The sequence below is a fragment of the Leptodactylus fuscus genome, chromosome 5, assembly GCF_031893055.1.
Source record: "Leptodactylus fuscus isolate aLepFus1 chromosome 5, aLepFus1.hap2, whole genome shotgun sequence".
Classification (NCBI taxonomy): Eukaryota; Metazoa; Chordata; class Amphibia; order Anura; family Leptodactylidae; genus Leptodactylus; species Leptodactylus fuscus.
Window position 1 is genome coordinate 118,203,953 of NC_134269.1, and position 112,086 is coordinate 118,316,038.

Here is a 112,086-nt window from a genome sequence, read left to right on the forward strand (position 1 = left end):
GCAAGCTGCCAGCTCTCCTGACTAGCAAGGACGAGCCTGCTGCAGAACCAGCGTTGATTTGCCGAATGCTATACACTTTATAGCATTCGGCCAATCAACGCTGGCTCTGAATCGAATATTTACTGCGAATAGCTAGTAGTATTTGATCGAGTACGAATATTTCGAATATCGTAGTATTCGATCGAATACCTACTCGATCGAATACTACTCGCTCATCTCTAATTAGAACTGGTCATTTATTTATAAAATAAAATGATCCAATATTACACATTAAAAAGGATAAACAATTACAGACCTCATGACAAATTCTTAGGTCCTGTTCTATTTTTGTCCATTTTCACGGATCCCTCATTACATTCAAAAGTACATTTTTCATGGCAGTTTTGCACAAGATTAATGTGAATACAGGCTAAATGTGCCTTCAGGATTAGCAGATAATTAATCTTAAAAGCGTCCAGTGTTTTCGATCACTGAAATGACAGGTGTCATTGGCTGACCTGTTTTATTCAAAGGGGTTGTCCGGGATAAATTAAAATCCCTACACTACTGTACTCTATACACCCTCCTACTTTCTAAATAACATCAATTATCAAAAACGAATAGTTACCCATATTTACCTGGAAAAAGCTTAGTAACAACCTGGCTAAGGAGAAAATGAGACAATAACCCGGATTACGAGAAAAATAAGGCACATATAAGTCCAACAGTCAGAGCGCAACCCTAAAGGGAGCAAGGATTGTGAAGGATATTCCATATCATGAGGGAGTCAGCAGAGAGTCATCCGCCCGGCGCTGCCGGCGGGATAGGGAGGAAGAGTGGTCAGCTGGTGGAGGAGCTGGTAACGGAAAATCAAGCCAATCCGGGAGGGACACATCGTGCAAGTCTAGGAATTTAGGAATTTAATCATATATAACTGGAAAAACAACAGTGTGCTGAATTCAGCGCACTGTCAGCTTTCTAGAGGTATAAAAAACCGCATGTGCCCCAAGGACATGAAAGGTCCTCTTTAAACATCCAACATCCACCTTAATATTATGGCAGATGTTGGGAAGGGGTTAAAAAATAAAAAAATATTAAAAATGTAAATCACCCCCCCTTTCCCTAGAACACATAAAAGTACTTAAATACTGTAAAATATATACACATTAGGTATCCCTGTGTTCAAAAACACCCGGTCTACAAATCTATAAAAATAATTTTCCAATGTGGTGAACACTGTAGCAGAAAAAAAAATCAAAAGAGCCAAACATCCATTTTTTCAGTACAGTATCATCAGATAGCTGCTGTAAATTCAAAATAGCACATTGCTCCAGCAAGTTATGATCCATTTCATTTTAGAGTCTCGTTGGGTGTCTGATAAATAATCTGAATTGATTTTGTTGTTTGGGTTTGATTTTAGTTTTGCACTTGCTCTGGAGGCTACTCTGGTGAAAATGGTGCTGTGTGTAAGACGTTGCAAGTCGTTGGGTCTGCATGTATACTGCAGCAGTAAGAGATCTTAGAGAGAGAATGATATCACAGCATATATGCATATATACATATATATGATTTTACAAATAGCAGCTCCATTGCAATGATTTTTTCTATGCCTCCGCATGGAGATCTTGCACAAATACTGCCTACCTCATACCCCCCACAGAGCTTCTGTCAAGTTGTGTCTCAGCCCTTGCTCACTTCTCACTGCATTGCATTTCTCTAACCTTTTGACCCTCCCTGACACCCCGCCTTTCACCCCTTTCCCCCTTATAGTGTCCCTGCCTATCTATTGCCTTTATGCAGCTCCTCCACATGAGCAATGTATCTCACCCTTCCAGACTTCTTGGCTTTATGAAGCCAAGAAATTTTTGAAGACACTCCCAAAATCAAGAGAGATGAGAAGTCTTTTATACAAAGCAGGTAACATCTAGTTATCTCCAAATATAATGTAGACTAATAATAATAATAATAAATTTTATTTCTATAGCGCCAACATATTCTGCAGCGCTGTACAATTTGTAGGGTTCAAATACAGACAGAAAGATACATTACAAAGAAAGTCGTTTCACACAATGGGACTGAGGGCCCTGCTCGCAAGAGCTTACAATCTATGAGGTAGAGGGGGTGACACAAGAGGTAGCAGGGGTGGTATTGCTTATGCAGAGGTCAGACGCTTTTGTAGTAGAGGTGACTGTCATTACACAAACATAAAACTTTATGAGCCGTCAACAGTCGTGTCCTTTAACATGTGGATGGAGCTTGGACCTATAAAGTTATCCTGAGATGACATCAAATCATGTGGGGAAATGTGGGATCGGGGACAGAGGAAAGTTAAGGGTTTACGTTAGAAATTGTGATAGGCTTGTCTGAAAAGAGACGTCTTTAGTTTGCGTTTGAAGCTGTAGAAATTGGGAGTTAATCTGATTGTCCAGGGTAGAGCATTCCAGAGAAGTGGTGCAGCTCGGGAGAAGTCTTGTATACGAGTGTGGGAGGTTCTGATAATAGAGGATGTAAGTGTTAGGTCATTGAGTGAGCGGAGAGCACGGGTTGGGCGGTAGACAGAGATGAGGGAGGAAATGTATGGAGGTGCGGCATTATGGAGAGCCTTGTGGATGAGAGTGATAACTTTATATTTTATTCTATATTGAATAGGCAGCCAATGTAGTGACTGGCACAGACCAGAGGCATCGCTGTAGCGTCTAACCTGACAGATGAGCCTGGATGCTGCATTCAGAATAGATTGTAGAGGGGAGAGTTTAGTGAGGGGAAGACCAATTAGTAAGGAGTTACAGTAGTCAAGGCGAGAATGAATCAGAGAGACAATAAGTGTCTTTAATGTATCTCTGGTAAGGAAAGGGCGTATTCTGGAGATTTTTTTGAGGTGGAGGTAACATGAACGTGCGAGTGATTCAACATGAGGGGTGAAGGAAATGTCTGCGTCAAACATGACCCCGAGGCAGCGGGCTGCTGCCTAGGAGTTATAGTAAGGCCTGAGACTGCAATGGATATATCAGGGACAGATTTATTAGATGGTGGAAACAGTAGTAGTTCAGTCTTGGAGAGATTTAGTTTCAGATAGACTGAGAACATGATATTTGAGACAGCAGAGAGACAGTCACTGGTGTTCTGTATGAGTGCAGGGGTGATGTCATGGGAAGATGTGTATAATTGGGTGTCATCAGCATAAAGATGGTACCTGAAGCCAAATCTGGCAATGGTTTGTCCAATGGGGGCTGTGTAGAGAGAAAAGAGGAGGGGGCCTAGGACCGAGCCCTGAGGAACCCGAACAGCAAGGGAAAGAGGGGAGGAAACAGAGCCTGCAAATGATACACTGAAGGTGCGGTCTGAGAGATAAGAGGAGAACCAGGAGAGCGCAGTGTCATTGAGGCCAACTGAGCGGAGCATAGTGAGGAGGAGTTGATGGTCAACAGTGTCAAAAGCTGCAGAGAGGTCCAGAAGAATAATAAGAGAGAAGTCGCCATTGGATTTAGCCATTAGGAGATCATTGGAGACTTTTGTGAGAGCCGTTTCAGTAGAGTGTGGAAGCCAGATTGTAAGGGGTCAAGCAGAGAGTTAGCGGATTAAACGAGAATAGACCAGGCATTCCAAGAGTTTAGAGATGAAGGGGAGGTTAGAGACAGGACGATAGTTAGCAGCACAGGATGGGTCCAGGGAGGGTTTTTTCAATAGCGGGGTTATAACAGCATGCTTGAAGGAGGATGGGAAGATTCCAGAAGAGAGAGAGAGGTTAAATATTTTAGTAAGGTAAGTAGTGACAGGAGGCGACAGAGATTGGAGAAGGTGTGAGGGGAAGGGGTCACTGCTGCAGGTTGTAGGACTGTATGTAAAGTCATATTACAAATATTTATTATTGGTTCTTCAGAATCAGAATAAGGGCATACCATGCAGGCTTCAAGAATGCACTAGAAAAGTTCTTAAAAGTTGCATGCTGAAATACTTAATTCCCTAAATCACTTAAGCTACAATCACATGGCAGTTTTGAGTCAACACACTTTTGAGACACACAGTGTCAGACAGTACAGAAGAACTTCTGGGGATTTCCAGGTAGAAAATTCATGACCGTTAGACTGAAATAAGAAAATTACAGTATCTTTGTGTGTAATGTAATTATGACTGATGTCTTATTGTCTTGTGCAGGTACATGGAACTGGTAGAGGTGCCCTACCTGTGTGAACCAGCTCAGAGAGGCGGTGATATTAAAACAGGTACTTGCTATGTAGACCAGGTTAACCTGGTCACCCACAGCCTGCACACCCATATACCCCTCTTTCTCACAGATAACCTACAACCCATTTCCCTTCTTTGAAAACTGACGTGTACACCCAAAAAAGACACTGAGTCTATCTTAGTTGGTTAAAGGACTTTTGATGACGTCATGACACAGGTCCTTCAATCTACTAGGTGTAAGTCAATGGCTGGTCAGGTAATGGAGGGGGTGTACATCTCACCCAGTCTACTAAGGTGGGTGAGATGAGAAAACTCCAGAAAGAATGTTTCTCAGCAGATAACTATTGTCTGCTGAGGGTTATTTCAGAGTTCCGGTTACTGGGCTGGATTTTGAGGAATGGCAGGTAGGTTGGTAGTGGGACCTCTCATTCCACTCCCCTCCTGTCCACACTTTGGGGATGTTTCGGCAGTGACTCAGCTGCAGAGAGTCTGCTTATGAAGGGAGGCTTAAGAAGTCAGCTCCAGCAGCAGACTGTGGGCACAGCTTGGCTGGAGAGCCAAAGAAAGAGGTCATATTTTTGGAGCTGTGTTCTGAATGATTCAACTGGCTTTTTATTTCTGTTATTCTAGGTGAAGTAACCTATTCTATGTTTAGTAAGAGCCTAAGGCAGGTATTTATTTTTGTATTGTTTCCTTTTGTTGCTGCTCTATATTTTTGAGTGAAAATAAAACTCTACCTTTGTTTTGGACTAAAGAAACTGCACTTATGTGTCTATGCCACCCTACCTAGCAACCCCAGACCCTGACAAAGGATAGATACCAGCATAGGGCTTGGGGACTGCGGGCAGGAGATAGAAGTTTATCCTGCCCGCTGACAACATGCAAGTGCTGGGAGACGGGCCCGGACAGGAGACGACCCCTGCTTGTGTACAGTAGTGAAGCCAGCAATTGCTAGCTTCACTACTGTTAAAAGATAGAGTGTGGAGGAGGCAGCTCCTCTCCCCATCCATCTTCAGGCAGCACCCGGCGCTGCAGTAAATAGGGCCCATTACCTGCTAGAGTTACTCCAGCAGGTAACGGCCTATTTAAAAAAAAATCTGCAGCTGTAGCAGCTGCCACTGAGCCCCCTAGTGTCCCGGGCCCTGTGGCAGCTGCTACCGCTGCTAACACGGTAGTTCCTCCCCCTGCATAAGGGCACTAATGTAAGACAGGAATTATTATATATGAGGGGCTATAAAATATAAGTGACTATTATAAAGGGGACAATTATATCTAAGGGGATTGCTATAAGGGGAGTCATATATAAGTGGGCTATTATTTATAATGGAGGAACTGTTTTATATAAAGAGCGCTATTATAAGAGAGGAATTATTATCTATAAGGAGCACTATTATAAGGTGGGACCGTTATATATAAGGGGGGCTACTATAGGAGAGGAATTATTATATATAAGGGGCGCTATTAAAACAAAGGAATTATTATATATAGCAGGGGTATTATAAGGGGGGACTGTTATATATAAGGGAGGCTATTATAGGAAAGGAACTATTGCATACAAGGAGGCTAATATAAGGGGGAAGTATTATACATAAGGTTGGATGTTATAAGGGGATACTGTTATATATAAGGGGCTATTATGTAAAAGGGAGAAACTATTATATATAAGGAGGTGTCTGTTATATTTAAATACGGAAATGTTATTCATAAGGGGGCGACTAAATCTGCAGTACTTTTCTCTCTACATAATTTGTGCGGAAAACACATGGACCCCATTATAGTCTATGGGGTCCATGTGCTTTCTTGGTTAACTGCTTTTTAATGCATTCAGTATTCCATTTGAGGGGTCCCCAAGTGGACTCCCCGAACGGAATACTGAACTCTGGGGACTGGTTTTTCCAGCAGGACAATGTGCTATGCTACACAGCTAGGTCAATCAATGTGTGGATGAAGAATCACCACATCAAGACCCTGTCATGGCCAGCCCAATCTCCAGACTTGAACCTCATTGAAAACCTCTGGAACGTAATCAAGAGGAAGATGGATAGTCACAAGCCATAAACAAAGAAGAACTGCTTACATTTTTGTGCCAGGAGTAGCATGGTGGAAATCATGCTAAGATGCATGAAAGCTGGGATTAAAAATCATGGTTATTCCACCAAATATTGATTTCTGATCTCCTTGAGGTAAAACATTAGTATTGTTGTTTCTAAATGAATATGATCTTGTTTTCTTTGCATTATTTGCGGTCTGACAGCTCGGCTTCTTTTTTTATTATTATTTTGATGATTTCTCATTTACTGCAAATCAACACAAATTTTTTTGCTTTGAATTTCGGAGACATGTTGTCAGTAGTTTATATCATAAAAGAACAATGTACATTTTACTAAAAAAAAATACCAATGAAGAGAAAAATCAGTGAAACTGAAAATTTTGCAGTGGTTTCTTAATTTTTTCCAGAGCTGTAGATTGTGAGCTGTATGGTGGTTTGCAAAAGTATTCATAACCCCTTGAACTTTTTCACATTTTGTCACCTTACAACCACAAACGTAAATGTATTTTATTACGATTTTAAGTGATAGACCAAACACAAAGTAGAACATAATTGTGAAGTGGAATGAAAATAATACATGGTTTTCAAAATTTTCTAAATTTTAATCCAATAAAAATCTGAAAAGTGTGTCGTGCAAAAGTATTTAGCCCCCGTATATCAATACTTTGTAGAACCACCTTTTGCTGCAAGTCTTTTGGGTTATGTCTCTACCAACTTTGTGCATATAGAGAGATTTTTGCACATTGTTCTTTGCAAAATAGCTCAAGTTCACCCAGATTGGGTTGAGAGCATCTGTGAACTGCAATTTTCATGTCCTGCCACATATGCTCAACGGGATTTAGGTCTGAACTTTGACAGATCCATTCTAAAACATGCCACTCTTCCATAAAGGCCAAATTTACGGTGTGCATCACTTATAGTTGTCTTGTGGAAAGATTCTCCCATCTGAGCTGTGGATTTCTGCAGCTCCTTCAGAATGACCATGGGACTCTTGGCTGCTTCTCTGACCAGTACTCTCCTGGCTTAATGTGTCACTTTAGGTTGACAGCCATGCCTTGGTAGGCTTTTTCAGTTGTAGAATGCTTTTTCCATTTTTGGATGATGGATTGAAAAGTGGTCCTTAGGATGCTGATGCTGTTTGTTCACTAGTGTTCTCTAACAAAGCACTGAGGCCTTCACAGAACAGGTGTATTTGTACTGAGACTAAATTACACACAACTGGATTCTATTAACTAATTAAGTGACTTCTGAAGACAATAGATTGCACTGGATTTTATTTAGGGGTATCAGAGTATAGGGGACTAAATATATTTGCACATCACAATTTTCATATTTTTATTTGACTAAAATTTTGAAAACCATGTATCATTTTCGTTCCACTTCACAATTATGTGCTACTTTGTATTGGTCTATCACTTAAAATCTCAAAATACATTTAAGCTTGTGATCATAAGTTGACAAAATGTGAAAAAGTTCATGGGGTATGAATACTTTTGCAAGCCATTGTATATGGGATAGTGATTGACAATGTATTTAAAGCGCTGCAGGATATGTTGGCGCAATATAAGTAAACAAAAAATGGAATTTGCCTTCAAACTATAGAAAAGTATCGGTATGTGACTCTGACATAAATGATTGGAAGCTTTTGTTCTTGATGCCTGGAGCACATAGTCATTTTTGTTTTAAACCTTTCCTGCTGCAGACATTTTTCTTTTGTTTTTTTTACTCGCCACCTTTGAAAAGCCTTTTTTTTTAAATTATACTTTCACAGAGCTGAATAAGGGCAAGACAAATTGTTCTTAAGAAGGGGACTATTTACTACTCCATACAATGTACAGGGAAGCTGAAAAAAATTCAGAAGAGGGTGGAAAAAAACACATTTGTGACATTTTCTTATGGCTTTTTTGCTTTTCTGTGTTCACTATGCAGCCAAAATGACAGATATTCTATACTCTGTGGTTCAGCATGAGTATTTTGATACCAAACTTATATAGTTTATGTTGTGTTTTAACACCTTTGCAAAAATCTTAACCTTTGAGACATAAAGAAAGATTATGAATGATAATCTGTTTTCCCTTAGCCCAAACAGCAGCACAACTGGGGTATTTCTGCCCCTATGAGCTGTTAGGACAGGTGAAATTTTTAATTACCTAACAGCTTTAACCCCTATAAGAGGCCGGAAGACCTGCTCCTCCCTTGTGTTAGTAACAAGTATGATATACAAAGAGCAATTTATAAAAGTGATACACACACATATACACCACATATTTGTACAATAGCACCTCCTAGGGAGGGAGCCTTGTGCTGCTGTTTGGGCTAAGGGAAAACAGATTATCATTCATAATCTTTCTTTCCCCCTACGCCCAACAGCAGCACAACTGGGGATTTAGCAAGTATTGTTTCCCCTAGGGCGGGTCCTCCTGGCAGGCTGATGCCAAGACGGAGTGCCCAAATGCTGTAGCATCGGCCGTATGCCAGTCTAATCTGTAGTGTTTGGCAAAAGTCAGCTGTGAGCTCCAAGAGGCTGCAACACATATCTGCTCTAGAGAGAGGAACCATGTCTCTGCCCATGATGTCGCCACTGCTCGGGTGGCATGGGCTCGTAGGATATCTGGAACAGGAAGATTCTGGGCCCGTAGGGAACAGGTGATGGCTTCTCTGATCCATCTAGACAGGGTTACCTTTGATGCTTTAGAGCCTCTATTATGGCCAAACACATTAACCAGAAGATTCTCTGATCTTCGGAACGGTGCTGTACGGTCTAGGTAAATATGTAGTGCTCTTACCAGATCCAGTGTGTGTAGCTTCTCCTCCTGCTCAGTGGCAGGGGAGGGAAAGAAACCCGGTAGGGTGATCACTTGGTTGGTGTTCTGAAGTGTTAGTACCTTTGGCAAAAATCCCGGAACGAACCTCAGCTGCACCCTGTCAGGGAAGAAGGTTATGAAAGGTTTGGAGGCTGCTAGAGCCTGCAATTCGCCAACCCTCTTGGCGGAGGTTATTGCCAGCAGAAAGGTCACTTTAAATGACAGGTACTTCCAGTCCACTTCAGATAATGTTTCGAAGGGGGGCGCACATAGCCCTTGTAGAACTGCGGCCAGGTCCCACCTGGGGACAGGGGGCCGTACCTGGGGTCGGAGCCTGGCAGCCCCCCTAAGGAACTGTTTGACAAGAGGATCTTGTGATAACCGTGTCTCCAGGAGAGCAGATAGAGCTGACACTTGAACCTTGAGGGTGGCAGGTGCTAGTCCTCTCTCCAGGCCGTTCTGTAAGAACTCTAGGACTGCATCTCTGTCTGGATCGCGGTGGTTGCCTGTACACCAATCTCGGAATATCCGGGCGAACCTCTGGTAGCTCTGATTGGTTGCCTCTGCTCTTGAATGGGCTAAGATACTTAGCACTCCCTGGGACAATCCTCTGTCTGCGCGTATGGCGCGGTTAACTTCCAGGCAGTGAGGTTGAATTTGTCTAGGCCCAGGCACGGCCGACTGTTCGGTGACACCAGGTTCCTGACTGGTGGAAGCCTCCAGTAGTTCCCCCGACTCATAAGGATAAGGTCGGTGAACCATGCCCTTTTTGGCCAGAACGGCATGATCACTATTGCCGAAGTCTGGTCCTGCCTGAGTTTCGTCAATACCTTTGAGATCATCGGGATGGGAGGGAACACGTATGCCAGTTCGAACCTCCATGGTATTGACAGGGCATCCACAGCCAAAGGGTTGTCTTCCCGGTACAGGGAGCAAAACCTTTCTACTTTGGCATTGTGTTGGGTGGCCATCAGATCCACCTCGGGGAGACCCCACCTCCTGGTCAGGTAGTGGAAGATGTCCTGATTCAAGGACCATTTGCCTGCGGATGGGCGGCCTCTGCTGAGTTGATCCGCTAGGATGTTCAGGCGGCCCTGGATATGTACCGCGGCCAGCTGGGAGAGGTTCTGTTCTGCCCAGGAGAAGATCAGGTTGGTGACTTGCAGGAGCGAGGGGGACCTGGTTCCTCCCTGCTTGTTGATATAGTGGACTGTCGTGAGATTGTCTGATCTTACTTTGACTGCTTTCCCTCGTAGAAGTGGTGCAAATGACAGAAGGGCTCAATGAACTGCGGTAAGCTCGCGCCAGTTGGATGAGTGCGTCCTCTCCCGCTGATTCCATGTACCTTGAACCGGGGTCTCCCCCAGATGAACTCCCCAGCCTGTGAGGGAGGCATCTGTAGTCAACAGGGTCCAGGCGGGCTGGACCGAGGACTTCCCATCTCGCAGATGGGTCCACCAGGGCAAGGTTTGCCGGGTGCTGATGGTTAACTGGATAGCGGACATCAATCCAAGGACCTTCATAGCCGTCCTGATGGTGACCTTCCGTGTAGAAGACAAATGATGTGCTGCCCGAGCAATTTTCCTTTTGCGAGGAGAGGGTAGAGAGACCGTCATGTTGAGAGAGTCTAGAATAAGTCCCAGGAACTGAACTCGTGTTGATGGCACCATTACTAACTTCTGCCAGTTTACCAGCCACCCCAGCTTGTCTAGTAGAGCTACGGCGGTCTGCACCTGCGTGGTAAGAACCTCCTTTGAATGAGCCTTCAGAAGCCAGTCGTCCAGGTGCGGGACTATGAATATGCCTTGAAGGCGCAGGGCGGCAGCGACCGGAGCTATGACCTTTGTGAAGGTGTGGGGGGCGGAGGATATGCCGAACGGGAGGGCTGCGAACTGGAAGTGTGCCTCTTTCCCTTCTATGTATCCTCAGGAACTTTCGGTGTGCTGGAAAGATGGGTACGTGGAGGTAGGCATCCTTCAGGTCCAGAGTGACGAAGTGATCTCCAGGGTGCATGAAAGGTAGTACTGACCTGATGGTCTCCATGAATAGATGCCTGTGCCTTGATCTGCGCGAGGAACCACCTCCAGCGCGGCTTTGTCCACGTACTCCTGAATCAATTTCTCCAGATGAAGTTGTTTGGGGCCCTGAAGAGGGTGGGTTCTTACCATCTTCTCTGGTGGCAGGGAAACAAAATTGATTTTATAGCCTTCCTGGATCGTCTGGATGACCCAGGGGCCCCGAATATTCTGCCGCCAGGCATCCACATAGTGGGAAAGACGACCGCCCACCACAGGGGAGGGGGGGGGTAATGTGAGGGAATTAGAAGGGGGCATTCTTACGCCCACGAGATGAGCCCCAACCTCTTCCTCTACCGGATCGCCGCTGGCCTCTGGTACCTCTCCTGGTGGCGCCTCTTCCTCGAAAGGAGGAACTCCGGCCTTCAAAGGGCTGTGGCAGATTCTTGCCTTTGGAGTCGGCCAATCCTTCCATGATGTGGTCGAGCTCCCTCCCGAACAGCCGTCCGGACTCAAAGGGGAGACCACACAGGCTGTTTTTGGAAGTGAGATCAGTCTTCCAGGGCTTCAGCCACAGGGGTCGGCGAGCCACAGTAGCCAGCGCCATGGATCTGGCCGCCAGACGGGTCTGGAAATGGGTAGCCTCTGTCAGGTGATCCACCAGTAAAGTGATGTCAGACATTGCCGCGAGGAGATCATCACGATCCACGCCGGAATCGATGTCCTTGGCCAGAGATGAAAGCTCCGCACGTAAGCCAGTCGCTACCTCATTCGCGACAATACCCAAAGAGGCCTGGGCCGAGGCGGCCGAATACACCCGCCTCAGAGATCCTTCGACTCGGCGATCCATGGGATCCCTGAGACCAGATCCGTCCTCTGATGGAAGGACGGTGCGCCTTGATAATTTGGCCACGGCGACGTCCACTCTTGGTGGAGGACCCCACGCCTTCAGCTGACCTTCAGAGACGGGAAAAAGCGACTTGAAACGCCTGGATGGTGCAAAGGATCGAGAAAACAGAGAGGACCAAAAGGTCTGAATCTCCCTGTATTCCCACCAAATGTGAAAGAAGGAGCCCACTGCGGTACCACAAACATCAGAAACAGCAAGGTAAAATTTGTGAAGGAGGACTGGGCAATGGTACCAGTGGGTCAGAATCTTAAAGTTTTTTTCCTGGGCACTGCAGGGAAATGGTAGTTTGTGGACCAGCAGGAAGAAGCGGGCCCAGTCACCAGGAGAGAGTTGCAGACCTAGGTCAGCATCTCAGGATCTAGTATAAGGGGGAGGCCCAGGGTGGCAGCCGTGAGGAGAACGTCATAGAGGAGTGAAAGGGTGTGAGTCGGAGCCTCGGACTGTAGGAAAACACTCTCCAAGGCGGTATGGGTAGAGGAGGGGAGGGACTACATGTAGAACTTGCGGAGGAAGGCAACAAATTGATTGTATTCTAGACAGGAAATGTTTAGATTATTAGAATGTTCCTTTTTATATTTTACAACACAATAGCATAATTCATTTGTAGAGAATAACTTTCTGATTTCATAAACTACATTTCATAATTTCACATGATGCTATTAGGAAATAAATATATTCTCAGCCTGCATATTAAAGGGATTCTACCACTAAAATACATTTTTTTCTAGTTAACACGTCGGAATAGCCTTTAGAAAGGCTATTCGTCTCCTACCTTTAGAAGTGCTCTCCGCCGCGCCGTTCGTTCAAAATACCGGTTTGTACCGGTATGCTAATGAGTTCTCTCGCAGCGATGGGGGCGTCCCCATCGCAGGAGCAGCGATGGGGGCGTCCCCACTGCAGCTCGAAAACCGACCGCAGCGCCGCCTCTATGGTCTTGCGTATCCTCCCCTTGCTTCTTCAGCGTCCTGTCGCACGCCTGCGCAGTACGCTCTGTTCGGCGAAGATTGCCGAACGTACTGCGCATGCGCGAAATTGCAGTGCCCGCACTATGGCTGGGACTGCAATTTCGCGCATGCGCAGTACGTTCGGCAATCTTCGCCGAACAGAGCGTACTGCGCAGGCGTGCGACAGGACGCTGAAGAAGCAAGGGGAGGATACGCAAGACCATAGAGGCGGCGCTGCGGTCGGTTTTCGAGCTGCAGTGGGGACGCCCCCATCGCTGCTCCTGCGATGGGGACGCCCCCATCGCTGCGAGAGAACTCATTAGCATACCGGTACAAACTGGTATTTTGAACGAACGGCGCGGCGGAGAGCACTTCTAAAGGTAGGAGATGAATAGCCTTTCTAAAGGCTATTCCGATGTGTTAACTAGAAAAAAATGTGTTTTAGTGGTAGAATCCCTTTATATATATATATATATATATATATATATATATATATATATTTACCGTCCTAGGTTCAGAATCCGGGTCTGCATGTACTGTATATACTGTATAAATGTATGCCAGATGTGTTATACTGCTCATCCTGTTACAGTCATCACATTCTTACTATGCTCTGCTAATATAGTTGTTTGTTGTAATTATGTCGCTTGGCAGTCCAGTCCTTATCTGTATGTTATGTTCTATTTTTAGAATTTGTAACTAAGGCATGAGATACACTGGTGAACATTCACCTGCGTATACAGTGTTGGCCAAAAGTATTGGCACCCCTGCAATTCTGTCAGATAATATTCATTTTCTTCCAGAAAATGATTGCATTCACAAATTCTTTGGTATTATTCTCTTCATTTAATTTGTCTTCAATGGAACACCACAAAAAGAATTGTCAAAAAGCCAATTGGATATAATTCCACAGCAAACATACAAAAGGAGGTGGACAAATGTATTGGAACTGTTTGAAAAATCATGTGATGCTTCTCTAATTTGTGTAATTAACAGCACCTGTTACTTACCTAAGGCACCTAACAGGTGGTGGCAATAACTAAATCATACTTGCAGCCAGTTGAAATGGATTAAAGTTGACTCAACCTGTCCTGTGTCCTTGTGTGTACCACATTGAGCATGGAGAAAAGAAAGAAAACCAAAGAACTGTCTGAGGACTTGAGAAGCAAAATTGTGAGGAAGCATGAGCAATCTCAAGGCTACAAGTCCATCTCCAAAGACCTGAATGTTCCTGTGTCTACCATGTGCAGTGTCATCAAGAAGTTTAAATCCCATGGCACTGTGGCTAACCTCCCTAGATGTGGACGGAAAAGAAAAATTGACGAGAGATTTCAACGCAAAATTGTGTGGATGGTGGATAAAGAACCTCGACTAACATTCAAACAAGTTCAAGCTGCCCTGCAGTCTGAGGGTACAACAGTGTCAACCCGTACTATCCGTCGGCATCTGAATGAAAAGGGACTGTATGGTAGGATACCCAGGAAGACCCCACTTCTTACCCAGAGACATAAAAAAGCCAGGCTGGAGTTTGCCAAAACTTACCTGAGAAAGCCAAAAACATTTTGGAAGAATGTTCTCTGGTCAGATGAGACAAAAGTAGAGCTTTTTGGGAAAAGGCATCAACATAGAGTTTACAGGGAAAAAAAGAGGCCTTCAAAGAAAAGAACACGGTCCCTACAGTCAAACATGGCGGAGGTTCCCTGATGTTTTGGGGTTGCTTTGCTGCCTCTGGCATTGGACTGCTTGACTGTGTGCATGGCATTATGAAGTCTGAAGACTACCAACAAATTTTGCAGCATAATGTAGGGCCCAGTGTGAGAAAGCTGGGTTTCCCTCAGAGGTCATGGGTCTTCCAGCAGGACAATGACCCAAAAAACAATTCAAAAAGCACTAGAAAATGGTTTGAGAGAAAGCACTGGAGATTTCTAAAGTGGCCAGCAATGAGTCCAGACCTGAATCCCATAGAACACCTGTGGAGAGATCTCAAAATGGCAATTTGGAGAAGGCACCCTTCAAATCTCAGGGACCTGGAGCAGTTTGCCAAAAAAGAATGGTCTAAAATTCCAGCAGAGCATTGTAAGAAACTCATTGATGGTTACCGGAAGCAGTTGTTCACAGTTATTTTGTCTAAAGATTGTGCTACCAAGTATTGGGCTGAGGGGGCCAATACTTTTGTCTGGCCCATTTTTGGAGTTTTGTGTAAAATGATCAATGATTTGACTTTTTTTTCATTCTCTTTTGTGTTTTTTCATTGCAAGCAAACTAAATGAAGATATTAATACCAAAGAGTTTGTGCTTGCAATCATTTTCTGGAAGAACATAAGTATTATCTGACAGAATTGCAGGGGTGCCAATACTTTTGGCCAACACTGTACTGATTTATTATTCACATCTATCATAATGATTAGGTTTACTTTACAAAAATGTAATAACATTAAATATGGAAATGGAAAATATATGGTATAACCATCTGGGTAAAATCAGTTGAGTCTAAAATTTTACCCTATACATTACAGAGGATAAAATCCATGCTGAAAAACTGCAACTTCAATTGACATGCTGCAGACTTAAAGGGGTATTCCCATAACCTTTGTTCACCAACCGATAGGCTCTGTGCTCTGTTCACTTCCTGGGTTTCTGGGCACATTGGTGGGCGGGGTTTCACTTGCTCTGCTATCTTCTATGTTTGCAGTTAGTAATGAGGGATTGGTTGTAAATACAATACCACAGTATGAAGCTGATGTAGAGGCTGATGTAGCAGAGCTGGATTTGAGTTAGCTTGCATTACATACAGAGGTACCGGACTCCCTATCTCAGCCCTTACCAGCCAAATTCAATTAAACCAGTTGATAAGTGGAAGAGCTGAAGATAGAGTTCAGAAATCCCGGCGCTCTCACTCCCCCCTCCCCTATCTGAGGAGCTCCGTTATTTGACAGACATAAGCAGCACTCAGCCCTTCCCTCCCCCCCTGAGAGCAGGCAGCTACATCACTTGGGAAATTAGCAGATAAGCCCAGTGGCCATAGAAACTGAGTGTAAACAATGAAGTGAATAAATTAAGATAGCGGCCAAACAAAGCAGTTTTGCTGAAGCAGTGTATTTAGGAAAAGTCTTAAATCCACATAAACTAGCAGTATAGATAGGATCCTTGTTATGGGACAACCCCTTTAAGATAATACTACATATTGTTTTTGGGTGTCAATGAGATTTGCTTAAAGAGGCTTCTGGGATATATATTTTTTATACTAGGTCAGGGAATGTGAACCCCCCCAAAAAAACATATTACCTATCCCTGATGCTCCGTTGCCTCCCAGCATGGTACAGTCCTACTGCTCTGTTTTTTTGAGGCAGAGTTCCTCCTGGTACTGATATGCCAGGTCCCTTTAAATAGGCCACTGATTGGTTACTTGCAGCAGAGATTTCTGCTGGAAGAAAACTCCAAAGCATCAGGACCAGACCATGCTGGACCACACCAGAGTAACGGGAATATATGAATATGTTTTTTTTTTATTATTATTCACCTCCCCTGGCCTCATTAAAAAGTTTTGGTTTTTTTTATTCTGGACAATGCTTTTAGTTCTGTTACTTTGCTGGTGCTGCAAATGATGACATTTTCTGCGTGAAAAAGCTGAAAATTTGTAACACATACATCCCATGTGGATATACCCTGTTGTATGTGGACTGTCTTTCAGGGGTTCTTAGTTAGAGTTCTTTTAGGCATTGCCACGTTTTCGTACATCCAAAGAATTGACATCCTGGTGGTTTAAAACCAGTAGCACAGGTCACTTTATACTGCAGATTAGCAGGTTAATGACATTAAGCTTCTGAATTCAAAAGTCTGGTTATATGTAACATGTGACTACCACAAACATTATTTATTTGACAGTGCACTCTGGCTCTGTCATAGACGGAATAAGAAAACATGCTGCTGCTGAAGATATTGTTCTAATTTGCTAACCTAAAAACTACAGACATTCTTATCTAGTATCTACATGGCTGTTATAACTCACACCAGGTTTTCTGATTAACCTGTTTTTTTTTTAAAGTTATTTTCTTACATATGCTATTTATGCAGTAGAAATACTTGTTAGACACTTAAATGGATTTTCCAGAATTGTAACATTGATGACCTACAGTATGTTCAGGATAAGTATCTGTCTGATGCCCAGCTTTGTTTACGTGCTATGTGAGTCGCCAAGTGGACTCCCCAAACAGAATACCGAATGCAGATATGAACTGGGCCTAAGAGTCATCAATTAAAGAGGACCTTTCACCTCCTGGGGCACATGCGGCGTAATACACCGCAAGAAAGCCGAAAGTGCGCTGAATTCAGCACACTATCGGCTTTCACATTCTGTGCCTGTGGTGAAGAGCTATCGGTGCCAGTACTGTAGCACTTCCATGTCAGAAGGGCATTTCTGACAGTCAGTCAGGAACGCCCTTCCTCACAGTAGTGTCTATTGCGCTGTACTGTGAGAGCGGTGAGGAACGCCCCCCTCCCCTCCTGATAGTACTTGTCCATAGACTAGTACTGGAGGAAGGGGATGTTCCTCACCACTCAGCGTCATCGCTGGGAGGTAAGCAACGCCCCCTCTCAGAGTACAGCGCAATAGACGTTACTGTGAGGAAGGGCGTTCCTGACTGACTATCAGAAACGCCCGTCTGACAGTGAAGAGCTATGGTACCGGCACCAATAGCTCTTCACCGGGGGCACAGAACGGGAAAGCCGATAGTGTGCAGAATTCAGGCTTTCTGGTGGTGTATTACACCACATGTGCCCCAGGAGGTCAAAGGTCCTCTTTAACAGTCTTAACCCACAGCCCACCCCTTTCGGAGAGACAAAACAGTCTTCATAGCGAAGATAAGTTGAATGAGAAGTAAACGGATTACTTTAATTACATATATTACACGTGTACATGTTTCTTATATTCACATCTACTATTTATGAACATTTTTCTATTTGGGGGTACGCTTTAAGTCCCTGATAGCAGTTTGATGAGAGAAATGATGTGCAGGGAAAATCAAATTTCAAGATTGGCAGAGTATTCAGAGTTTTTTGGCACTGATTTTGACACTGAATCCACCTCAAAATCAGTCTCCAAAAAAGCCTCCCAATACAGTTTTACTGGGAGGCTTTTTTTGGAGGCTGATTATGAGGTGGATTCAGCGTCAAAATCAGTGCCGAAAAACTCTGTGTGCACTAACCCTCAGAGGACAGGCCTCATTCGATCTTTAACTGATACCATATTCTAGTCAAATATCTTCATTTTATGAGAAACAAATAATTTTATATATTTTTCTTACGGCATTCACCTTATGGGATAAATACTGCTAATTTTGGGGATATTTAACATGCTTATTTTTTGTTTACATTACTATTTTTTCTCCTTCACGCAGTGACATTTTCTATTTATATTTTTGACTCCCAACCTTACAAACCTCATAACTCTTTTATTTTTCTGTTCACAGAGCCATATTAGACTTAATGTTTGCGGAACAAATTGATCTTCATAATGGTACCATTTATTATTCTGTACAATGTACTGGGAAGCTGGGAAAAAAAATTCAGAATTGGAGAAAAAGTGCATTTGTGCAACTTTCTTATGGGCTTCGATTTTATGGTGTTCACTCTGCAGCCAAAATAACATGTCACTTGTAATTTATGTTTTGGTATGATTCTGGGGATTTACAGGCCACGAGAAAATGGCCACTTGCACAGTATTGTAAGCGGCCATTTTCTCATGGCCTGTGGGCATGCGAAGTCTGCTCTGCCCAAGGCCTAGAAGTTACAAGCCACCGCCGGAAGAAGAGGATGTAAAGGACGTTCCTGACGAAGATGGAGGCGGTACTGGAGAGAGTTCTCTGGCAGCATTGGAGAAGCCCCCAGTGCTGTTTGAGCGCTGGGGCCCGCCCCCAGTGCTGCGAGAGAACTAATTTGCATACCGTCAAGAATCGGGATTCCTACGGAACGGCGGTGCGGAAAAGACAATGAAAGGTAGGAGAAGAATAGCCTTTCTTAAGGCTATTCCATAGTTACATAGTTGATGAGGTTGGATAAAGACATTAGTCCATCAAGTCCAACCTATAACCCTACACAGGGGTGAACCTACTCCTTTCGCCGCCCGAGCGAAGTACAGAAAGCCCCCCCCCCCTCCAGTGGCCTCCCCAAATCACCGCTCCGTGCTAAGCCAGTCCAGGACAACTTGTCAAAGCAAAAATGCCGCCCTCCCCGAGGCCCTGGCATAGTGCCGCCTGAAGCGCTCGCTTCAGGTCGCCTCATGGGAGGTGCGGCACTGACCCTACAATCCCTACACTTTTACAATGTTACTAAGAAAAAAATGTGTTTGTATGATAGGATCCCTTAAAGGGCTGTGACATCACAGGTATGGCTGGCTGTTGATTGACTGCACGTACGGAATTTTGGGTGATCCCACGTTTCCAGAGTTCCTTGCCCGTGTCCTATTGTGCAGCAGCCATTTTTAGAAAAAAATTGATTCGTTATCACGAAGCGTGAGGAAATCCGGATTCGCTCATCTCTAATCGGCAGCAATGGCTATAACAGGAAACTAAAGCCGCTTTGCTGTTTTATAGTCTTGCCAGCCTTTGCCTAAATTTTGTCTCTTATTGAACAACCCCTGCAAAGCAAAATTGTACATGACATTCAGACCGTGCAAACTATTGAATGGAGAAGTCACTGTGGAACTGTAATGATGAGCAAGCATAAAGAGAATTCTATAATGTTGTAATCCACCATGAGGTAGCAGCAGGGGAAGTATATGCCATGCCATATAGTGGGGGAGGGGAGCGTGCTGCACACTGGAGACACCAGCTGTACACTTGCCTTCTAGGGCGAGCAAAGTGCATAGTGTCCTATACAGTATGTGTCATATCATATTCCTAGTCTCATATTATGTCACCATTTGCAGGAAAACCATCATTTTCTTTGTAACAGTTCCCTTTTCCTCTCTAAAGGAGCTGTACATCATGTAATGGTTTCTATACCAGTCCTGATGCGATTCCTATACATTAAACTCTTCATTACGGGACTTATTGCTAAGGTTTTCTTGCCGTCCTTGGTGGAGTGTTATGGGCTACAAGGCACTGACTGCAGACACCATGGTGCATCCTCACACAAAATGTCGGCTGACCCGTCACATATACATTAGATAGCAGGCATGGTGGAGGGCGCGGGCTCTGTCACCCCTTGTGCAGTGTCCTCCTGTCATGTGTCATGGCTGTATGTAACATATATAATACATGTGCTGATAATATAATTCTAATAATACGATGGGGTGACTGACCGTACAGAGGAGTGACCCCCGTCAGTCACGTATCAGCAGCACTACTCCCCATGAACGGGGGCGGGAAACTCCAGGACAGAAAGAAATGTCATCTGAGAGAAACACGTCAGAGCCGGCTCCTCCACTCAGCAAGGTGCCGGCTGCTCGGCGTGCAGCATCTCTTCCCACTCACTGCCATTGACTGTCATAGATGCACCCAGTGCGGTACCTCAGGCTGGATCCGGAGCGCACACACTATGGCAGCACAAGGCAACATGGAGGAGGACGGCGATACAGGAGCCCGGCATTATAGAAACCACTTGTCTGCTGCTCAGGTAAAGAAACGCTTGTTCTCCCCATTGTCAGCCTTGTGTAACCGGATACGCGCGGAGTAACGCATGACTCCTATGGCTATTGTACTGGGTGTTCAGTGTGAACTGACAGCTACAGGGTCACCATGTCTACAGGTGATACTTTATACATGAAGCTAAGGGTAAAGCTTATCGTATGGGCAATGAGTAGGACAAGTTTTCTTGTGATGGGGGTGCCAAACATATTACATTCCAATAGGAAACTTCATAAAGAGGCCTTATGTGCTTGAGGAACATTGTCCAAGTAATGTGCGCCATATTTCTGTGATGTGTGCCAGGTCTTATTCTTTTACTACATGGCTAAGGCCCCACAGGACGACCTGTAGTTATGAAGGGCTGCGGGAAAAACCGCGGCAGCAATGCATCGTGGTTCTTCCCACAGCGCTTTAAAGAGGACCTTTCATCAGATTGGGCACAGGCAGTTCCATATACTGCTGGAAAGCCGACAGTGCGCTGAATTCAGTGCACTATCGGCTTTCCCGATCTGTGCCCCGGGTAAAGAGCTATCGGTCCCGGTACCATAGTCAGGAACGTCCTTCTCCACAGCAGAGCCTATCACGCTGTACAGTGCGAGCGGGGAGAAACGCCCCCCCCCCCTCTGCTCACAGTGCTCGTCTATAGACGAGTATTATCAGGTGGGGAGCGGGTGTTCCTCCCCGCTCCACAGTACAGCGCGATAGGCACTGCTGTGGAGAAGGACGTACCTGACAGACTGTCAGGAACGCCCTTCTGACTGTAAAGAGCTACGGTACCAGGACCGATAGCTCTTTACCTGGGACACAGATCGGGAAAGCCGACAGTGCGCTGAATTCAGCGCACTGTCGGCTATCCAGCAGTATATGGAACTGCCTGTGCCCAATCTGATGAAAGGTCCTCTTTAAATAGAAGTTCGGGGAGTTTTCCTCTGCAAACTTTCTGTTACAATTATATCTACAGGGAAGCCGCCACCGTTTCCATAGATATAATTGACATGCTGTGATTTCCAAAACCGCAGCATGTCTGCGCTGTGGTTTTTACCGCAAAGTGTGCGTAGGATCGCAAGAATCCCATCCACTTTGCGGTTACTGTAAAACGCCGTGATTTTTCCCGCATTGTTTCCACTGCGGGAAAATAGCGGCATTTCCGGCCTTTGGGGCCCCGGCCTAAGGCTGAAGCCCCACGTTGTGGAAACGCAGCTTTTTTTTTTGCAGATTTTGTTGCGTTTTTTTGAGTCGAAGGTAGGGTTGGATTGAGGAGATGTCAGAAGTATAAGGCCCCGTTCACACAGAGCAAGAGGGGGCGGATTTTGGCGCTGAATCCCCTCACAATAGTGGTCTATGTAGACCACTAGCGCTCTTTTTTCTGTGAGCGGCATGTTGCCGCTCACGGAAAAAAGAAGCAAGCTGCCCTTTCTTCAGGCGGATTCTGAGGCTGATTCAGCCGCAGCGTCCACCTTGCGACAGCACCCTCCGAACTAGGCCCATTCATTTGGGTCTAATCCGGAGCGGAAATCCACGACGGCATCCCGTCGCGGAAGATGCAACAGAATATGCACCACGGAATCCCCGTGTGAACCAGCCATAAGTACTTCCAATATATTTCCCATTCCTTTTGCAGCCACTCCTAGGTTTAGCTAAAAAAAACTCAGCAAAATTTGCAACAAAAGAAACTGCGTTTCAGCAATGTGGGGCCTCAGTCTAAAGGAACGTCATAGGATCACGCCTGCGTTGGAGTTTCCATTGTAGATTCCGTCAAAAATCATTGACAAAATAGGGGAGCGTGGTGTGCAATTTGTATGGCAAAATGGTGGACACCATAACAGAAACCTGTTGGAGTCTGTTGCTATTAGTGTCTCTCATATGAAAATCTGATACTGTGTATTTTTTCTTTGTTTTGTTCTTAAAAGTGAACATAAGTAATGTAACTAAAAGCCTTGACCATGGCCACATCCTCTTGCAGTTACTGAACTAAATTTATTATGCACTTCAACCATTTTATAGCACAAAGTACCGGCATTTATGTATAGAAGCCATTATATAGTATATGTGTGTCTAGTATATTGGGATTAGTAATGTGTTTATTTTTCACTAACCTTAGCCTAAGGCTGGGGCTCCAAATTGCAAAAACACAGCATTTTGGGCGTGGCAAAAATAACGCTGTGTTTTACATTACCTGCAAGGTGGAAGGGATCCTGGCTAATCCCATCCACACATTGCAGAAAAAAATGTGCAGCGGAAATGCTGCAATTTCAAAAACCGTGTAGTTTTTGTAAATCACAGCATGTCTATTGTATCTACGGAAACTCTGACATTTTCCGTATAGCTATTATGGAAGCAGAAAGTCCATAGAGGAAAACTCTGTGGACTTACTGTGAAAAACGCTGTGGAAATAACGTGATGGGTTTCTGCCGCAGTCTTTTTCACAGCACTTATTGGCTGCGGCTCACTACTTGGGTCCTTAGTCTCAGTCCCTTAGTTAATAAATTTACAATATGATCTACTGACTGGCGCCCATCAAAAAAAATCAGTAAGAAGAGCAAAGAAGTTTTGTCAGTCTTGATGTCTTGAGGGTAACTCATGGGTCTGGTTACAGCAGCTTCTGGCCACCAATGCAACCAATATAGTTATGTCACCTTCCCTTGGATTATTTATTGTACCTGAACCAGTTGAGTTGAGAAGAACTGAACTGAGTTATTCCAGTGTTATGCATTGGAACAGTAGCTTTCTATTCCAAGCAAGGGTTCCTTCATTATTGCTAATATACTGCATATACTCAAGTACAAGCTGAGTTTTTCAGCACAGTTTTTGTGCTGAAAAAGCCCCCTCGGCTTATACTCGAGTCAAGATGGGAGGCCGCTGGAACAGCGCCGCTGCCGATAGGTATTTCAAACTGCAGAAGTACTTACGATACTTCTGCTAGCAGGCCAGGAACGCAGCGGGCCTCCGTTCCCTTGCTCTCCAAAAACTGCCCCCCCGCTCTATCGCATGCCGGGTGACGTGGCCACATAAGCTCAAGCTCTCACCCGACGTGTGTTTCCATTACTGGCCTGTTAGCAGAAGTATTTCTACAGTTTGAAATGATTTTTCAAGTAGCATTGCTAAGCTCCTGCAGCCGCTGGTTTCTTGCAGCGTCAGGAGCGTGGCGATGCTGCGGTCACCAGCATCCGCCGTTATGTAAATATAATGGTGGCTGCTCTGCTGCAAGGCAAGGTCGCAGGAGCCGACCTGTTCTGTTGACAGCTGGGAGCCTAATGAAGGCTGGTCTATGTGGCTGGTCTATGATTGCAGGTTCAAGTCCACTAGGGGGGCTAATAAAATATTGTATACAGAAATAAACTAGGAGCCATAAAATGTTACCTTTTTTTTTTTTGTAATGTATATAAAATAGCGTATGGCCAAACTACAGTAGGATTAAAGCACAATAATTTTACAACAAAAAACTGGGAAAACTTATTGACTTGAGTATAAGAGGGGGGGGTAAGGAATGCAGCAGCTACTGGAAAATTTCAAAAATTAAAATGGTCGGAATTTTTGGGTGCAGTAGATGCTGGGTGCTGGATAAGGGGAGGGAGTGTTTTGGTTGTCTGTCTGCCCCTTCCCTGAGCTTGAGGACTGGGGTTTTTTCTTCCCCCACTTGGAATTCAGTCTGGCTGAATATAGGGTATCTGCAGTGCTCCTATTAATTCCTTCCCGACGGAACAGGAGCACTGCAGATACCCTATATTCAGTAGACCGGGCACTTTCAGACACAGGGATACATAATGTGTATGAGTTTCATAGTAATTCTCTACTTTTGTATGTATTCTAGGGAAAGGAGGGATTTAGAACTTTTATTTTTTTATTTATTTTTGTTTGCACTATTTTATGGGAGATTCTATAAATTAATATGGTGACTGGTCATAGACCCCCCTCCTAAAAAAAGTCTCCTCTGGACTCCAAAGACCATCAGCCTCTTGAGCAGGTAGAGCCTGCTGTGACCCTTTCTGTGCAGCGCCTCCAGGAGATCAGCCCAGTCCAGCTTATTATTAAGGAACACACCAGGTACTTATAGCTCTTGACTATCTCAATGCCTGTCCCTTGGATGTCCACTGGTTTTGGAGCATATATCTGCTTGCGTAAGTCTACCACCATTTCCTCGGTCTTCCCAGCATTAAAGGGGTTGTCCCATCACAAGGATCCTATCTATACTGTTTGTGAATGTGAATGTAAGACTTCTCCTAAATACATTGCTTCAGCAAAACTTCTTTGTTACTTTATTCATTTTATTGGGACACATCCCTTGACTTATATGCTCATAAGTCAAGTGATGCATCTGCTGCTCTGAGGGAGGAGGGGCTAAGTGCACGGGAGCGAGCCTGGAGGGGGGGGGGGTAGTTTATCCTTTGGGGGAAGGGGCCGCCAATGCAGACACCTGTGCCGGCATCTGTGCATCTGTGTCGGCGTCTACACTCCCCGGCATCCACCTCTCCATTACAGCGGATGCCGGGGAGTGTAGACGCCGGCACAGATGCACAGACGCCGGCACAGGTGCTTGCAACATCGCTATGCTTCTGCCCTGCATGAAGCCAGCAGCGGCAGGAGCGATGCTGCTATTCCGGGGGGCGGAGGAGCGGAATAACAGCATCGCTTCTGCCGCTGCTGGCTTCATGCAGGGCAGAAGTATAGCGATGTTGCAGGCATCTGTGCATCTGTGCCGGCGTCTACACTCCCTGGCATCCGCCTCTCTATTACAGCGGATGCCCGGTCTGTATTCACATATGCACATCCAGCGGCGAGATGCCGCTGGCCCTGCGTGCACACTCATAGACCAGTCTAGCCTTCACAATGCCAATACAGACCCGGCATCCGCTGTAATAGAGAGAGGCGGATGTCGGGTCTGTATTCGCATTGTGAAGGCTAGACTGGTCTATGAGCGTGCACGCAGGGCCAGCGGCATCTCGCCGCTTGGCTTTGCATATGTGATCCCGCCCACCAATGACGCAACAAAGCCGGAAGACAGAAGATTTTTCAACAACGAAGACTGGTGAGTATGCGACGTGGGACAACCCTTTTAATCCTAAGGTGGTTCCACTGTCACCAATTCAGGTCTATACAGTGTGTTAGAATAATAAAAAAAGAAGTTAAAAAACTGCAACAGAAACCACGTCAAAAAATGCTTTGTATAAAAAATTGCTTCCTAATTCCCGAAGCAGATCTTTTTCAGCCTGCAACCCTTAGGGCTTTATGGGAGGCATAGATCAGAGCAGGATGCTTAAAAATATGTGTCCTGCTTCGGATGATTAAGCCGCAGAGTCCGCAGCTTGAGATATCCTGCTGAATATTCCCATTAATCTTACCTTAATAAGCAGCAATGATGATGAATCTGAGGTGCTTACCTGCCTGAAATTTCTTTTCATTTTGTAAAGTATGAACAGTCCCTTAAAAATATCCAATCACACATCTGTTTTAGTAAATACTTCGTGTATTTCACACAAGAATTCTTGGGCTTATTTTCTTTGATTTCTACATTGTTTAGATTTGCTATTCAATTTAGAAATTAAAGGGATTCTATCATTAAAATCAAATTTTTTTCTTGATCACATGTAGGAATAGCCTTAAGAAAGGCTATTGTTCTCCTACCTTTAGATGTTTTCTCCGCGCCACCGTTCAGTAGAAATCCAGGTTTTCGTCTGTATGAAAAGGAGTTCTCGCGCAGCACGGGGGGCATCCCCAATGCTGCAAGAGAACTCTCCAGCGCCGTCTCTATATTCTTCAGGAACAGCCTCTTTGCATGTCTTCTTCCGGAGCTGGGTTCAAACTTCTACGCATGTGCAGTCGGCTCTGCCATTGGGCCTTGGGCAGAGCCGACTGCGCATGCCCAAAGACCACAAGAAAATGGCCGTTTACACCAGCTTATTGTGTAAACGGCCACAAGAAAATGGTTGCTACATTGTATAGATTTGTTATTCAATTTAGAAATTTAAGGGATTCTATCATTAAAATCACATTTTTTTCTCGATCACACATAGGAATAGCCTTTAGAAAGGCTATTCTCCTACCTTTAGATGTCTTCTCTGCACCACCGTTCAGTAGAAATCCCGGTTTTCATCTGTATGAAAATGAGTTCTCTCGCAGCACTGGGGGCATCCCCAATGCTGCGAGAGAACTCTCCAGCGCCGTCTCTATCTTCTTCAGGAACGGCCTCTGTGTGTGTCTTCTTCCGGAGCTGGGTTCAAACTTCTACGCATGCGCAGTCGGCTCTTCCATCGGGCCTCCAGCAGAGCCGACAGCGCATGCCCACAGACCACAAGAAAATGGTTGCTTACTGTGTAAACGGCCACAAAAAATGGTTGTTTACACAGCTAACTGTGTAAGCAGCCATTTTTCTTGTGGCTGCGGGCATGCGCAGTCTGCTCTGCCCGAGGCCTAGAAGATTGAAACCCAGCTCTGGAAGAAGACGCGCAGAGAGGCCGTTTCTGAAGAAGATGGAGGCTGCTGAAGATTTCTCTCGCAGCATTGGGGACGCTGCCAGTGCTGTTTGAGCGCTGGGACCTGCCCTCAGTGCTGCGAGAAAACTTATTTGCATACAGACGAAAACCGGGATTTCTACCAAACGGTGGCGTGGAGAAGACATCTAAGGCTATTCCTACGTGTGATCGAGAAAAAATGTGATTTTAATGATAGAATCCCTTTAATAAGTTATTGTACAACTGTATGTAGTTATTACCTTTTTCAAAGGAATAATAGACGAGGGCATGTACTAAGATTGACATTTGGTACATTGGTCTTAATACATTGGAGTTAGATGTAACAAATTTGTTAACAGGCTTATGCCTCTTTAAAGGAGTCCGTCAACTCCCCCAGAAATATTAAATTGCCACCATAATTCTGTAGATGTGGTAACATGACTAAAAATCATACCTTTGTATTTCACAGCTCCATTGATGGTGAGAAAATAACATTTTATTCAAAATGCAAATTAGTAACTTGTAGCACTTTACCATTGATCCCCGAGCACCACTGTGTTAGTTGAAAACATAGCCCTGATGCTGTTAGTGCAGTCCCTTGGGCAGTGGAAGTTCTTCCACTGCTTCAAGTCATTGGTGAGATTCTGTTGGGAGCTCTGTCATGTCCTGCACATATTGCTGGCCTGTTAGCATCGCTTGTATCTCCACTAGGGTCGATCAAATGTCATATGTAAAGGCTCCCTAAATTATCACATCCACAGTTGGAGTAGTGTGTTGTTGCATAGGAAAGGTAGGATTGAAGCAGGATTCATCGTGATCCCACTATACTCAAACCTATATCATATGCCTGTCATTCCTCCATTCTTAATGACATAACATGTTACTGGCTAGAGATGAGGACTTATCTTCAGCGGCTCTAGGTGCATTTACATTGAGGTGAGGTGTACTTCCTACAGCGACTAAAGATTAGTTCTTGCTCTGACACATTCCTAAGTACCATTAGTTATCAAGTGGATCTTGTTTTTACCTAGGGGTATCTCTGTAGTAAATTAAAATGATTGCTGCCCTGTGGGAGAAAACCATCCTAGAATGTAAATTGTCTGGTGGAAATGGAACTTCTTACCCTTCCGCTATTGTTTAAGCCGACTAGCAGCTTGACAGGATTTCTGAAATACTGAATATGGCTGCTGTATCAGCAGGTGACCGTGGAGTATAAGCACTCTTCTTAACCGTTTCGTAATCATCCACTGATACAGGTAGTGTGTTGTGGACCCACTGTGTCACCAAACTGGTTTGTCTTTTGGATACTCCTAAGGGTGTTGTCTAAGAAGAATCCTTGGTATTCACCCCTTTATGGGAATCTTCACTTTGCTGATTAGATTCTGTCAGGTCACTACTTCTTGAAGAGGTTCTGGTATGAGTGATAGCTGGCTAGGCAGGTCAAGGACTATGGTATTCTTCTTTCTATTGATAAGGCATGAAAAAGAGGTGAAATAATTCTCTGTGTGGCTCAACAACAGTGGCTATGTCCTGTCTATTACACTATTATCACTGCTGTCCAATCCAAGATTAAACATTGTACTATTAGGAGGTCGGTTTCAGGTAGCTTCTGATTGGACCTCAGAATCCTGTCCCCGGCCTGAAACTACCCTTCTGACATTACAAAGCTTAAATAGCATGTTAGAACCAAAGCTACCTGCACTATTTCCTAGGGAATGGTGGTGGCTAGAGAGAAAATTCCAACTGAACTGGAATCAGTTTAGCAACACCTATTAACAGATGCTAAGAACTTAAATTGGTGGAGGTGCTAAAAGGTTTCCAAACTCCACAGGCTCTTTTAGATGTTGAAAAGCTAGATATGTTTGCTCTGCCAGCATCACAAAATCGAAAAAGACCTTCAATTCAATGGTTATGTATGAATCTTTTCAGATAAAACCTTCATGAACTGCAATTCAGATTATGTAGTATTAGGCAGGGTTCACACTACTGTTGGATTCCGTTATTAAGGTGTCCATTTAAAAAAAACAAAAAAAAAAAACCCAGACACCTATCATAACGGAAACAAACCAACAATAACTGATAAGTTTGTTGCCCATAGACTTCAATATTAAAAAAATAATGGACACTTGCCATCTGTTTTTTTCTAATGGACAGAAAAGTTCTGCATGTAGTTTTTTTTTGTCCGCTAGAAAAAAAATGGACTTGGGGGTAAGCGGACATTAATGGACACAAGATAAAATCCCATTGAAATGAATGGAAATTTTAACGGATTTTTGACAGTTCAGCTAGTGTCCATTGCTAAAATCTTGTACCAAAGGTAGTGTGGATGCCCCGTTACTAGAGATGAGCGAACAGCGTTCGACCGAGTACATGTTCGATTGGATATCAGGCTGTTCGAGATGTTTGATTCCACTCGAACACCAGGTGGCAAACTCACTAAAAATTTGATTCGCCTCCCACCTTCCCTGGAGCTTTTTTTGCACCAATAACTGCGCAGGGGAGGTGGGACAAGAACTACGACAACGGAGGCATCGAAAAAAAATCGCAAAAAGTAATTGGCTGGCTAATTCAGGTGACCTCCAATTTATACGAACAGTGAATTTAATATCCGGTTCATATGAGACTGTGAACTATGTGATTGTGAGACAGGGATAGATGTACAGGCAGGGTTAGCTAGGGATTACCTTTATTTACGTGGGAATGTTACTCACACAACTCTTTGGGGCTCTCTCTGGTCGGGATCCCTGTCAGCTTACAATATGTGCGAGCTGACTTTTTCCCATATGAATGCATTGACCAGCGTTGATTGGCCGAATGCCATACAGAGTACAGCATTCAGCCAATCAACGCTGGTTCTGCCGGAGGCGGAGTCTAAGATCGGACCAGAATGGAGACTGCCGTGGACCGATCTTAGGGCCCCTTATTAAAACTGGTTTAAGATACAGTCTTAGGCATCACGCACTTGGCGATACCCATGGGGCTGGAGTGGTGCTCTGTTCAGATCATTATAGAGCAGGTCATGTTGTATTCTTTGACATTGTAAAGTAGCTTAATGGAAGAAACCCCTTATTCAGGTCATGGGGGGGGGGGGGCTAAGGCACTCTGATGACACATGATGTTATCTGAGTACATTCCACTATAAAATTGGTTCTGTACATTAGGCCTTAATAAATCTGCTCCCATAGTGTGTCCAAACGCTGTGGCTTGTCTTGCAACTGTACATTTGATGGTATTTCACCACAATGATATAACACCTATTGAACAGGTTCCGTTTGAAACCCCCAACAGGCAGGTCTATAAACTGTCCTGCCCATACCTCAATGGGTTAAATGAAACAATTGCGACCTTCTTCTAAATTAGTTGAAGTATTGCTACACTAATTGATTGTCTTTTATTGTGATCCGTTTTTGTGTTTTTTTCATGAACTTTTTTTTTCTACTTTTACGTTCCTGGGAAAGCTGGATGACAACCAATACAATTACACTAATGTCTTTACTGTAGCGGACTGATCATATTAATTATATTCATTGTTGTAACTTTTGCTCTGTACTGATATCATGACATGAGCAGCCACTTTTCTTCCTGGGTTTTTATCAACCTCTGTGTATGTATGTACCCTCTGTATGTACTGTTTTTTTGGCTTGAAATGGACACAACAGAGAATTCTGGTGCAGGTGTGAACCCAGCCTTATCCGGATACTCTTCAGCAGGGCTAACTATCTGAGTATTGATGCATTTTCCTATTCAGGTGAATGGGAATCAACACTGACAGGGTGACGGCATTTGAGATCATCAGTGGAGACGCTGCAACCGTTGATAGACTGGGGCGCCAAGAGTCAGACCATCAATTTCAATAGTTCATTGATTCTGGCATGTACTCCATCAGCTGGACTAATACTACCCTGAATAGTGCATAACAATAGCCATGTATATAATATTCAGGAGAGGAGGGTAGAGATGCTGGCGTCCCACAATTCAGTGAGAGTGTGCTTTCTAAATCTGTCATTTGCTTTGTTTTACTTAAAGAGGTCTGGGATAGGGACTACTACTCCATCCTCCCCCATCCACTCCATTATACTTGTTCTTCACGCTTCTTCTGCCAATATGGCTCCTTCTGTAATGACTCTTCAGGATGCACGCTCTTCTCCAAGCACTTTACGCACTGTTGACAATAATTAACCTCTTCTGCGCATCCATGCATGCGCAGTAAAGGTGGATCATCGCTGGAGGAGAAGAGCTCGCACAGACTGAATCAGTACTGGAGGAGGGGCTGTCTCACAAAAAGAAGCCTAGAGAGTAATTACCTGTATATAATATGTGTTGGGGGTTGAGCTGAGTAGATAGGGAAGGGCAGGATAGCTAAAGAGACAGGGAGGGGACGCATGGGAGGGAGAGAGAGAGAGGAAGGAAGGGGGAAGTGAAGAAGGAGAGGGGAGTAAGATGAGAGGGGTTAGTGTGGAAGTTACATAGCAGAAGCATGTAAACAAATGCAGGAGATACAAAGAGCAAATGCAAAGTTCTACATCTGGGTAACAGAAATGTAAAAAACATATATAGTATGGGAGGAATAGAACTTAGTGATAGCATAGGGGAAAAGGACTTGGGCATAATAGTAGATCACAAATTCAACATGAGCCAACAGTGCGGTGCTGCTGCAAAAAAGGCTAATAAAATTCTGGGATGTATTAAGACAAGCATTGAATCTAGATCAAGAGAGGTCATTATTCCGCTGTACTCTTCCCTGGTCAGACCACACCTGAAATACTGTGTACAGTTCTGGGCGCCTCAATTCAAGAAAGACATCGATATATTGGAGCAAGTCCAGAGAAGAGCAACCAAAATGGTGGAAGGTCTGCAAACCATGTCCTATGAGGAGCGGCTAAAAGAACTGGGATTGTTTAGTTTGCAGAAGAGAAGGCTGAGGGGAGATTTAATAGCAGTCTACAAATATCTGAAAGGTAGTCACAGTGCAGAGGGATCTCCCCTATTCTCATTAGCACAAGGAAGTACAAGAAGCAATGGGATGAAACTAAAGGGAAAGAGATACAGATTAGACATTAGGAAAAACTTTCTGACAGTGAGGGTAGTGAGAGAGTGGAATAGGCTGCCACGGGAGGTGGTGGGCGCTCCATCAATGGAAATCTTCAAGCGGAATCTGGATAAACATATAGCTGGGATGATTTAGGAAAACCTGCACTCGCAGGGGGTTGGACCCGATGGCCCTTGAGGTCCCTTCCAACTCTACCATAAGAATAAGAGCTCCCGGAGACACCAAGAAATCACTCAAAACATGCTAAAGATATATGGGTGCATTTATTAACTCATTAATAGCATTTCAGATTCCGTCTGTGGTAAGAACATGTTGAGGGCCTTGCTCTTGGTCAAATTAACTTTAAAGTTAGATACATTACCGAAGCGTTGGAACTCGCGGAGGTTGGCCGAAAAGGAGGAGTGGGGTTGAGTGACATAGAGGAGGAGGTCATTGGCATAAAGTGTCAATTTGACCTGAAGGTGTCCCATCTGGATGCCTTAAACAATATGTATTAAAGGTTATGTTTTATGTAGGGACATTACTTTGATATTGTCATCCATTTCAGTTGCCTGGATAACTAATTGTCCACATGTACATATCAGATAACTGGATGTTTCTATTATATACCGTATGTAGAAAAATGATGCTGTACATGTTTATATAAAAGAAAACAGTGACAGCGTAAAGGAGAAATACCAATGAGAGAATATATAAATGCCCGTCGAGAGAATAAGCATATCGAGGGCTATCATTAACTACTGTCCAAATAGACCTACGATTGAACCCATATACTTATGCTAACTTTTTAATCACAGGGTGTTCCCTTTACTTAGGGGGCAGGGGACTTGCTAATAGGGAGTGGTGAATACCTTTAAGGCTGGGGCCCCATGGACCGCAAATGCCGTGATTTGCCTGCAGTGGAGACGCTGCGGGAAAAATCTCAGCGTTGTACAGTGCAGGCAAAGTGGATGGGATTCATGCGAATCCCATCCCCACTTTGTGGAAAAGATCGCAGCACAGACACGCTGCGATTTGCAAAGCCGTTGCGGCTTTGCAAATCGCAAAACACGTCAATTATAACTACGGAAACACTTTCCTGTAGATATAATGTTAAGAGAAAGTCGGCAGAGGAAAACTCAGTGAACTTTCTCTTAAAAGCGCTGCGGAAAGAACCGCAATGCGTTCACACAGCGGTTCTTCCCGCAGCGCTTTAGTGCTGCAGATACGGCCCGTGGGGCCTTAGCCTAACACTGTTTTGTTCACCTGTTTAATGGTGGGTCTTTTGCATTTACCTTCATTGGTAAACTGTCAGGTCATTCCTACCTAATCACCTACCGATCTAGCAACAACATCTAGTGGGACTTTTTTGGCTGGATGCTTAGATTTTTATAGGAGTCTAACAATGATATCTGACAGTATTTAGGAAACTAGTTTTGGACTCCCCTAATTAGCGATATCTCCATATTACCCTGTTGGGATTTATCTTCACAGTCCCTTCCTCACTTATTTTGATACTACACTTTGCTGATTTTAACCAGTTATTAAAAGTTAAGTTTTATGCAATTTTTTTTTTTGAATGACATATTCCAGGATAGCATCTCTTAGTTCACACATTGGGGGCCACGCGGGTTTTGACACAGAGAGAGCCGCGCCGAGCCGCGTCTCTCTCTGGTCAAAACCCGCCTGCCACGACCATCACGGTCGCGGCTTTCCCCTCCGTAGCCGGCTCAAGTGAATGAGCCGACATAGGAGGGTGCTGCCGCTAGGTCCAGCGTGCCGCCGGCTTCCGCCTGAAGAGAGGACATGTCGCTTCTTTTCTCCGCTAGCAGCAGCCCGGCGCTAGCGGAAAATAGAAGCCCGGCGGTCTGCACAGACCACCATTGTAAAGGGGCAGATTTTGAAGCGAAATCCGCTGTCAAAATCCGCCCCTTTGTTCACGTGTGAACGAGCCCTCAAATATCTTACCCACCACAGAAGTCAAACATACTGGTCTATAGTTTCCAGGCTCACTTTTAGACCCTTTTTTGTAAATTGGCACCACATTTGCCATGCGCCAATCCTGTGAAACAGACCCAGTTATCACTGAATTATTAGATAACAGGGTCTATCTATGACCATGCTTAATTCCTCAGAACTCGGGGGTGTATGCCATCTGGACCTGGTGATTTTTCTATATGAAGAATGCTGTTCTTCTTTCTGGGTTAAACAGGTGACATTTAATTGAGAGTTAACTTTAGTTTTAATCATTGGATTTTCTTGTGTAAACACTGTAGAGAAGAAGGCATTTAATAGTTGTGCTTTTTCCTCATCCTCCTCCACACCCAGATTATTTTTGAGAGTGCCCACATTGTCAGTTTTTATTCTCTTATTATTTATGTAATTGAAGAATAAATTTGGATTATTTTTACTTTCCTTGGCAATTTTTCTTGCAGACTCGATTCTCACCTCCTTTATATGTTTTTTCGCACACTTTATTTTTCTCCTTATAGTTTTTTTTTTTTTAATGCTGTGTCGCTACTTTCCTGTTTTAGTACTTTAAATGCTTCCTTTTTTATCCCTCATTGCACTCCTTACTGGTTTAGTTAGCCATATTGACACGCTATAGTCTAGCGTTTTTTATGGGGTTTTTTGTTTTTTAGTTTCGAATTTTAATTTTCCAATATATTTTTGTCACATTATTTTATGTTATTTTATTTTTGATTTATTAAAAGTTATTTTTTAATGCACTTCAGAGAGCTGCCAGCTTTTTCATTTTTTATTTTGGTCTGTTCTGCCACTCATTTCCGGTCCAGGAGTTGTCCATGCACCCTGAAGAAATCGCCATCTAGCAAATGCAATTTTTGTATACAGGTGAGCCACAGATATGCTTTTTTTTTTTTTTTTTTACTTTGTATTGGACTTGCAATGCATCCCCTCCAGCTTAACCCTTAAGTACTATCATGGTGTCTATCATACACCACTATCATACTCATATCATTATGATAGACACCATGATAGTACTCAGGGTTAAAATGGTTACCTCCTGTTTCTTGCTTTTAGGTAGAACTGAGTTCTTGGGATTTCACTTTTCTATTCCTATAATGGACAGGTGAACATGCACTAAAATGCAGAAGTTTTTCTGTTTCTAAGAACATGAGTATTGCTCATAAAACATTGACAGATCTACTCTTGTGTGCACTTATGAATGCTTTTACAGATTAGATAGAAGTTCATCTCATAACTTAAGTGTGATAAGCACTTGATATTCCAGAAGTTTATCTTTCCTCCCACATACTTAAAAATAACCTTTCTCCTCTGTTCGCTCTGAACTTCTCATACTACTGGATATCTTACTTTCTTTATTTCTAGTGATCTCTAGAACTTATGTTGTGCTATTACAAAGTTGCAGAAATAAATATGATGTTAATACATAGTGAAACTTGACCCAATTCTCATAAAGGAGAAAATCTTTGTATTACAGTGTCTGAAAGAACTTGCCAGGCTTACAGAGGTACAGTGAGTCTCCCATAGAAGACCTGTGCTGACTTCACACAACTATGTGGAGTAATTGAAGCTGTAATATGATCATTTGCATTAGGCATTTAACCAATATATGCTAATCTGGCTGTTCATTCAGCATGGCCACTAGCAAATTGACCCTAGTGATGAAGTTTTGCTTTTTGACCCTAATACATTTGGCTACTGATTTCTTGCATTATAGAGATGAATTCTATCATTGTGTTTAGTTCCCTGTCTCCTCTGGAAAGAGTGGTATAGCACCATGCCTGTTAGGAGCTTAATGGAAGAAACCCCTTATTCAGGTCAAGGGGGTTGAAGGCACTCTGATGACACATGATGTTATCTGAGTAGATTCCACTATAAAATTGGTTCTGTACATGACAGTGATCTCCTTCTGCATTAGTCTCCTTTTAGTACAACATTTGGTTGTGTAAAAGGAAAGGCCTAGTGGAATTAGTGTGTGTGAGGGGGACTTCTGCATCTGCTTGAGGGAAGGGGTATTGCTGCTGTGAGTACTAGTGGAGAAGACTTATGGTGACTAGTTTAACATAGAGGGTGCTGTTGTGCCTGCTGCTGATTTCGGGTATGTTCTGAGTACATGGGGAGGGGGGGGGGGTTGTAGTGCTTTGCAAGGCAGAGTCCACACATCAATATTTGAAGTGTATATTTCATTTTTGCTCCTAAATTGGGTTATGAGGACCGGTTACTAAAAGGATACAATGGGGCAGATAAACTAAATCTGTCAATGTTTTAGACAGTGCAGAGTTAGACTAGACAGTCCTAAACTGCACCAGCTGTTACAAAATGAATACTGTGTAGTAATCTGGCTTACTTTTACACTAGTCTAATGTTACACAACTTACTAGTTGACTTAGTTTCTGAAAAACTTTAGGCGCAAACATATGGTGCAGTGGTCGAAATTTTTTGGCCAGTTTCTGGCTCACAGTTTAGCATATTAAAGGGATTCTATATTTAGAATTCCCTTTTTTTTAACTAAGTACACGTCGGAATAGCCTTAAGACAGGCTATTCTTCTCTTACCTTACCTAGGTGGATCATTGCTGCAGAGAACAGAGCACTGTTGGAGAAGAGCACGCGCGCCTGCAGAATCAGTAAAGAAGGAGGGGCAGTCCTAGAGAGACTGGAGGGGGTGTGTGGGAGGGAGAGAGAGAGGAAGGAGAGAGAGAGGAAGAAGGGGTGGGTTAAGGTGAGAGGATTTAGTGTGGAAGCTACATAGCAGGAAGCTGAACTTAGTAAACAAATGCAGAAGATTCCAGGAGCTCCCAGAGACACCCAGAAATCACTCAAAACATGGCTAAAGGTATATGGGTGCATTTATTAACCCATTAATAGCACTAAGATTTTTTTTTAAAAAATTTTGCACGGAAAACCCCTTTAAATCTACTGTATAAAATAGTCTGTGTGTACCTTTTTTTCTAGCACTTTAATTCTATGTAAACAGTGTACTTCTGATAGCGGTTGGCATTACTCCTAGATAAAAAATAAAATGTCCGATGTTCTTAAAACCGACATGACAGGTTAGATAATCCTGTGCGTGTGTTAGTTAATTCTCTTAATACTGTGTGTGTTAATTTAAATTTCTTCAAAAACGAAAAAAAAGATAATACTAGGACTTTTAAGTTGATCGGGGCATTTCAAGAATTTTTGAAAGAGTCAGAGCCATTGGTTTGGCCTACTGGGTGGGTCATAAAGACGCTTGTTGTATCCTATCCTACTAATATTATAAATGTGAAAGTTTGAATGTTTGTGTGTTTGTTACTCAATCACGCAAAAACGGTTGAACGGATTTGGAAATCATGGGCACGGGTCGAGGAACAAGTTCAGCGGCAGGCCAGCTTGATGCTGCCAAAACGCTGAAGCAATATGGATCATTGACGCCAACAACACGCTCACTATATGGTGATATGGTGTCCCAACGAGCTTCTGAGATGCCGTAACAATCACAAGCATGACGCGAGGAACGAGTTCAGCGACAGGCCAGCTTAACAGCTGCCGAAACGTCAGAGTAGATGGATCATCGACGCCAACAACACTCTTATTATATCGCGTCCCAGCCAGCTGCTGAGATGCCAGAACAATAACAGGAACGGCGCCAGGAATAAGTTCAGCAGCAGGACAGCTTGAGAACTGCCGAAACACTGGAGCAGGCAAACCATTGACGGCAGCAATTTGCTAAATATAGAAGGATCATTGACGCCAACAACACGCAGACGAAGTCGCGGGCAGAGGCTAGTATATTATAATAAAATCAGATGGAATCCAGATTTATCAAAGGTAGTAAGTAGGTAGGGCTTAAGAATTGTCAGCTGCCTTTTCTATGTCATTGCAGCAGCATCCAGCCAAAATGAACACAAGGCAATAAAGAAATCCTCTTTATAGATCAAAGATTCCAAAGAACCTAAAATCATCCCAGGGCTTCCAAATAGCATCAGATTTCTCCTCCTCATTGTTCAGAAGAACTGTGAGATTGTCAAGTGCTCTGGTCTGTTTAATTCTAGCATAGAGCTCCTCTAAGGCAGGATTTCTCTGCTAATGCTTAGCAATGAGGCACCTGGCAGATGTGAGGACGTGAAGTAGGAGCTGCAGAAATGGTCTGTGTAGGCAGAAAGAGGGAGATTATGTAATTGTCTTACGCTAGGTTCACACTAGCATTTGGGGACTCCATCCCCCATTCCACTTAAAACAGGCAGAGAGAAAAGTCCTTCGAGCAAGACTTTTCACTCTGCCAATTTCAGGCGGAAACCTAGTGAATCCCATTATAATCTTTGTGGTCCACGGGCTTCTGTGGGTAACTGCTTTTTAAACAGATAGGGTTTCCGTTTTTCGGGTCTCCAAACACACATATACTTCCGATATGAGACCTGCAAGGGAGCAATCTGATTTATACAATCTTTCAAAGGGAGTGGGGAGAGAGACCCCTAAAAACAGAGATGGCCAAGTGTGAGATCTGAATATACGGGAATTCGCTGGAGGAGAGAAGGGAGAATCTAAACTGCAGATCAGAGAGCGGGAGAAAGATCAGTGTCCACTATATCTGCAAAGACTCCAGACTCTGGGACCGCGATTTCCAAATGAAATGCAAAATTTACTTTCATCTGAAAACACCTTTGACCAATGAGCAGCAGTCCATAACTTTTTGATGATATTGTCATTTATTGAGATGCACTAGTAATTAGTCATTTAACCTGCACCTCATTGTATACCTTCATTAAATTTCTTCACTATACCATAAGTATATGACACAGAGATATGTATGTAAGTCCAATGTGTGGCCTTTTCAAAGGGCTCTGAGTGAAACATTTGGTCAAAAATGTGGTCTTTGGTTGGATAAGGCAGTGGTCTTCTTATAAAAAGGTAACTTCCATAGAGTAATAGAGGAAGAAAAATCAGCCACTGCAAAAATTAATCTCAAAGGAGTGATCTTTTGGAGAGGTCTTTTGGTGAATGGTTCAAATAGTTCTTTCTTAGTTTTACATTATAAAATACACATACAGTTTATTCAATATAAGAAGTCAGTAATAAAAGTACAAAGATATTGTACAATTAAGATAACGTGAGGAGCATGTTAACACTGATACATGATGTGCCAGTCTTTATAATGTGTACACAAGTGAATCAGAAATATTAAGAGGCTGCGACCTCTTAATAATTATAATACACCGCTGGAGGCCTTCTGCTCCAGAATAGAAATCTGTGGTATTCAGGGAAACCATTTTTTTCGCTGTGAGTTATACAATATCTGTCAGAACAAAGGGCCCACCTTGATTCTTGCTTTGTCCACTTTTTACAAAATTGGTACATGCCAGAAATGCTTCACGTTTGTGGCAAAAATGGAATGAACTAAGGAAGAGACAGAAATAGAATCTAAGAATAGTGCTGGCTGCAGTGTCAGGTGACAACTTGTAGTTACTAATAATAATTACTACTAATAATGCTGAAAGTAACTAATGGCGCTAACAAGGAAACAAACAGAATAAAGAAATACAAACAGGCAAGGCCAAATAGATAGGGTAGAGACAAAGAGGCACAGAAAGAGAAGGCTCAGAGTGACATTAAGCATAGACTACAAGTGCGTTAGTCATTTCTTTAGTGATGTGCCTTAGCTTTCCTGAGCTTTGGTAGCAGTTCTAGATTTCTGGGTAAAGCACTTTCCCCTTATCTGCATATCAATAACAAGTTACAGGAAAATGAGACTCCAAAGCTTAATAACATATTATGAGACATATTATGAAACTGTAAAATGATCTCTACAAATTACTATGATTACATTTAGAACCAATTTACTGTGGACAGGTAAAATTACTGTTTTTGATAAATATGGTCCAATTTTTAGGTTGTATTTAGTCTTACTCCTGGGAACTGTTAACATGTCGGGCTGGAGCCTCCGTAGCTTCGTGCAGAGGCTGCTGGCCTGCACTGCTGTTGGCATGCATCTGCACTTTTGGGCCTATGGAGGAGGGCCGGAACCTCCGCAATAGTCTGCGAGGATTCCGGTCTCCTCCTGGGACCAGAAACCATGATTCTGGGGTCCGGAGGGTCAGCGGTGGGCTGGAGGCTATTTAGGCCTCATTATGGCTTGGTGACAGCTCCTTCCTGCGTTCCTATTCTAATCCTGACTCTGAATCTTCTGTTGTCCTTCTGTGTTCCTGTGTATGACCTCGGCTTACATTCCAGATTACCTCTCCTTGACCTCCTGATTTGGCTACCTTCTGGCCTCCTGTGGATGTGTGCTGCACCACCAAGTTGACTTATTAATGTGAACTGGTACATGTATTGTCCTGAGAGCTGTGTGATCCTGCTGTCTACTGCTAACCTCTGCAATGTGCTGCAGCCATTTCATTTCAAGAGCGGAACAATGGCAAAAATGACAAAGTTTGAAATAGAGCTGCCAGCGTCTACAGCCAAGATGGCAAAGATTTCGGAAAGAGATATAGCAATGGCGACTATATATGGTCAGCTTTATGTCTTGTTCTTAAGACATCATGCAAAAGCAGCTAGTAGCCCAGGAGCTGAGGTTGTCCTCTACCACTTACCTCGGGAGGGCCCATGTAAAAAGATGCACATCTTGAAACTTAACTGAACAGGAAAATTTGCCCTGAATGTCGTTGATAACCTGGTTGTTGTCCATCACCAAGATACAGAGTCTGTAATCTTTGATATCCGCTTACGGGGGGACTTTGATGGCGCAGTGACCTTACACCAGCCAGTGCTTCCTGCTTGTTCGATACACCCGTATCAGATTCCCATTGATCATCTAGTTTGTGGTGCCTTCTCTTTCTTTTCAATACTTGCTCACCAACTGGACAAGAGAAAAGCTACAACCAACATGCTCCAGTGAGTCGCCCCGGCTCGGCCTCTATGGATTCACGGTGCGAGCAGGCCCGACACCAGGGGCGGCAGCGCCTTGAAAAAGGGGAGTTTTAAGCAAAAATGGATGAAATTAAAATAAAGAAAAATAAAAGTTTCTCATGACGCCAGTTGGGGTTTCGGCTTGAGGTGAAGCCGGGCACTGTAGATAGGGCCTCTGGGAATAGGTGGTGATGCAGTGTAGATGTTATACCCTTCCCAACCAGGGCAGGTCCCAGGGCCAGATGATGTAGGTGAGGAAGGGATGATTTCCAGGAGGAGTAACAGAGGATCGATGATCAATAAAGGAATACAGTCCAGACAGGGGTTAACCAAACACTTACAGTTTACTTCTGTAGTCAGCAGGAGATAACAGATGTTACAGGAGGATTCACCTTGCTCCAGTATAGTGAGATGCCAGTCTTCCCTTTTACCACTAGTATGATTCAGCCTTCCATTGCTGCTCAAACTCTCTAATAGGTTTCCTCTGGTCCTTGGTTCCAGGAGCTCAAAGGTTAATTACAACTGGGTAGATCCCCCTTCTGGACAGCAGGTAATGCGAGTTCTTTGGGATTCTGCATGCAGACACTCAACCCAACTCTGTATGTTACTGAGCCTCCACTAGGCTTCGGTCCAGTGAGTTTCTCAATTTTCTAAGTGTTTCTCACACTAGTTAGGAATTGATGGTCCTATAACTGCAGCTCCGTGCCTGTGAGGTCTCATCTCACCTCTGCAGGTCTCCGGCCTCCTGTGCTGTTCTATCACACCATGAGGCTGCAGCACACACTGCACCTCCACACACCTCTCCTCTCTCTTGCACTCTCCGACCTGGAACTGAAAGAGAGACCCTCTTCCAGTCTATAGCTCCACCCCTTTTCTTAAAGAGATAATGGCTGTGGAACTTTGTGTATGCTAACAGGTTGACTGGATCTCACTATACCTTCACAGTACACAGTATAGATCACATAAGATGACATTTGTAGTGACCCACTCTGTGGGGCGCTACAGATGACCTTGGCTTGTTTCCTGACTACTACTGCTTCACCTCTGCTTGGCTTTTCTGTGACCTCTTGTGCATGATTGGGCTCTCCTGACTATGCATTTGCCTCATCCTCCTGCTACCGCATGACCTCCTGTGTACCAACCCGGCTTGATTGACTTCATTTTGGCTATCCCTGGAACCTATGAGACCTCCTGTGTACTGATTTGGCCTGTATGACCTTTCTGTGGTGCTGCTGCTATCTCCTGGCAAACCTCAGAACATCTTTCTCCTTGCTGACCAGCTCTCCCGTTTCTTCATCTGCTGAGGTTAGTGTTTCTGGGTTTTCTGGGTCCTCTGCTACTTGGGGTGCGCTGGGTGTGTGGCGCTCTCTGTGCAGTTGCGGTTCTGGGCCCCAGAATTTACCATCTCCAACTATACCATCAGTAGCTCTAGTGAAGACCTCTGAGGCCTGGTTACACTCTGGTTAGAAGAATGTCATACACACACGACTGTTGCCCAGGACTAACTGTCCGTTATTGTCGCATCAGGTTCCTATCAGGAACATGTTCTGTGTGTGGGCCATATCTCATGGACTAAGCATGGCACAGTGTATGGATATCACCCCATTGTAGTAAGTTATGACACAATGAGCTCCTCAGTTGTTGGATTGCTATTGTAAAGAAGCTTGGAACATAATAAAGAAACTGAAAAACAAAGGTCTAAAAATGACTGAAGTGACATTAGTTATGTATGTCTAGTTTGTACAAATGCGTTAATACACTCATTGACAAATAATAATGCATCAGGAAGGAGTAATTGGAATTGAATAGAGCTTTCTATTTGTGAATGTAATGATGCTGTATATAAATGATTATGATGTTGGAGCAAAATGATGATTTTATTGGGGAAAACTGTACAACTTTAAGGAGGATCTAGTACCTTCTTGGGCTGCCTTAAACCTGGAAACAAGATAAGATTAGAGGTTGGGCATGGAGGCATCCAGGTTCCATATAGGAATATCTGTCCACAGATATTGCAGCGGGGCCTGTAGATCCTGCACACTTATGGGTTGCCAAAGTTAGCATCCTAGGTGGTCCCATAAATGCTCGATTGACAATAAATCAGGCATTGGGACTGATCAAGGAAGTGTTGCAATCTGGTGTTTTCTGGTGGGAAACTCTTGCTGTATGGGCAAGCATTAGCCTGCTGAACAATTTGTAAACCCTTCTATGAGAGACAACATATGTGGTCTCAGGATATATTGCACATATCATTAAGCTGTTAGGGCTAGTTCACATGGGGGCAATGAGGCGGATTTTGACAGCAGATTTCGCCTCAAAATCTGCCTCCATACAATGGTGGTTTATGGAGACTGTTAGCTTTTTTTTTTCTGCTAGCAGAAAAAAGAAGCAACATGACCTTTCTTCAGGCGGATTCCGCCTGAGGAAAGCATTAGAAGTGAATGGGAGGCGAAAAACACCTAGCGTTTTTTTTTTTTGCAAAAAAACGCGATCGAAAACGCATAGCGTTTTTTTACAGTCCATTCACTTTAGGGGAGGGGCAAACCGCCTGGCATTTTCTGGAGCAGTTTTTACCAAAAACTGTTCCAGAAAACGCTCCAAAAAACGCCTCAAGGTCAAAAAAAACGCTTCCTAATTAGGAAGCGGGTTTTTTTTTCGGGACTAAAATAGGCCAGGCGGTTTTTACGTGTGAACTAGCCCTTAGTGTCCCTTATATCACTAGTAGGTGTGATTAACTGCTGTGTGCTATAGCTCCCAGATTATCACAGCAGCAGTTGGAGCAATGTTTCACTACACAGCAAAAGAATTAACCTCTTCGCTGCCAAGGGTCTCTGGAAATTTTGCACCTCCAGTAGCCAGAGCAATTTTCACAGTTTTGAGATGGACAAATCAAACCTAAATTGCAACATTAAAAAAGCATCCAACCCCCACATACCTATGTATTTTCTTAAAGTAGACACCTGCAGCATTGTCAGAATGCCACTTGGTACTGTATACGAACAGGCACCTATATGCAATTTTGATTTAAAGTGAATGTTTTATGAAAAAATGCAAATAAATGTATATTAGTTGTTAAAAGCGGAAACCAAACAAAAAAGTAAATGCACCAAACCTCCTAAAAATAAGAGTTCAACATGTGCAGAGTTCATACATATCACTATGGCCTGAACCCGCATGCACGTGTCTTCAGAAAATCAGTAGAACTGGAAGGAACAAAATTCTGCTTTGAAGCTGGAAATGTTAAAAAAGTATCATCCTATAAAATGTAGGGATTACACACCATGAAAAGTAAGTGAACCCCTAAACCCTATATATTTTTTGAAAGTAGACAACCTGAAGATTACAAATGTCTTAATGGGTCATAGCCACATCCACCTTCATGCAACTTTGCGACCAACACAAATAATTTTTTGAAAAAATATGCTAAAACACATATTTGCACCTAAAACTCATGTTCAATCTCACATTCATATACAAAATACTTTTAAAATAATAGCTTATGGTGTATACAATGTGTATATATACTATATGTACCGCAAACATCAACTACAACAAGAGCTCGGACTCCCAAAAACACGAATACAGAAGACAAGCAGGATTTTGCTGTTGTTCACTAATATGTTAAAAAGCTATACTGCACCTACCAAACTGTGACTGTGATACCAAAATCTAACTTTTTTCAGAGTACACAGCATACCGTATATAAAAACACAATTTAATAGTTTATATATACAACCACCTTCATTAAACTTTGCCGCAAACAGAGATTGCTAGCAAAAATTGCGCAAAAAATCAAATTTTCCACTAAAGTGCGGCTTAAGAAATCCCTTTCTGCAAATATAATGTACTGTCCATAAAACTGCAATATGTGAGGAGTTCATACATACCACACATGTATATATTTACAGGGGCGGGTGTTAAAGAATCGCCAAAATCGCAGAAATGCGCCATCCCATTTTGTGCATGCAAATTAAATAGGATTTTACATAAAAATGTTATTTTCCATCCCCCTATAATAATTTTAGCAATCTATACGTTCATCTCTAGTGATAATCGTTATTACTATTATTTTAGCGTGTAACGGACATCACTAGAGACGTATTTTACTGTAGAAAGCTCAGGTATAGACAGGAAAGGGATTGGGTGAAATGTAAACTTTATTTGCGACTTTATGTATATGTTGTGTAAGTGTTTGGTGCAACTTATTTTTTGAGGGCTGCGACCTGGACAATGGTAAACGTCTGGGTCACAGCGCCAACAAACTTCCTGGTTATGTTCAGGAGGTATAACATAAGAATACCCCACTAGTAAAGCTCAGGGGGGAATTACATTATAACTGTATGTGACAATCAGAGACAAATGTATAGTATACGCTCTGATTAGCAGGAGAAGGGTTAATAGGGACAATAGAGTCCCTGCCACCCCCCTCCTGCTGTCACATACAAGTTATGCAGAGAGAGAGATCGTTTCTGTGTCTCTCTCTCTCTGCTGCACTGCTCCGTGTCCCTCTTCCTTTCTTGTTAGATCGCAAATTGCTTGCTTAGACAGGAGGGGGGGGGCACTTTGGAGCTCTATATCTTTGGACTGCATCAACATATCTTGATGCTTTCAATTGCATTTTAAAGAGGAGAATCTCATCTTTAAAATTATATCAAGAACTCGATGATTGCATGTACAGTTTTGGAGCAATTCACTGTTGAAACGCTGTCGGGAATTGAGATCTGCAGTTGGATCTCAATGCCAAATAGTGTTTTCAACAGTGAATTTCTCCAAGACTGTAAGTAAAATCATCAAGTCCCTGGTATCATTTTAAAGATGAGAGTCTCTTCTTTAAAATGCATTCAGGAGGCCGCCTCAGGTTCTGGACCAAAAGCCAGGTAGCCAGGTAGCATTCTGCTCCGGATTAGGCCCAATGAATGGGTCTAGTCCGGAGGAGGGTGTGTCTTTAGGCAGAATCGCGAGGCGACTCGGCCTGAAAAATTAGCATCTCGCTTCTTTTTTCCAGGAGCCGGAAGAAACGGCTCCCGGAAAAATTACCTGAGCGGCTCCCATTGATTTCAATGGGAGCCATCTTTTTGATCAGGATTTTGAGGCGGATACGGCCTCAAAAACCTGACCAAAAAATTCAGTGTGAACTTACCCTTACACCCTCTTATGGCAAGACCAAGTTTTGCAGCAGTCAAAAGTAACTATAATGGTGTCTTTAACATATTGTTAAGGGAGGCCTCCTAAGTTGGTTAAAGTGTTGATGTACACTTTGATCACTGACGATCCCTTCCCTGACTCCATCTTTAAAGGGATCCTATCATTCAAACAATTTTTTTTTCTCACTAACACGTCGGAATAGCCTTAAGAAAGGCTATTCTTCTCCTACCTTTCGATGTCTTCTCCGCACTGCTGTTCGCTTGAAATCCCAGTTTTTGTCGGTATGCAAATGAGTTCTCTTGCAGCTGTCATGACCTGGTTTTGTGTTTGGAGATTTGATCCAGGCTCCTGTGTTCTGCTGGTGGTTGCTTTACCACTGGACCATCTGGTGTGGTATTGGTGCCAGTCCTCTTAGCAGACTTGAGGTTCCAGGAATCGAACCTGAGGTGTTTAATTTGCCGTCATCCAATGGGAGGATTCTGGGGCCTTTTTAAGGAAGAGGGCTGACTACACAGGTTGCTGGTTTTCGTGGTTTACACCCTAGGATTCTTGGCTTTAGGAGGAGGATTGTTTTGTGAAGGTTCCAGCAGATTAGGAAGTGGTGTGAAAGTTGCCTGTTGTGTTAATCTTGTTTGTTTCCTCACGCTTCATCTCCACCCTGTCCTTCTGCTCTGTGTGCTTGGCACTTTCTTGTGGTTTGAGAGGTTTTGGGTTCCAGTGTTTTCCCCAGTCCTGTGTTTACCCTTTCCTCAACTCTCCACTGTCCCTCTCCTCAGTTTCTTGTTTTGTTTTGTGTTGTGCTGCGTGTCTGTGGTCCAGCACCTCCCAGCCCGTTTGTCTGTCTGCAAAGGCACCTTTATTTCTGTAGGAGTCACCACCGTAGAATCCCCAGTCCCTAGCTCTCTTGCAGCTCTTGCCCCCATCTGTCTGTTAGGTCTTCGTGCTAGAGAGCCAGGAGTTGTCGGGGCCAAGGCTAGCTTGGGGACAGCTGACCACCACCCGTAGGCAGGGCCTAGCTAGCCACCGTAGTGGCAGGGATAGTCTCCTTCCCCTGTCTCATTAGCGGTGCAATCTGCAGCCCGGAATCTGGGTCTGGACTCAGACACGAACGTAACAGCAGCACTGTGGGAGGGCCCCAGTGCTCAAGCAATTCTTTTCAACACAAGTAGAACTGGATCACAAAAACAATATTCTCCTTTCCAAAGTTGACTCCAGACTGAATTGTCAGCTCTTCTTCATGCTTTTTATTCTCTTTGGCGTCATTCTTATGGCAACCAAATATACACAATAAATGGACTGAAACCTAACAGACAAAAAAGAACTTAACTAATGGTTTTGTGTCCACTTTCATGTATTTTTAACAGATCTTCTTAGTGGACCCATTAAAAAAACCATACACCTGTGCATTCCTTAATGTCTGTTACTTTCTGTTTGTGTCTGCTTTTTTATATTTTTTTTAACGGGCACTTACATAACGGTATCCAGACGGTAGTGTGAACACTTCCTTACTTAGCAGACCTACAAGCTCTTGTCTGTTTAGTCACTGGGTACGTATTTATTGTCTCAGTTTTACTTTCTGACATACCCACTTGATTATTTTGAGCAATATATTTATTTTGGCCTCACTAGACAACTTAATGTGTAAATAAATTTGGATGAACCCTTTACGGTAAAGGCCGTAAAGGTAAAGGTAAAGGTTTGAAATCTTCTTACCGCAATGGTGTGCAATTGATAATACATAACATAATAACTGTGAATGGAGTAGTTACTGGATAACGTCATGATGTCATATTGACCTTCTGGAGTTGTAGATAGCTGCAGCTTCTTCTTGCGGCACTCAGGCTGTTTGACTAGGACAGCTGGAACAGGCAGGGACAGTTGTTTCAGCTGTTTGGCTCAGTCTTACACTGGCACTTGTGCTGTATTCCATCAAGCAGGAGGGGTTTGCAGGAAACGTAAGGTAGGCAGCTGAATCATGGACTCATGGAGTCATATCAAGTCTTCAGTACTACTAATCTTTACTATATGAAATGTATGTTTTTTGTTCTGAACCTGTGCATAAAAACCCAATGTTGTTGCTCTTTAAGTAGTACTAGAAAGCTCAGTATTATACAATAATCATTAATATGCTGTAAACCTTGACATTCAGAAATAACCTATCCTGTATGGGGTCTGAGCTGGTTTATGCCAGCTGCTTTACAATGGTGGTATAGATGTGTCTTAAGCATGACTTTGTGGTGTTGACATAACCTTGCTTTTGTAGACATATTTTACATTATGTTGTAATGACCAAAATACATTGCTTCTTTTGTGACCCAGAACTTTGTTAGTTATTATAGAGATAAACATACTGCACTATACTCTTCTCTGAGGAACTTGAGACGCACATCATGGCCCTCATGTATGTGAGTTGATACAATATCTGCGTTATGAAACATTCTGTTAATGAAAACTGAACAAGATCAATACCTAGAAAGAAGATAATAGACTGATATTGCAGTATACATAACGAAAAATAAAGTTGTAACCCTTTCATGGTATTGTGCATTACTCATTTGTCGTAACATATTTTTAAACTAATGAAGCCAAAAATTTGAGCAGTTGTCTAAAGCAACCACCCAGATTTATAATCCTCACCAGTGATGTGACTGGCAGCAACTTCACTTTTTGCTTTCATTTGTTATTACACAGTTTTTCAGATATTTGGATGCTTGGTGTGATTTCTGGTCTGATGGGATCTTTTGGCCACAGTGGAGTAATTTGCTCCAGAAGTTTCAAATTTTGTACATTGTTTGTTAAAATTGGTACTTCTCTAGGTTTAACATTAAAAAAAATGTTGCTCTGACACCGTCTTCAGCTCCAACATTTCTATTTTTCCACATTTCCTCTCCGACTCCTGCTCCAACACTGCATAAATGGCCTACAGCCATGGTCAGGGGACATTCACACTTGTGCCCCTGTGCACGCCTGTCAGTACACCATATTTCCCTCCTAATTCCCGGAGAAACTGGATAGGGGATGGCTTGCCTCTCGTATGCAGCCTCTCCACTAGAAAACCGTTTTTTGTTTTTTTTTGCACAGACACAAAGTCGGACATGCAGGACTTTTGGTCCATGCAAAAAAAAAAGTTTCCCCGCGGAGAGACTGCATATGGACACTGGTAGTTTGCTTTAAAAAACCATTCAAATGAACGGGTTTTAAAACTGACCACTGGCAAGCTGTTCCCTATCCAATTTCTCCGTGGGTTAGGACGGAGACCCCTGGGCGGACAGCAGATGCTAGTGTGAACACCCCCTCAGATGGAAGCAGTAAAGCTGCTCTAATTTAAAACAAAACTGGTGATTGAATTCCTAAGAAATTAAATATGCAAAAAGATATTTATCTAATTAATTATACAATATTGATAATTGTATAATATAATGTAAAATGATCATTTTATTTTAAAGTTGAAGTCATGATTTTTTATTTTTTTTATTACTTTATCTGGAAAATTGGTCCTGTAGCCATGACTTCACTGCCCTGACATGTCTGTAATGGAATTGCCTCAAGCAATACCCAGTAATGGAAGTGCTTTTGAAGGAGTTTCCAAATTCACTGCAGGAACAGGCACATAAGATAGCAAAAAAAACCCAAAAAAACCCAATTTACCTAATTTACTACACTTTTCTGGCTGATAGGTTGGTTGCGCTTTAGCAGAATCAGGGCCCGGATTACCACACCAGAGCTTAGTGTAAGACAATAGGTGCACTTGCAGACAAAGACCAGACCAGCAGACCTAAAGCAGAGAGTAAGGTAGGGTTCACACTACCATTGGTGTCCGCTCAGAAGGTGTTTGTTTAAAAAAAAAACAAAAAAAAAACAACACCTATCATAACGGACAGTAACTGATGGCTATCAGTTACTGTCTGTTATATGTCCGTTGCCCATAGACCTCAATGTTAAAAAAAACAAAACACAGACATTTACTGTCTGTTTTTTTCAAACGGACAGAAAAGTCCTGTAGGATTTTTTTGTCTGCTTGAAAAAACGGACATGGTTGTAAACGGACACTTAGGACACAAGATAAAATCTCATTGAAATGAATGGAAATTGCAAACAGACTAGCTAGTGTCCGTTGCTAAAATCTTATATGGACAATAGCCACGGACATTGTTGAGTGGACACCAATGGTAGTGTTAACGCCCCCTAAACAGTCAAGCAAGGTCATAACCAGGAAAACACAGCAGTATCCAAATCAGTAATAGAAGAATAAATGTGTCCAAGTTAGGGTCAAGTCCAGGTGTTCACAGACAAAGCAAAATCAGTAAGAGAATGAATACCTGAGAAAACAAGCCAAAATTAGTAACCAAAGAATCAGAAAATAAACTGGTAACTCCAGAGTTCACAAAGTAGCCAAACATAGTTTACTGTATCAATGGGAGTTGAGATGCATTAACAGTGCCTAGCGACTATACCACTTCTGGCACCATACACTGTATAGTAGAGAGATCCAGTGCAGCACCAAGCAGTTGATCAGAGTGAGGGCCAACTTTTGCCCCCCTGCCAATCTGTAATTTATTTACGACCTATCCTAAGGATAGGACAGTGAGAGAAAACCTGTACAACCCCTTTTAGAGTCTTAATAATACTGGTGCGTCTTGTGATATCATATACACCAGAACTGAAATTTATCCCAGGGCCTGCCATGCATTCTAGGTGAACTTTATGTCAGTTTTCTGGTACGTTATATTAAATCTGTTGGGAGATTTGATCCCTGTTCCACTAAAGATACACCATTTTATACTGGTTTTCTGTGGTGAACCTTTTGATTATGTTGTTATATGTGGAATAATACAGAGTTAAGTGAATATACAATGGAACGTATATATTCATTGTGAGGAAAGCATAGGTTCCTGGTATTAATGATTAAAGGATTAACCATTGCAGAGGAAATCTATGAAGATCAGAATGCATGTGTCAGCTGACAAGTTTATTCTTACTGAAACTGGTTTTCCCAAAACACTGCTTTCCTCAGGCTACAAGGTCTATATATTCGGATTCCTATACTTTTACACTTCATGTGGCAAGGTTCCTGGGATCTAGGAACATTCAGGTATTGTAAAAGGACTTTTTACTTTGTAAAGGTTTTTAATGCCTGGTGAATGATACTTATCACTTGTCTATGCTTACAGTAGCATTAGATCCTGGAGATTGCTATTGCTCTATACTTCAGTTTTATATATGAAAAGTGCAGAGTCCATTTCAGTCTGTTAAATCTCTGATATAATCTAAGAGGTGACATAACAAAGTAACATGTATATAGTAGAATTAGAATTGCAGTGTGCAGTGAACTTGATGTTTTAACACTTCATTGTACAGGTGTCTCAGAAAATGCTGTTGTACTGACTGGCTACTTACACATGTTATACAGTATACTATACTGTATTTTATGCATGGAATTTCATGTGGAAAATCCAAAGTGTAACAGTATAGCATAGCAGTATAGCATAAAGTGCAACTAAACTTTTTAACAACTATTGATTTTCTGGCAGCATTTGACATTAATAGATTTTCTAAAATACTTTATTGACACTTTTTGGCTCATTTCTGTGAAATGCTGCCATTTTTTTTACATTTTCCCTCGATTCTTTACTGAGGATTCTACCTGCTTTTCATTGTGTAAAGTAAGTAAAGAGAAAATAAGAATGGGTGAGGATCACTTTAAATGGCTATATCTCAAGCATTGTAAAACAGAGAAACTTCTTTTTAGTGTCATATAAAAGATGATTCTTATCTTTCATATGGCACTAAGGATACCAGTCAACATATATGATTTCCAGAGATATGACTTGTTTGGATGGGGATATATATAATTGCAGCTGCATATAAATATCCCAGTCTTTAATGTATTCTCAACCAATACTATAACTCTGGAAATTACACACATAGAACTGCATCCGTAGTATCATATGAAGATGAGAACTCTCTTTCATATAGTACCGCAATCAAGTTTCTATGATTTATAATGCCCAAGATATTTGAATTTAAAGTGACCCTCCCCATCCTCGTTTTTTTTTCTATATGTCACACAGTCTTAAGCCCCTGGCACACAACCGTTTACTAGGTCAGTGTTCCATCTATTTATGACGGGAAATTGGCTGTGACAGATGTTTTTTTAACAGCCGTCACATGGCTGCATTACATTCAGTGTCTGTGAATAGGGGTTATTCACATGACTTGTATTTTAATGGTCCATTTTTCACAGCTGTTTTGCACCATGGTCTTGTGAATATAGGCTTAGGCTAAGACCCCATGTGATATGCCGCAGCAACAAAGCAATGCAGGAAAAAATGCGGCGGCAACGCAGTGCGGTTCTTCCCGCAGCACTTTAGACAGAAAGATTGCAGAGTTTTCCTCCGTTTTCTGTTACATTTATACCTGTGGGTAAACTGTCAGCGCTTCTGTAGATATAATTGACATGCCAGAATTTCGAAAACCGCACCGTTTTTGGAAATCGCAGCATGTCCACATGTCGGTTTTTACTGCCAAGTTGGCATGGGATTTGTTAGAATCCCATCCACTTTGCCCATACTGTAAAATACCGTGATTTTTCCCGTTGGGTTTCCGTCGTGGGCAAATTGCGGCGTTTCCGTCCTGTGGGGCTCCGGCTAAAGGGTGAATTTACATACTGCAGATTTCTTGCAGAAATTTCGCTAACTCATAATCAGTTTCATTCGTCTGCATAGGGAAGCTTTGGTGGCATGCTCATGCAGTTCTGAAAGATCTTTACAGATGAATGGAATAATTGAAGACATTTTTGCAACAAATCTGATACTTATGAATTTCTCCTTAAGGCTAAGTCCCCACGAGACGAACTGCAGCGCTGAAGCGCTGCTGGAAAAACCGTGGCAGGAACCGCGGCGCTTAGAACAGAAAGTTCACTGAGTTTTCTAATTGACATGCTGCGATTTCCAAAACCGTGCCGGTTTTGGAAATCGTAGCGTTTCCACGCTGTGGTTTTAAATGCAAAGTGAGCATGGGATTCGCATGAATCCCTTCCACTTTGCAGATACTGTAAAACGCCGTGATTTTCACATGTAATTTCCGCTGCGGACAAACTGTGGCATTTCCGGCCCATGGGCCCCCAGCCTAAAATATACTATAAGGCTAAGGACCCAAAATGCAGAAATGCAGTGATTTTTGTTGTAGATCTTATGGTGTTTTTTAGCTAAAGTCAGGAGTGGATTTAACAGAAGGGAAACATCTAATACCTTCCTTTATATTTTACATTTATTTTCAAGTCACTCCTGACCTTGGTTCAAAAAAAAATACAGAAAAATCTGCAACAAATATACACTGCATTTCTGCAATTTGTGGCTTTAGCCCTAAACCAGTTTTTCTCAACCTTTCCAAGTTAAGCACCCACCCTCAAAAAAAGTTTCAACAAAGTACCCCCAAAATAGCAATCCTTACTAAATGTTAACAATATAAGGCCTTTCCCATCAACAGTCAAATGTCAGATTTGATGGAGGCATAAAGTGATGGACACCACAATTTAACCATGACAGATGGAGAAAGGTGATGTTGGGGATGATGTGATGCAGACATTAAATATGCTGCTCATGCCCCTTTTTAAGTCATAACTTATGGCTGTATGACATATAGAATGACCAAGAGTCTGACTGTTCAAGCATTCTTGTAGATTTGCTTACTCTTCTAGAACACCAGACGGTCAACACTTTTTCTGGAACCCTCTCGAATGTTCTGACCAGTGGCGTAACTACCGCCATAGCAGCAGAGGCAGCTGCCACAGGGCCCGGAACATTAGGGGCTCGGTGACAGCTACCCCCGGCTGCTTCCCCCGCTCTTATCACAGACAAACTGTTGTAACTGCGATAAGAGCGGGGGAAAGCTTGTAGGACCTTGTGTAACGTCAGCCGTTACATGACTAGATGGGCGTGTCTATAGCCCGTGCAGTCCTGGAAGAGAAGGAGAGATGTGCTGCTAGGTACTGAAGGGGAGGGGGAAGGGAGATGCAGGATGGAGAATGTCTGTCTGTGTGTAAGTGTGTGTGTATGTGTGAGTGATATCTGTGCAGGGGCGGATCCAGGGCCGGGCGAGCCGGGCAACCGCCCGGGGCCCCGCGCTTAGCGGGGCCCCGCGGCGCGGCCGGGACCTAACAAAATGGTCCCGGTCGGCATGTCCCGACTTCTACTGAGCTCAGCGTTAAAGCAGGTGCTGAGCTCACAGCTCCTGCTTTAAACGCCTATGTATTCGGCTCATCGGCGGTAGGACGCCGGTGAGCCGAATGCATAGGCGTTTATAGCCGGAGCTGTCACAGCTCAGCTCCTGCTTTAACGCTGAGCTCCGGCCTCCGGCATTTGTAGCCGCGATGTGATGACGTCATCACATCGCGGCTACAATATGTGTATGAGGGAGAGAGCTGTGGGGGAACGAGGAATGGTGAGTGTGTGCGTGAGTGTGAGACCAGCATGACACTGGGGCAGATGGAGGGGCAGAACGGCATGGCACTGGGGCAGATGGAGGGGGAGAACAGCATGACACTGGGGCAGATGGAGGGGCAGAACGGCATGGCACTGGGGCAGATGGAGGGGGAGAACCGCATGACACTGGGGCAGATGGAGGGGGAGAACAGCATGACACTGGGGCAGATGAAGGGGGAGAACGGCATGACACTGGGGCAGATAGAGGGGGAGAGAACAGCATGACACTGGGGCAGATGGAGGGGGGAGAACAGCATGACACTGGGGCAGATGAAGAGGGGGAGAGAACAGCATGACACTGGGGCAGATGAAGGGGGGAAGAACAGCATGACACTGGGGCAGATGGAGGGGGAGAATGGCATGACACTGGGGCAGATGGAGGGGGAGAACAGCATGACACTGGGGCAGATGAAGGGGGAGAACGGCATGACACTGGGGCAGATAGAGGGGGAGAGAACAGCATGACACTGGGGCAGATGGAGGGGGGAGAACAGCATGACATTGGGGCAGATGAAGAGGGGGAGAGAACAGCATGACACTGGGGCAGATGAAGGGGGGAAGAACAGCATGACACTGGGGCAGATGGAGGGGGAAGAACAGCATGACACTGGGGCAGATGGAGGGGGAGAATGGCATGACACTGGGGCAGATGGAGGGGGGAGAATGGCATGACACTGGGGCAGATGGAGGGGGGAGAACGGCATGACACTGGGGCAGATGGAGGGGGGAGAACGGCATGACACTAGGGCAGATGGAGGGGGAGAGCAGCATGACACTGGGGCAGATGAAGGGGGGGGAATGGCATGACACAGGGGCAGATGAAGGGGGGAGAACGGCATGACACTGGGGCAGATGAAGGGGGGAGAACGGCATGACACTGGGGACAGAGATAGAGGGGGGGGACATGAAACTAGGGGTAGATGAAGGGTGTATATGAAAATGGGGGGGAGATATAATTTACGGGTGACTGTAGGAGGATTATACTGTGTGGAATCACATGAAAATTGAATGAGAATGGGTGGAGTCAACATAAAAGTGGGCGGGGCCTAATTTGCTGCGGCGCGCTGCGCGCGCCGCACGTTTTGTTCCCTCTTTCTAGTCTTCCACAGTTGGAAAGCACAGGTTAGAAGTGCGAGACCCCCAGTAAGTAGGGCCCCACCAAAGTCAATTGCCCAGGGCCCCGCAAACCCTGGATCCGCCACTGTATCTGTGTATTATGAGGAGAGGACAGTGTACTGAGATCTGTGTATTAGGAGGAGGGAGAGGTCAGTGTCCTGATATCTATGTATTAGGAGGAGAGGACAGTATCCTGATATCTGTGTATTAGGAGGAGGGGGAGGTCAGTGTCTGTAGATGGATCAGTACTCTACACATTGTTTGTATTCAGACTTGCCTGCAATTGCTGTTACTAATGACTATCTAATAGTAGTCAGGGGGCCCTCTGTGTATTGTATTGTAATGAACTGATGGGGGGATGTGAGATGCAGGATGGAGAGTGTGTGTCTGTGTGTATGTATGTGTGGTGAGGAGCAACAGTAACCTAGGGGCAGAGATGGAAGGGAGGACATGAAAATGGGGGTAGAGATGAGGGGTGCATGAAACTGGGAGCAGATGGAGGGAGGGCATGAAATGTCACGTGACATCTGTGCGTTATTAAAGATGGCCACCACCACCAAAGACTGCAGCGGAGCCGGAGACAAGTAAGTAACTTTTTTTTTTTTGTCTGTATCTCCCCTCGGTCTCCGATTATTATACTCTGGGGGCATGTCAAAAGTTCGTCACGGGGCCCCGCCATTCCTAGTTACACCACTGGTTCTGACAGAATGTGTATGTGCCCCCACACCGCATAATACTGCCCACTGTTTAATGCCCTTTATTTACACTCACAAAGTTGCCCCCACACACCATATAAGACCCCCTTAGTGCTCCCACACACATATGCTGGGCATCAGCTTTGCTAATCACAGCGTGTCCGCGCTGCGATTTCTTCCGCAAAGTGAGCATGGAATTCGCATGAATCCCAATCTCCTTTGCTTGCACTGTAAAACACGGGCAAATCACAGCGTTTACGCCCTGTGGGGCCCCCGGCCTAAGGCTGAGGCCTGACGATGCAGAAATGCACCTTTTTTTGTTGCAGATTTTGCTACGGTTTTTTGAGCCAAAGCCAAGAATGGCTACAAAAGGAATGGGAAATATATAGGAAGTGCTTACACTTCTCCCTTCTGCTCAATTGACTCCTGGTTTTGGCTCAAAAAACCGCAGCAAAATCTGCAACAAAAACAGCTGCATTTCCGCAATGTGTGGCCTCAGCCTTAGGGAGCCTTCACACGGAGTTTACGCTCGCTCATTCTGAACATAAAACTCGTTCAGAGTGAGCGGCGTAAAAAACAGATCCCATTGACTTGAATGGCATACATAATCGTACTGGCATACGCGCGCTACCCATTGAAACCAATGGGAGGCTTTTTTACTTATTGCTTTCAATGTGATACGCCAACACCCATTCAAGTCAATGGGATCTGTTTTTTCCACCGCTCACTCTGAACGAGTTTTACGTTCAGAATGAGCGAGCGTAAACTCCGTCTGAAGGCTCCCTAAGGCTAGGGTCCCACGTTGCAAACAAACGCTTTCCTTTACATTACCTGCAAAGTGGATGGGATTTTGGATAATCCCATCTTTACACTGCAGAAAAAAATCCATTGTGAAAATGCGGCAATTTCAAAAACTCTGCAGACTTTTTGGAAAACGTGCTGCATAAAAAAACATGATGTCTCTGCAACAGTCTTTCTGTAGTGTTTTTTTGGCTGCAGCTCATTACATGGGGCCTTAGCCTTAGGCCTCACGTTTCAAAATAAAATGCAGTTTTTTGGAGGTTTTTTTGCAAATTTTTCTGCATTTTTTTAACCAAATCAGAGGGTGACTTCAATGGGAATGGAAAACATATAGGAGGCACGTATACGTCTTGTTTCTGCTAAATTCAGCAGCTTTTCCGCAACATGGGGCCTTGGCCTAAGGCTGGGTTCACACAGGACTTTTTGGTCTGGAAACTGAAGCGGAGACCACCTCAGTTTCCAGACCAAAAAACGGGTAGCTGCGACTGGATGCTGGAGCAGTGCATCGGCATCCAGTCACACACTCCGCACCAGATTAGGCCCAATGAATGGACCTAGTAGGGAGGAGGGAGTGTCTTCAGGTGGAAGTCACGAGTCGAATCCGTCTGAAGAATGAGCGTGTTGCTTCTTTTTTCCGGGAGCCGGAACAAACGGCTCCCGGAAAGAAGAACTGAGCGGTTCCCATTGATTTAAATGGGACCCATCTTTTTGGACAGGATTTTGAGGCGTATACGGCCTCAAAATCCTAACCAAAATACCCCTGTGAACTCAACCTGAGGGTAAATTCACACAGTGTTTATTTGTCAGGATTTTGAGGCCGTATTCGCCTCAAAATCCTGACCAAAAAGATGGCTCCCGGAAAAAATAGCGAGATGCTCATTCTTCAGGAAGTTTCGCCTCGTGATTCGGCCAGAAGACACACCCTCTTCCGGACTAGGCCCATTCATTGGGCCTAATCCGGAGCGGAGTGCACAGCTGGATGCCGGTGCAGTGCACCAACTTCCAGACCCGGCTACCCGGCTTTTGTGAACTTACCCTAAGCGTATGCTCCTATAGAGGTTTTTGCAGGCTGAAAAAATCTGCTTCAGGAATTAAGAAATGGTTTTTGATGTGTTTTTATTTACATGATGTGGTTTTTGGCCCTTCATTTTACATTACCTGAAAGTGAATGGGATTCTGGCTAATCCTATCTAGACATTGCGGAAAAACTTACGCAGCAGAAATGCTGCATTTTCAAAATCAAATTCCTGTTCATTTTCTGCCATGTGAACTTACCCTAACACTAATTGTTTTTATGTTTAATAGTATACTGCATATTTATATATAATTTACTTGGACATATAATATGTTGTCCTATTGTATATGTTTAAAATCCCCTTTAAGTAATAGTGGAAGTATACAAAAATTATGAGTGAAATCACAAAAGTTTTGATCTGTTTTGTTTTGCCGGGTTTTGCATTTTAACAAATTTCTTGTAATATTGTACAGCATAAATTTGTGTATCTGCTAAACATAAGCAGTGATGGAATTTTAAAATATACTGGCGAAAACAGTGACACCTAGAGACTAAAATTGAAAATTGCAGGCCTTGTACTACAAAAGCTCTGATACCTTGTAGATACAGTTTGTGGTTACCCTCGAAGAGTTTTCTCCCTTGTATGCACATTAAAATTCATAAAATATAATAATGCTGTAAATTTATATATATAAAATTGTACAGAGTGATTGATTTTGAAATTGCAGCTTTTCCGCTGTGGATTTTTTTTCTTCAATGTGTGAATGGGATTAGCCAGAATCCCATCCACTTTGCAGGTATTGTAAAATGCAGCATTTTGTGCCGCAGCGGTATCACCACATCCAAAATGCTGCTATTTCGCAATCTACATCAGTCTGGCGTACATTTCAATTCAGGCATTTGGAAGTGTGCCAGAATTATTAAAGGGTTTGTCCGGGATAAAATAAAAATGAACCCCTGAATTAAACCCCCTCTCCCTGCATATCTACATATTTACTTTAAAAAACCAGGATAATTAACCAGGACGGTCATATGATGGCCCCAGGCATCTGTTGACGTTCCATTTTGGAAACAGAACTTCACCAATACTCCCACCCCATCGTACTTACGTATCTTCCTCTTCTTTAACTCTACCAGCACATGTGCAGTACGGAGGTGCCTCTGACACATGAATAGTAGAGATGGCACGCCATTTCTACTGTGCAGGTGTCAGAAATAGTTCCAGTCTGTGTACACACCATCAGAAGTGCTATCTCTACTGCACAGGTGTCTCTAGCCTGTGCACAGCCAGGAGAGTGAAAGAAAAGGAGGAGGGGTGGAGGTTTGGGCTAAGTTATGCTGTGTTCACACATCAGTATGCCATCCATTTTTTTGCAGTTTTGGAGAATATATCTTGTTCTTATATTTATCATATTAAATTGGCAGATTTGGTTTCAGTATCAAAATAAGTTGTGTATTAAGAATTATAATCAGTCAAATTAAACTTGTTTTCAGTTTCCAGGCAACAACAGGATAAAGATTTACTGTAAGAGCTTCACTTTAATGTTTAATGTATTCAACTATGCATGCAGTGAATTTTATTTTCTTTTTGGATGTCAATCATAGGGGATAAAGGAAAAGATGGATCTGCCCATGTGTGATGAGTACCTTGTATCTCGAACAATATACTCCGAGACGACTTTTCAGCAGGAAAATGAGAAGTCAGAACTTTTACAAAGAAGTATTCCACAAAAATTGAAAGACAACTGCAGGTTAATAATACAATTCTTTTCAAAATCTTAAGATTTTATGTAAGCTGGAAAATGTAGGTATCCTAAACATTTATTTTTATGTTGGTATAATAAAAATTTTCTTAGGAGACACTCATAGTAACTATTATGATTGATATCTTAGAAATCTGAAGCAATCTGTTCAGCATGGGAAAGTTTACAAATACACATGCAACACAAATTTTCACTATTAGCCATAAAAATGAACCTGTTCGGTGTTTATGCAGCTCTATCTGAGAGCAGGATATGATGGAGGGAGTGGATCTGAGCTCTGTTTATGACTAGTAGAAAGACTAAACAGAAGAGTAACGCTAAGGTACCATGTAGCAGGCTGTAGCCAAAAAGCTCTGCGTGAAAAACTGTGATGGAAACGCATTGCGGTTTTACTCACAGTACTTTTCACAAAAAATCTGCAGATTTTTCCTCAATTATACTTTAGTTATACTTATACAGAAAATGCCACTGTCGGTTTTCCTGTTATATGCTCCGGATGAAGAGTTATCGGTGCATCTACAGAAAGCTCTTCACTGTTAGAAGGGTGTTCCTGACAGTGTATCTGGGAATGCCCCTCCTGACAGTCTGTCCATGGCACTGTACTGTGAGGGGGCTTTCCTTACCGACCAGCCATGACGGTGAGTGATGAGGAACGCCCCCCTTCCCCAGTACTAGTCTATTAGCGAGTACTGCCAGGAGGAGGAGGGGGTGTTCCTCACCACTCAGTGTCATGGCTGGGCAGTAAGGAAAGCCACTTCACAGTACAGCACTGCGGACAGAGTGTCAGAAGGGGCGTTTCCAGTTACACTGTCAGGAATGCCTTTCTGACAGTGAAGAGCTCTCCGTATATGCACCGATGGCTCTTCACCCGGGGCACATAATGGGAAAACTGACAGTGCGCTGAATTCAGCACACTGTCAGCTTTCTAGCAGTGTATAAAACCGCATGTGACCCTATATATATAAAACCAAGTGTTACCTGTCAGCAAGTAATTAATGTGGTTTTTGTTGTTTCTGTTCTTTCCGGCAGCTGTACTCCAGCAACAGCTCGTCTAAAGATCAAGCAATTTTTTCCAGTCTTTAATTGGTTGCCAAAGTATAGATGGAAAGAGTGGCTTGTTCATGATATTATCTCAGGTCTATGTACAGGACTTGTTGGCACATTACAAGGTAAGTTTTTCTTCTTTGCAGGTTTGTTCACTTCAAACCATGGCCCTCAATTATGTTCAATACAGATATATCAGTGATATATGTAGCTAGGTAACTAACCAAAAACAGAAACTCAGACTACAGTACTATATGTGATCACAATATTTAATCCTTTTAGGCCTTATTCACTTAAATGTGTCTGCTGAATTTCTGTTTTTCTGAACAAACATATGGTTCATTGAAAAATACAGATATGTTAATAGTCCCATTCACTTCTGTTAGTCTGTGTGCTGTCTGCCAAAAAAAATGGATAGTACTCGAGAAACTCATTCATGTAAATGAGCCCTTGATTACAATGCATGAGAATATGGCTAGAATGAAAACCCTTAACTAGCCCATATACAGTATGTAGTAGATGTATGTTGGCTGAATCTGACAGTTTTGTCGGGTCTAAATTAATTGAGTTCCTACTGACTTTATCAACCCATTGGTTATGTCAGTCACTTTTGCGGTCTTTTGACAAGTCTATATATCAGCATGTCTATACAAACACGCTGTGCAAACATTCTGGAACTCCGAGAGATCTGATGAAGGGGTGTTACGTGTGAGGTACCAGAGAACCCCGAAACGCGTCATCATAAATAAATCCTTTTTATTCTGATTCATCAGCATACCAGAACTCATCTATACTGAAGGGAGCGCGCTTTTGGTATTTTTTGGGGGTATATCCCTCAATCACTGTCCTGTGATTTCTTTCGACCTTAGAGTCGTAAGCCATAGACGTTTTTCAGCATACATAGCTTGATTACGTACAAAAAAGGCGTGATACAAGTTGACTTATTTCTAGAGTCCACAAGGACTTATATGTATTCTCATATGTACCTAATTTTTAATTAGCGCGGCCACGCTTGGTAATTTTATATATTTCGGTTTATGTCAGTGGATGTAAGGATCATAGTAGTCTGATAACAGCAATCTGGTAGCAGCTTATTCTGCACTACCATTCAGTACATATGTACTGCTGAGTCAGCCATGTATATTTATATGGGAGTTGGGCAAGATAGCGGTTATAGAACAAATTGGCGAAGGGGGGGGGGGGGGTGACCCAAACTTCAAAGTAGAGCTCAGTGATTTTGACAAAAAATTAAATCACAATTTTTTTTCAACCCTATGGATGATTTTTAATTTGAATCTTGATTTTCTTATTTTTTTAAAATGCAAAACATTTATTTTAGTTGCCAAATTCTGACACTTTTTCTGTTTCTGACCATACACAGACCTGTGTAAGGCCTCATGCACACAAATGTTCTTTGGATCCGCAATTGTGGATCCACAATCTTGGATCAAAGTATGGACACATGCATTTCAATGGACCCACACAAACAGCCATAGTTTTTTGTGACTGTGTGTCAGGCCGAGTTGAAGAACTGCCAATTATGGAGCAGCTCCTATATCTATCCATAATTGCAGCTCTTTCAGTTCATTTGTTTGTATGGGTCAGTGAAAACCACTGATGACACAAGGATACCAATCTGATCGTCATCCATGATGACTTTTTTGGTCCTGAGACTGCACACATTTATGTACAGGAGGCCTATGGTGTCTTTTTTGTAGCACAAAATGTTTTAATTCATACCATTGGGTGAGATATGGCCATTTTAAATTAGCTTTTTTTTCTACTGCTGTGGTGTTAATCATTAATCATATGTGATAAACATAATGAATAAATTGCAGATTAGTGAGGGTCTGACAGCTGAGCCCCCCACTAATCCTGAAAATGAAGAGTGTTTTTTTTAGGTGTTTCAATGAATAGGAGCAGGGGTGCACCTGCATTCACCGCAGCTACTGATAGATGCCTCCAATGTGCTGCAGAGCATGCAGATTTCATATACTCTATATGGAACTGCTTGTACATTTCCTAATCTTGGAGTGAGGTTATAGATAGTCAGATCCTGAACTCCCCTGAGTTTTGTCTTCTGGGACTGATCCCTGAGAAGGGCTGGACACACCATGAGAGGATATTTCTGCAGGAGGCTTATTAGGCGATCGCCTTGCAGTGGTTGGCAAATAGGCGGAACCTGCTTAACATCACTCTCCCATCTGAGAAAAGTTTATAAGAACAGAGGTTGCCCCACTAAATACTCCCAGATATGAGGTATCCCCAATGATTCACCATAGTTCCCGTGGCCTACAAAGTGCCCTCCCTGAGGTTGAGATGTTATTTCAGATTTCTCTTACTACATCTCCTGTGCAATGACAATCGATGCTTCCTCCTGTTTACGGTAATTATGGTATACATACAGTATACATGTATGCTGTACCACTATTTCAGTACACAGTCACCTATTTGCTTACTGTATGCTGGAATCATGTATGTTACACATTATACAGTAGTTTCATTTCTGGTGTGTTCTGTTTATTGAGCAGCAGCTAAACGTTTCCCTGACATTTAGGGAAAAACATGATGGATGCTTTATGCATGAAGACATGTGTCTGGTAGTTATGTGCTGCTTATCCCTCTCTTCCTGTGATAGCGGACATGCACATTCAGCATATCTAAAGATGCATATATCTAAATGGAGTTCAAGTACATAAATAACACAAGAGCTCACAGTTATTTTATCTGTTAGGTCAGCTTGATTGTCAATGTATTATAGAAAATCAGCTAAGCTCCTGGGAGTGTCTATTGATAAATTTTACTGTTTCTAGTAGCAACCATGAGGTTTTGGAAAAGCAACTCTGGACTATAATATAGCCTTTAACTCACCACACACGAAAGATAAGAAATGTAATGTATCTACAAAGTTGCATAACTTTTTATGTAGATTAATTCTACATATCAACTGTAAAATGCAGTTTAAAGGTTATCATCCGCATTCTGTACTGTACCTTGACTTTTTGCTTGATACTGAGCTGTAGTAATATGAAGGGCTGTCTCCCATATAATTCCAATCATAGCCTGAGTGTAAGAATCAGCTTTACAGAAATGCTACATGAACATATTTGCTTCTCCAAAGGAGTTAACCAACTAGTAACAATTCTGCTAAACCAGCATTACAACATGTTCCCTTTACAGTATATCTGATGTATTACTTTCAATCTCAATTTTATCTGTTTAATGGCTCACTAAATTATAAATAAATGATCATGTATAACATTTATTAACATCATTCTTTATAGATTCTATGGGGCACATTCACTAATCCTGTCTAATATTAATGCAATGTAATTTAATCGCTATTCAGAGCATCACTTTATTTGTTGGAAACAGAACTATATCATTGTCGTAGATTTATGATTCTATTGAGAATGGTAGTAGTACCTTTTTTTTTTTCTTCACAGGTTTGGCTTTTGCACTACTTGCTGAGGTTCCAGTGGGATATGGATTATATTCCTCGTTCTTTCCCATCTTGACATACTTCTTCTTGGGAACATCCAGACATATTGCAGTAGGTAGGTTTGTGTACAGGCCATATATAACGAACAATGCACAATGTTACAGCCATAACACCCCCTGTCTTTTGTTCCTGAGTTAGGACATAGCAATCAGATGGCTATTAGTTACAGAAATATTAGTTCTCATATGGAAGCTATTGTTGTTTTTTGTGCTTGATGGATGTCACAGAGTAGAGCAGCCTTATATGTAACATAAGGTTACCAGACATAAGGTTATAAATAACAAGAGATGCTGGGAAATCTAGTTAGTGGTGACAATATATGAAGTGGATATAGATTTTTCTACTTGGGTTTCTGTGGAAATCAATAGAATTGCGTGCCTTGGATATAACTGAATAGAAAATAATGTAGGGCCCTAAGTCTTAAGAAAGTTCTAGGATTGCGAGTAGAGATGAGCGAACACTGTTTGGATCAGCCGATCCGAACAGCACACTCCCATAGAAATGAATGGAAGCACCTGTGACGCTGACTTTGCCGGCGGCCGGCCGGCGTCACAGGTGCTTCCATTCATTTCTATGGGAGCGTGCTGTTCGGATCGGCTGATCCGAACAGTGTTTGCTCATCTCTAATTGCGAGTAAACAGATATTGAAGTATCTCTGTACCCCCTTGATGGGTACGTTGAGCCCTAACAGTTTTCTGACAGATTTCTGATAAAATTAAATATGTTCTGATTTGGACATTACTTCATGAATGTAAACATTTCTGCCAACAGGACCATTCCCAGTTATCTGTTTAATGGTTGGACAAGTTGTTCTTGCAATGGCTCCTGATGAAAAATTCATCATTGCTAATTCCACATTAAATGGAACACAGATAGATTATGAAGCCCGGGATGCTGCCAGAGTTGTTATATCAAGCACTTTGAGCTTCTTAATTGGAATAATACAGGTAATATATTTTATATATTTGTGCTTGACATATCCAGTAGAGTTGCTTATCTTTTTTCAGTGGCACAGCATTGTCTGGGTATGTTCATATGTGGCAACATATTTTGCTGCTAATCCACTACAAATTTTGTCAAAGTCCATAGCGTGCTTTTAAAACCATAGTAGAAGAATCTACTATATGTGCATGGGGTTTTAAAAACTTGCTGCAACTCCAATGGATGTGCCACTCTTTGCAGTTCACTGAAAGAGCCTAAAGTACAGTATCAGATATAGCCACAGAAAATAATATGGACTTTTGCATGGTACAGAGCTTATTTGCAGTTTTTCTGTGATTTATCGTTTAATTTTAGTGTATAAAAATTAGGTGAAGGTCATGTGACACCCAACTATATACCTCACCCTGTAATGTCACCCCTGCACTACTACAGAACACCAGTGATTGACTCTCTGCTGTCTCTAACATCATAACAATCATATCAATCATATCTTCGCTTTATATGAAACTAAAATTCTCAAAGACTTAAATTCTGCTATTTCCACCATCTAAAAAACCTAAACCTGATATCTTCATTTCAGTGTCTGGTTTTACCATAACTCTGAGGCAGTATGCCTACTGCATGCCTACTGCCTTGGGGTTATATTTGACTTAGAACTTTCCTTCATACCTCCATATTCAATTACTCACACACTCATGTCATGTCTACCTCAAAAACATCTCCAGTATCTGCCCTTTCCTTACCACGGAAACAATAAAGAATCTAATTGTTGCCCTATTTCACTCTTGACTGTAATCGTTCTTCCCCTTTCTAATCTCTCCTCTACAATCTACCGTATATACTCGAGTATAAGCCGACTCGAATATAAGCCGAGACCCCTAATTTTACCGCAAAAAAATGGTAAAACTTATTGACTCGAGTATAAGCCTGGGGAGGGATTTCAAAAATTAAAATAGATACCAATAAAATTACATTAACTGATCACCAATCTTTACAGTAAAAATGAATTGATAGGGCTGCAAATGCAGACACATATAGGACCTGCTGCATAAGTTGCAGCTCTTCAATTTGTCCTGGACACACAGCTGCAAAAGCGACGGCATCTATGTGTACAGGCCCATTGAAATGTAATAGGCCATAATTTTATCCACCATTGCAGATAAAAAGTCTGGTCATGTGCATTACAGTTTAGTAACTCAATGTGCCTCAGGTTAATAGCAGTTAACCCCATCATGTCCCTCACCTCCTGTGCTCCTCACATAAGAGTTACTGATATGTGAGAGACATCGAGGTAATAATTATTACATTAAACATTATTAAGGCACTTTATTAATACCTCCATATGTTTCACATATTATTAACCCTTATATGGAGCACACAGGGGTTAATGTGAGGGACATGATGGGGTTAACTGCTATTAATGTGAGGCACATGGAGTTACTAAAACTAAATTAATAACCTCAAATGCCTGACATGAATAGGAATTGTAATCCCAGTATGTACCTGTGTTTTTACTTTCACTTCACTCTCCTCTTCCTCTCCTCGATGCAGACACAGGAGCAGGGATCTGCCGCCTCCCGGGCTTTCATCTCTCTTGCTAGTGAAGGGGGGAGTGTCCTATACCATTACTGTAGCAACCACTTTAGGACACTCCCCCTTCACTTAATTTATGCAAGACCCTTGCAGTCCTGTGCTGCATGACTTGAGTATAAGCCGAGGGGGGCTTTTTCAGCATAAAAACTGTGCTGAAAAAGTCGGCTTATACTCGAGCATATACGGTATTCTGAATGCAGCGGCCAGGCTCGTCTATCAGTCTAGACGCTACAGCTCTAATATCAGAACCTCCCACTCCTGTATTCAAGATTTCTCCCAAGTTTCACAACTTCTCTGAAACAGTCAGCTTACCTCCCAATTTCTACAGTTTCAAGCGCATCCTAAAGATACATCTTTTCAGACAGGCCTATCATAATTCCTAAACTAATCCTTTCCACATTTAGAATCCCTAAAACTAACCCTCCGCTGTTCATGCTCCCGCATTAAGGACTGTAACCTTACATGTCCAGGCACCATCTGTACATAAAAACTAACTGGTGACAGCTCATACAGCTCTATTTATATATGTTATGAAGATGACCTTTATTACAAAAATGGCTGGACGACTGTATAAGAAATGCTACCTCTTGTCACCAACTCTACCATACACAAGTTTGTAAGCTCTTTCGAGCATGACCTCAATCCCAATGTTTGAATTAACTCATTACTCTAAAATGTCTTATTTTGTCTGTATGTGAACCTGCTATTTGTAAAGTACGGCGGAATATGTTGCCTCTATTTAAATAAAATGTATTATCATTATGTGATGGACACATAGGCGAATGGCTCATTACAAGCTCTGATTACTGTGCTATGACAATAATGAGCTGTGCATCGGTGTACATCACATGACCATGGACTGATTTTTATCCACTGAAAGTAAATGGTAAATTCACAGCAAGCAAAGATCAAGAAAACCATGAGGAATTAATTCAAAAAGTAGAATGGAAAATTGTTTAACTCTTCATCATACAAACAGTACCATTTATTTGCTGTAACTGGACAACCCTCTAAGATGCATATATGTTTTTCTTAATTTAATGAATTTGGCATACGAGTAAAAATATTGTATAGCCACATTTACCTTGTGACTTCACTCATTTAGATCCACACAGCCAGCAGATCCATTCTCTGTCAATACAGAGAGGAGCAACCACACCATGAACATTGTTGAATTAAGGTCAATATGATTGTATAATATAATATAATAATAATACATTTTATTTATATAGCGCCAACATATTCCGCAGCGCTGTACAATTTATAGGGTTCAGATACAGACATACATAACAAAGAACGTCATTTCACACAATGGGACTGAGGGCCCTGCTCAAAAGAGCTTACAATCTATGAGGTAGAGGGGGTGACACAAGAGGTAGCAGGGGCGGCATTGCTTATACAGTGTTCAGACAATTTTGTGCATTAGGAATTGTGATAGGCTTGTCTGAAAAGATGCGTCTTTAGTTTGCGTTTGAAACTGTAGAAGTTGGGAGTTAATCTGATTGTCCGGGGTAGAGCACCAGTGTTGCACAGAAAGACATAGTCATGTTACAAAGTTTTTTTTGTCAAGCTGTTTATATTCGGAGATATGCGTGGCAAAAGCAAGTGGGGAGATGAAATAGTCTGAAGAATGACTTTAACCTGTATAATCCTGATTACATTTATAAAATCACATTAACTAAATGAAACAAAGATTGTGGCGCAGTGGTTTATTTCCTCTGGATTTGGTGTGTGGGCAGTAAATTATAAAATGTTTGCTCTAAAAAATACATGTCAACACAAATACCGTTTACACAGGTGCTTCGCTGTATCTAACTAGTTTTCCCCCCTACTGATAATAGGGTAGCTGTAATAAAAATAACAGCTATATAATGGTAAGATTTATTAATACCATTAATAGCTATTACACTGTGTCATGCATCTGGCAGCAGACAATATATCTTTAGGATTTGTTTGCTAACTGTACTCATCATGACACAATCAATAAAAGCTTATTAACAAAACACTATTTTCAGATATAGTATCTAAAGAGAGTGTCTACAACTTGACTGTCTTTGTAAGGTGGTGTTCACACTAGCACCGCTGTCCGCCCTTTGTGAGTCCATTGAAAAGCCAGGCAAAACTACATAGGGACAGCTTGCCAGTGGTCTGTTTAAAGCAAACCGCCAGTGTGCATATGCAGTGTGTGGATCTTCACCATGAAACAGGTTTTTTTGCCTTGACACAAAGTCGGACATGCAGGACTTTGTGTCAGTACCAAAAAAAAACAAAAACGGTTTCATGTCGGAGAGGCTGCATTGTGTTTCCGTTTTGTTAAGTGCAAAACTTTACACATATTTGGTTAAGGATTTATCAGTTAATTTATGTTTTCCTTGTTTTATTACCAGCTTGCATTAGGAGCACTACAGTTTGGCTTTGTAGTCAGGTACCTGGGAGATCCATTGGTTCGAGGATTTACCACAGCTGCTGCAGTCCAAGTTCTCATCTCACAGATCAAACTGATTTTCAACATACCGTCAACAAATTACAGTGGTGTGCTGTCAATGGTTTATGTAAGTGCTCTGTAATTGTGAACTAGTGATAAGTAAGTTCAGTAGTCATTGTAAATTATCTGCATTAAGATTTCCAATTGATGTACTGTTGTAGAGTCTGTGCAACTCCATTACGTAGCTAGCTGTCCTGCTATTTTTGAAACAGAACCAACAGTATCTTGCTTATGGCTGTGTCTGGTATCTCTGGTCCCCCTTTCTTCTACATCTGCTGGAAGTTGGCATAGTTTCAGGGATCATGTTCACCAATCAACTGGTATAAATAATCACACCCTGCACCACGCCCCATTTCCAGAAAATGACAAGGGCGTCACAAAAGTAGAAAAACTGGTGTGCAAAGCATAGTAAATCTCTCACAATTTATTGTCTGAAAGTTCATCCCCCTAATAGTAATAGTTGTCTATTCACAGTGTCTTTTGTTATCCTGTTGTTCTCCTTCTTCAGTAAGTCACATGATCACCATGTGACCTTTTCTTATAGCTTGAGCTGCTTTGTAAGCAGGTCTCTCTCTGCTGCCTGCAGATACTATTGAGAGCAACCATGTGACCTCACCTAAGCCAAAGTCATGCTTTTCTGTTCTTCTACCCTAACTCCTCTGTCAAAATGTCTCCCTGCTCCTCCTCTCCCACTCACATAATCTGCTTCTTATGGCCAGCTTCTCTCACATATTGCTCATGGCTACCCCCCCCGTCGCAGCCTGGCCACCATGCCCCCATTGCCTTCCCCATAGTTATCTAAGGTCCTGGAAGATGCATTTTAGTATTATCCCTGCAGTATTTTGCAGAACCAGGAAATACACAAGGATATATGTGCCAGACATGAGTGACAGCATCAGCAATAGCAGATTTACTATCTAGTTTGATGACTTAGCTTAAAAAAGCTGTAAAAGTATAACTTTACCCAAGGTAATCATTGACATATATAAAATTATTATTCTGTACTCCTAAATTACCTTAAGTAATATTTAAATCACTTAATACTATTGCCATACTAATTGTCTGTTTTATTTCTTTATTTAGACGAGCATTGATATCTTTGCCAACATTAGTAAAACAAACTTTGCTGATCTTACGGCTGGATTGATAACTTTAGTGTTATGTTTGGTTGTGAAAGACATTAATGAGAGATATAAACATATTATGCGCATTCCTATTCCCATTGAAGTCATTGTGGTAAGTCAATTTTGTGTATAGGATTAGATTTAGATACAGGTTTGGCCTATCTAGCCAGTGTGTTATTTATTAAAACCGTAGAACAGATGTACTAATGCTGTGTAAGGCAGGGTTCACACTATCGTTGAATTCCGTTCAGAAGGTGTCCGTTTAATAAAAAAAAAAAATGGACATCTATCAAAACAGACACAAACGGACAGTAACTGATGGCTATCAGTTACTGTCCGTTAGAAGTCCGTTGCCCATAGACTTCAACTTTTTTCAAACGGACAGAAAAGTCCTGTATGTAGGATTTTTTTGTCCGCTTGAAAAGACAGACAATAGGTGTAAATGGACACAAACGGACACAAGATAAAATCCCATTGAAAGGAATGGAAATTTCAATCTGACCAACTAGTGTCCATTGCTAAATTCTTGTACAATTTGCATAACTTATAGATAGATAAGCCTAAAAATTACCTAAAGGGATTCTATCAAAAATGTTTCAGGCCGATTTTTCCCCGCAGGAAAAATTGCAGCGTTTTACAGTAACTGCAAAGTGGATGGGAATCTTGCGAATCCCATCCCCACTTTGCGGTAAAAACCGCAGCGCAGACACACTGCAATTTCCAAAACCGGTTTTGGAAATCGCAGCATGTCAATTATATGTACGGAAACGCCAGCGGCTTCGCCATAGATATAATTGTAACAGAAAGTCCGTGGAGGAAAGTACTGCAGGAAATGCTGCAATGCGTTGCCGCTGCGGTTTTTCCCACAGTGCTTTATAGCTGTGGGTCGTCCCGTGGGGATTTAGCCTAAAACTAAAGGAATGTAGCAATAGCCTTTATAAAGGCTATACATCTCTTACCTTTATCTTGAATGTCCATGCTGCCGTTTTTGAATTTTTATTTCTTTTCTTCTTTATGCTAATTGCACTTAGAAAGCACAGGGGGCACAGTGCCGCCTTTCTTCTGCTCTGTCTATCATTAAAACCGTTTTTTTAATGATAGAATCCCTTTAACCAAATACTGAGTAAATGGTTTCAATATTTATTTCAATGCAATATTTTAGGTTTTACTTTTCAATTAATTAGCAAAAGATTTCTAGCAGTCACACTGTCAGTCTGGTATTGAGTGCAGAACAATTCAGAGAAACAGGAGTATTTTTTTTTAATTTTAGCATAAGTGAAAATGTCTGAAGACGTTCCAAATACATTGTATATATATATATATATATATATATATATATATATATATATATATATATATATATATTAGTTTACTTTGTGCCAGTATTCAGCACACAGTTAAATGAATCCTTCTTTTTAGTCAGCCACACTTTTTTTCTAATTATTCCAAACCAAAACACATAATAAATGTGATGCACAGCACGTACAGTATACTAGTTGTTTAACACACATTAGACAGAAGTCTGGAACATTTTGCTTACTATATCTGCCCTATTAAGTGTTACAAATGAGTTTCATCCATTTGTCTGTATTTTAATTTCCTTTGCTTTAAAGGCAATAGTTGCAACAGGAATTTCATATGGAGTTAACCTAGAGGAGACTTATAATGCTGCCATTGTGAAGAACGTTCCAAGTGGGTAAGTAAAAGATCTCATTTATGTTGATGTTTATGTTGTAGTTTCAGTTTATAGCAGTTGATTTTAAAATTATACTGCACAGAATGACTTAAAGGGGTTTTCTGGTGAAAAAAATATTTTTAAAAAAGGTCTGTTAGTGCTATTATTGGGTTAATAGGTGCACCCAAGTACTTTTAGCAGTGTTTTGAGTGATTTCTGATTTTCTCTGGGAGCTCCTGATATCCTCTGCATTTGTTTACATGGATAGCTTCCTGCTGTCTTAGCCTACAACTACCATGATGCATTGCAGTTCACTCAAATCCCCCTTCTCGCTTCCTCCCTCACAACCCCCCCCCCCCCATTTCCCTAGCTAGCCTGCGGACTACAAGCCCTATCTACCTACCTAGTTACCTAATTCAGTCCACCAACCCCCTCCACACCCCCTCATACTTACCTGTCTTCTCGTCCTGGAGATGACTTTGTGGTGCCGCTGTTCCTTCTTTTGCCTCTTTGCCTGGGATCCGGAACTGGTACCTGAGCAATAGAACGCTGGCAAAAGCCACACATGCGCAATAGATTGATAGATTGCTTGATTTTACTTCTGCCGTCATTCTACTGCGCAGGCGCCTTCTCTGGCTGCTTTGTGAAAGACGTGATGGCCAGCAGAAGAGGAAGTCAGTGTAGGTGAGTATGAGGGAGAGAGGAGTACTGGTGACCTCCTGTCTCAGTAAACGCCGAAACAGAACGTCACCAGGAAATCAGAAAATATGCCTGCTGGTAAATATACTTTAAAAAAAAAAAAAAATAGAGTATATTAGAAGTTAGGCGGAGGGAGGGATTTAGCCAGGGCCAGCTCCAGGTTTTTATGGGCCCTTGGGCGACAGAGCCTCCGTAGGCCCCCTTGTGAAGCAAATCATGTGGCGACAGTAAAACAGCAGGTACCACAGAGACCCAAATATTTTATTTAGAAAAACACTAGTGCAAAATAGAGAGTACAAAATATCAGGGAAACTTTTGAAAAATTTGCTTCTCTGTGAGTTGTAAACTTCTAAACAATTTTAAACATTTTATGCTAAGTTTTGCTAGATCTTTAACAGTAGTTACTTTTCTTAGGCACAGCCTCTGCTGAGACACTATTAAAGGGTCTGTACTGAGACCCCCTAATAAAAACAGCTGAAAATTCCATACCCCCCTCTTCCCCCTGCCTCTCTCCCCTCCCCCTCTTCCCCTCTTTCCCCCTCTTCCCCTCTTCCCCCCCCCCTCCCTCTCCCCCCTGATGAATACTCGGTCCTGTCGTTCATGCTTGTAGGAGGCGGGAGTTGGGACACTGTGCGCCACTGCGGCCGGACGAAGCGAGTGACATCACGCAGGAACTGCCTGCCGACCTGCGTTCTGTGCTGGGGCGGGCAAGTGCCAGGGGGCCCCCAGAGGCTCTGTGGGCCCCCTGGCACTTGCCCGACTATGCCGTGTGCTGACGCCAACCCTGGGTTTAGCGTAGGGGTAAAGTTTTAATTTACCCTGGGTAACCCCTTTACATTGGTACTTATGTCAATTTCCATAATTGTGGTACTTTTAAAGGAGTAGAAAGACTACACATATCCTCCTGTTTATTATGTTCTTGTAATATTGAATTACTTTTGTTTAAATAATGTCTGAAAATAATTTTCTCTGTTTCTAAATGTAGCTTCATACCACCGGTGGCACCAGATGTCAATCTCTTTGCACAAATGATTGTGCCAGCTTTCTCAATTGGAATTTTGGCATACGCCCTTGCTGTTTCTTTGGGGAAAGTTTATGCCATAAAGTATAATTATGAGATTGATGGAAATCAGGTACAGTAAAATAATGTGACTGTAATTACCGTATTTTTCGGACTATAAGACGCACTTTTTTTCCTCCCAATATGGGAGGAAAATGTGTGTGCGTCTTATAGTCCGAATGCAGCGTGTGCAGCGTCTGTGTGAATCAAAAGGAGAGCAGCACGGTGCCTGCCTGCTCTGCCCCTCCTTCCCTGTCTGTGTCGCGTCTTTGCAGGAGCGAGATATGAGAGGCAGGGAAGTAAGGGCGGGCCAGACGGGTGAAGGAAGCGTGGTTTCAAGCTTGCCGAGAAAACCACGCCTCCTTCTCCCGTCTGGCCCGCCCCTCCTTCACTGCCTCTCAGATCTGGCTCTGGCAATGAAGCCACACAGGCAGGGAAGGAGGGGCGGGCCAAACGGGAGGAGGAGGCGTGGTTTTCTCGGCAAGCTTGAAACCACGCCTCCTTCACCCGTCTGGCCCGCCCCTACTTCCCTGTCTGTGTGGCATCATTGCAGGAGCAAGATCTGAGAGGCAGTGAAGGAGGGACGAGCCAGACAGGTGAAAGAGGCATGTTTTCAAGTTTGCTTAGAAAACCACACCTCCTTCACCCGTCTGGCCCGCCCCTTTTTCTCTTCTTGCATAGCTTCACTGCAGGGTGTCTCTTTCCATCCATGGATGAGATAGATTAGATATAGACAGAAAGACAGAATAGATTAGATATAGACAGAAAGACAGACAGACACAGACAGACAGATAGACGGATAGATAGATAGATAGATAGATAGATAGATAGATAGAGATATATGTTCAAATCACCCCCATATCCCTAGAATACATATAAAACAAAAACATTACTGTGAAACACATACACATTTGGTATCCCTGTGTCCGAAAGCCCCCGGTTCTATTTACATTGGTGAAATATTATATTATTAGGTTATTAAATATTTCACCAATTTTTTTTCCTTAAAATTTTTTTTTTCCCTATTTTCCTCCTCTAAAACCTTAGTGCGTCTTATGGTCCGGTGCGTCTTATAGTCCGAAAAATACGGTATGTACTAATGATGGTTATAAGTAGTACGTAACTACATCCAACATTAGTAGTAACATGACCGATTTAACATCTAAATATGTATAGAACGTATAACAAAAATATATTTTTCATGTGAGTAGAAAGCATAATAAATCAAAAAGTAATACATCATTTTGTTTTATTTTCAGGAATTTATTGCATTTGGAGTCAGTAATATATTCAGCGGTTGTTTTTCTTGCTTTTGTGCCACTACTGCCCTGTCTCGGTCTGCTGTGCAAGAAAGCACTGGAGGGAAAACCCAGGTGAGCAAAATGCATAGTGATTTGATTATGAAGGAGATGATCAGTATTTACTTAAATAAACTGTCTGATACTGAATAATTTAAAAAAAAACACAAACAAAAAAAAAGTTCTCTATATATGTACTTTTGGCATGTCAATTACCCTTACTAGCCAACTGGCATGTGGCATGTCTGTCAATAGTCACACAGTCCATGGAGTAGTATGCACATTTTGGCACAATTAATGTCCCAAAGAGTCTCTGCTGAGTCAGTTAACCACGTGGCATTTGTGGAGGGGTCAATTACATCTGTCCCAAACATTTGACATAACTTGTAGGATTCATTTTACAATGTATTGAGACCTAAACAATGATAAAAGGGGTTCTTACTTCTACTTATTAGATGTACCTATAAAATTGCCAAACAAGACTATTTCACCGCCCTCATCTCTTCTCTCTCCAGCAACCCTAAAAGGCTTTTTGAAACCTTTCACTCCTTACTCACACCCAAGGTACAGACGCCATTCACAGACCTTAGTGCTGACGACCTGGCCACGTATTTCCATGCTAAAATTGATAAGATCCGTCAGGAAATTACTGCCCAAGCCCCAGGTGGCATTGATCCCACCACCTACCATAGCAATGATCCCCTCACCAATTGCACCTCAGACTGTCTATTCTCATCTTTTGAACCTGTTACAGAAGAGGAAGTCTCCCAGCTACTTTCTTCATCTCGCCCTACAACCTGCAGTAGTGACCCCTTCCCCTCACATCTTCTCCAATCTCTGTCGCCTGCTGTCACCACTCACCTTACTAAAATATTTAACCTCTCTCTCTCTTCTGGAATCTTCCCATCCTCCTTCAAGCATGCTGTTATAACTCCGTTATTGAAAAAACCCTCCTTGGACCCGTCCTGTGCTGCTAACTATCGACCCGTCTCTAACCTCCCCTTCATCTCTAAACTCTTGGAACGCCTGGTCTATTCTCGTTTAATCCGCTATCTCTCTGCTAACTCTCTTCTTGACCCCTTACAATCTGGTTTCCGCGCTCTGCACTCTACTGAAACGGCTCTCACAAAAGTCTCCAATGATCTCCTGACGGCTAAATCCAATGGCGATTTCTCTCTTCTTATTCTTCTGGACCTCTCTGCAGCTTTTGACACTGTTGACCATCATCTCCTCCTCACTATGCTCCGCTCAGTCGGCCTCAATGACACTGCGCTCTCCTGGTTCTCCTCTTATCTCTCAGACCGCACTTTCAGCGTATCATTTGCGGGCTCTGTTTCCTCCCCTCTTTCCCTTGCTGTTGGGGTTCCTCAGGGCTCGGTCCTAGGCCCCCTGCTCTTTTCTCTCTACACAGCCCCCATTGGACAAACCATCGCCAGATTTGGCTTCAGGTACCATCTTTATGCTGACGACACCCAATTATACACATCTTCCCGTGACATCACCCCTGTACTCATACAGAACACCAGTGACTGTCTTTCTGCTGTCTCTAATATCATGTCCTCGCTCTACCTGAAACTAAATCTCTCTAAGACTGAACTACTACTGTTTCCACCATCTAATAGATCTGTCCCTGGTATATCCATTGCAGTCTCAGGCCTTACTATAACTCCTAGGCAGCATGCCCGCTGCCTTGGGGTCATATTTGACGCAGACCTTTCCTTCACCCCTCATATTGAATCACTCGCACGTTCATGTCACCTCCACCTCAAAAACATCTCCAGAATATGTCCTTTCCTTACGAGAGATACACTAAAGACACTTATTGTCTCTCTGATTCATTCTCGCCTTGACTACTGTAACTCCTTACTAATCGGTCTTCCCCTCACTAAACTCTCCCCTCTACAATTTATTCTGAATGCAGCGGCCAGGCTCATCTACCAGGCTAGACGCTACAGCGATGCCTCTGGTCTGTGCCAATCGCTACATTGGCTGCCTATTCAATATAGAATAAAATATAAAGTTATCACCCTCATCCACAAGGCTCTCCATAATGTCGCACCTCCCTACATTTCCTCCCTCATCTCTGTCTACCGCCCAACCCGTGTTCTCCGCTCACTCAATGACCTAACACTTACATCCTCTATTATCAGAACCTCCCACGCTCATATACAAGACTTCTCCTGAGTTGCACCACTTCTCTGGAATGCTCTACCCCGGACAATCAGATTAACTCCCAATTTCTACAGTTTCAAACGCAAACTAAAGACGCATTTTTTCAGACAGGCCTATCACAATTCCTAATGCAAACCCTTCTTGATGCCTTTTCAGCCAAACATATTTGTCCATGCTCTATCCACATGTTAAAGGACACTACTAGTGACGGCCCATAAAGCTTTGTTTGTGTAATGGCTGCAACCTCTATTACAAAATTGTCTGAACACTGTATAAGCAATGCCGCCCCTCCTACCTCTTGTGTCATCCTCTCTACCTCATAGATTGTAAGCTCTTGTGAGCAGGGCCCTCAGTCCCATTGTGTGAAATGACGTTCTTTGTTTTGTATCTGTCTGTATCTGAACCCTACAAATTGTACAGCGCTGCGGAATATGTTGGCGCTATATAAATAAAATTTATTATTATTATTATTATTATGAATTGATACTTTGATAGAAATGTATTGTATCTCCCTGTCTCAGAAATGGATCTTGTCTTATCTTCTGTGAATGAAAGGGTGGCCACACAGTTATCTCTATTTACTTCTATGGAGTGCTGCACTCACAGAGGCTGCAAATGGACAGGCCCGCATCTATTACATGTTTATGCCATAACTGATGGAGATGGGAATACCCCTTTAAGGCTAAGGCCCCACGTGACACGCATCACGGTTCTTCCTGCAGCGCTTTGACAGAAAGTTCACAGAGGTTTCCTCTGTGGACTTTATGTTTCAATTACCGTATACCTGTGGGGAAACAGCTGGTGTTTTATCAAAACCAGACATAAACAGTCAGGTTTTTTTGAGGGACACCCATTGACTAATCCGTCTAGAAAGACGGATTCAGGTAACTGCTGTGTAACCATTTGGAATTGTTTTTAGACCAATCCATTTTCATGGTTTTGTATTCATTTCCTGCATACTATTCATTAATGTGTATCCATACATTTCACTGTTTTTAATGGCGTTATCCATTTTTATCTAGATTGCTGGTTTGATTACAGCTGCAGTAGTTATGATTTCTTTGCTCTCAGTTGGCACATACCTGGAACCCCTGCAGAAGGTATGTGACATTTATTTTATTGATCTTTGTATTCAGGAGTAAAATGTCTATATCACATATGTGCAAATGATGGTAAAATGTTACAGAGCAGTATAAAACTGCATGCATTTTGTGTTCTGCTTTCCAAATTTATGTCTGTGTTATGTTAAAAACATGTCAATGTACTGGAGTTCACATTCTATATTATCCTTCGTGTAGCACAAAAACCTTTATGCTTTTTTCAATTGAGGATCTTGGAGCACAGGGGGAGTTTTCTGCAACTACTGAGCACTGCTGCATCATCAATAAACACACCTATCCTACATTCAGCTCATCCCCCTGGGCAGTGGGAGTATCAACTCACACTGCTTAAAGCTGAATGTAGGATAGGCGTGTTTATTGATGATGCAGCAGTGCTCAGTAGTTGTAGAAAACTCCCCCTGTGTTCCAAGATCCTCATTTGAATAAAGAATAAAAGTGCTTTTTCTACGTATCCCTGGAGCTCTGAAACATAAGAATGGTATAATTTTTATTCTGCTAACAGCATCTACAACACTATAGGAGCGACTTAAAGTAGTTGGGGCAGTGATAGACTCCCTTTGAAGAAGACAGAATATTTGTATATTTTCTATTACACAGAACTGTTTCTAATCTATAAATAAATTGTAATGTTAGACAATAAGAACCAGGCAACATTAGCAGCAGTAGTTGGAGTTAGTGCAGTTTATTTGTCTTTCACATCCCTGCTAATATACACTACATGACAATTACACGGGTAGAGCACCAATTATAAGTAAAGTAGTCACTACACAAATCTACACATCAACACTACCACCATCAAAATAATTTCCATACTTTTTCTGGATATTACAAAAATGAAGAAAAAATCTGGGCAAATTTATTAAACAATTTCTAAAGTTCAGTGCTATAGCAATCCATTCACTTTAAAAAATATTATGCTGATTTGAGAGAATGTGAAAGAGGGGTGAATCTTCCCCCAAAACACCTATCCTTTCAAAATGACTGCAGGCATTAGAAATAATCTGACATGTTGACTTGGGACACTTTACCGCCCACAAGTCCTTAAAGAATGGGGGTTTAGTGTTGCAAATTGCCAGCAATTAAAAAAAATAAACCTTTACACTTAGGGCGGGTTCACACCAGCACCCGATCTCCGTTTTCCATCTTCTGCCGACAGAAGACGGAAATCTGTCAAACAGTGTCCGGCCGTGAGCGTTTTGTGCTCTCCGCGGCGAAACTTTTTTTTTTTTTTTTAACCGGACACAAAGTCATGCATGTCCGACTATGTGTCCGGTTAAAAAAAAAACGGTTTCGCCGCGGAGAGCACAAAACGCTCATGGCCAGAAACTTTCCATACCCATTGGTTCGAAAAGTGACTGCAGGTTTCCATCTCCTGTCCAGTTTCCCTTACCTAGGGATGAATCTGGTGAGTCTCATTGGACTCCTCTCTGGTGCTCCGATGCATGTGCAGTTGTTCAGTGAAGCCAAGGATATACAGTACACCCTGACTTCACTGCACAAGTGCCGAAGATACAGCGTATGTGCACTGAAAGCAAGGTGTACTTCTCTGGCTTCAGTGAAGAATTGTGCAGGCGTGGGCAGTACATTGGGAGGGTAAGTATATACTATTGAGTACAGCACCAGATGGTGACTGCTACTACCACATTGCAGCGCCCACAATGGAAGCAAACCAGCAGCAGCCCTGTTACCAAGCTAAGCCCCCAGGCTCTGGGCCACCCCACCCCATGGGCACAGCAGTGGCAGCCTCATGCAGCACCACGCAATGTGAACAAATCTTAAAAAATTCACCATAACCTCTGGTCTTAGTTGGTGATCTGATAATTAATAAACCAAGGCATAATAAGAGAAGTGCTGATAACCAGACAAAATAACAATTGAGGGAACAGACCATGTAAGTACATCAGCATTTTAGACACAAACATGGGCCATACATCCAAATATTATACATTGATTCATGCTTCTCAGCAAAATCTAAGTCCACTAGCCACTTCACAGTGATCTTATAATAGTCTGTTCTTACTCTGTTGGGTGTGGCACCACATGGCCATTTCAGAAATTTTTTAGAGGGGATTACTGTGATATTCTAAATAAAAACAACAATAGTAATAGTTTTATAACTATTACAGCACATATTTGCTAATGTTTTCTCTTAGAAAAGAGGCAACAGTACGGGAAGTCATGGTAAAGGACAAATACCTTTGTGCAGCACTCCGTGTCAGACGGGGGTGGCTGGAAGCCATCAATAGAATTCATTCTGTAAGCCCACTAATCAGCTAAATGCAATTACTTGCCTCCTATTCACAAATGCCTGAAAGTGCAATTAGGATGGGGCTGCACAGGCCGGAAATGCCGCGATTCGCCGCAGGAAAATTTGCGGCGTTTTACAGTATCTGCGAAGTGGATGGGATTCATGCAAATCCCATGCCCACTATGCGGGAAAAACTGCAGCGTGGACACGCTGTGATTTCCAAAACCGGTGCAGTTTTGGAAATCACAGCATGTAAATTATATCTACGGAAACACCGGTGACTTTCCTGAACATATAATGGTAACAGAAAGTCCACGGAGGAAAACTCTGTGAACTTTCTGTTTAAAGCACTGCGGGAAGAACTGAAATGTGTTCCCGCCACGATTGTTCCTGCAGAGCTTTAGCACGGTGTTTCTGGCCTGTGGGGCCTTAGGGCTTGTTCACACGGTGTAACGTGCCGCATGATGTGGCACGTGTACGCCGCGTGACCCTTTGCGTGCCGTACACGCTCCCATTCATTTCAATGGGAGCGGGGATCGTATGCGCCGCGCTAGTTTGCGGCCGTGCATTTATTCACGTCCGCAAACTAGCGCGGCGCATACGATCCCCGCTCCCATTGAAATGAATGGGAGCGTGTACGGCACGCAAAGGGTCACGCGGCGTACACGTGCCACATCACGCGGCACGTTACACCGTGTGAACGAGCCCTAAGCCTTAAACTCTTTTTTTTCTTTTTTTTTTTTTTGAGCTCTGGCCTGCAACTGAGCACTCACCTTGGACAGTGTCTGTCCTGTGGGTCTCCCAGTAGTCTGCTGACTCGCTCTTGCCTTAGGCCAAGGCCCACTGTTAGCAAGTTTGGTGATTGGGGACACTACAATGGCAGTATGGAGATGGAGCGCAAGTGAGAGGATAGTGGTTAACCTGCTTCTGTACCCAGATGTCATTTCATATATAATAAACTGGGAAACTTGTTAAATATGTAATCCAGTTTATTCCATGGGACAGTAAACTTCTTGAGATGCTTAAAATATTATGACACGATGAATTCTTTTTTATTATAGTCAGTCTTGGCTGCCATAGTCATATCTAATCTTAAGGGCATGTTCTGGCAAGTGGTTGATGTTCCTCGTTTATGGAGGCAAAGCAAGTGGGACACAGTAAGTACCTAGTGTATTAAACTGCTGACTTTGTCTCAGATTGTTTCCTATCTCATTAATCATTGCATATAGTATATCCACAATCTGTTTTCCTGTTGACAAAGGTTATGTTCTTATCTGTGGTGGGGTCTCTATTGGAGACTCCGTTGGGTTAAATTCCCACGGAGTAACGCGCTGCACATTCAGACAGGTATACACTTGTCAGAGCTCAAAACAGATCCCATTCACTTCAATGTGTCCCGGCTCACGCGCGCTACACATTGAAATCAATGTGTAGCGCCTTGGAGCCTTGCAATCTCAGGCAAAAAGTGGTGGAGGAAAAAGTCCTGTGTGCGGGACTTTTTTCCTCTGCCAGTTTCAGTTTTATAATGATGCACACCCAATAGACCCCATTACTGTCAATGGGATTCATGGGACTACATATGTTACTGCTGTTTTGTTCAACGCAGTGAACCCAGCGTAATTTATATATGCAAAGTACACTGCTCAAAAAAATAAAGGGAACACTGAAATAACACATCCTAGATCTGAATGAATGAAATATTCTCATTGTATACTTTGTTCTGTACAAAGTTGAATGTGATGACAACAAAATGTGCCTGTATGACCTCCCTACAACGCCTGTGCATGCTCCTGATGAGGTTGCGGATGGTCTCCTGAGGGATCTCCTCCCAGACTAAAGCATCTGCCAACTCCTGGACAGTCTGTGTGACGGTGGATGGAGCGAGACATGATGTCCCAGATGTGCTCAATCGGATTCAGATCTGGGAAATGGGCGGGCCAGTCCATAGCTTCAATGTCTTCATCATGCAGGAACTGCTGACACATTCCAGCCATATGAGGTCTGGCATTGTCCTGCATTAGGAGGAACTCAGGGCCAACAACACCAGCATATGGTCTCACAATGGGTCTAAGGATCTCATCTTGGTACCTAATGGCAGTCAGGCTACCTCTGGAGAGCACATGGAGGGCTGTGTGGTTCTCCAAAGAAATGCCACCCCACACCATTACTGACCCACTGCTAAACCGGTCATGCTGAAGGATATTACAGGCAGCAGATCGCTCTCCACGACGTCTCCAGACTCTGTCACGTGCTCATTGTGAACCTGCTTTCATCTGTGAAGAGCACAGGGCGCCAGTGGCGAAGTTGCCAATCCCTGATGTTCTGTGGCAAATGCCAAGCATCCTGCACAGTGTTGGGCTGTGAGCACAACCCCCATCTTGAGCCCTCATACCAATCTCATAGAGTCGGTTTCTAACCGTTTGAGCAGACACATGCATATTTGTGGCCTGCTGGAGGTCATTTTGCAGGGCTCTGGTAGTGCTCCTCCTGTTCCTCCTTGCACAAAGGCGGAGGTAGCGGTCCTGCTACTGGGTTGTTGCCCTCGTACGGCCTGCTCCACGTTTCCTGGTGTACTGGCCTGTCTCCTGGTAGTGACTTCAGCCTCTGGACACTACGCTAACAGACATAGCAAACCTTCTTGCCACAGCCATCCTGGATGAGCTGCATTACGCTTGGTTCACACATTAGTATGCCATCCGTCCGTTTGAATTCAGTTTGAGACAAAAAAAAGGACTGATGTACATACTGATTGTATACTGACACCTTTTTATTCTGATAGCAAACACTGTCCAGACCCTAGAGGACAGATTAGGGGATTAAAAGTAGCAATTGTAAACAGAGTAGCATTTGCTATCAGCACAAAAAGGTGTCAGTATACAATCAGTATGTGCATCAGTTCGTTTTAAAGTCTCAAACTGAATTCAAACGGACGGATTGCATACTGATGTGTGAACCAAGCCTTACTTGAGCCACTTGTATGGGTTGTAGAGTCCGTCTCATGCTACCACGAGTGTGAACACACAACCAACATTCAAAACATCAGCCAGAAAGCTTTGGTACTGAGATGTGGTCTGTGGTCCCCACCTGCAGAACCACTCCTTTATTGAGTGTCTATTCCATTTGCACAACAGCATGTGAAATTGATTGTCAATCAATGTTGTTTGAAGCTACATTTTTCAGCATTGTATATGAACCACTTTAGAGGTTAAGAACTGGATATAAATTCATTCAGATCTGTGGGTAGAATAATATCACCACATGATACATCTGTATGGCATCATATTATTCATCAATTACCACTAGGGCAGAATAGTTCTTAAATACAACACTGAATATGACATTTTATAAGTTTATTTAGTCTGTCAGATGTACTATAAGTACATGTAAGACCTTATAGATTTCCATGGGTGTCATATTATAATTCCTCACAATTTGGAGCTTGTATGGATTTGTAATATGGTGCTTGAATCCTTAAAGGGGTTGTCCAGGCTAAAATTGGCTGAGTATGTTTTTGGTTTTTCTCACCTCCCCTGGCCTAATTTAAAATAAATAAATAAATTTAGCCTGGACAACCCCTTTAATATGTGTTACTTAGAAATAAGTAGTTAAACTAATTAGCAGTCATTTAAAATCTTTGTTTTCTGCACAGAGGTTTGTGCTATGAATAATTTATTACATGACCTGACTGGCACAGAGAACTCTGTTATAAAAATTATTTATTGAAGACTCAAGTTTTTAGTTTTTTATATTTCCTACCCGCTGGCTAACAAAGTACAAAAACAACATTTTCCTTATAAAAAATTATTTACACATTTTATTCCAGGCTATCTGGCTTTTCACATGTTTCGCATCTCTACTTTTGGATATTGATTTGGGATTATTGGCTGGCATAGTTTTTGGACTTCTTACTATCCTTCTGCGTGTTCAGTAGTGAGTATGAAAGTTCCTGGGATTAACAAAATTGTTTTATTGTATTGCAGATTAAAAAACCATAAACAAACTATTTTTGTTTCAAACTTAATTTATTTAGAGTAAAAATATATCTTTTACCTAATTTTAAACTATAAGGTAACATTTATTAATTTTTTTTCCATAAATCAATAGTCTGGGTCAAGGGAAATACTTTGAAATATTTATTTCTTTATTAAAGAAGGCTCATGTGTCCTTATGCAGTGTCTCCGCCGTGAAACCATTTTTTTTTTGCATGGAAACAAAGTCCTGAATGTCTGACTTTCACGGCAGAGAGGTTGCATATGGACACCGGTAGTTTGCTTTAAAAAGCCATTGAAATGAAATGGTTTTTAAACTGACTGCTGGCAAGACGTCCCCAAGCTGTTTTTCCTGGACTTGCAACAGAATCACAGCGGGCGGTCAGCGGCGCAAGTGTGAACACCCCTCAGTATTACCTCTATCTTTACATCTTATCTCATTCATTCTATCTAAGCTCTGTATACAAGCAGTCTTAGTTTACAGTGAGCTCTAAGGAGAGGGAACAGGAGAAGGAGAGGCACAGAGATACAAAGCCGTCTACAACATTCGCTGAGTCAATTTTGTCAGGATAAAGTTGGATAGCGATTCCTCGTAATATAGCTGTGTTGTTAAAAAGACAGCTGTTCCCATAACCATGTCTAAAATATAACATAAAAAAAACCATGCAGTCAGAAATTAATACAGATTAGGCTATGTTGCCATCTCATTTGTGATGTACATTTAGTGTGTTTCCAAACTCCATATGTACACCCTAAACATGTCCACTGTGACCATTCATTGGACAGTGTGAAAGTATGTTGGGGTACATTTCAACTGGTAACACCCACTGGTAAATTATCCACTAATTTCTAGAAATACTAGAGGAACTGCAATACATAGAGAAAAGATGCTCCAGAATATTTATTTCATGGGGAATAACAGTAGTTACTAAAATAGATATGTCAGGAAAGCTGGTGTGTAGTCTTCATATAGTTTCTTACTACAATCTATAGTTTTGCTATAAAATAGCCTCAATTGTTAATATATCCAATATTTTTCTATATTTTTCAGTCCATCATACAGTTCACTTGGAAATGTTCCTGGTACAGATATTTACAAAGATATAAAGAAATACAAAAATGTATGTATGAAATACCTTTTAGACTTTAGAAAAACTTTTTAACTTTTTATTATCATATTGTAAAATGTACACCCAAATATGTAGCTTCATCTGCTACTTAAATATACTGGATTCTATACATTTTAGTTTGTGAAATTAGATCTGATTTAAAGGGAAATTATGGTGAAAATCAAAGATTTGTATGAGGATTTCCACCGGGAGTTATGGTGTCTGATGCCACTGCTGCCATTTGTAGTTACTGAATAATACAGTATCAGTATGTTCAGCAACAACATGGCAGGTGAGTGACCAGTGCAGATCTTTTACATGTATATTCTGATGTTGTCACTGAATGTGCTGCAGGTCTGGGTAAACTCGTACAGCTTTCTTCCAAAATTTAAAAATTCGACTGAGCCTGAAATTAAGTGGGTTTGAGAGATATTGGTAGCAACGACCAGTGATAAGTTGGCACTTTAAAAAGGATCTGTCACCGAGGCCTTGTTTAGAGGGCATCTTTGACTGGTTTTCTCTTCTTTCTTTTTTTTTTTTTCTTCGACATATCTTAACGATTTACACTGATATGTATTGTTAGTCTAAGGCCCTACATTGCAGAAAAGCTGCTTTTTTGTTGCACATTTTGCTGTGGTTTACTGCGCCAATGTCAAGAATGGCTTTAAAAGGCTTGGGAAATATAAAGGAAACATTTATAATTTTCACTTCCGATAAATCCACTTCTGGCTTTGGCCCAATGAAGCAAAACACCAAAAAAAAGCAGCAGAATCATGATCTTAATGGAGCCTTACTAAGATGTTGTGTCAAAGAAATCTATTTATACAGGTTTTGTCCTCCTTTACTAAGGTCCATTTTTGTTATGAAAGGAAAAGCAATCACTCCATTTGTAAAACCTCGTTCACATCTGCGTTTGGTAATCCGTTCGGGGAGTCCGCATGGCGATTCCTCGAACGGAATACCAAATGCAATTGCAAGCACTGTGCAGTAAAAGCATACGGACCCCTTAGACTATAATGGGATCCATGTATTTTCCACGCGCTGCCCGCACGAATCATGTGGAGAGGAAAGTAGATTGTGAACTACTTTCCTCTCTGCATGTTCTGTGCGGAGATCTGGCGGAAAGCACACAGACCCCATTATAGTCTATGGCAGGGGTAGGGAACGTACGGCTCTCCAGCTGTTGCAAAACTACAACTCCCAGCATGCAAACTTGCTCTGCTGTTCTTGGAACTCCCATGGAAGTGAATGGAGCATGCTGGGAGTTGTAGTTTCACAGCAGCTGGAGAGCCGAAGGTTCCCTATCCCTGGTCTATGGGGATCCAAGTGCTTTTACTGCACAGCGCTTGCAATTGTGTTTGGTATTCCATTTGGGGGGGTCCCCATGCGGACTCCCACGAACGGAATGCAAATGCAGATGTGAATGAGGGGTAAGAACCATGAAAAGAACCATGTCCCAGTTTTGTTTTCTTCTGCAAGGACAGACTTTGCATTCTGTAGGACACAGGAATTGCTGGGCTATTGCTGGACATTGCTATATTTCTGATTGCATTTTTAGTAAGCAATAAACGATTTTAGTTACTATGGAATTGTTTCTATTTTTTCCAAAAGGTTGATGAACCAGAGGGGATTAAAATAATCCGATTCTCCAGTGCTATATTCTATGGCAATGTTGACAGTCTGAAAGATGGAATTAAATCAATTGTGAGTATGTTTATATGTACGGTCATGATCTATTAATGACAGTGTCTTTCACATTAATGAAAGTAGAAATGGTAGTTGGTAAAACTTTCTAAGGCCCCACGGGACGTAGACACCGCGATTTGACCACAGCGGAGATGCTGCGGGAAAAATCGCAGCGTTTTACAGTGCAAGCAAAGCGTATGGGATTCATGCGAATTCCATGCCCACTTTGCGGAAGAAATCACAGAGCGGACATGCTGCGATTTGCAAAGCCATTGCCGCTTTGCAAATAGCAGCATGTCAATTATATCTATGGAAACGTCATAGAGAGTTTTCCTCTGCAAACTTTCTCTTAACATTATATCTATGGGAAAGCTGCCGGCGTTTCCGTAGATATAATTGACATGCTGCGATTTGTAAAGCCGCAACGGCTTTGCAAATCGCAGCGTGTCCGTGCTGCAATCTTCTCCGCAAAGTTGGGATGGGATTCGCATGAACTTTGCCTGCACTGTACAACGCCGTGATTTTTCCCACAGCGTCTCCGCTGCGGGCAAATCACTGCGTTTCCGGTCCGTGGGGCCCCGGCCTTAGGCTGGGTTCACACTGAGTTTTTTGGTCAGGAATTTGGTTAGGGAACTGACTCAAATTCCTCCTCCAAAAAAAACGCCTCACCATACAGTTCTATGGTGAGGATATTACCAAGATATTGCTGTTTCTGTGAATATACAAATGAGCTTTTTGGAACAATATGAGAATTGCTATTGCTTCCAAACAGCTCATCTTCATATTGAGAAAACAGCAGTGCTTTGACAGTGTAGGCACTGATTCACAAGGTGACAACACTGTTTGATTCAGGTGATTCTAACCTATGTATCTGAAGGACTTAATTGATATGATGGGTTCTGGTTACAGACTCCCTTTAAGCAACTAAAGTTAACATTAAAAATTTCCTTCCACAGGTTGGGTTTGATGCCGTTAAAGTTTTTAACAAAAGAACGAAGGCTCAACGAAAGATGAACAAACTTCTGAAGAAAAACGAATTAACAGTAACTGAGGTAGTGTTTATGCTAGCGACAAATGATTAGTACATATAATAAATCTACATGTACTGTATTTCCTATCAGTAAAACCAAGCAAGCCACTGATGTATATTCAACCACTAAAAGACTTTTTCTCTCTCTCTCTCTTTCTCTCTCTCTCTCTCTTTCTCTCTCTTTCTCAATGTGTGTGTGAATAATTTATCCATGTTTTAGAATGGGGTCAAAGAAGACCCTGCTACTGATGAAGATTCAGAATCAGACGAGGACATGGAAAATTATTATAGAACAAAAAGGAACAAGGCCAATGTACATGACTTAAATACAGAGTTGTCTAATAGCGTGTCTATTCCTGTGGTTACCATTCACAGTATCATTCTTGATTTTGGACAAGTAAACTTCCTTGATGTGGTAGCTGTGGATTGTTTAAAGGGGGTAAGCGAGATTAAATGCCATCTTTTACAAATATATCCTATATATGTTACATGTACCCAATCACAGAGTATTCTGACTCCCCTTGACAATGCAAATACATTATATGAGCAAAATTATTGGGACACACCTCTTAATAATTCAATTCAGGTGTTTCATTCAGACTTATTGCCACCTATAAAATCAAGCACCTAGTCAGGCAGCCTGCCTACATGTCACTCTGTATAGCTGTAGTTAGATATTGAATTTTTCCTCTAGCTGATTTTTAGGCAATTTGTAGGCATTGTTGGAGATTTGTAAAAAACATCAAGGCTAATGAAATACAATGTACACAAAATCTGTGCGCCAATCATAATAAGAAACAATCCAATGAGAAAGGAGACCCAGAGCAAAAACAAATATATATCTTCTACTGTATATATATATATATATATATATATATATATATATATATATATATATATAGAGGCACAGGGAGGATGCCACATAGAAGTAACATCAAAGGAAATTGGTACAGGGTAAATAATACATATTTAAGAAAGCTGTACTCATCCGCCATAGCAACATATAATAACATGAATCTGCACGATGTGGAAAAAGCACAGTTATAACTGTATACTGTCAAAGAGGCAAACTGTGTGATTGAAAGGCTTAAAAACATTTTATTGTCATCTCTTCCTGATGTCAATGATGCTAATATATCAAAACTATGCAAATGAAAAAAAGCGAAAGAACAGGGCCGGGCACTCACCAGTCAGTAGTCGATACATCTTCTTAAAATCATTTCCTTTATTAGGTACATATAAAAACATCCTTGGGAGGGAGAAAAAGCATTATAGGTGAAAAAAAGAGGCAACAGCCGTTTCGTGTTCAACAAAACGCTTTTTTATATTTTGCTTTTTTATATTTGCATAGTATCTTGCTGTTTTTTCGGGGCTTGCTGAGCACCATAATTCCATTGTCAGTCTGTTTTTCGACCCGAGTGAAGTTATAAAGGAGAGTATAAATGTTCCTTTTCATATCTATTGGGAAGTAGCAGTGCCATCCTTCTTTTCTTTTTTTCTTACTTAATATATCAAAACGTCAACAAAAGCTGATTATATCACACACAAAAAGTACAATTGCTTTACATTTTATATAATGATAAATGCCTGAAACACAGTTTTCTGGTCATCTGACCCCTGAAAGAAGTGTAATAATAGATGATCACAAGGTCATGGAGAATCCTTAGTAGAGAACCCTATGGAGAGGGGCGGAGAACGATACCGATTTATTGGCTGTGTGATGACTGTTTCTTAATGTGAGACATATTAGTGTTATGCCCTGTTCTCATCTACTCTTGTATTCCGTTCCGGGGAGAGTCCGCATGGAGACCAATTGCAAGCGCTGTGCTGTAAAAGCACACGAATCCCATAGACTATAATGAGGTCTGTGTGCTTGCTGCGGACTGCCCGCACGAATCATGTCTGCATGGCAACAGGATCGCCGGGAAAATAGCGGGGCCCACGCGCTGCCGGGAAAATGGCGCCTTGGTCAGCTTTGACCGAGGCGCTGGAGGGGCTTATGCCCACAATCGGTGTGTACACCGATAGTGTGCATAAGCGCTGGGTGTCTACTGTATAAAACAGTAGACACCCGGTGGCAATGCAGCCTCTCGGCTCCCGCCATGTGTAAACACCCAGCATCCGCCGTACTTTATTGAACTGCTAAAGCGGTGATTGGTGCCTGCACCATCTGCTATTGTTAACACCCTAGATGCCTCGGTCAATTAGGACAAAGGCATCTAAATAGCAGAGGCACATGGGCCCGATTGCATTTGCTATGTGTGTCCTTAGCTTAAATCTGAGGCCCCACATTGCGGAAATGCTGCATTTCTTGTTACAGGTTTTCCTGCGCTTTTTGAGCCAAAGCCAGGAGTGGAGAGAGCAGATGGTAGAAGTATAAAAGTTTCCTATATAGTTCCCATAGCTTTTGTAGCCTTTCCTAGGTTTGGCTGAAAAAAGAACGCAGCAAAATCTGCAACAAAAGAAGCCATGTTTCCACAACGTGGGGCCTCAGCCTAGAGGGGCTTTCCAGCTAAGCCTAATTGATTTGAATGGGTCTGAAATGCAGCCTGGCCATGTGATCAATGAATGTGACATCACGGGCCTGAAAAAAAAAAGAAGTGAAGACACTCAAGCCTTTCAAGTTCTTTAAACAGTTGCTTGGTGAAGGTCTAGAGTGATTAAATAATGAAAAGTTATACAGTTCTCCAATATACTTTCTGTATCAATTCCTCACAATTTGCTAGATCTAGAAAACCATGAGGAATTGATATAAAAAGAATATTGGAAAATTGTATAACTTTTTATCACTCAATCAGATTTGTCTCTCATTATTGGTCTGAAATTAGCCAAATCCTTTAAGTGCAATGCAAGTTATTTTCTTGATATATGACTGTTTGTCATAGTTTTAGTGAGGACTAATTGTATTTCTTCTGCAGATATTTAAGGAATTCCAGAGGATTGATGTAGATGTATACATAGCAGACTATGATGGTAAGTTAGCTAATGCTAAATAAGGTTTGGTTCAGTATGTCCATGTGAAAATAAATTACATGTATTGTACATAATAAAAATTAAGACATATCCCTAGTTTTTATAATGTGCTTTATTTTATTGGTTTGAAAATTACATATTATAAAAGTTTGGTAACAATATTAGTTCTAGAAAAAGTTCTGCTGGGTGAATGATATTATGCTGTTTACCCAAAAGCTGAGGTGAGCCAAATTTATGGCGATTTCAGACACTCAAAAATGTCTGGAATTGGGCATAAACGAAGAGGACTTAGTCTTGAATTTCTCACTGCTAGTCTTAATAACACAATGGATGCTTTCCATTCTGTTTGGTCCCCTTGGGACGCCTACTGTGCGCTAGGTGGCCTTTAATCTTGGAACCTCCCTTCCCTTCCCCCACCCTCCCACCTATTCTGTTTTTGTATGTTTGTTGTTACCTCTTATTTTGTTTTGCTTTTTAGTTGTATGCCTATTTTGCAGTTGAGATTATGCATTGCTTCTTTTTGCTATTTTGGGTATTTGTTTTGCTTTGTCTCCTTTTCTGCGTATTGTTAAATGTTTTTGAAAAATTTCAATAAAAATTACAGTTAAAAAAAAAAAAAAAAGAATGAGGCAGAATTGTTCCTCATTCAGCAGTTTTGAAGTGGGGGCAGATGAATTAGAAGAGGGGTTTATCAAACGTGGCTACCTCAGGGGAATCCTTCAGAAAGCACGACGTTTTGCTTCTGGTGAAAACTGCTCCACGTTATTAAACCTATGTAAATCTGATACATCTGACCATAATCTGCAGATTATTGGGACCTATGATGACAGGAATCAGGACGTTATTGGGACATCTTAGATCTTATTGGGACATCTTCAAGCTAGATCCACATGTTGGTAAACTAGTTAGCGACCATCCATCTATTACTTACCGTAGGGGTCACAAATTACAGGATCGACTAGTACACAGTCACTTCTCTCCATTGAGGGACCCCCACATGATTAGATGCACACATTCCGACAGGTACCTTCCATTGTGGGAGATGCAAAGATGGTCCATTTATGCAAACTGACCATACTTTCACTAGTGTAACTACCGTATATACTCGAGTATAAGCCGACCCGAATATAAGCCGAGGCCCCTAATTTTACCACAAAAAAACTGGGAAAACTTATTGGCTCGAGTATAAGCCAAGGGGGGGGGGGGGGAATGCAGTAGCTACTGGAAAATTTCAAAAAATAAAATGGTCGGAGTTTTTCGGTGCAATAGTTGCTGGGTGCTGGGGAAGCGAAGGGGGTGTTTTGGTTGTCTGTCTGCCTCTTCCCTGAGCTTGAGGACTGGGTTTTTTTTCCCCCACTTGGAAATCAGTCTGGCTGAATATAGGGTATCTGCAGTTCTCCTATTAACCTCTTCCTGACGGAACAGGAACACTGCAGATACCCTATATTCAGTAGACCTGGCACTTTCAGACACAGGGATACCTAATGTGTATGTGTTTCACAGTCATTTGTTACTTTTATATGTATTCTAGGGAAAGGAGTGATTTAAAACTTTTATTTATTTTATTTTTTTATTATTTTTTTTTTTTTTTTAAAGCTTCTTCTTTTTTCACTATTTTATGGGAGATTCTATACATTACTATTTTGGCTGGTCATAGACTCAAGAATAAGCCGAGGGGGGCTTTTTCATCACAAAAACTGTGCTGAAAAACTCTGCTTATACTCGAGTATATATGGTAGTTGGGCTTAGTAGGTAAGGAAGGGAGGGATAGCTAGAGAGACAGGAAGGGGGTGTATGACAGGGAGACAGGAAGGAGGGGAGAGGGAGGAAGAAGGTGGTGAGTAAGGTGACGGGTTAATGTGGAATATACATTGTAGGAAGCTGAACTATGTAAACAAATGCATGAGATACCAGGAGCTCCCAGAGTTACCCAGAAATCACTCAAAACACAGCTAAAGGTATATGGGTGCATTTATTAACCCATTAATAGTACTAACAGACATTTTTAAAGAAAAACATTTTTTGCCCGGAAAACCCCCTTTAAGCTATCTCCAGTAAATTCAAGTGAATGGGAGTGTGGATTTGTCCCATCCACCAAGTGGCATGCCTACATTCAGCCTGACTTTGATCAGGTTGAATTTTCAGTAGGGGCAAAACACCCCTGTTCTCATGATCTGTAGGGGGTCTCAATGGTCCTACCACTAATGATGAATTATTTATCCTCTATCCTATGGACAGAGGATAAATACTTTTCCTGGCATAATTGTAATAGTAACATATATAACCTGGAAAGAGAATTGGCTAAGAAATGCCATGTTAGGGTTGTTGCAAAGGTAAACAAAGATTGAGCTCTGGAAAACGCTGGTGATTCCATTCCATAAATTTGATTGTATCTGCTGGATTACAGTTACAAACAAGGTCTGTAATATTACTTTTTCCCTCTAATTTAATAGATAATGTTTTCGGACAGATGGAAAGTTGTGGTTTCTTCAATGAATCAATCAAGGCAGACCTCTGTTTCCTATCTATTCATGATGCTGTTTTGCATATACAGAGGCAGAACAAGAGGTGCAGTGAACATAAAGTGCTAGATATGGTAAGTATCTTGTCACATTTAGCCTGAGTTAATATTTTTTCAACTTGCTAGAGCATGTGAGCATGGCTGTTCACTGTGACAAAATATGTTCAAATTGCACCAAAATTTTTATGTAAAATTCAATTTCAGGCTAAGGTCCCATGTGCCATCCCACAGCAAAAATGCAGTGCAGGAAAAGCATTGCGGTTCTTCCTGGAGCTCTTTTAACAAATAGTCAGCAGAAGTTTCCTCTGTGGACTTTCTGCTTCAATTATATCTATAGGGAAACCACCAGTGTTTCCTTAGGTATAATTGATATGCTGCGATTTCCAAAACTGCAATGGTTTTGGAAATCACAGCGATACCACTGCACATATTTTACCGCAAAGTTGGGATGCCACGTTTTTTTCCACATTATGAGCAAACCGCAGGATTTACGCCACCTAGGGCCCCGGCCTTAGGCTAAAGCCCCATGTTACGGAAAAGCTGCTTTTTTGCTGCAGATCTTGCCATGGTTTTTTGAGCCAAAGGTAGAAGTGGATTAAACAGAAGGGAGATATATATGAGCTTCCTAGATATTTCCCATCTTTTCGTTAGCCACTGCTAGTTTTGGCTGGAAAAAAAAAACAATCTGGAACAAAAAAAAGCAGAGTTTCCGCAATATCTGGCCTTAGCGTAAGGCCTCCTGCGACATGTGCAGTTTCTGTGTTAGTGAAAATGGCTTGTATGACACATGGATTGGATGTCCATGGACACATCCAATCAAATTAATTCACAGAACTACAATTATGGACAGATATAGGACCTGCTCCATAATTTACAGATCTTCAATTAGGCCCAGACACACAGCCGTAAAAACTACGGCTTTGTGTCTGGACCCATTGAAATGCATGTGTCCATAATTTGAACCACAATTGTGGATCCGCTTTTGTGAATCAAAAGTACATTCATGTGCTTAAGGTCTTAATGTCAGCTGGCTAAAGGGTGGTATGGATTTAGATGAGACAGTCTAAAGATACACCAGATTTATTATTCAGCATTAGTCACTGTGATAAAACTTAGTACGTCTTGTCCTACTTTATGCTTGGTTCACACATCAGTATGCCATCCGTCCGTTTGAATTCAGTTTGAGACTTTAAAACGGACTGATGCACATACTGATTGTATACTAACACCTTTTTATGCTGATAGCAAAAGTTCTCCTTCCCCTAGAGGACAGATAAGGGGATTAAAAGTAGCAATTGTAAACAGAGTAGAGATAAGGATGTATAATAAATGTCCTTATCTCTACATATAATAAATGTCCTTATCTCTACTCTGTTTACAATTTTCTACTTTTAATCCCCTTATCTTATCTGTCCTCTAGGAGACTGACAGAGTTTGCTATCAGCATGAAAAGTTGTCAGTATAAAATCAGCATGTGCGTCAGTCCGTTTTAAAGTCTCAAACTGAATTCAAACGGACGGATGGCATACTGATGTGTGAACCAAGCCTTAGCCTAGGTTCACATCTGTGCCCAGCCGAACTTCTGAGACAGTGATTACCTGTGGACAGCAGTGGGCCCCAAAGACTATAATGGGTTCTGCCTTTTTCATACTGAAAATGGGCAAAAGAAATGTCCTCCATGCAGGACATTTCTCACTGCCGATTTCTGTCGGTTTCTGTAGCAGAGCCTCCAATGGACACAGACTCGTGCACAGACATCATAATAATGCTTTACAGACCCTTCACCCTATTGGTTTTACTGTTTGCTTGTTCACAAAAAAACTACTATAATTACTAAAATAATTTCAAAATGTATTTTTAAGACATCCTATATACAAGAGTCTAGCCAGCTTGTGGAAATGAAGGATTTAAAAGAAGTGAAACATTCACAGTATCAGCAAAATCAACAGGAAGAGGTGAGATGATAATGTTTCTGTATATTTTATAGCTGATAGTCCCTCAGCTTTTTTTTATCATCCATTTCATGACTGCTTGTCAGTTTTTTAAAGACCAAATCATTTTTGCAACCATTTTCAACAGACTGTTAAAAAAAGCATATGAATTTCACTGCTCTTTTTTGACCCAAGCCACAGAACTGGCCTTTACTTGGATGCAAATCCATTTTGATGGATATTAAAAATGGACCCAAAAATAGATGTCCTACACCATAGAAATCATGTAGGGAAAATTTAAAAACAAAACAGTTCTCAGTTACCCATAGCAACCAATCACAATTCAGCTTTCATTTTTCAAGGGCAGAAAACAAAATGAAAGCTGCACTGTGATTGGTTGCTATGGGCAACTAAGACACTTTTGCTTTTGTACCATTTTAATAAATTTTCCCCATGGTGGTTTAAAAATTGCTGTGTGACAGATGTTCTTAAGATGTGTGAGCGTGTAGCTGGTGGTCCCACATAGCGTAAATGCCATAGTTTGGTCGCAGTGGAAACACAGCGGAAAAAACACCACATTTTACAGTCACTGCAAGGTGGATTGGATTTGCGACTTTCTGTGAAAGCACTGCAGTAATAACCGCAATGCGTTGCCACCGCAGTTTTTTGCACTGTGCTTTTTTGCTTTGGTCCGCTACATACCTTAGCCTTAGACCAATTTCACATGGCAGCATTTGTTTGTCAAAAGCAGGAGCGGGACCAAAACACAGAGGGACACATTTTTTTCCATTATACTTTCACTTATATAGGTATCACTCCTGGTTTTGATTTACAAATGCTGATGACACAACATGGTCCTTTCTCTGGCTGCAGCAATCTCCTGTTTAGCAACAGAGCAGACATAGTGCTTAACCCATTCCCACCACAGGCATTTTTTTATATTTGTTTTTGTTATTTTTCAGTTCTCAGAACCATTTGATAAATAACCCCCAATTAATCCAATTTGTCCATTCACATGTTTATTTTTTAGTCTGTTTTTTTAATGACCATAAAAAAAAAAAAAAACCTGACATGCTTTATCTTTCTCCATCAAAACGGACATAGATAGTGCCATGTGAATTGCCCCTTTAAATTCAGGGGGTTCTAAAATGGCAATGTAACTGCTATTTTTAAATGGTCATCATATGCCCATTATTAACTGTCATACAGATAAGTGCAGTGCATGCACTTGCAGGGACAGACATGGCTGTTTTTCACAGACATTAAGTCTTTAAAAACACCCATCCATGTGGATAAGGCCTAAACCTGGGTCTTTTGCTGGAGAACTCCATGTAATTATTAATTGCAGTAGTGAGTAGCACATGTTACTGAGTATTTCACCTTTAGGCCGGGGCCCCACGGACCGAAAACGCCGCGATTTGCGCGCAGCGGAGACACTGCGGGAAAAATCGTGGTGTTGTACAGTGCAGGCAAAGTGGATGGGATTCTTGCGAATCCCATCCCCACTTTGCGGAAAAGATCGCAGCGAGGACACGCTGCGATTTGCAAAGCCGTTGCGGCTTTGCAAATCGCAGCATGTCAATTATTTCTACGAAAATGCCGGCGGCTTTCCCATAGATATAATGTTAAAAGAAAGTCAGCAGAGGAAAACTCTGTGAATTTTCTCTTAAAAGCGCTGCGGAAAGAACTACAATGCGTTCACGCAGCGGTTCTTCCCCCAGCGCTTTAGTGTTGCGGATACGGCCCGTGAGGCCTTAGCCTTAGGATAAGTTCACATGGAGATTTTTGGTCAGGATCTTGAGGCCATATCTGCCTCAAAATCCTAACCAAAAAGACGGCTCCCGTTGAAATCAATGGGAGCCGCTCAGGAGTTTTTTCCGGGAGCTTGTTTGTTCCAGCTCCAGAAAAAAGAAACAAGGTGCTCATTTTTCAGGCCGAGTCACCTCACGATTCGGCCTGAAGACACTCTCTCCTCCAGACTAGACCCATTCATTGGGCCTAATCTGGAGCGGAGTACGCGGCTGGATGCCAGTGCAGTGTACCGGCTTTTAGTCGTGGCTACCCGGCTTTTGGACCAATTTAAAGTAATTGCAAAGTGGATGGGATTCTTGCGAATCCCATGCCCACTCTGCAGGGAAAAAACGAAGCGTGGACACGTTGCGATTTCCAAAACTGTCGCGTCTTTGGAAATCGCAGCATATCAATTATTTCTACAGAAATGCCGGCGGCTTCCCTGTAGATATAATTGAACAGAAAGTCCACAAAGGAAAACTCTGCAAACTTGCTGTTCAAAGCGCTGCGGGAAGAACCGCGAAGCACTGCGGATCGTCCCGTGGGGCCTTAGCCTCACATGGTTTTTTTAATGTCAGTGAATGGGAGTTATTCATGCCCATAAGTCATGTCCTATTTTTTGGCCATTTTCACAGATTCCTCAATATACAAATGTGTAGATCAGTGAAAACGAGTGCTCCTTGGGTGCAAGATGGCCATGAAAAATGGACATTTTTCACAGCCGTTTTGCACCTCTTTGTGTGAATCTAGCCTTACAATTGTGGGTGAAATCAGCTGTAAATTGGCTATCAGCATGGTACTCATGATCGCTAACACATGTAATAGCACCCACATAAAAAAAAAATTGCAGTGGCATGCATTGAGGCTAAGACCCCACGGGACAACCCACAGCCAAAAAGCACTGTGGGAAAAACTGCGGTAGCAAAGCATCACGGTTCTTCCCACAGCACTTTAAACAGAAAGTTTGCAGAGTTTTCCTTCGCGGACTTTGATTTACAATTATATCTATGGGGAAACTGACGGTGTTTCCGTAGATATAATTGACATTGACAAACCACTCTAGTTTTGGAAATCGCAGCGTGTCTGCACCATGGTTTTTACCGGAAAATGGGCATGGGATTCGCAACCATCGATTCGAATCCCATCCACTTTGCAGTTACTGTAAAACACCGCAATTTTTCCTGCAGTGTTTCCGATCTTTGGAGACCCAGCCTAAAGGGGCTTTCTAAGTATTAGGCCTTATTCACATGTCTACTTTTTATATACGTATGGCATACGACCATTAGTTTCAATGTGTTTATTTAGAGGTCAGTGGTTTTTTGCGGAACACAGATGCATCACATCAATGAAAGTCTATGGGTCAGTTAAAACGTCTGTGTGTCTTCCATTTTTCATGGACCCAGACACAATCAAAATATAGCATATGAAACAACAAAAAATATCTGCTTTTCACAGAAAAGACTGAGTTGGAAACGCATTGTTTTTTTTCTTCAGCAGTTTTCCTCTGTGGGCTTTCTACCTGTTATACCTATACGGAAAACATTAGCGTTTCCGTAAGTATAATTGACGTGCTGAAAAAAGTCATACATTTTGCAGGTACTGAAAAAGGCAGAGTTTTCGCAATGTGGGGCACCGGCCTAAATGATGACATTGATGATTTGGGGAAATTTATATTTTAAGACCTAAAAAACCAACTGTTTTATTTTATCGTCTTCTTCTTGTAACTTTTAACATACTGTGAACTTACCACTAGATTTTTATATAAAACATGCTGTTTCTCTTTTTATCCTTTTCACACTATAGCAATACAATTGTACAAAAGACTCCAACTCATACCAGAATTCAATGAGATTACAGTGACCCTTCACTCGGGAGAGCTTTATGCAATGAATTGAGATAGAGATGCAAATCAACAGCCGGAAACCTGTAGTTATTTTGCTGTGTATCGGACTGGAATGTTACATCAACTGAAGAAAATAAAACACATTTCAAATATTTTCCTCACAATCTGAAAATGAGATCCAGGTACAGAACCAAGAATGAGAACATGAAGGAAGATGAAGCACTGATGAACTTATGGCTAGTGCTATTTCATCATATGTAGTAATATTTTGGCATAAGCAGTAGGTCTTCACTTTCATAAGGTTTTCTTCACTGTAAATTTTACCTTCAAAACAGTTCCTAATGTTATTTTGTTCAGAGCCCCAGTGGCTCCAGTTTGAAATTTATTTATTTTTCTGGAGGTTTCATAATTTGGACCTCTCAAATATAAATAAATCATAATAGTCACAATAGTCAAACAATAAAATCAGACAACCTGGTTTTATTGTTCATCTACTTACACACACACTAATATATATTTACTGTGGTACAATTTCTGGTCTATACAAATGTTTTTATAATGTACACACCTGCGTTTAGGTTTGCCTTCTTTGGGTCTGTTTGGTAGCCCGAAAAACAGAAACCCAATCTGCTTACCGCTTACCTTACCTGCAGAAACCCATGGACCCCATAGACTATATTGGAGTCCGCCGGTTTCCGCCAGAAAAATGCAGAGAGAAAAGTGCTGCTTGCAGGACTTTTCTCTCCGCATTTTTCAAGCAGATTCGGGGACGGAATCCCCAAACAGAGGCTGGACGCAGGTATGAACCTATCCTAATATAGATTTATAATATATAGTGGGTGTGAAGGTGTGGGTGTGTGAAATAAAAGGATACTGCCCACTTGGAGGGTAAGAACTTATTTACATGTAACCTTCAGGAGTCATATCTTTTGAACAGAAGGGCTAATTAAACAAAATGTCATTTTGTACTTGGTGGCATGTCCTCTTTAACCTTGTCCGTCATAATAGTACAGTGGATGCCAGGTCTTTAACCCTTCCCAACAGCCGCCGTACTATTATGGCGGATGTCAGGTATTTAAAGAGGACCTTTCATATCCTCGGGCACATGCTGTGAAATACACCGCTAGAAAGCCGACATCGGCTTTGCCGTTCTGTGCCCCCACTGAAGAGCTATTGGTGCCGTTACCTTAGCTTTTCAGTGTCAGGAGGGTGTTTCTGACAGTCTGTCAGGAACGCCCCTCTTTACAGTAGCATCTATTGCGCTGTACTGTGATAGGGGGCGTTCCTTACTGCCCACCGATAACGCTGAGTGGTGAGGCATTCCCCACCCAGTACTCATCTATCAGGAGTAGGGGAGGCGTTCCTCACTGCTCAGCGTCATCGCTGGGCGGTAAGGAATTCCCGCCTTACAATATAGCACAATAGACGCTACCGTGAGGAGGGGCGTTTCTGACAGACTGTCAAATGCCCTTCTGACACTGAAGAGCTATGGTAGCGGCAACAATAGCTCTTCAGCGGGGGCACAGAATGGGAAAGCTGATAGTGCGTTGAATTCAGCATACTGTCGGCTTTCTAGCTGTGTATTACACCACATGTGCGCGAGGATGTGAAAGGTCCTCATTAAATATGGTGGCCGCTCAGGAGCTGAGTGGCCACTGAGTCTTTCCACTATTATACAGCAAAGATCTGGTGCTAATACCCAAGATCAGTGCAAGATCATTGGTCTATGACCAGCTTCAATAGCTGAATAACAAATCTTCCATAAACTGCAATTCAGTAGTATTGCAGTCTATCGGACATGCAGTCAAAAGATTGCAGATTCAAGCCCCCTTAGAGGACATTCACACGGCGTAAAGTGGAGATCATTCTGCCACGATAACTCGCTGCAGAATCAGCACTGATAAAAAGACTCCCATTGATTACAATATATTCCGCGTGGAAAATGGAACCCATTGAAGTCAATGGGAGTCTTTTTATCAGTGCTGATTCTGCCGCGAGCTATCGGGGTAGAATCAGGGCCACTTTACTCTGTGTGAATGCCCCCTTTTGGAGGCTAATAAAAAAGTTAAAAATAAGTTTTTAAAAATATTAAAAAAACTATTAAAATCACTGCCCTTCCCTAGATTTGAAATAAAAATAAAAAAACGCAACAAATTATACATCCCCGTGTCTGAAAACACCTACAAATATATAAAAATATTTTTCCCATAAAAAAGGAAAAAAGAACAAATGAGCTAAAATGACATTTTTTTGGTGTTTTTCCTCCAATAAAAATTTTAATAACAAATGATCAAAACACGAGATAGTCCCCAAAATGATATAACGAAAAAGTACATCTGGCCCCATCAAAAATAAAAACAAGTTATGACCCTTGAAAGTGAGAAAGATTGCCTCGGTGGGAAGGGGCTGAATCTTGGGAAAACTCCTTTGTCTGATTTTGTCAAAATTTGCTGCTCAATTGTTACCTTTTGTAATTTAGTTGATAGAACTTATCAAGGAATTCAGACAGCTATAATAATATAATATAATAATATATATATATATACTGTAGATAAAGAACAGATGTCCAGTTGTATTAGTACTGTAATCTATATAGCTATATTGTCTGCGAAGCATCAGGGTCCTGAATTTTAGGGTGATTAAAAAGGCTTGTTGTGCTTCTCACATTATGCAGATTAAGTCCATACATAAAAATATTTCAAATAAAAACTTGTAAATATATATTAATATAAATACAGTATGTGTTATTTTAAATATCTTGTATGTATAAGGACAGATTGTATGCTATTTTATTGTATCCTGTATTGTATCCTAACGAACTATGGTTTGGACTGAATTGTTTCTATTTATTAATTGCAGAGATTTTATAAATAATAGTTCATTTTTGTCAATATCTAAATGTAAAAAGAATGAACAGAAGAGAAAACTAAATCTGTGGTTAGTCCTCTGAGATATTTGGAACAATGTTTCTGCTGAGTACCTTCAAAAACAATGTAAGGGTCAGGGGCAACATGGTGGCTCAGTGATTAGCACTGCAGCCTTGCAATGCTGGAGTCCTGGGTTTGAATCCTGCTAGGAACATCTGCAAGGAGTGTGTATGTTCTCCTTGTGTTTGCATGAATTTCCTCCCATTCTACAAAGACATACTGATAGAAAAAAAAAATGTACATTGTGATCCCTATATGGGGCTCACAACCTACATTAAAAAGAAAAAAAAACTATGTGAGGGTCCATTCACACGGAGTAAAATGGTGTGGAATTTAAAAAAAAAAGCCTCCCATTGACTTCAGTGGGTTCAGGAACCCATTGAAATCAATGGGAGGCTTTTTTTTCAGCGCTAAAATTCCACTCCAAATTCCTCACCATTTTCCTCCGTGTGAATGGACCCTAAGACCACACTTTTGTGGATGGCAGCTAAAAAACGCAGCGGAAACACACATCACTTTTTTTCCACAGCATTTTTCTCTGCCTGTTTTCTTCCTTTATTAAATCTATAGGGAAAACGCGAGCATTTCTGCAGGTAAAATTGACATGCTGCATTTTTCCAGAACACAGTTTTCTGCAGCCTTGTTTTTTCTGAAATGCGTGGATGGGATTAGCCAGATTCTCATTCACTTTGCTGGTAGTGTAAAATGCAATGTTTTTGTTCTGCATTTTCGTGGGGCTTTAGCCTGAAAGTGTACCTAGAAGAATTGATGCTGTTGTGAAGGTAAAGATGGTCTCACCCAATATTGATTTGAGTTTCTCTTTTGCTCATTCATTTAACTTTGTTAATTGACCAAAAAAAAAAACTACTAAATACATTTTTGAAAATATATTACTTTTTCCATACCTGACATAAACCTTTGCACATGCATTTGTCTATCCATTGATATACCTCTGTACAAATGGCAGCACATTTTTCTGCTAATATTATTCTACAAGCTGTTTTCTATTGTACTGTGACCTACCTCCTACTCAAACATTATGCAAAATGAAAGTTAATGCAATTTAAGGCATCAGCTTGGAATTACAAGAATTTCACAGAATAATTTAGTTATTTGCCTTCATAAAGAGTCTTATTCCACCCAGGTATTAACAGAATGACATGACCCTGTTCTTGTAAGCTAAGCTGTTTTTGTAAGCTTGGCCACCTTTGGTTGCTTTGTCCAAATGGAACAGGGTTAGGGGACCCCTGTGTTTTAGCAGTACCCATATCTATCAGACATTTATGTCATATCTTGTGAATGTGCCACTATTCGGCAGTTGTCTGTGATAGCAATTACCTTGGTCATTTTACCTCAATTACAATTAATGGTGATTATTTAGGTCATGCCCCTTTTACAGTAAGAATATGTCTTGCAGAGTTCTCCCAGTGATTTAGTTCGGATCGCACACTGCCAAACCCGAACTGCTATTATACTTGGGGTTTAAGACTACAAACTATAATAAACGGAGGTCCATGGGAGGTGTTGAAACGTAAAAAAAACAACATTAGGCTAGTTGCACATGAAAGAGGTGCAAAACAGCTGTGAATTCGAGTCAATATTTCATGGCAGTTTTGCACCCCAGGGGCACAAATTTTCACGGGTCCCCTATACATTTCAGTGAAATGGAGGGATCCATGAAAATGGCCCAACATAGGACATGACCTATATTTTGATGGTTCCATGACAACAGACTGTCAAAATAACAATCATGTGAATAGACCCAATCATAGGCCTCAGTGGTTCATGTCATCAGTTCGTACAGGAGGACAGCAGGGAGTCGTGCCAGAGCCACAGAGAGGTGAATACTACAGTTGTTTTATGTTTGAGCAACTTCCCTGGGCCTCTGCTTATTATACGCTGGGGTCTGAAGAGCAGTTCCACATCAGATGTGTTTGGTTGGTGTTTAATTTCAGTTATTTTTTTTTTTATTAATCACCCAGCTCGACAAGTTATCCCCTTGCAATGGCTTTCCTAGAGTACAGGAGGTGAAATTCTACAAAACAGTGCCCCTCAAGCACATCTTCTCAGGGAATCTAACTCTTTGTGTTGATTTGTAGCTACTCAATAACAATCAACCTGCAATAAATAAGGACAGCCTTAGACTATAAAATAGTGGGACAAGTTAATAAAGCTTTATGAAATCTGTACCATTCCATTACAGATTATGACCACTTCTTGTTTTAAGACTTGTATTATGCACAATATTAACCACTGTAGATATCTAAGCAAATGGCTAGAAATAATACTGACAGATAATTATTGTATATATGACAATTGCTGCTATGATTGTTTTGGTAGTGTTACAAAATTGTATTTCCTCTTATAAAGTGTATGGCTGACACAACAGATAATTATGTATTTGATGGTTGTTAATTACTTGCCAATGAATAGTATTTTTGTTATACAGAGAACAGAACTATAATAAAACTTAGGATTCTAACATGATTTTACTGTAATAAAATTGTTTTATTTTCTCATTATTGCTTTTGATTATTTTTTTACAGCATATATTATCCTAAATAAAACTAAGTAAAACAAATACAGAATTTCTGTGCATCCAAAAGTAAATAGTACAAACTGTTATGGGTGACATACAATTGATTGAAACAAATAAGTCATATGAATTAAATAAAATATGAAAATGTATATTATTAATTATATATTTCTCTAGCAAGAGAGTCCAATACACCGGGGCTCTCCACCTCCCAATGTGAGTATATAATGTAGTATCACAATTTTTGAATTCCCAGCCTAGCAATAAAGTGTATCGGCAAACATAAAGACAGTGCTGCAGTATATGAAGGAGGAGCAATTGATTTAGCAAACACTCCTCCCACACATGTGCTTTGCTCCGGTCTGTGTAATTTGGCCAGGACAGAATAAGTGCTGATCAGCAAGTTTTGTAGTTGATCAGCAAATTAGCTTCATGTAATACCTCGCTTTATGTTACAGAATCCCCAATTTCTTTTTCCCATTTGAATTGAGTCCCAATAAAATCCCCAAAATAATAATACAAAAAAATTATAGCATTTTGAAACTGGTTTTTCGCTTTTCTTTGTTTTGTAACTGTTCAGCAATCCAAAAACAAAGCCTGATTTTAGCCCGCTAATTTAACGGATTAAAAGGTTACACTATAAAGGAGACTTCAGTAAAGTGGCCCCAAACTAACACAGCCTTCCGACATTTTTTTTTTTTTGTAAAAATAAAAAAACCTGGAAGTTACAAAGGACCCTGGACTCCAATAAATGAATTATTTCTAGTTCTGCTAGGAGTAGCCTGTTTCAGTAATGATCTATTGACAGTACTAAACTCTCAGTCTAACTGCTATATCTGGATGGTTAAGAAATACCAATAGAAGTTAAGGGGCTCAAAGCCTGAAAACCTTGGGGATGGCTAAAATAAAAAAGAAGCAGTACTCATCCACACCACAGTACTCATCCACACCAGGTCCTCCATTCCAGTATCGGGGACCCCGTTCTATTCTGTGCCAGTACTACCTGGAAGTGAAGCAAATCTTGTTAGCACTGCAACCAACCATTAGCTATAATAGTCACTTGTTTGGTACTGGTGGCATCACTAGTACCGAATATGTGCCCACTGAGGCCAATGATTAGTTGCAATGATCATCTGAGCTAAAAATAAATGAAGACTCTGCAACAAAGAAAGCTGCATTTCCTTAACGTGCGGCCTCAGCCTTAAGCTGTTCAACAGAGGCAAAACATTAAAAGGGAGTCTGTCAGCAGAACCCGACACCGCAGATAGACAAGTTTGGGTCACTTGAATCAAATGGTGTTTTCCCCTTGTGAACTGTTGTCTCTATTTCCTTTGTATTGACAAAAAGTGATATCTTGGCAACAGTGACACTAATTCACAAAGGATAAACATCAGCGGGGCTGGATCGATATGCTAGGATCTGGTGATAGAAACCCTTTACATTCCACAAGGCACTAGGAGATTTGGAAAACCCAATACCCAAAATACTGAAATTTTTGTAATACCTCTTGTACCCTTATTCGTCTGTGGGCCCCCCTCCCCCCATTTACCTAGTGGTAGAAGGGTTGACTTTGCCCAGTTAATATAAATACCCAAATAGTCCCAAACGTCTTGATACACGTGAACAACAAGTTCCACAGACCTTTCATTATTAAGGCATAGTAGGTTGTCCAAAGATTTTTTTTTTTCCCCCTCGTCCAGAAATATAAAAACCTCCGATCAAAGGGTCCACTTTGATTTTAATTGCCAGGGATTTAATAATTGAAAATAACAGAAGAGAAAGACAACATGAGTTGATGGGTGTCTGTATGCAACAGAAAAAAAGGGGGAATCCATTCCCTTCATTCTAATCTATGCTTTATGCTTTTAGTTTGTAACACAGCCATTTAACCCATGCTATAAAAATTGGACCGGTTATTAATTTTTAGAATAGGCCATTCCACTGAGCCAATTACTCATGTCATGTCAAGTGACAACAGAACTCCCTCATCAAACTGACACTGCACATTGCAAATCTCACTTGCCACTTTGTGTGATAATGAGTGGGGTGGGCAAGGATGGGGATGCCTCAACCCAACAGGTTCATTAGAACCCACACCGTTTACTGGTTTCATTCTAGCACAGGGACATCTCTCAGTCCCTCCACTGGACCCTTTATTAAGACTGGCATATGTTACACCAGTGTGTCATTCGTTGTGCATAGATAGCTAAATGTGGGGAAAGTATCGCAATTACTGTATGGTGTGAGAAAGTGAAGAGTGTGGTGCGGGAGGACAGGTATGTTCCAGCCAGGCAGCTAAAGGGTGTTTGGTAAAGACCCACACCAGGGAGGTCAGCTGACTAATCAAGGCCTGATATTAGGTTGTGTGTAAGTCCTAGGACCAGTGCACCACACTGACAAAGCTGAGAGTTCCTGTGTGAAATGGACCTACAAACCAGGTACTGTGCCACCTGTTTGAAGTTTTCAGAGTGAGAGTCTGGCAGCCAGGCTCCTGTATAGTCAGGGAACAGTTTCTTATGTTTAGTTAGTTCTCAGCCGAGAAGGCTTTTGTTTTGTTTGTACCTTTGCAAAGGCAGTTTATGCACCTCAATTGAAATAAACACTAAACTTGAGTGTAACCAGGTCTCTGTGTCCCTGTTTCCTGCACTGCTACCAAGCATCTACATGAGTGATTCCCCACAATGGGTACTGTACTGGGTTATACAGTATCCATGTAAGTAGGAAAGACTGGGGCCCTCCCGGTATAAAGCCCCATTTACTGGCCCACACATGGTATAACACTCCCTTTACTACCCTGCAAATACAGTATATTGGTGTAGAAAGTAGAGTAAAATGTTGAGAATTGTTAAACTAGGTTAACACCTATGTATGCTGTTCCATTCTTCTAGTCCATCAGAGGAATAGAAAAATGGACACCATCCAATCCATTCTATGACGGACACAAACGTAGTCCAAGAGACCCCAGAGTATAATAATAGCAGTATTCGGGTTTGTGGCCTCACTTACTGATCCCCACTCCTGCTCACAGCCACACCCACTTCCTCTTCTGCCCTCCAGGGGGCCGCAGCGACATGATATAGGATACAGAAGGGGGAGCGAAGGCCGCTGTGAACAGGAGTGGGAATCAGTAAGTGAGGCCACTGGCCCACAAACTCGATTACTGCTATTATTATAGCTATTATTGATAAGTAAACAGGGCTAGTTACCCCCCTGGCCCCATATTGTTTGGGGCCTTGTGGCAGCCGCTACCACAGCTACCCTGGTACTTACATCACTGAGTCTAAAGGTGTTCTGAGGTGTCAGTGATGAGGGTGTGCATTGTGTTGTGGCGCCTCATACATGCGGACAGTCAATATATTATGGTTGTATGGCACTCTTTGGATAGTGTGGGTACTGGAGGAGGAACCCAATGGTATACACAGTATACAAAGACCTCTGCACTCCAAGTCGCAGTGAAATATGTAATGTTTATTTTCACAAAATAGCAATCCATACAGTAATGTAATGTTTCGGACCTACCCGAACCTTCATCAAACACTGAGTAAAAGCTAAATATAGTCAATATATATATAATCATCATATAATTAGTCATATATGATTAACATATAAATCTAAATACACACGAGAAGGGTCTACAGCAGGGGTGCTCACACTTTTTCAGCGTGTGAGCTACTTTTTAGCTGACCAAGGCAGAAGATCTACCAGAGGTTGGCCTATGGGCGGGACCGGGCGGGCATGTCTGTGGGCGTGGCCGAGTAAGTGGGCGGGGCCAGGCGGATCGTGACAGCAGGAGTCAGCGGAGTTCTGTGGCTGCCCAGGGATCCCCGCTGTCTGCTTCTTCACAGCGCAGGCTGAGAATTATCTCTGGACACTGGCAGGCTGGGGCTGCGGCGGCCCTGCCTGCCAGTGTCCGGAGATGACTCTCAGCCTCCACTGTGAAGAAGCAGACACCGGGGATCCCTGCAACCCGCGATTGACCCATACGTCCTTTGCGATCTACCAGTAGATCGCGATCAACGTATTGGGCACCCCTGGTCTACAGGCTGTACGACTACTGATAAATCAGACACATAAACCAAAGAATGACATTTCCTTTGATATGGACCTATCTGCTTAGGGCTCACAGAGAACTTCATCCTATTCCATGACCAATTTTATCTCCTGATACAATAATGAAAAACGTGGAAATGATACATAGATGACATATTTTGCACATGAGAGGGGCCCGTTCACTCCCTGATTGAGTTCCATAATTACCTTAATTCGATTAGATCTGAACTTCAGTTATCTGTAGTCCAGACCACACAGGATGTGAGTTTCCTGGATACCAGGGTGATTCTAGAACCGTCGGCTATAACTGGACAGACCTGTACACCAAACTCACAGATAGGAACAACCTGTTGCTATATATTGTATTCCATGACGAAGGAACCAGTAGCGTTCCAAAACGCGTAGCATCATCAGTCAGCTCCATGCACGTGTATCTGCCACCTCGGTATGCTGAATGAAATATTTTAGATGAACAAATAAAAGCTACATTTTAAGGATTCTTGGTGACGCTGGATTCATTCCGAGATTTTGGTAACCTGTTGCTATATCCCAGCTTTCATCCTCCATCTGTAAAATAATCTCTCCCGATTTCCTAGTGGCAAAGAATTAAACATACCGCGACACCAAAAACCTATCAGGCTGATAAAGATGGGCAATTTACACAAAGGGAAGACCTACAATAATTAATAGAGCTACCATAATACACCTAGACCAAAACATGACAATAGTAATAGGATCCCATTTGTCCATACATTTTCACCCTTTGCCATCAAAGTGCATAATATCATCAGACACCATTGGGCCCTGTTAAGATACCACAACAGACTTGTTTACAAACCCAGAAACCGGGCACATTCCCATGTCTTAGGTGCCCCCAGTGTAATAACCTTCAGAACGGCTCCTTGGTTCATCATCCACATAAGGGTCATAAGCCTTTGACATTAAGGGATATCTTACCTGTGACTCATCTTATGTCATTTATATTGTCACATGTCCATGTGGCCTCCTATATGTGGGCGAAACCACTCAACCGAGTAGGTACAGAATTTCCAAGCACAAGTTCACCAGCAGGACAAAAAATTGTATTACTTCCATCACCCCACTATTTCTATAGGGCAGATCATCATTTATCACAGCTCAAGTTCCAAGTGTTGGAACAAATACCCATCCCTAGAAGGGAAGGAGTTCATATCCAACTTCTCAAGTGGAGAGAAGCATACTGGATTCATCGACTTCAGACACTGGAACCCGGGGGATTAAATGGCAAATACCATATACAAAGATTCATTTGGTACCATGTCTCATGTGATGCAAAGTATATAGTTTTTGTTCTACTATTATACAATAATTGTGATTTATATTTATTTATATTTTTCTGTGATTAGTGTCAGGACTATACGTGACTCAACTGCCATTACCGGATTGCCTACTCGTACCCCTTCTCCTCATGGTTCCCTACTTTTATATTTTTTCTACTCCTTTCCCTGCTTTCTTTTTTCCCCATTTCTTCCCTCCCCCCCCTTCCTTATTTATATAGCCATAGAACATTACATGTCAGTAATGATAAAATAAAAAACTTTTCTCTTCTGCATAATCATCTTACGCTGGGTTCACACCTGCGTTTGGGGTCTCCGTTCTATGGTTTCCGTCTTCTGCATGCCAGAAGACGGAAACCATAGACCGGGTCCGGCCGTGCGCGGCGGTGAACGTTTTAGGCTCTCCGCCGCGAAACCGGATTTTTTTATCCGGACACAGAGTACTGCATGTCCGACTCTGTGTCCGGATTATAAAACCCGGTTTCGCGGCGGAGAGCCTAAAATGCTCACCGCCGCGCAAGGCCGGACATCTCTCTCACCCATTCAAATGAATGGGTGAGAGAGACTCCTGCAGGTTTCCGTATCCTGCCTGTGTTTTAGGCAGGAAACGGAAACCTAAGTACGGAGTGCCGGGCCGCAGATGTGAACGAGCCCTTAGTCTGTGTATGTTTCCTATTATAAGTAGAGTACAGTATGTCACTTATATACTAGACCACTATGGACTTTACATATATGCCACTAGCTTCTGCCCGCGACTTCGTCTGCGGGTTGTTGGCGTTGATGATCCGCCTATATTCAGCAAATTGCTGCCGTCGATGGTTTGCCTGCTCCGGCATTTTGGCAGCTCGCAAGCTGCCCTGCTGCTGACTTTGTTCCTCACACCGTGCCTGTGATTGTTCCGGCATCTCAGCAGCTCGATGGGATGCCATATAATGAGCATGTTGGTGTTGATGATGCATCTACTGCGGCGTTTCGGCCGCTGTCAAGCTGGCCTGCTGCTGAACTCGTTCCTCGTGCTGTGCCCGTGATTGTTCCAGTATCTCAGCAGCTCGCTGGGACGCCATATAATGAGCGTCTTGTTGGCATTGATGATCTGCATGCGCCGGCGTTTTGGCAGCTCTCAAGCTGTCCTGCTGCTGACCTTGTTCCTCACACCGTGCCTGTGATTGTTCCTGACATCGCAGCACCTCACTGGAACGTCATATAATGAGCGTGGTGTTTGTCAGTTTGTCTGCAGTGCCTGGAGCAGATCAGATAATATGCAAATGTATGTACACTGAGGGTTAGCATGTTTTTACACAGAGAGATAACAGTCCTGGCTTTCTCAGAAGGTGAGATAAGAACATTGTAATATAGTACGTGAACAAAAATTCATAACAGTCATGAAGCCATGTCATTTACTGGGATAAAAAGTAGCTTGTGTGTTAATCGAGGTTACAATCTATCTGTGTGCCGAATTTCATTCAAATCCGTTCAGGGCTCGTTCACATCTGCGGCCCGGTCTCCGTACTTAGGTTTCCGTTTCCTGCCTAAAACACAGGCA

General features: G+C 42.2%; 1 protein-coding gene across 1 annotated transcript; it reads left to right on the forward strand.

Moving 5' to 3' along the window:
- The first annotated feature begins 4,013 nt into the window (after positions 1–4,013).
- Positions 4,014–97,066, forward strand: LOC142204547 (pendrin-like). The gene is made up of 22 exons (XM_075275863.1): positions 4,014–4,041; positions 4,135–4,202; positions 59,721–59,866; positions 60,908–61,047; positions 64,369–64,479; positions 65,196–65,371; positions 69,347–69,511; positions 70,528–70,680; positions 72,182–72,264; positions 73,928–74,075; positions 75,262–75,375; positions 78,495–78,572; positions 81,903–81,998; positions 84,665–84,771; positions 85,882–85,951; positions 87,551–87,643; positions 88,582–88,677; positions 88,876–89,094; positions 91,574–91,628; positions 94,082–94,224; positions 96,012–96,104; positions 97,043–97,066. Exons 3-22 carry the CDS (start codon positions 59,736–59,738, stop codon positions 97,064–97,066), a joined length of 2,295 nt encoding a protein of 764 aa, XP_075131964.1. The 5' UTR covers positions 4,014–4,041; positions 4,135–4,202; positions 59,721–59,735.
- Positions 97,067–112,086: the final 15,020 nt, after the last annotated feature.

What these genes read in the sequence shown, in the direction of transcription:
- LOC142204547 (XM_075275863.1), top strand. Translation starts at nt 59,736, where the DNA reads ATGGATCTGCCCATGTGTGATGAGTACCTTGTATCTCGAACAATATAC. An exon ending in CTGTGGATTGTTTAAAGGGG is followed by an intron (nt 89,095 to 91,573) that starts GTAAGCGAGATT and finishes TTTCTTCTGCAG; the next exon opens with ATATTTAAGGAATTCCAGAG. An exon ending in AACATAAAGTGCTAGATATG is followed by an intron (nt 94,225 to 96,011) that starts GTAAGTATCTTG and finishes TGTATTTTTAAG; the next exon opens with ACATCCTATATACAAGAGTC.